This window comes from Triticum urartu, chromosome 7A (genome assembly GCF_056163025.1).
Source record: "Triticum urartu cultivar PI428250 chromosome 7A, HENAU_Tu73, whole genome shotgun sequence".
NCBI classification, from domain to species: domain Eukaryota; kingdom Viridiplantae; phylum Streptophyta; class Magnoliopsida; order Poales; family Poaceae; genus Triticum; species Triticum urartu.
Window position 1 is genome coordinate 150,410,373 of NC_141879.1, and position 144,179 is coordinate 150,554,551.

The following is a 144,179-nucleotide window of genomic DNA, read 5'->3' on the forward strand; positions in this document are numbered from 1 at the left end:
TTTGCAGGGACTCAACTGGTATGTTTCTTGGCGCTTCAGCCATACGATGCAGGGATATATCTGATTCATCAATTCTAGAGGCGCTAGCTTGTCGCGAAGCTCTGGCACTGGCCAATGATCTGGGAGCTGCGCATGTGCTAATAGCATCTGACTGCAAGGGGGTTATCCAGGATATTGCGAACAACACTGGAGGAGTGTACGGCCTGGTTGTGAGGGAAATAATGGAGACATCCACGATGTTTCAACTTTGTGCCTTCAAGTTTGAAGGGAGAGAGACTAATGAGGAGGCACATAGCCTCGCTAGTCATGCCTTGGGTCTGGATCATGGACGCCATGTGTGGCTCATCAATCCACCAGACCTCAATTGTATTCCTATGAACTTATTGGTTTAATAAAGTAAAGCATGTTTAGACTCAAAAAAAAATCTTCGGTTTCTGAGTTTTCTCAAAAAAAAAATCTTCGGTTTCTGAGGAAATTCAGTTCTGCAAAAATGATGACCGAACGGTTCTTTCAAAAACTACACTAGCCGGACCAAATTTTCAGTTTGGTCTTGGATTTTAACCTGACAGAGCCGATGCACATCAAAGAACATCCAAAGAGGTTGCAGATTAACAAGGAATCGACAAGAAATATCACAGACGAACAGGGAATTGAATACAACCTTTGGTGGTCGTGGTCCTTCTTGTCTCTTTCGTCCCCCGAACCCACCAGGTCACCCATCCTGGTTAGGCCCGCCACGGGTGGAACTAGAAAACTAGTCATCGGTCGGGACCCTCGGAGACGAAGGAGGACGAAAGCCATAGAGAAGAGAGTCAGAGGGTGGTGGGTTCTAGCAGTCAGCCGTTGCTCTAGAAGTGGCGCGGTGGCACACTGCAGCGGCACAGTGGCTAGGGTTGTATTGGCCACTTCGAGTCGGGAGAGAATGAGATGGAGCGCGACATCTGTGTGATTGGCTTGGTAGACCAGAGATTTTTTCGATCACGAAGGTGTTGGGGAACGTAGTAATTTCAAAAAAATTCCTATGCACAAGCAAGATCATGGTGATGCATATCAATGAGAGGGAAGAGTATCTTCTACGTACCCTCGTAGACCGTAAGCGGAAGTGTTACGACAACGCGGTTGATATAGTCGTACGTCTTCACGATCAATCGACCCTAGCACCGAAGGTATGGCATCTCCGTGATCTGCACACGTTCGGCTCGGTGACGTTCCACGAACTCACGATCCAGTAGAGTGTCGGGGGAGAGCTTCATCAGCACGACGGCATAATGACGGTGATGATGAAGCTACCGACGCAGGGCTTCGCCTAAGCACCGCTACGATATGACCGAGGTGGATTATGGTGGATGGGGCACCGCACATGGCTAAGAGATCAATGATCAACTTGTGTGTCTATGGGGTGCCCCCTCCCCGTATATAAAGGAGTGGAGGAGGGGGAGAGGCCGGCCCTCCTAGGCGCACCCCAAGGGGATTCCTACTCCCACTGGGAGTAGGAGTAGGAGAGAGGGAAGGAGGAGAGAGGGGGAAGGAAAGCCCCCCTCCTTGTCCAATTCGGACTAGAGGGGGAGGGGGCACGCGGCCTGCCCTGGCCGCCCCTCCTCTTCTCCACTAAGGCCCAATAGGCCCATTACACTCCCGGGGGGTTCCGGTAAACCCCCGGTACTCCGGTATTTATCCGAACTTGCCCGGAACCCTTCCGAAGTCCAAACATAGTCATCCAATATATCGATCTTTATGTCTCGACCATTTTGAGACTCGTCGTCATGTCCTTGGTCATATCCGGGACTCCGAACTACTTTCGGTACATCAAAACACATAAACTCATATTACTGATCGTCACCGAGCGTTAAGCGTGCGGACCCTATGGGTTCGAGAACTATGTAGACATGACCGAGACTCGTCTCCGGTCAATAACCAATAGCGGAACCTGGATGCTCATATTGGCTCCTACATATTCTACGAAGATCTTTATTGGTCAAACCGCATAACGGTATACATTATTCCCTTTGTCATCCACATATAATATCATAAATGCTACAGAGCTCCCACTCACTTTCTTGTAAATACAGACTTCTCCAAAAGTCTGTATAAAACCATATGCTTTGATCACACTATCAAAGCATATATTCCAACTCCGAGAGGCTTGCACCAGTGCATAAATGGATCGTTGGAGCTTGCACACTTTGTTAGCACCTTTTGGATCGACAAAACCTTCTGGTTGCATCATATACAACTCTTCTTTAAGGTATCCATTAAGGAATGCAGTTTTGACATCCATTTGCCAAATTTCATAATCATAAAATGTGGCAATTGCTAACATGATTCGGACGGACTTAAGCATCACTACGGGTGAGAAGGTCTCATCGTAGTCAATTCCTTTAACTTGTCAAAAACCTTTCGCAACAAGTCGAGCTTTGTAGACAGTAACATTACCATCAATGTCAGTCTTCTTCTTGAAGATCCATTTATTCTCTATGGCCTGCCGATCATCGGGCAAGTTAACCAAAGTCCATACTTTGTTCTCATACATGGATCCCATCTCAGATTTCATGGCCTCAAGCCATTTTGCAGAATCTGGGCTCATCATCGCTTCCTCATAGTTCGTAGGTTCGTCATGGTCAATTAACATGACTTCCAAAACAGGATTCCCGTACCACTCTGGTGCGGATCTTACTCTAGTTGACCTATGAGGTTTGGTAGCAACTTGATCAGAAGTTTCATGATCATCATCATTAGCTTCCGCACTTACTGGTGTAGGAATCACTGGAACTGATTTCAGTGATGAACTACTTTCCAATAAGGGAGAAGGTACAATTACCTCGTTAAGTTCTACTTTCCTCCCACTCACTTCTTTCGAGAGAAACTCCTTCTCTCGAAAGGATCCATTCTTAGCAACGAATATCTTGCCTTCGGATTTGTGATAGAAGGTGTGCCCAACAGTCTCCTTTGGGTATCCTATGAAGACACATTTCTCCGATTTGGGTTCGAGCTTATCAGATTGAAGCTTTTTCACATAAGCATCGCAGCCCCAAACTTTAAGAAACGACAACTTGGGTTTCTTGCCAAACCACAGTTCATAAGGTGTCGTCTCGACGAATTTAGATGGTGCCCTATTTAATGTGAATGCAGCTGTCTCTAAAGCGTAACCCTAAAATGATAGTGGTAATTCAGTGAGAGACATCATAGATCGTACCATATCTAGTAAAGTACGATTACGACATTCGTACACACCATTACGCTATGGTGTTCCAGGTGGCGTGAGTTGCGAAACTATTCCGCATTGTTTCAAATGAAGTTGAATCTCATAACTCAAATATTCGCCTCCATGATCAGATCGTAGAAACTTGATTTTCTTGTTACGATGATTTTCCACTTCACTCTGAAATTCTTTTAACTTTTCAAATGTTTCAGACTTATGTTTCATTAAGTAGATATACCCATATCTGCTCAAATCATCTGTGAAGGTGAGAAAATAACGATATCCGCCGCGAGCTTCAATGTTCATTGGACCACATACATCTGTATGTATGATTTCCAATAACTCTGTTGCTCGCTCCATGGTTCCGGAGAACGGAGTTTTAGTCATCTTGCCATGAGGCATGGTTTGCAAGTACTAAGTGATTCATAATCAAGTGATTCCAGAAGTCCATCAGAATGGAGTTTCTTCATGTGCTTTACACCCATATGACCTAAACGGCAGTGCCACAAATAAGTTGCACTATCATTATCAACTCTGCATCTTTTGGACTTAATACTATGAACATGTGTATCACTACTATCAAGATTTAGTAAAAATAGACCACTCATCAGGGGTGCAAGACCATAAAAGATATTACTCATATAAATAGAACAACTGTAAGTGCATCTAGTGCCACCCTTCGTTGGTTTTGGAGTATTGACGACAAACCTGGTTGAGGGACTAATGTGTTTGTGAGAATTGCAGGATAACATAGATAGTAGTCCCTCATTGATTTGTTTTACCTACCGGAGATGACCCCTAAAAATGTGTGAAGACATTGAAGACAATGGTGGTATGTGAAGATATTCACATTGAAGACTATGCCATGAGAAGACATCGCATGAAGGCTTTGGAGCGCGAAGACATAGTTGTTTCGTAGTTTCATTTTCTTCTTTGTTGAGTCATAAGAACCACCATACTATTAAGTGGGGTCCAAGTGAACAAAGTCAGAGTGACTAAAGTGATGCTCAAACAAATCCTAAGTCTTCGAGCGAAGACAATGAGAGCAAATCTTATCCGGAGCTGGATAAGTCAGCTTTACTTGTAGCCCAAGTCAAGCTGCCGCGTGTGTTTGAAATCTGACTGTTGGAACACGTGTCAGTTCCTTAGTGACCCAGGGTCATTTCGGACAAATCAGGTCGGGTTGCCTAGTGACTATAAATAGCCCACCCCCTACACCATAAATTGGTGGCTGCTCAGAGTTAGTGCACGGCTTTTGTCGTTTGAGAGCAACCCACCTCCGAAGCCTTTGAGAGAGAAATCCTTGCGAGGACAACGCCCTAAACACCCAGAGCCAAAGAGTGTTAGGCATCACTGAAGTCTTTCTGTCTGTGTGATCTGAAGACTTGTTACACTTAAGGACTGTGAATCCTCTAGCCGGTTAGGCGTCGCGTTCTAAGCATCCAATAGTCATTGTGGATCGCCGGAGAACAAAGTGTGTGAAGGTTTGGAAGTCTACCTTGAAGACTTACCTGAGTGATTGGGCGAGGACTGTGTGTCCTTAGCTCAAGGGGAATAAGGTGAAGATGCGGTCTTCTGAGTTGAATCTCAGCCTCCCTAACCAGATGTACAGTTGTCACAGCAACTAGAACTGGCCCAACAAATCCTTGTCTTCACCAAGCAACTGGTTCTATCCCTTCCTTCTCTTTATTTATAGTTGGTCTTTGTGAAGTCATTGCCTGCTTGCAATATCTATTTGTCTTCACTGTGTGACTGTTTGTTCTGATTGGCTTCATACTATCTTCCATCCCGATCCATACTGCCTAGCTGCTAATAGTCTTCGTGCTTTCACTTCTTTGAATACTTGACTATGGCTTGCCTAGTGTAGTCTACCTTCCGCTGCATGTTAATAGGTTCATTTCTATCGTTTGTCTTCGAAACTTCCATGTTTTGAAGACTTTCATAGAAATAGCCTATTCACCCCCCTCTAGTCGATCACTAGCACTTTCAATTGGTATCAGAGCAATGTACTCCCTTGTTTTGTGTGATTCGATTTAACCACCTGGAGTTTTAGCTATGTCGACTGCATGGAAAATCAAAGTGTCAGGACCCCGATTCCAAGCCACATCGATCTAGCCGGTAACACCTCATATCACTTTGTGGCCTCACGCACGGTATCCCACGGGTGTCGCCTTACCATGGACCGGGACCGTTTGCGCCTTTTGGCTCATGTATATGATAGTGTCGCTAGCATCCATATGACAGAGAACCCGGGCCGACATGGCTAGTCGTGAACCCAAAGCGGCACAGACCTATGGAGACAGGCATACATGAATCATATCGAGCATGTCGGTCATCAGCGAGTGATTCCGGGCTGTAGCACTGGGCTAACAGGGCTCCGGGAACCCGGGCTGTAGCAGGCTAGGCAGGACTTCGGAGGTCACCGTGTGACATTTCCCCGAAGGGACAGACATAGGAATGACGTGAAACACATGCCAGCCAGTCAAGTGTCCTGAGCAGTAGTGCTGGGCTAGCAGGACTCCGGTGAATCGGGCTGTAGCGGACTACTATGACTTGAGGAACACTATACTACATTTCCCCATAATAAAGGCTGCCAAGGATAAACAACTAGATTGTCGGATCCCACTCATACCAAGCATTTCAATCATACATACAATATGCCCGATATGAGTACATACAACATGGCATCACAACAAAACTCTACAACTCAAGTACTTTATTTAAAGGCTCCAGAGAGCCATACATAACATGTTCATATAGATAGGGGTCACAAGACCCGACACTCAAGTCATACAATCATACAAGCACAAGCGGAAGCAACTAGTCTGAGTACAGACACTAGAAAGAAAGAAGGCTTCTCGAAGCCTGTCTATCTACATAGGGCCCTCCATGGCCAGGATCACCACCTGGGTGGCTAGTCACTCGTCGATGTCAAGGTCTACGTAGAACCCATCGGAGGGGGCGGTGTTGTCGTCTGAAAACAGTAATTAAGCAAACATGAGTACAAAGGTACTCAACAAGTCTTACAACAGAACCTACTATACATGCTCATTCTCAAGAAGGTGGTGGGGTTATTGCAGCAAGCCAGCTTTGACTCTTGGCTAAGCTATCCTACGGAACTCCACTAGTAAAATAGTTTTCGCACACGAGTCCACTACTCACCAACACAATACTCCACCGGGGATCCTCCCTCGTCATCCTACGAGAGGGCCATCCTCGGTACTCACACTTATCTTGAGTCTTTTAGTAGTATCCATTAACTTGTCTATGAACTGTATAGGCAACCAAGTAGTCCTTTACCGCGGACGCGGCTATTCGAATAGTTTTATACCCTGCAGGGGTGTACTTAGTCACACATGTTTCCACCACTTAGCGTCTGCACACGACATGTGCTCGGCAGACTTCAAGCGAAAACCGACGTGGGTGTAGACCACGACCTGACTAACCTCACAAGTCTCTAGTCCAGGTTTATCGCCTATTCAGGTTCCATCCGCAAGGGAATCCGGCTGGGGTGTCCTCAACGGCCCCAAACGATGTGTACAGAGTCCCGAGACGCCAAACGGGCGCCCAGCATACCCGGCCATAGTGTATCTACCGCATCATAGCCCACCCCTAGGGTCAGCGCTACGCACGGCCGCCAACACATAACCTACAAACACCAGAAACTAGTTGCAACTCCTGGAGAGAGGACGAGAGGGGTCAGTAAGTCGAGCGGGGTCATATTTCAGGGCCCAATGTGTGGTAGTAGCTGAACCTTAAATCACGCATACAGATCTCAGTTCTTATGGACGGTCTCAATGAAACAACCCACCATGTACTCCTACATGGCCTCTCATCGATACCTTTACCAAAACATGTTCAACACATCCCTCACATTACCGACATAATCATATCACTCTAGCCCATCACCCGGATGAACCAGACCTGACACAACTCTAAGCATAGCAGGCATAGCAAGGTAGGAATCACATACATGGCTCAATCAACTCCTACACATGCTAGTGGGTTTCATCTAGTTACTGTGGCAATGACAGGTCATGCAGAGGATAAAGGTTCAACTACCGTAGCACACAGCAGTTTGAATCGCGTTGTCTTAATGCAGTAAACAAGAGCAGAAGCGAGAACATGGTTTTGTATCGGAATGATCAATGGGTTGCTTGCCTGTTGTAGTGGTAGTAGGGTACTGCCCTTCAGACGGATACTCGGGGTTATCCTCGGAGGCAGAACCTACCACGAAAGACACACCGAACATAATCAACACATGACAATATGCAACAATATGATGCATGCTATGACATGGCAAGATGAAAGTGTCTTGGCCTAATGCAAGCTAAAACAGAAGGGGATGAACTCATTTGAATCAAAGATTCAGATATTAGCTCATTAAACATGGCCTTATTAGTGCATAACATTATTCTGCTTAAACAGCAAGGTTAACTTGTTTTGTCATGCATGAAACCATTACAGATGGATAGATTGAATTTTTCTGATCATTTTTCATATATAAATCTTTGCATTTGGAGCTATGGTTGATTTTCTATGATTTTTAGAAGTTTTGACTATTTTCTGGAATTTCCTATTAAAGAATAAATCCAGTAATTGAATTAATGCGTCAACACTGCATCACTATGACGTCAGCGGGTCAAAGGCGCCAGCCCAGGTCAAACCTGACTGGTGGGCCCCTTCTGTCAGTCTCTCAGCTAACTAACAGAGTTAGTTAGTGTTTAGTTAGCACTAAATGGGGTTAGTTAGGCCCTGGGCCCACATGTCAGTGAGAGAGGGTTAGTTAACAATGTCATTAACCTCTAACAGAGTGATTAGCTCTAATTAAAACTAATCTAATTTAGTTAGGAGCTGGCCCCACCTATCAGTGACTCAGGCGGGGTCAAACTGGGGTCAAACCCCTGGTCAGCAGGGGTTAGTCCCGCCGGTGTTGAGCCGCCGGCGAGGCCAAGACGGCGGAGAGCGTCGGAAACGCTGCTCCGGCCACGGTTCGATGCGCGGGTGGGTGCTACGGGTAGCTAGCGGTGTGGCGCATCCATTGGTGGCATTGGTTGGTGCTGGGGTGGCCGGGAACGACGACGGCGTCGAGCCGGGCGGCGGCCGGAGCTCGGCCGTTGGTGGTTTTGCTGCTGCAGCAAGCTAGGGGGAAACGGACATGCTAGCGAGGTGCTGCGAGGTGCGGTGAGTGCGTTAAGCACCTGCGCTTGACCAAATGGTCACCGGAGTGACGCCGGCGTCGAGCTCGCGCGGCGGCGTGCTACGGTGAGCAAGGGGGTGACGTCTACGGCGAGCAAACGAAGCAGAGAAGAGGGGGGATCGGTAGAGGAGGTCACGGCGGTTGCAGAACGCGTCTCAGCGGGCTCGGGGGAGGTCGGACGTCGTCGGGGCGTTGCCGGCGATCTCGGCGGACCGAGGAAGAAGAAGGCGTCAGGAAGGCGCTTGGAGGCGTCCAGCGTTGCGTGAGTCGACGAGGAGGCGTAGACGATGGAGGCGGAGCTCACGGGCACGTCAGGGAGGCGAGGGGTGGCTCTGGTGACAACTACAGCGAACGGCGGCGAGGATCGCGCTCGGCCATCGCGGGAGAGGGTGAGGGAGACGAGGGGGAGAGAGGGGAGGAGTGCAGGGAGGTGCTGGGCGTCTCCGTGGCGCTCGGATGGGGACGAGGAGGCAGCAGGAGGTGGAAGCAGGAGGTGGCCGCGGGAGCACGCGCCGGCGACACGCCTCTGCCTACTGGCAGAGGTGGGTGACGACTGGCACATGCCAGGTGGGCCGGGCCAGCACAGGTAAGGCCCAGGTGGGCTTCTCCCTCTCTCTCTTTTTCTGATTTGTTTTCTTTTTCTATTTAACTACAACTGTTGGGCTTTATAAAAAATACTAAAACGTTTCCAAAAATCCTGAAAATAATTGTGGCTCTGTTTAGAATATTTCCAACAGCCCACACTTATTTCCAGAATTATTTGAGCATTTAAATTATTTTATAGCATTTAAATGCCCAAATTCAAATACTTATGAATTAATTCAATGACCTTCTGTTGACCTAGAAAATTGTGCACCAATTTTGCCAGAGGTTCTAACCCAAGACAAAGAGAGTGAACTTTTTAGAAGGGCATTTCAGGTTTATTGAAAATAATTTTAGTAAACCCTAGTTGTTTCCAAGGGGTGCTGGGGGTTCTGTCTTCCCCATTTCAAATTTAAGAGGAATTTAAACATGATGCACACTCTAATGCTTGAACTAACTAGGGTGTGACAACTCACCCCCACTCAAAAGAATCTCGTCCCGAGATTTAGGATCCTCCGGGAAGAAGGTGGGGTACTCGAGTCGAAGACGATCCTCCCTTTCCCAAGTGGCTTCTTTCTCGGAATGGTGTGACCATTGAACCTTGAGAAACTTGATATTATGACGTCGAGTGGTAGGCTCGGCTTGATCAAGGATACTAACGGGATATCCCAATATGAGAGGTTATCTTGTAGATCAAGCGTTTCGTGGTCCACTCCACGGATAGGATCCGCGAAGCAACGCCTGAGTTGAGAAATGTGGAAGACATCGTGAACCCTGGAAAGATGCGAAGGTAGTTCCAATTGGTAGGCAACTTCTCCTCGTTTGGCAAGAATGCGAAAGGGTCCGATATAACGAGGAGCCAATTTGCCTTTAATACCGAAACGATGGGTTCCCTTTAACGGTGTAACCCTAAGGTAAGCCTTCTCGCCGACTTCATAAGTCATGAGCTTATGTTTACGATCATATTGACTCTTTTGACGAGATTGGGCTGTTTTCAATTTCTCACGAATAACGCGAACCTGCTCTTCTGCTTCCTGAATCATATCCGGGCCAAAGAGTTGTCTTTCCCCGGTTTCTGACCAGTTAAGAGGCGTTCGACATTTTCGTCCATAGAGAACTTCGAAAGGAGCCTTGCCCAAGCTAGCTTGATAACTATTGTTGTAAGCAAACTCCGCGAATGGAAGGCATTTCTCCCAACCCATTCCGAACGAGATGATAGAGGCTCGGAGCATATCTTCCAGAATTTGATTGACTTGTTCTACTTGACCACTTGATTGAGGATGGAAGGCTGTGCTAAAAGAGAGACGAGTTCCCATAGCATTTTGGAAACTTTCCCAAAATCGAGAGGTGAAGAGACTCCCACGGTCTGAGTTAATTTCCAATGGAACACCATGAAGAGACACTATTCGGGAGATGTATAAATCGGCTAGCTGGCTAGAGGTGATACTCTCACGAACAGGTAGAAAGTGGGATACTTTGGAAAGTCGGTCGCTCACGACGAAGATGGAATTATTCCCTCTCTTGGTCCTGGGAAACCCAGTGATGAAATCCATACTGATTTTATCCCATTTCCATTGAGGAATAGCCAGAGGTTGAAGGGTGCCAGCAGGCCGTTGATGCTCTGCTTTAACACGACGACAAACATCGCAATTAGCAATGTATTGAGCGATTTCTCTCTTCATCCTAGTCCACCAAAACCTCTGGCGTAGGTCTTGATACATTTTAGTACTACCGGGATGAATGGTGAGAGGGGATTCATGAGCTTCCTTAAGGATCAACTGGCGTAGATGTTGTTTCTTGGGAACCACCAAACGGTTCTCGAAGAAGACAGCACCCTGCTTATCCATGGAAAAACATTTAGCAACTCCGCTAGCAATGTTTTCCTTAATCCGGGATATGCTCTTATCACGCTTCTGGGCAGCTATGATTTGATCCATAAGGGTAGGTTTCGCCACCAGGGTGGATAGGAATCCTCGAGGAACAATGTGGAGATTAAGCTTACGGAATTCCTCATGGAGAAGTGGTTGACTTTGTTGTAACATTAGGTTGTTACAATAGGATTTACGACTTAGTGCATCAACCATGACATTAGCTTTGCCCGGGGTGTAAGTTATTCCTAAGTCGTAATCCGAGATCAACTCGACCCAACGTCTTTGCCTGAGATTCAAATCTGGTTGGGTGAAGATATATTTCAAACTTTGGTGATCGGTGAAGATCTCACAAAGATTACCGAGGAGGTAATGTCGCCAGGTTTTAAGTGCATGGACTATAGCTGCAAGCTCTAGATCATGTGTGGGATAATTTTCCTCATGTGGGTGTAATTGCCGTGAAGCATAGGCAATTACCTGCCGATCTTGCATCAGTATGCAACCTAGTCCTTGTCGCTAGGCGTCGTAATAGATAATAAAGTCCTTGGAGAAATCTGGTGGTACCAGTACGGGAGCAGATGTCAGGCGTCTTTTCAGTTCCTGAAAGCTGAACTCGCACTGTGGAGTCCACTCGAACTTTTTATCTTTCTCGAGGAGTTCAGTTAGAGGTTTAGCAACCTTGGAGAAATTCTCGACGAAGCGGCGGCAATAGCTCGCTAAGCCCAGGAAGCTCCGAACTTGCTTGACCGTCTCAGGTGGAGTCCAATCAAGGACGGCTTGAACTCGCTCGGGATTGACAACAATACCCTTACCAGAGATTACATGGCCTAGATAGGTTACTTGTGGCAACCAAAATTCACACTTGGAGAATTTGGCATAAAGGCGATGCTCTCGAAGTTGCATCAATACCAGCCTTAGATGTTCGGCATGTTCCTCTTCATTCTTGGAGTAGATGAGTATGTCATCGAGGTATACTACGACGAATTTATCCAAATACTCCATGAAGACCGAGTTCATTAACCGGGAGAAGGTGGCTGGGGCATTGGTTAAACCGAAGGACATAACGGTGTACTCGTATTGGCCATAACGAGTAACAAAGGCCGTTTTGGGAATGTCCCCATTTTTGATTTTGATTTGATGGTAGCCCAACCTCAAATCCATCTTGGAAAAGACTGAGGATCCAGTGAGCTGATCATACAGATCGTTGATCCTGGGAAGCGGATACTTGTTCTTGATGGTGACCAAGTTGACAGGTCGGTAATCTACAACCATTCGATCCGTTCCATCCTTCTTCTTGACGAAGAGGACGGGGCAAGCCCAAGGAGAGGAACTAGGACGGATGAAACCCTTTTTCAAGGACTCATTGAGTTGGTTCTTAAGCTCAACTAGTTCTAAGGGTGCCATCTTGTAGGGTCTTCTAGAAATTGGAACGGTTCCTGGAACAAGGTCTATCACAAACTCGACATCCCTGTCAGGTGGAACACCTGGCAGTTCTTCTGGAAAGACATCCGGAAAGGCTCGGACTACCGGAACATCTTCAAGGTCTGGAAGGGGGTTGGCATTTAGGGAGTAAAGCTGGCGCTTGGCCACTCGAGTTAAGACATTGACTGTCTTGCCCGATGGGTGAGTAAGTTGAACGGTTCTAGTGGCACAATCAATCTTAGCATAATGAGCTGACATCCAGTCCATACCCAAGATGATGTTTATGTCCGAGGACTTGAGAGCTATTAAGGATGCGAGGAAGACAAGTCTATCAACAAGAATTTCGTTCCCATGGCTTACTCTAGAAGTTTGCCATCTAGATCCAGGGGTTTGAATTTCCATGGTAGAGGGCATGTCACAGAATGTCGTGTTATGCAATCGAGCATAGTTCTCGGATATGAATGAATGAGATGCTCCAGTATAGAAAAGAGCAGATGCCGGATGGCAGTTAACAAGGAGCGTACCAAGGACGACGTTAGGATCCTCATGAGCCTCCTCGGCTGAAACATAGTTCACATGGCCACGTGCAGTGGTGACCAGCTTGGCGTAGAATGTTTTTCCCGCGGGCTTACCACGGCCAACATACTTCCCTGTTTGATTGGGGTTGTTGTTCTGGGGACACTCTCGGCTATAGTGACCCGGCTCTCCACACTTGAAACAAGTCACAACATTGGGGCGTGGAGCAGCATTAGCAGCGGGGCCACCATAGGGCTTGGGCGGTGCAAACTGCTGGTTGGGACGAGGCGCCTCAAAGGATGGCCTCAGGATGAACCTAGGTGGCAGTGCCATGGTTGGGATCCACACCCGGCGCTTCTAAGCTCCAGAGCCGGATGAAGAGCCAAAATCACGGGAGTGCTTGCGTGAAGCGTCATAATCAGTCTGGCCTGTCTCAGCACTGATGGCTTTATTGACCAACTTCTGAAAGGAGGTGCACTCGTGCAGACGAAGATCGCGGTGAAGCTCAGGGCTAAGTCCCTTGCGGAACCTTGCCTGCTTCTTAGCGTCAGTAGATACCTCTTCAGGGGCATAACGTGCCAGATTCCCAAATTCACGACTATATGCATCCACAGTCAGTCTTCTTTGGGTGAAATTGCAGAACTCCTCCCTCTTGCGATCCATGAGACCTTCCAGAATGTGATGCTCACGGAAAGCCTCACTCAATTCAGCCCAAGTAGTAATTTGACTAACCGGGCGCATAGCTTCGAAGTTTTCCCACCAAAGGCTAGCAGGGCCTTTGAGGTGATAGGCAGCATAAGTAACGTTGTCGGCTTCGGCTACGTTGGCAGAACGTAGCTTGTGGGTGATGCTGCGAAGCCAGTCATCCGCGTCGAGGGGCTCGACGGAATGGTTAAACTTTGGTGGGTACAGCTTGATAAAGTCATTGATTGACACCAAGTGATTTCGCTGATGGCGTGTAGTGTTCTGCTCAATCCGCTCTAGCAGGCGGTTAGTCTCACGCTTGTTTCTTTCCGCCTCCAGCATCACTTCGGCCAGAGAAGGCGGGTGAGGCAGATTTTCACCCCTAGCTGCACTGGCTTCCCCCTGCTCCGAGGCAGCAGGGTTGCTGCGGGTGTTGACCATCCTAGAAGAAAACAAGACAACGGTTTAGATAAGGATGGCTCAAACTTAGCAAGGAAGTGCAGAATGTAATGGATAACACGGAATGCAGAGATGTTCATCCGCATGTCATGGTAATATAAGACTGCCATATATATACCAACGGTCATACACATCATACATAGTTTAGTACAAACCCAGGCTACAGTACAACTATGATGAAAGACGTTACATCTCATCGGAGGCATTCCAAGCTCCTATACATTATTTGTCTACACCTCCGGAATTGATTACACACAAAGTCATATTCCACAAGTCACGCAGGACAGTGAAAATACAACTATTACAATACTAGTGGTACTACTACTAACTCAGACAGCTCCGTAGTAGTCCTCATAGAAGTCACCTCCATAGCCTGGAAGTTCAACGTGATCATCCGGGAACAGACGGTCCTGAGGAGCCTGTGGACCAAAGGGGCTAGGATGAGGTCTTGGAGCAATAAACGGTGGCCTGCGAGGACCGCGGGGTGGGGTGATGCCTCCCACATCACGCCAATCCACCATGTCTGGCAGAGCAGATCTCACAGGATACAGATCCCTTGTATCCATACATCCAGCTTGCACCGCAGGTGCAAACCGAGTCAATGTGGCCCAATGATCAGCACGGGTATTGAAAAGCTCCAACCTCAAGGCCCGATTCTCTCGGTCCTTATCTTCGAGCATCTCGGCAGTGGTACAAGTTAATGATTCCTCCTGAGTGGAGTCAGCATAGATAGCCTGAAGATACCCTTGCGCTCCCGGAAGTGAAGCTGGCATGTAACGGAAGTCGGTGTTCCGAAGCAGGCCAGTCCGGACTCGCATGATGGTCATCATGGAATAGGCAGCATCCTGCATAGCCATCTCAACAGTAACCCCGAGTCCATAGGAACAGTGAAGGGGCTCGGTAGATCCAGGATAAGAAGGAAATATCCTGACGGTGCAGAAATATTGGCTTTGATTAAAGTCTCGGAATTGCTCTTCGACGGTGTATTCGGGATACCAACGGTAACCCGTCTCGATCATTACCCGGACTAACATAGCAGTATGACCGGGCACGTCGAGGCATCGGGTCAGGCGAACCACTTGGTTTTGAGCATGGTTGGCCATCTGAAAGCACAACCACAATGCAAAGACATTAGAATTTCTAGGGAAAATTGGACAACATAACAGTTGTAAATGCTCAGAAAAGGATTTGAGACATCCACAACAGTTTGCAATACCACTCAACAACATCATATCAAGGTTCTGATTCAATTAGCAACATACTAAAAATAGTAGAAACTGAACTAGGCTTGTAACAACAATCCTATAAGCTACTATGGATTAGTAACACGTGAACCTGATAGAAGAAGAGAGCCTAGTCCTTAACCCACGTTGAATGAGAAGAGAATGACTCAGATCAGAGGGCATAAGTTAAAGGAGTAAAAGAGCCTTACGTTCCCTCCCACAATCAATTCCCCTACATATAACAAAAGCATTTCTAGACTCGACATCGACCAGTTTGGCTCAACGAACCTACAGGCAGTCCAGCTCTGATGCCAACGCTGTCAGGACCCCGATTCCAAGCCACATCGATCTAGCCGGTAACACCTCATATCACTTTGCGGCCTCACGCACGGTATCCCACGGGTGTCGCCTTACCATGGCCCGGGACCGTTTGCGCCTTTTGGCTCACGTATATGATAGTGTCGCTAGCATCCATATGACAGAGAACCCGGACCGACATGGCTAGTCGTGAACCCAAAGCGGCACAGACCTATGGAGACAGGCATACATGAATCATATCGAGCATGTCGGTCATCAGCGAGTGATTTCGGGCTGTAGCACTGGGCTAACAGGGCTCCGGGGAACCCGGGCTGTAGCAGGCTAGGCAGGACTCCGGAAGTCACCGCGTGACATTTTCCCGAAGGGACAGACATAGGAACGACGTGAAACACATGCCGGCCAGTCAAGTGTCCTGAGCAGTAGTGCTGGGCTAGCAGGATTCCGGTGAACCGGGCTGTAGCGGACTACTATGGCTCGAGGAACACTAGACTACATTTCCCCATAAGAAAGGCTGCCAAGGATAAACAACTAGATTGTCGGATCCCACTCATACCAAGCATTTCAATCATACATACAATATGCCTGATATGAGTACATACAACATGGCATCACAACAAAACTCTACAACTCAAGTACTTTATTTAAAGGCTCCAGAGAGCCATACATAACATGTTCATACAGATAGGGGTCACAAGACCCGACACTCCAGTCATACAATCATACAAGCACAAGCGGAAGCAACTAGTCTGAGTACAGACACTAGAAAGAAAGAAGGCTTCTCGAAGCCTGTCTATCTACATAGGGCCCTCCATAGCCAGGATCACCACCTGGGTGGCTAGTCACTCGTCGACGTCAAGGTCTACGTAGAACCCATCGGAGGGGGCGGTGTTGTCGTCTAAAAACAGTAATTAAGCAAACATGAGTACAAAGGTACTCAACAAGTCTTACAATAGAACCTACTATACATGCTCATTCTCAAGAAGGTGGTGGGGTTATTGCAGCAAGCCAGCTTTGACTCTTGGCTAAGCTATCCTACGGAACTCCACTAGTAAAATAGTTTTCGCACACGAGTCCACTACTCACCAACACAATACTCCACCAGGGATCCTCCCTCGTCATCCTACGAGAGGGCCATCCTCGGTACTCACACTTATCTTGAGTCTTTTAGTAGTATCCATTAACTTGTCTATGAACTATATAGGCAACCAAGTAGTCCTTTACCGCGGACGCGGCTATTCGAATAGTTTTATACCCTGCAGGGGTGTACTTCGTCACACATGTTTCCACCACTTAGCGTCTGCACACGACATGTGCTCGGCAGACTTCAAGCGAAAACCGACGTGGGTGTAGACCACGACCTGACTAACCTCACAAGTCTCTAGTCCAGGTTTATCGCCTATTCAGGTTCCATCCGCAAGGAAATCCGGCCGGGGTGTCCTCAACGGCCCCAAACGATGTGTACAGAGTCCCGAGACGCCAAACGGCCGCCCGGCATACCCGGCCATAGTGTATCTACCGCATCATAGCCCACCCCTAGGGTCAGCGCTACGCACGACCGCCGACACATAACCTACAAACACCAGAAACTAGTTGCAACTCCTGGACAGAATACGAGAGGGGTCAGTAAGTCGAGCGGGGTCATATTTCAGGGCCCAATGTGTGGTAGTAGCTGTGTTGGAAATATGCCCTAGAGGCAATAATAAATTATTTATTATTATATTATATTTCATTGTTCATGATAATCGTTTATTATCCATGCTAGAATTGTATTGATAGGAAACTCAGATACATGTGTGGATACATAGACAACACCATGTCCCTAGTAAGCCTCTAGTTGACTAGCTCGTTGATCAATAGATGGTTACGGTTTCCTGATCATGGACATTGGATGTCGTTGATAACGGGATCACATAATTAGGAGAATGATGTGATGGACAAGACCCAATCCTAAGCCTAGCACAAAGATCGTGTAGTTCGTATGCTAAAGCTTTTCTAATGTCAAGTATCATTTCCTTAGACCATGAGATTGTGCAACTCTCGGATACCGTAGGAGTGCTTTGGGTGTGCCAAACGTCACAACGTAACTGGGTGGCTATAAAGGTACACTACAGGTATCTCCGAAAGTATCTGTTGGGTTGGCATGAATCGAGACTGGGATTTGTCACTCCGTGTAACGGAGAGGTATCTCTGGGCCCACTCGGTAGGACATCATCATAATGTGCACAATGTGACCAAGGAGTTGATCACGGGATGATGTGTTACGGAACGAGTAAAGAGACTTGCCGGTAACGAGATTGAATAAGGTATCGGGATACCGACGATCAAATCTCGGGCAAGTATCGTACCTCTAGACAAAGGGAATTGAATACGGGATTGATTGAATCCTCGACATCATGGTTCATCCGATGAGATCATCGTGGAGCATGTGGGAGCCAACATGGGTATCCAGATCCCGCTGTTGTTTATTGACCGGAGAGTTGTCTCAGCCATGTCTGCATGGTTCCCGAACCCGTAGGGTCTACACACTTAAGGTTCGATGACGCTAGGGTTATAGGGAATAGATATACATGGTTACCGAATGTTGTTCGGAGTCCCGGATGAGATCCCGGACATCACGAGGAGTTCCGGAATGGTCCGGAGGTAAAGATTTATATATGGGAAGTCCTGTTTTGGTCACCGGAAAAGTTTCGGGTGCTATCGATAACGTACCGAGACCACCGGGAGGGTCCCGGGGGTCCACCATGTGGGGCTACCTACCCAAGAGGGCTGCGTGGGCCAAGTGTGAAGGGGGACCAGCCCTAGGTGGGCTGGTGCGCCCCCCCCACCAGGGCCCATGGCAAAGAGGGAAGGGAAAAGGGGGAAACCCTAGGCTCAGATGGGCCTAAGGCCCACCTAGTGGTGCGCCCCCCCTCTCTCCCCCCTTGGCCGCCCCTAGATGGGATCTAGGCTGGCCGCCACCCCTAGGGGTGGAAACCTAGGTGGGGGCGCAGCCCCTCCCTTTCCCCTATATATAGTGGGGGTTTTGGGATGCCATACATACGCGATTCAATCTCCCTGTTGTGGCAGCCCTGCCCCTCTTCCTCCTCGTCTCTCGTAGTGCTTGGCGAAGCCCTGCTGGAGTCCCGCGCTCCTCCACCACCACCACACTGTCGTGCTGCTGCTGGATGGATTCTTCCCCAACCTCTCCTTCTCCCCTTGCTGGATAAAGGCGTAGGAGACGTCACCGGGATGTACGTGTGTTGAACGCGGAGGTGTCGTCCGTTCGGCACTAGGATCATCGGTGATTTGGATCACGACGAGTACGACTCCATCAACCCCGTTCACTTGAACGCTTCCGCTTAGCGATCTACAAGGGTATGTAGATGCACTCTCCTTCCCTTTGTTGCTAGATTACTCCATAGATTGATCTTGGTGATGCGTAGAAAATTTTGAATTTCTGCTACGTTCCCCAACAGTGGTATCAGAGCTAGGTCTATGCGTAGTTTCTATGCACGAGTAGAACACAAGTTGTTGTGGGTGTCGATTTTGTCAATTTGCTTGCCTTTACTAGTCTTATCTTCATTCGGCGGCATCGTGGGATGAAGCGGCCCGGACCGACCTTACACGTACTCTTACGTGAGACTGGTTCCACCGACTGACATGCACTAGTTGCATAAGGTGGCTAGCGGGTGTCTGTCTCTCCCACTTTAGTCGGATCGGATTCGATGAAAAGGGTCCTTATGAAGGGTAAATAGAAATTGGCATATCACGTTGTGGTTTTCGCGTAGGTAAGAAGCATTCTTGCTAGAAACCTATAGCAGCCACGTAAAAACTTGCAACAACAATTAGAGGACGCCTAACTTGTTTTTGCAGCATATGCCTTGTGATGTGATATGGCCAAAAGGATGTGATGAATGATATATGTGATGTATGAGATTGATCATGTTCTTGTAATAGGAATCACGACTTGCATGTCGATGAGTATGACAACCGGCAGGAGCCATAGGAGTTGTCTTTATTTATTTATGACCTGCGTGTCAACATAAACGTCATGTAATTACTTTACTTTATTGCTAAGGCGTTAGCCATAGCAGTAGAAGTAATAGATGACGAGACAACTTCAAGAAGACACGATGATGGAGATCATGATGATGGAGACCATGGTGTCATGCCGGTGACAACGATGATCATGGAGCCCCGAAGATGGAGATCAAAAGGAGCAAAATGATATTGGCCATATCATGTCACTATTTGATTGCATGTGATGTTTATCATGTTTTACATCTTATTTGCTTAGAATGACGGTAGCTTAAATAAGATGATCCATCACTAAAATTTCAAGAAAGGCGTTCCCCCTAACTGTGCACCGTTGCGAAGGTTCGTTGTTTCAAAGCACCACGTGATGATCGGGTGTGATAGATTCTAACGTTCGAATACAACGGGTGTAAGCCAGATTTACACAGCAAAAACACTTAGGTTGACTTGACGAGCCTAGCATGTACAGACATGGCCTCGGAACACGGAAGACCGAAAGGTCGAGCATGAGTCGTATAGAAGATACGATCAACATGAAGATGTTCACCGATGTTGACTAGTCCATCTCACGTGATGATCGGACACGGCCTAGTTGACTCGGATCATGTTTCACTTAGATGACTAGAGGGATGTCTATCTGAGTGGGAGTTCATTAAATAATTTGATTAGATGAACTCAATTATCATGAACATAGTCTAAATTGTCTTTGCAAATATGTTATAGATAAATAGCTCACGTTGTAGCTCCTTGTTTCAATACGTTCCTAGAGAAAGATTAAAGTTGAAAGATATTGTAAGCAATGATGCGGACTAGGTCCGTAGTCTGAGGAGTGTCCTCACTGCTACACAGAAGGCTTACGTCTTTGATGCACCGCTCGATGTGCAAACCCCTACAACGTCGTCTGTGGATGTTGTGAACACCTGACAGACACATCCTGATGACTACTTGATAGTTTAGTGCACCATACTTTATGGCTTAGAATCGGTATTCCAATGACGTTTTGAACGCCATAAGACATGTGAGATGTTCCAAGAGCTGAAATTGGGATTTCAGGCTCATGCCCGTGTTGAGAGGTATGAGACCTCTGACAAGTTCTTTTGCCAACAAGATGAAGGAGAATAGCTCAGCTAGTGAGCATATGCTCAGAATGTCTGGGTGCTACAATCACTTAAATCAAGTGGGAGTTAAACTTCCAGATAAGATAGTGATTGATAGAGTTCTCTAGCCACTATCACTAAGCTACTAGATCTTCGTCATGAACTATGACATGCAAGGGATGGAGTTGATCCCGGAGCTGTTCGCGGTGCTTAAGACCGCAAAAGGTAGAAATCAAAGAAGGAGCATCAAGTGTTGATGGTTTAACAAGACCACTAGTTTCAAGAAGGACAAGGGCTAGAAGGGAAACTTCATGGATGGCAAACCAGTTGCCGCTCCAGTGAAGGAACCCAAGGTTGAACCCAAACCCGAGACTAAGTGCTTCTATTGTAAGGGGAACGGTCACTGGTAGCGGAATTACCCCAAATACATGGTAGATAAGAAGGCTGGAAACTTCAACAAAGTATATACGTGTTATTAATGTGTACCTCGCTAGTACTCCCGGTAGCACCTGGGTATTGGATACCGGTTCAGTTGCTATTAGTGGTGACTTGAAGCAAAAGCTATGGACTAAACGGAGACTGGCTAAGGGTGAGGTGATGATGTGTGTTGGAAGTGTTTCCAAAGTTGATGAGATCACCATCGCACGCTCCATCTGCCTTCGGGATTAGTATTGAACCTAGATAAATGTTATCAGGTGTCTACATTGAGCATGAATATGATTAGATCATGTTCATTGCAATACGGTCATTCATTTAAGTTAGAGAATAATGGTTATTTTGTTTACATGAATGATACCTTTCATGGTCATGCACCCTATGTGAATGGTTCATTGAATCTCGGTCGTGGTAATACACATGTTCACGCCAAAAGATGTAGAGTTAATAATGATAGTACCACTTTTTCTCGTGGCACTGCCGCTTGGTCATATTGGCGTAAGATGCATGAAGAAACTCCATGTCGATGGATGTTTGGAGTCACTTGATTTTGAATCGCTTGACACATGCGAGCCATGCCTCATGGGCAGGATGACTAAGACCCCGCTTTCAGGTACAATGAAACGGGCAAGTGACTTGTTGGAAATCATACATGCTGATGCGTGTGATCCAATGAGAATTGAAGCGTGCGGTGGATATCGCTATTTTCTCATCTTCACTGACGATTTGAGTAGATATAGGTATATTTACTTAATGAAGCACAAGTCTGAAACATTTGAAAAGTTCAAGCGATTTCAGAGTGAAGTTAAGAATCATCATAACAAGAAGATCAAATTCCTACGATCTGATCAATGAGAATATCTGAGTTATGAGTTTGGCAAACACTTAAGACATTGTGGAATTGTTTCACAGTTGAAGCCACCTGGAACACCACTAGGTTATGGTGTGTCCGGACATCGTAATCGAACCTTATGAGATATGGTGCGATCTATGATGTCTCTTATCAATCTACCGTTTTCATTTTAAGGTTATGCGTTAGAGACAACTGCATTCACTTTAGATAGGACACCATCTAAGTCCGTTGGGACGACGTCGTATGAACATTGGTTTGGCAAGAAACCAAAGTTGTCATTTCTTAATGTTTGGGGCTGCGATGCTTAAGGCTTCAGCCGGAGAAGCTCGAACCCAAAGCGGACAAACACATCTTCATAGGATACCCAAAGGTGACAGTTGGGTATACCTTCTATTTCAGATCCGAGGGCAAATTGTTTGTCGCTAAGAACGGGTCCTTTCTCGAGAAGGAGTTTCTCTCGAAAGAATTGAGTGGGAGGAAGATAGAACTTGATGAGGTTGTCGAACCTTCACTTCAACCAGAGAGTGACGCAACACAGAAGGATGTTTTCTGTGGCGCCTACATCTGTTGAATAGGAAGTTAATGATAGTGATCATGAAGCTTCGGATCAAGTTGCTATAGAACCTGTAGGTCGACAAGGATATGTACTACTCCTAAGTGGTACGTTAATCCTGTCTTAGATATCATGTTGTTAGACAACAATGAACCTGCGAGCTATGGAGAAGCAATGGTGGGCCCGTATTCTGACAAATGGTTAGAAGCCATGAAATCCGAGATAGGATCTATATATCAGAACAAAGTATGGACTTTGGTGGACTTGCCCGATGATCGGCAAGCCATTGAGATAAATGGATCTTTAAGAAGAAGACGGACGTGGGCGGTAATGTTACCGTCTATGAAGCTCGACTTGTGGGAAAGAGTCTTTTCACAAGTTCAAGGAGTTGACTACGATGAGAATTTCTCACCCGTAGCGATGCTTAAGTCCATCGGAATCATGATAGCATTAGCTGTATTTTTTGATTATGAAATCTTAGAGATGGATGTCAAAACAAGTTTTCTTACCAGTTATGTAAGAAAAGTTGTATGTGATACAATAAAAGGCTTTGACGATCCTAAGGATGCTAAAAGGTATGCTGGCTCCAGCAATCCTTCTATGGACTAGAGCAAGCATCTCGGAATCGGAATATATGTTTTGATAGAGTGATCAAAGCTTTTAGGTTTATACAATGTTTGCTAGAAACTTGTATTTACAAGAAAGTGAGTGGGAGCACTACAACATTTCTGATAATTATATGTGGATGACATATTGTTGATCTGAAATAATGTAGAATTTCTGGAAAGCATAAACGGTTGTTTGAAGAGTGATTTTCAAAGGAAGACCTGGATAAAGCTGCTTACATATTGGGCATCAGGATCTATAGAAATAGATCAAGACGCCTGATGATACTTTCAAAGAACGCACACCTTGACATGTTTTTGAAGGATTTCAAAATAGATCAGTCAAAGAAGGGGTTCTTACATGAGTTGTAAGGTGTGAAGTTGAGTAAGACTCAAAGCTTGACCACGGCAGAAGAAAGAGAAAGGACGAAGGTCGTCCCCTATGCTTTTGTCATAGGCTCTATACGGTATGCCATGCTGAGTACCGCACCTGATGCGTGCCTTGCCACATGTCTGGCAAGAGGGTACAAAGGTGATCTAGGAGTAGATCACCAGATAGCGGTCAAAATTATCCTTAAAGGAATAAGGAAATGTTTCTCGGTTATGGAGGTGATAAAGAGTTCGACATAAAGAGTTACGTCGATGCAAGCTTAACACCTATCCGGATAGCTCTGAGTAGAGATACCGGATACGTATAATGGAGCAACAATTTGGAATAGCTCCAAGTGGAACGTGGTAGCAGCATCTACGATATAAAGTTTTGCGAAATACATAGAGATCTGAATATGGCAAGACCCGTTGACTACAACCTCTCTCACAAGCATAACATGATGAAACCCAGAACTCTTTGAGTGTTTATCACATAGTGATGTGATTTAGATCATTGAGTCTAATAGACTCTTGGATGTTGGTCACATGGCGATGTGACCTGTGAGTGTTAATCACATGGCGATGTGAACTAGATTGTTGACTCTAGTGCAAGTGGGAGACTGTTGGAAATATGCCCTAGAGGCAATAATAAATTAGTTATTATTATATTATATTTCATTGTTCATGATAATCTTTTATTATCCATGCTAGAATTGTATTGATAGGAAACTCAGATACATGTGTGGATACATAGACAACACCATGTCCCTAGTAAGCCTCTAGTTGACTAGCTTGTTGATCAATAGATGGTTACGGTTTCCTGACCATGGACATTGGATGTCGTTGATAACGGGGATCACATCATTAGGAGAATGATGTGATGGACAAGACCCAATCCTAAGCCTAGCACAAAGATCGTGTAGTTCGTATGCTAAAGCTTTTCTAATGTCAAGTATCATTTCCTTAGACCATGAGATTGTGCAACTCTCGGATACCGTAGGAGTGCTTTGGGTGTGCCAAACGTCACAACGTAAGTAGGTGGCTATAAAGGTACACTACAGGTATCTCCGAAAGTATCTGTTGGGTTGGCACGAATCGAGACTGGGATTTGTCACTTCGTGTAACGGAGAGGTATCTCTGGGCCCACTCGGTAGGACATCATCATAATGTGCACAATGTGACCAAGGAGTTGATCACGGGATGATGTGTTACGGAACGAGTAAAGAGACTTGCCGGTAACGAGATTGAACAAGGTATCGGGATACCGACGATCGAATCTCGGGCAAGTATCGTACCGCTAGACAAAGGGAATTGAATACGGGATTGATTGAATCCTCGACATCGTGGTTCATCCGATGAGATCATCGTGGAGCATGTGGGAGCCAACATGGGTATCCAGATCCCGCTGTTGTTTATTGACCGGAGAGTTGTCTCGGCCATGTCTGCATGGTTCCCGAACCCGTAGGGTCTACACACTTAAGGTTCAATGACGCTAGGGTTATAGGGAATAGATATACGTGGTTACCAAATGTTGTTCGGAGTCCCGGATGAGATCCTGGACATCACGAGGAGTTCCGGAATGGTCTGGAGGTAAAGATTTATATATGGGAAGTCCTGTTTTGGTCACCGGAAAAGTTTCGGGTGCTATCGGTAACGTACCGGGACCATCAGGAGGGTCCCGGGGGTCCACCAGGTGGGGCTACCTACCCTAGAGGGCTGTGTGGGCCAAGTGTGAAGGGGGACCAGCCCCAGGTGGGCTGGTGCGCCCCCCTACCAGGGCCCAAGGCAAAGAGAGAAGGGAAAAAGGGGAAACCCTAGGCTCAGATGGGCCTAAGGCCCACCTAGTGGTGCGCCCCCCCTCTCTCCCCCCTTGGCCGCCCCTAGATGGAATCTAGGGCTGGCCGCCACCCCTAGGGGTGGAAACCTAGGTGGGGGCGCAGCCCCTCCATTTCCCCTATATATAGTGGGGGTTTTGGGCTGCCATACATACGCGATTCAATCTCCCTGTTGGCGCAGCCCTACCCCTCTTCCTCCTCGTCTCTCGTAGTGCTTGGCGAAGCCCTGCTGGAGTCCCGCGCTCCTCCACCACCACCACGCCGTCGTGCTTCTGCTGGATGGAGTCTTCCCCAACCTCTCCTTCTCCCCTTGCTGGATCAAGGCGTTCTGTCCGTGTGATCTGAAGACTTGTTACACTTGAGGACTGTGAATCCTCTAGCCGGTCTTCTGAGTTAAATCCGAGCCTCCCTAACCAGACGTACAGTTGTCATAGCAACTGGAACTGGTCCAACAAATCATTGTCTTCAACAAGCCACTGGTTCTATCCTTCCCATCTCTTTATTTACAGTTTGTCCTTGTGAAGTCATTGCCTGTTTGCATTGTCTATTTGTCTTCACTATGTGACTGTTTGTTCAGATTGGTTTCATACTATCTTCCATCCTGATCCATACTGCCTAGCTGCTATTAGTCTTCGTGCTCTCACTTCATTGAATACTTGACTATGGCTTTCCTAGTGTAGTCTACCTTCGCCGCATGGTTATAGGTTCATTTATATCGGTTGTCTTCGAAACTCTCTTGTTTTGAAGACTTTCATAAAAATTGCCTATTCACCCCCCTCTAGTCAATAACTAGCACTTTTAGTGGCCAAGGCAATAAAGAAGCTGAAAAAGGAGTTGGCTGTTTTGCAGAATGACCCCCGCCGTTTAGCATCTTCACATGTAGAGATAAAAATTTCTGATCACTTGGTAGAGCTATATCACATGGAGGAGATAATGCAACAGCAACGCTCACATGTCGACTGGCTGACTGATGGCGACAAGAATACAAAGTTTTTCCAGAGGCGTGCTAGCATGCGGAGAAGAAAGAACACAATCAAAAATCTGCAGCGGCCTGACGGTTCTATAATGCACGATCCAACAGAGATGGTGCAGCTCACAAATACCTTCTATAAGAATTTGTATAGCTTGGAGGGCACATCTGGCATGCAATACATCCTGAATACAGTCCCGGTTAAAGTAACCCAGGAAATGAACGCATCTCTGTTAGCCCCTTATAGCCCCAAGGAGGTACCTGGCCCCTGGCCCAGATGGGTACCCGGCTCATTTTTTCCAACGTCATTGGGAGCTCTGTGGTTCTGAGGTGACCAATGTGGTACTGCGCATACTGCAGGGTGAGGAAAAGATGGGGGTAATAAATGAAACAATTTTAGTGTTGATCTCGAAGGTAAAAGACCCAACCCAATTGTCTCAATTTCGCCCTATTAGTCTATGCAATGTGTTATACAAGATTGCTTCCAAAGTGGTGTCAAACAGGTTGAAGCAAATCTTACCTGATATTATCTCTGAAGAACAATCAGCCTTTGTCCCAGGGAGATTGATCACAGACAATATTATAACAGCTTATGAGTGTCTGCACTTTATGAAGAGAAACAAGGCAAAGAGATATAGATTTTGTGCTGTGAAGCTAGACATGATGAAGGCATATGACCGGGTGGAATGGTCATACCTAGAGGCTATAATGAGTAAGCTGGGCTTTGCTCCTATTTGGATCAATCTGGTTATGAGAATGGTAAAGTCTGTAAAATTCTCGGTCCTTTTTAATGGTGGGAAATTGGAGGAGTTCATCCCATCAAGAGGGATCCGTCAGGAGGACCCTATATCTCCTTATCTGTTTTTGCTTGCAGCGGAGGGCCTCACGTGCCTCTTAAAAACACAAGAGGAATCATCGCACCTCAGTGGAATCCAAGTAGCTCCCTCGGCACCGCCGGTTAGCCACTTACTCTTTGTGGATGATAGCCTACTGTTTGTCAAAGCCAGTTCCGACGGAGCTATGGAGTTATCCTCTCTAATGGAGAGCTATTGTAATGCATCGAGCCAGAGGATTAATCTGTCTAAATCATCGGTTTTCTTTAGTAAGGGGTGTCCAAATATTTTAAGAGAGGAAGTGAAGCAAGCATTGAATATCACGAATGAATCCCTCTCTGAAAAATACCTTGGAATGCCTTCTGATGTTGGAAATAGTAAAAATGGGGCCTTCAAGTTCCTAAAGGATAGAGTATGGAGCAAGATTAAGGGGTGGATGGAGAAACTTATGTCTTCCGGAGGGAAAGAAGTATTGATTAAATTTGTGGCGCAATCAGTACCGGTATACTCTATGTCTTTTTTAAGCTCCCACGTGGTCTTTGTGAGCATATCAATTCTCTGATTCGGAAATTCTGGTGGGGCAGCAAGGAAGGCCACCGAAAACTAAATTGGGTCTCATGGAGTGTCATGACACGTCCAAAATATTGTGGTGGACTTGGCTTCCGTGATATTGAGCTCTTTAACCTAGCCCTCCTGGCCAGACAGGCGTGGCGTGTGTTAATGTAGCCTGAATCACTAAGCACACGTATTCTGAAGGCCAAGTATTTTGGTAATGGATAATTTTTGAGTGCAGATCTCGGCTCCGCTCCCTCGCATATTTGGAGGGCAGTTTTGGATGGATGTGATGTTCTAGTCCAAGGACTCATTCGTCGCATTGGATATGGCCAGACCACACTTATTTGGCAGCATAGCTGGCTACCATGCCTAGCCAATATGCGACCGATAGTGAGCAGGGTGGCCAGTCCGCCAAAACACGTTGGGGAGCTGATTTTGCCCGGAGCAGAATGGGATCGGGACACTATTGAGGAAGTGTTTCTTCCCATAGATGCTAAAGCCATCCTGGCAATTCCTTTGTGCACAAGACATATTGAGGATTTTTGGTCGTGGGTACATGAAAAGAACAGAACATTCTCAGTCCGATCGGACTACCAGATGCTCATTGACACTAAGTTGAGACGTGAGGCTTGGCTTGAAGGAAGGGCCAGGTCGTCGGACACAGTAGGCGAGCACAAAGCATGGACGAAATTGTGGAATATAGATGTCCCCTCCAAGGTCAAAATCTTTCTATGGAGGCTTGCCCAGCAATCCATCCCGACAGCAGACCTTCTTCATGAGAGAAACATGTCTACTACCACGTGCTGCGGACTCTACGGTGCTGAAGATTCTTGGCAACACTCTCTACTCCACTGCAACGTCGCACATTGTGTCTGGGCTCTCCAAGATTACGATCTGGTCGAAGCACTAAACAGTATGGTCGAACCTAACGCAAAAAGGTGGGTGTTTGCATTGCATGACATGCTATCCAGTGAGGAGTTCACACAAACAGTGGTTACCCTATGGTCGATCTGGTTTGCTAAGAGGCAGGCATTGCATGAGCACATTTTTCAGAGTCCACAAGCGACACACAATTTCATCATGAAATATCTGAGAGAGCTGAAGGATTGCAAACCAAAGACATCTCCATTACGACCAGGCCCAGTACATCTTCATCAACGGCGGGAAGCATGGAGCCCACCGCCACCTGGGTGCGTGGAGATAAAGGTGGATGGGGCAGTGGAGCGTCACGGAAATGGAGGCGCTTTCAGTGCAATTTGCAGGGACTCAACTGGTATGTTTCTTGGCGCTTCAGCCATACGATGCAGGGATATATCTGATTCATCAATTCTAGAGGCGCTAGCTTGTCGCGAAGCTCTGGCACTGGCCAATGATCTGGGAGCTGCGCATGTGCTAATAGCATCTGACTGCAAGGGGGTTATCCAGGATATTGCGAACAACACTGGAGGAGTGTACGGCCTGGTTGTGAGGGAAATAATGGAGACATCCACGATGTTTCAACTTTGTGCCTTCAAGTTTGAAGGGAGAGAGACTAATGAGGAGGCACATAGCCTCGCTAGTCATGCCTTGGGTCTGGATCATGGACGCCATGTGTGGCTCATCAATCCACCAGACCTCAATTGTATTCCTATGAACTTATTGGTTTAATAAAGTAAAGCATGTTTAGACTCAAAAAAAAATCTTCGGTTTCTGAGTTTTCTCAAAAAAAAAATCTTCGGTTTCTGAGGAAATTCAGTTCTGCAAAAATGATGACCGAACGGTTCTTTCAAAAACTACACTAGCCGGACCAAATTTTCAGTTTGGTCTTGGATTTTAACCTGACAGAGCCGATGCACATCAAAGAACATCCAAAGAGGTTGCAGATTAACAAGGAATCGACAAGAAATATCACAGACGAACAGGGAATTGAATACAACCTTTGGTGGTCGTGGTCCTTCTTGTCTCTTTCGTCCCCCGAACCCACCAGGTCACCCATCCTGGTTAGGCCCGCCACGGGTGGAACTAGAAAACTAGTCATCGGTCGGGACCCTCGGAGACGAAGGAGGACGAAAGCCATAGAGAAGAGAGTCAGAGGGTGGTGGGTTCTAGCAGTCAGCCGTTGCTCTAGAAGTGGCGCGGTGGCACACTGCAGCGGCACAGTGGCTAGGGTTGTATTGGCCACTTCGAGTCGGGAGAGAATGAGATGGAGCGCGACATCTGTGTGATTGGCTTGGTAGACCAGAGATTTTTTCGATCACGAAGGTGTTGGGGAACGTAGTAATTTCAAAAAAATTCCTATGCACAAGCAAGATCATGGTGATGCATATCAATGAGAGGGAAGAGTATCTTCTACGTACCCTCGTAGACCGTAAGCGGAAGTGTTACGACAACGCGGTTGATATAGTCGTACGTCTTCACGATCAATCGACCCTAGCACCGAAGGTATGGCATCTCCGTGATCTGCACACGTTCGGCTCGGTGACGTTCCACGAACTCACGATCCAGTAGAGTGTCGGGGGAGAGCTTCATCAGCACGACGGCATAATGACGGTGATGATGAAGCTACCGACGCAGGGCTTCGCCTAAGCACCGCTACGATATGACCGAGGTGGATTATGGTGGATGGGGCACCGCACATGGCTAAGAGATCAATGATCAACTTGTGTGTCTATGGGGTGCCCCCTCCCCGTATATAAAGGAGTGGAGGAGGGGGAGAGGCCGGCCCTCCTAGGCGCACCCCAAGGGGATTCCTACTCCCACTGGGAGTAGGAGTAGGAGAGAGGGAAGGAGGAGAGAGGGGGAAGGAAAGCCCCCCTCCTTGTCCAATTCGGACTAGAGGGGGAGGGGGCACGCGGCCTGCCCTGGCCGCCCCTCCTCTTCTCCACTAAGGCCCAATAGGCCCATTACACTCCCGGGGGGTTCCGGTAAACCCCCGGTACTCCGGTATTTATCCGAACTTGCCCGGAACCCTTCCGAAGTCCAAACATAGTCATCCAATATATCGATCTTTATGTCTCGACCATTTTGAGACTCGTCGTCATGTCCTTGGTCATATCCGGGACTCCGAACTACTTTCGGTACATCAAAACACATAAACTCATATTACTGATCGTCACCGAGCGTTAAGCGTGCGGACCCTATGGGTTCGAGAACTATGTAGACATGACCGAGACTCGTCTCCGGTCAATAACCAATAGCGGAACCTGGATGCTCATATTGGCTCCTACATATTCTACGAAGATCTTTATTGGTCAAACCGCATAACGGTATACATTATTCCCTTTGTCATCCACATATAATATCATAAATGCTACAGAGCTCCCACTCACTTTCTTGTAAATACAGACTTCTCCAAAAGTCTGTATAAAACCATATGCTTTGATCACACTATCAAAGCATATATTCCAACTCCGAGAGGCTTGCACCAGTGCATAAATGGATCGTTGGAGCTTGCACACTTTGTTAGCACCTTTTGGATCGACAAAACCTTCTGGTTGCATCATATACAACTCTTCTTTAAGGTATCCATTAAGGAATGCAGTTTTGACATCCATTTGCCAAATTTCATAATCATAAAATGTGGCAATTGCTAACATGATTCGGACGGACTTAAGCATCACTACGGGTGAGAAGGTCTCATCGTAGTCAATTCCTTTAACTTGTCAAAAACCTTTCGCAACAAGTCGAGCTTTGTAGACAGTAACATTACCATCAATGTCAGTCTTCTTCTTGAAGATCCATTTATTCTCTATGGCCTGCCGATCATCGGGCAAGTTAACCAAAGTCCATACTTTGTTCTCATACATGGATCCCATCTCAGATTTCATGGCCTCAAGCCATTTTGCAGAATCTGGGCTCATCATCGCTTCCTCATAGTTCGTAGGTTCGTCATGGTCAATTAACATGACTTCCAAAACAGGATTCCCGTACCACTCTGGTGCGGATCTTACTCTGGTTGACCTATGAGGTTTGGTAGCAACTTGATCAGAAGTTTCATGATCATCATCATTAGCTTCCGCACTTACTGGTGTAGGAATCACTGGAACTGATTTCAGTGATGAACTACTTTCCAATAAGGGAGAAGGTACAATTACCTCGTTAAGTTCTACTTTCCTCCCACTCACTTCTTTCGAGAGAAACTCCTTCTCTCGAAAGGATCCATTCTTAGCAACGAATATCTTGCCTTCGGATTTGTGATAGAAGGTGTGCCCAACAGTCTCCTTTGGGTATCCTATGAAGACACATTTCTCCGATTTGGGTTCGAGCTTATCAGATTGAAGCTTTTTCACATAAGCATCGCAGCCCCAAACTTTAAGAAACGACAACTTGGGTTTCTTGCCAAACCACAGTTCATAAGGTGTCGTCTCGACGAATTTAGATGGTGCCCTATTTAATGTGAATGCAGCTGTCTCTAAAGCGTAACCCTAAAATGATAGTGGTAATTCAGTGAGAGACATCATAGATCGTACCATATCTAGTAAAGTACGATTACGACATTCGTACACACCATTACGCTATGGTGTTCCAGGTGGCGTGAGTTGCGAAACTATTCCGCATTGTTTCAAATGAAGTTGAATCTCATAACTCAAATATTCGCCTCCATGATCAGATCGTAGAAACTTGATTTTCTTGTTACGATGATTTTCCACTTCACTCTGAAATTCTTTTAACTTTTCAAATGTTTCAGACTTATGTTTCATTAAGTAGATATACCCATATCTGCTCAAATCATCTGTGAAGGTGAGAAAATAACGATATCCGCCGCGAGCTTCAATGTTCATTGGACCACATACATCTGTATGTATGATTTCCAATAACTCTGTTGCTCGCTCCATGGTTCCGGAGAACGGAGTTTTAGTCATCTTGCCATGAGGCATGGTTTGCAAGTACTAAGTGATTCATAATCAAGTGATTCCAGAAGTCCATCAGAATGGAGTTTCTTCATGTGCTTTACACCCATATGACCTAAACGGCAGTGCCACAAATAAGTTGCACTATCATTATCAACTCTGCATCTTTTGGACTTAATACTATGAACATGTGTATCACTACTATCAAGATTTAGTAAAAATAGACCACTCATCAGGGGTGCAAGACCATAAAAGATATTACTCATATAAATAGAACAACTGTAAGTGCATCTAGTGCCACCCTTCGTTGGTTTTGGAGTATTGACGACAAACCTGGTTGAGGGACTAATGTGTTTGTGAGAATTGCAGGATAACATAGATAGTAGTCCCTCATTGATTTGTTTTACCTACCGGAGATGACCCCTAAAAATGTGTGAAGACATTGAAGACAATGGTGGTATGTGAAGATATTCACATTGAAGACTATGCCATGAGAAGACATCGCATGAAGGCTTTGGAGCGCGAAGACATAGTTGTTTCGTAGTTTCATTTTCTTCTTTGTTGAGTCATAAGAACCACCATACTATTAAGTGGGGTCCAAGTGAACAAAGTCAGAGTGACTAAAGTGATGCTCAAACAAATCCTAAGTCTTCGAGCGAAGACAATGAGAGCAAATCTTATCCGGAGCTGGATAAGTCAGCTTTACTTGTAGCCCAAGTCAAGCTGCCGCGTGTGTTTGAAATCTGACTGTTGGAACACGTGTCAGTTCCTTAGTGACCCAGGGTCATTTCGGACAAATCAGGTCGGGTTGCCTAGTGACTATAAATAGCCCACCCCCTACACCATAAATTGGTGGCTGCTCAGAGTTAGTGCACGGCTTTTGTCGTTTGAGAGCAACCCACCTCCGAAGCCTTTGAGAGAGAAATCCTTGCGAGGACAACGCCCTAAACACCCAGAGCCAAAGAGTGTTAGGCATCACTGAAGTCTTTCTGTCTGTGTGATCTGAAGACTTGTTACACTTAAGGACTGTGAATCCTCTAGCCGGTTAGGCGTCGCGTTCTAAGCATCCAATAGTCATTGTGGATCGCCGGAGAACAAAGTGTGTGAAGGTTTGGAAGTCTACCTTGAAGACTTACCTGAGTGATTGGGCGAGGACTGTGTGTCCTTAGCTCAAGGGGAATAAGGTGAAGATGCGGTCTTCTGAGTTGAATCTCAGCCTCCCTAACCAGATGTACAGTTGTCACAGCAACTAGAACTGGCCCAACAAATCCTTGTCTTCACCAAGCAACTGGTTCTATCCCTTCCTTCTCTTTATTTATAGTTGGTCTTTGTGAAGTCATTGCCTGCTTGCAATATCTATTTGTCTTCACTGTGTGACTGTTTGTTCTGATTGGCTTCATACTATCTTCCATCCCGATCCATACTGCCTAGCTGCTAATAGTCTTCGTGCTTTCACTTCTTTGAATACTTGACTATGGCTTGCCTAGTGTAGTCTACCTTCCGCTGCATGTTAATAGGTTCATTTCTATCGTTTGTCTTCGAAACTTCCATGTTTTGAAGACTTTCATAGAAATAGCCTATTCACCCCCCTCTAGTCGATCACTAGCACTTTCAATTGGTATCAGAGCAATGTACTCCCTTGTTTTGTGTGATTCGATTTAACCACCTGGAGTTTTAGCTATGTCGACTGCATGGAAAATCAAAGTGTCAGGACCCCGATTCCAAGCCACATCGATCTAGCCGGTAACACCTCATATCACTTTGTGGCCTCACGCACGGTATCCCACGGGTGTCGCCTTACCATGGACCGGGACCGTTTGCGCCTTTTGGCTCATGTATATGATAGTGTCGCTAGCATCCATATGACAGAGAACCCGGGCCGACATGGCTAGTCGTGAACCCAAAGCGGCACAGACCTATGGAGACAGGCATACATGAATCATATCGAGCATGTCGGTCATCAGCGAGTGATTCCGGGCTGTAGCACTGGGCTAACAGGGCTCCGGGAACCCGGGCTGTAGCAGGCTAGGCAGGACTTCGGAGGTCACCGTGTGACATTTCCCCGAAGGGACAGACATAGGAATGACGTGAAACACATGCCAGCCAGTCAAGTGTCCTGAGCAGTAGTGCTGGGCTAGCAGGACTCCGGTGAATCGGGCTGTAGCGGACTACTATGACTTGAGGAACACTATACTACATTTCCCCATAATAAAGGCTGCCAAGGATAAACAACTAGATTGTCGGATCCCACTCATACCAAGCATTTCAATCATACATACAATATGCCCGATATGAGTACATACAACATGGCATCACAACAAAACTCTACAACTCAAGTACTTTATTTAAAGGCTCCAGAGAGCCATACATAACATGTTCATATAGATAGGGGTCACAAGACCCGACACTCAAGTCATACAATCATACAAGCACAAGCGGAAGCAACTAGTCTGAGTACAGACACTAGAAAGAAAGAAGGCTTCTCGAAGCCTGTCTATCTACATAGGGCCCTCCATGGCCAGGATCACCACCTGGGTGGCTAGTCACTCGTCGATGTCAAGGTCTACGTAGAACCCATCGGAGGGGGCGGTGTTGTCGTCTGAAAACAGTAATTAAGCAAACATGAGTACAAAGGTACTCAACAAGTCTTACAACAGAACCTACTATACATGCTCATTCTCAAGAAGGTGGTGGGGTTATTGCAGCAAGCCAGCTTTGACTCTTGGCTAAGCTATCCTACGGAACTCCACTAGTAAAATAGTTTTCGCACACGAGTCCACTACTCACCAACACAATACTCCACCGGGGATCCTCCCTCGTCATCCTACGAGAGGGCCATCCTCGGTACTCACACTTATCTTGAGTCTTTTAGTAGTATCCATTAACTTGTCTATGAACTGTATAGGCAACCAAGTAGTCCTTTACCGCGGACGCGGCTATTCGAATAGTTTTATACCCTGCAGGGGTGTACTTAGTCACACATGTTTCCACCACTTAGCGTCTGCACACGACATGTGCTCGGCAGACTTCAAGCGAAAACCGACGTGGGTGTAGACCACGACCTGACTAACCTCACAAGTCTCTAGTCCAGGTTTATCGCCTATTCAGGTTCCATCCGCAAGGGAATCCGGCTGGGGTGTCCTCAACGGCCCCAAACGATGTGTACAGAGTCCCGAGACGCCAAACGGGCGCCCAGCATACCCGGCCATAGTGTATCTACCGCATCATAGCCCACCCCTAGGGTCAGCGCTACGCACGGCCGCCAACACATAACCTACAAACACCAGAAACTAGTTGCAACTCCTGGAGAGAGGACGAGAGGGGTCAGTAAGTCGAGCGGGGTCATATTTCAGGGCCCAATGTGTGGTAGTAGCTGAACCTTAAATCACGCATACAGATCTCAGTTCTTATGGACGGTCTCAATGAAACAACCCACCATGTACTCCTACATGGCCTCTCATCGATACCTTTACCAAAACATGTTCAACACATCCCTCACATTACCGACATAATCATATCACTCTAGCCCATCACCCGGATGAACCAGACCTGACACAACTCTAAGCATAGCAGGCATAGCAAGGTAGGAATCACATACATGGCTCAATCAACTCCTACACATGCTAGTGGGTTTCATCTAGTTACTGTGGCAATGACAGGTCATGCAGAGGATAAAGGTTCAACTACCGTAGCACACAGCAGTTTGAATCGCGTTGTCTTAATGCAGTAAACAAGAGCAGAAGCGAGAACATGGTTTTGTATCGGAATGATCAATGGGTTGCTTGCCTGTTGTAGTGGTAGTAGGGTACTGCCCTTCAGACGGATACTCGGGGTTATCCTCGGAGGCAGAACCTACCACGAAAGACACACCGAACATAATCAACACATGACAATATGCAACAATATGATGCATGCTATGACATGGCAAGATGAAAGTGTCTTGGCCTAATGCAAGCTAAAACAGAAGGGGATGAACTCATTTGAATCAAAGATTCAGATATTAGCTCATTAAACATGGCCTTATTAGTGCATAACATTATTCTGCTTAAACAGCAAGGTTAACTTGTTTTGTCATGCATGAAACCATTACAGATGGATAGATTGAATTTTTCTGATCATTTTTCATATATAAATCTTTGCATTTGGAGCTATGGTTGATATTCTATGATTTTTAGAAGTTTTGACTATTTTCTGGAATTTCCTATTAAAGAATAAATCCAGTAATTGAATTAATGCGTCAGCACTGCATCACTGTGATGTCAGCGGGTCAAAGGCGCCAGCCCAGGTCAAACCTGACTGGTGGGCCCCTTCTATCAGTCTCTCAGCTAACTAACAGAGTTAGTTAGTGTTTAGTTAGCACTAAACGGGATTAGTTAGGCCCTGGGCCCACATGTCAGTGAGAGAGGGTTAGTTAACGATGTCATTAACCTTTAACAGAGTGATTAGCTCTAATTAAAACTAATCTAATTTAGTTAGGAGACGGCCCCACCTATCAGTGACTCAGGCGGGGTCAAACTGGGGTCAAACCCCTGGTCAGCAGGGGTTAGTCCCGCCGGCGTTGAGCCACCGGCGAGGCCGAGACGGCGGAGAGCGTCGGAAACGCTGCTCCGGCCACGGTTCGATGCGCGGGTGGGTGCTACGGGTAGCTAGCGGTGTGGCGCATCCATTGGTGGCATTGGTTGGTGCTGGGGTGGCCAGGAACGACGACGGCGTCAAGCCAGGCGGCGGCCGGAGCTCGGCCGTTTGTGGTTTTGCTGCTGCAGCGAGCTAGGGGGGAAACGGACGTGCTAGCGAGGCGCTGCGAGGTGCAGTGAGTGCATTAAGCACCCGCGCTTGACCAAATGGTCACCGGAGTACCGCCGGCGTCGAGCTCGCGCGGCGGCGTGCTACGGTGAGCAAGGGGGCGACGTCTACGGCGAGCAAACGAAGCAAAGAAGAGGGGGGGGGTTCGGTAGAGTAGCTCACGGCGGTTGCAGAACGCATCTCAGCGGGCTCGGGGGAGGTCGGATGTCGTCGGGGCGTTGCCGGTGATCTCGGCGGACCGAGGAAGAAGAAGGCATCAGGAAGGCGCTTGGAGGCGTCCGGCGTTGCGTGAGTCGACGAGAAGGCGTAGACGATGGAGGCGGAGCTCACGGGCATGTCAGGGAGGCGAGGGGGTGGCTCTGGTGACAACTACAGCGAACGGCAGCGAGGATCGCGCTCGGCCATCGCGGGAGAGGGTGAGGGAGACGAGGGGGAGAGAGGGGAGGAGTGCAAGGAGGTGTTGGGCGTCTCCGTGGCGCTCGGATGGGGACGAGGAGGCAGCAGAAGGTGGAAGCAGGAGGTGGCCGCGGGAGCACGCGCCGGCGACACGCCTCTGCCTACTTGTAGAGGTGGGTGACGACTGGCACAGGCCAGGTGGGCCGGGCCAGCACAGGTAAGGCCCAGGTGGGCTTCTCCCTCTCTCTCTTTTTCTGATTTGTTTTCTTTTTCTATTTAACTGCAACTGTTGGGCTTTATTAAAAATACTAAAACATTTCCAAAAATCCTGAAAATAATTGTGGCTCTGTTTAGAAAATTTCCAACAGCCCACACTTATTTCCAGAATTATTTGAGCATTTAAATTATTTTATAGCATTTAAATGCCCAAATTCAAATACTTATGAATTAATTGAATGACCTTCTGTTGACCTAGAAAATTGTGCACCAATTTTGCTAGAGGTTCTAACCCAAGACAAAGAGAGTGAACTTTTTAGAAGGGCATTTCAGGTTTATTGAAAATAATTTTAGTAAACCCTAGTTGTTTCCAGGGGGTGCCGGGGGTTCTGTCTTCCCCATTTCAAATTTAAGAGGAATTTAAACATGATGCACACTCTAATGCTTGAACTAACTAGGGTGTGACACAAAGTCTCCGTTGCGTGCCCTGTCTTTGATGGAACTAAATATCCCTACTGGAAGAATAAGATGCGCATGCATCTTGAAGCCATTGATGTCGACCTCTGGTATGTCGTCAAGAATGGCGTTCCCAAGACTGGTGAAGGTGTCACCCCTGCTGATGTCAAGAAGTTCGTTGAACTGGATTCTACTGCCAAGAACATCATCTATAGTCATTTGACCAAAGGACAGTATGGCCGTGTGAGTGCTCTAGAAACGTCGAAGCTAGTCTGGGACTGGCTCTCCAAGGTCAACGAAGGCGTCTCAACCCAGAGAGATCAAAGGATTAGTGTCCTTCGCAACCTCTTCAACCGCTTCAAGAGAAACGACAATGAGAATGTTCAGCTCATGTTTGATCGCCTCATTGACATCACAAATGAGCTTCAAGCTCTCGGTGCTGCTGAGATCACTAAGTATGAAATCGTCAAGACACTCCTGAGATCTCTTGATAGCTCGTTTGACACCCTAGCCCTGATGATTCAAGAATGCCCTGACTTCGAGACACTCGATCCGTCTGACATACTTGAGAGGCTCAACACACATGAGTTTCAGCTTTCTGAGAAAAGAGATATCTACGGTCCCAACTATGGCCGAACTCGTGCTTTGAAGGCAAAAGTTGTTTCCTCATCTGAAGAAGAATCTGACTGCAGTTCTGGTGATCCTGAAGACATTGGAGCTTGCTATGCTTGTGAAGAAGTTCCAGGAATTCACCAAGAAGAAAGTCTTCATGATCCAACTCAAGAAATGATGAAGCTTCTACTCATGATTACAAGAAGAGAACATGTCACAAGTGCAAGAAACCTGGTCACTACATCTCTGAGTGTCCGCAGTGGGACAATGAGAACAAGAAGAAGAAGAAGAAGAAGAGCAAGGAATATGATTCTGATGACAAGAAGAAGAAGAAATACTCAAAGTCTTCTTCCAAGTCTTCCTCAAAGTCTACATCACACAAGAAGAGCTCATCTGGCAAGGCTCGTGCGTTTGTTGGCAAGGAAATGGATTCAGACGAGGAGTTTGCTTCTGAGGAGGCGGAGGTGGAGTCTGAGGAGGAGTCCGACTCCGGCATTGCAAGTCTAGCTACAGCCTACGTTGCCAAGTCCATCTTCAACACTGAAGATAATGGCTTCATCACCTACGCTGATGGTAATGACAAGGACGACTCCGCTCCCACCTATTGCTTCATGGCACGTGGTGCCACGGGTATGACACCAACTGCTTCAGAATGGATTATTGATAGTGGATGCACTAACCACATGACTGGCGAACGAAATCTTCTCATGGACTCATCCTTACGTCTATCTGACAAGAGTCACATCACATTTGCTGACACTAGTAAAATCAAGGTATTGGGTCTAGGTAGAGTTGCAATCTCAAAGGATCAGCACATGGATAAAGTGATGCTTGTTGAATCCCTTGGTTTCAACTTAATGTCTATCTCAATGCTTTGTGACTTGAACATGATTGTGATTTTTGGAAAATATCGTTGCCTTGTTCTTATGGAGCCTGACAAGTCTCTAGTCTTTGAAGGGTATCGCAAAGATGATTTGTACATGGTAGATTTCTCAGCAGGACCACAACTTGCCGTATGTCTTCTTGTAAAAGCTTTAGAGTGTTGGCTGGCATCGGAGGCTAGGGCATGCTGGCATGAGGAACTTGCATCTCTCGCAAAGGAGAAGCACGTCATTGGCATCGACACTGACCTCGACACTTATCTTGATACCTTGGGTATCACTCACGAGTTCTCAGCTCCATACACGCCGCAGCAGAATGGCATCGTGGAACGCAAGAACAGAACACTCATTGAGATGGCTAGGACGATGATTGATGAATACAAGACTCCAAGAAAGTTCTGGCCTGAAGCTATTGATATTGCATGCCATGTCATCAACCGTGTTTATCTTCATAAGCTTCTGAAGAAGACATTCTATGAACTCCTTACTAGTAAGAAGCCAAATGTCAGTTACTTCAGAGTATTTGGTGCTAGGTGCTGGATCAAGGATCCACATCACACTTCAAAATTTGCACCGAAAGCACATGAAGGTTTTATGCTTGGTTACGGAAAGGATTCGCACTCCTACAGAGTCTTCAACCTCTTTCACTATAAAGTGGTTGAAACTGTGGCTGTGCAGTTCGATGAGACTAACGGCTCGCAAAGAGAGCAGCTGCCAAATGTGCTAGATGAAATTCCACCTAGTGAATCCATCATGCTTATGGGAACTGGAGAAATCATACCGTCTGAAGCTTAGGCTGAAGAGGAACTTATCATTTCTGCACCTAATCAACCTGAAGACAATGCTCAACCTGAAGACAATCCTCCTAATGATGACATTGATCAGCAAGGGAAAAATCTTCGTCCAGTACATCCTCGTGTTGCAAATGAAGTACAGATTGAGAGGATAATTGATAGCATCAATGCACCTAGTCCACTCACTCGTTCAAGAGCTGCACAACTAGCAAATTTCTGTGGGCACTTTGCATTTGTCTTAATATGTGAACCCAAGAAAGTTGCTGAGGCCTTCATGGAACCTGAATGGATTCAAGCTATGCAAGAAGAGCTTCAACAGTTTGAGCTGAACAATGTGTTGGAACTGGTCAAGCGTCCTGATCCTCGTAAACACAATGTTATAGACACTAAATGGATACTAGTAAGTTTGCACGTGCAACGCACGTCTCAACTACCATCAAAAAATTATCAAAACAGTTGTCTAATTTTACATGTTTTTCATCATTATACAAGTTTTAGAACCAATAATAGCGTTTGTTGGGCATGAAGACAAACTAAATCACATGGACATACTAAAGCAATCATCATTATCTTTGTCAAGTTCATGGTCTTGGTGGTAGTCCAACAACTAATCAAAAGATGATAACTTACTTTAGAGGGCGTGTAAAAAATGCTAATCTTCATAGCAAGAAAACAGTAGTGTTCAAATATACAAAATCTTCCGAACAACAAATTACATTAGTTGCATGTCATCGTTTGACTGAAACATCCGACAAAGCATGAAGAATACATGAAGGCTTTAGAAGTTGTTGTGTTCCTCCGTATACTTCAGCAGCATTTGTACTAAATGTAGATTCCAAACAAAAAGCTGAAACGGAGAAAAGGTATAGTTATTCAAATTACCCACATAACTCCAAGTATCCATCATTTTTTTCATGTGCACGGTGATGAACTTACATAAAACAAAAAATAAAGAGGAAGACTATCAACAAATAATAAATTGAAAATAATGACAAAATAGCAAGGGTATAACCTCGGCTTTCCTTGGTTAGTACCTACAACTAGGTGAAAGCCACGCTCCATCCAACTAACTAAACAAATGAGTGTCATCTGAATCCCGTAGCTTACTTGTGTGGTGCATTTATTGGTGGAAACGTTACCTGTATAGCCACTCCTTAGTCTAAAGCAACAAGCTCAGGATCAACGCCACTATGGATCCTCTAAAATTCCACCGACCCAATCTTTAGTTTAGGTTGAGGATACTTGACGTCTCTTTGTCCGGCACTGCTCTGAGCCTAACTGGCATGCTGCTACTCGGCTGACTGTGATAAAATAAATGTGTGCAAAATCAGAAGTATAAGTATCATGTTAGATATAAATGAAATTTCTCATATTTGTTTTGTACAAGGTTTCTACAAGAGTGGAAAATATAATCTTGATGATAGCAGTCAGACACATACTAAGCAAGTGTTCAGAATTTTAGATAAAGTATTAGTAGCATAAAGCATCTTGATGATGCAAGGCGCTATGTAATGCATGATTGTAATAGATATAGGGTTCAGTGTTAATGCCATCTCTTGGGGGGTGACCTGTGTCATTACCAGCCTAAGGGTTTCCGCGACAATGCTGGTTACATTAAATGAACTTGCCATGTGATGAAAATACAACACCAACACTAAGCCGCACTGTCTTCAAGAAATTTGACAGTATCAGATAGAACAACCATTATAAATGTTGCCACATGCACTGCAATTGAAATTAACTCAATCAGTACAATATTATAAAGGAGGTGTGCAATAACTCACCCAAAGCCTTGAGCATTTGAATGAAGGCAACTGAAATCGTATTTCCAAACCTGTAAATAGACAAAAAGTCAATAAAGTATTGCGTGAACATATATGTGAGGGTGAGACATGCTTTGAGCATGGGATTTACCACAACTCTTCCAAAAAGTAACAAACTACCACTTAGTCTGTAGAATGAATATTAATGTGTACCTATTGGCCTAGCACCAATAGAAAAGGCATGTGTACGTGGAAATCTTCTAAATGAAATTGATCAAACTAATTTGCACCAATGTTACAATCAAATGATTTAGTGCCACATCCAAAAAATACTATTTGGTAGAAGTGCCCTAACATGAAAAGATCCATAACACAAAACATTAGATGATAATTCTCCCAAAGCTTTTGCTTGCTTTATTAATAGGAAGTTAATGATTTCTCGAGCATGATGTTATACCACATCCCAGAATACATTTTCAAGTGCAATTTGGCACAGTTGTGTCACACCAGTCAAACTGACATCTTAAGAAACTGCTACCAAAGTATAGCTTTTACACCACACATAAGTGAATCATCTCAATTTTTGACATTTACATGATGGCTCAATTAAAAAAGTCCTTGATCTGGGCACCACTTCTCTGAAAATTTTCCCTTTCATTCAGCTAACCATGACATATTTGACTGAACTTGATGTCTGCAAGTAGAAATAAAGTGCATATAGGATTTAACCTTTGTGTGCGCGCTAGTAAGATGGCGTCATGCATCTGTGCATTTGATCAGCGGAGGGGTATCCCTGGAGGCTGGAGCACCACGGCTGCAACACAACATGTCACTACACAAATGGAGTAGTGGTGCTGATCAGACAGAAGCATAAGCGAGGTACTGGGGAAGAGGAGGTCAAACTTTATGAGTGACACAGACATAGAAGGCTGGAATACCTCGACCATCAGGACCATCTCCTCTGGAATCCATCCGCCTTCCCACCATGGATCTACGTTCCCACCATAGTGCCACAGCTAATGGCGGACGGGCACTGCTGTAGCCATTGTGCTGCTGATCGGTGGCTGCCTGGTGCCCCCGTGTAGGCTCCTTCCCTCATGGGGCGTCGGCCGGCGGCAATAATGAAGTGGCGGCGGGCTGTGGTCAAGCAGCCGGCGGGATCTGCAGCGGGCGGGTCTCTCGCGGGGATCCGGCAGCGATGCAGTGGTCGAGGGAGGCGGTTCAGGTCTCGAAATGGTAGGGGGATCCACGTTCCCGTGTCGCGGCACATGCGTGGCTGTTCGTGGGCAGCGGCGGCTGGGGAGATGCGTGGCCAAGACTGACCCATGGTGGTGCGTGAGTAAGGAGCTGTGGTGCCCGGTCATCGATGGGCATGTGTGCACATCGCCAAGGGTGCTTGCTGGGCGGCGGAGATGGGGTGGCGCATGCAAGGACGACGATGAGGGTAGTTGGCAGATGACGGAAGAGAGGTATGGCAGGTGGGACACGACGCGACGACGAGATTCATCCGAAGAAATCGCGCCTACAGTTCCGAACACCACAACACCTGCGACGACGGGATTCATCCGAAGAATTCGTTCTGAATGTCCCACGTCCCAAAATCAAGGAACAGTACGTTTAATCTCCCTTTTTTACCATTAATAAATACCCAGATAAAGGAAACCATCCCGCTAAATCCTCCTCGCGAATTCTCCGGACGCGGGCGTGTGGAACTTCTCGTTCGTTGGCAGAGTTTCGTCCGCCTGCGGTAATTACTAAAGGTACTTTTTGGTGATGGTTAGTTTTTATATTGAAAGGTTAGATCTAATTAAGTAGGTTGATCATGTGGTGGTATTTCGTTTTCGTTGTTCTGTGTACATGTGTTGGGGGTGCACGTAGCGATGAATATGTTTTCTTGTTTAATAGTAGTATAGATATCGCAACAAGCAAGATGAGCATGGTCAAGTTGTCAGAAACAAGGCTCGTCCCATTGCTCAAGGATACACTCAAGTTGAAGGAATTGACTTCGTGAAGAGTGCCTTTCTCAATGGCAAGATTGAAGAAGAAGTGTATGTTGCACAACCGCCTGGTTTTGAAGATCCAAAACACCCTGATATGGTATACAAGCTCAACAAGGCACTGTATGGCCTCAAACAAGCCCCTCGTGCTTGGTATGACACACTCAAAGATTTCCTGAAGAGCAAAGGCTTTAAACCTGGTTCCCTGGATCCCACACTCTTCACGAAGACATATGATGGTGAACTGTTTGTGTGCCAAATATATGTGGATGACATTATCTTTGGCTGCACTAATAAAAAAATACAAAGATGAGTTTGGACACATGATGCAAGAGCAGTATCAGATGTCCATGACGGGTGAGCTGAAGTTCTTCCTTGGTCTTCAAATACGTCAACAAAGCAATGACATCTTCGTATCTCAAGAGAAATACCTCAAAGACTGCCTGAAGAAGTTTGGAATGTAAGACTGCAAAGGTTACACGACGCTGATACGTCTCCAACGTATCTATAATTTTTGATTGTTCCATGGTATTATATTATGTGTTTTGGATGTTTATGGGCTTTATTATACACTTTTATATTATTTTTGGGACTAACCTATTAACCCAGAGCCCAATGCCAGTTTCTGTTTTTTCCTTGTTTTAGAGTATCGTAGAAAAGGAAAATCAAACGGAGTCCAATTGACCTGAAACTTCACGGAACTTACTTTTGGAAGGAAAGCAACCCGGGAGACTTGGAGTCCATGCCAAGGAAGCTTCGAGGAAGCCACGAGGTAGGGGGCGTGCCCACCCCCCTGGGCGCGCCCTCCACCCTCGTGGGCCCCTCGTGGCTCCCCTGACGTACTTCTTCCGCCTATATGTCTCCATATACCCTAAAACGATCGGGGAGCACAATAGATCGGGAGTTCTGCCGCCAGAAGCCCCCGTAGCCACCGAAAGCCAATCTAGACCCGTTCCGACACCCTGCCGGAGGGGGAATCCTTCTCCGGTGGCCATCTCCATCATCCCGGTGCTCTCCCTGACAAGGAGGGAGTAGTTCTCCCTCGGGGCTGAGGGTATGTACCAGTAGCTATGTGTTTGATCTCTCTCTCTCTCGTGTTCTTGAGGTGGTACGATCTTGATGTATCGTGAGCTTTGCTATTATAGTTGGATCTTATGATGTTTTCTCCCCCCTCTACTCTCTTGTAATGGATTGAGTTTCCCCTTTGAAGTTATCTTATCGGATTGAGTCTTTAAAGATTTGAGGACACTTGATGTATTTCTTGCCGTGCGTATCTGTGGTGACAATGGGATGTCACTTCATTCACTTGATGTATGTTTTGGTGATCAACTTGCGGGTTCCGCCCATGAACCTATGCATAGGGGTTGGCACACGTTTTCGTCGTGATTCTCCGGAAGGAACTTTGGGGCACTCTTTGAGGTTCTATGTGTTGGTTGAATAGATGAATCTGAGATTGTCTAATGCATATCGTATAATCATACCCACGGATACTTGAGGTGACATTGGAGTATCTAGGTGACATTAGGGTTTTGGTTGATATGTGTCTTAAGGTGTTATTCTAGTACGAACTCTAGGGCTGTTTGTGACACTTATAGGAATAGCCCAACGGATTGATTGGAAAGAATAACTTTGAGGTGGTTTCGTACCCTACCATAATCTCTTCGTTTGTTATCCGCTATTAATGACTTTGGAGTGACTCTTTGTTGCATTTTGAGGGATAGTTATGTGATCCAATTATGTTATTATTGTTGAGAGAACTTGCACTAGCGAAAGTATGAACCCTAGGCCTTGTTTCCTAGTGTCGCGACCCGACCCGAATGGATCAAGCGCTCTGTGCTCAGGTGTCATCCCTGGATCAGTAATGCTGACACCACACAGTACATCGAAGGATTTATAGCAGAGTGGCAATCACACACTTATTACATCGTTGTCTCAAAGAGAACTTATTACAATAAACATGGCTTAAGGCCATCTAGTGTCGATAACAGCGGAAGACTCGGAAGATAAATGGGTCCATCAACTCCAACGGCATCACTGAGTATAGAACCACGACCTAAAAGCATCTTACTCGTCATCTGAAAAGTCTGCAACATGAAAGTTGCAGCCCGAAAACGGGTCAGCACATGGAATATGCTGGCAAAGTAACACATAGAGAGTAATGGAATGAAACAGCTATACTACATGCATATATGGCTGGTGGAAAGCTCTATGGTTACAGTTTTTGCGTAAAGCCAGTTTTTCCCTACTGCAAAGGAATAAATTTATTTAACTATCATGGTAGTTGTTAAACATTGAGAATGGTTGACAGCATTCTCAATCCCAATTAAGTGAACAATTAAAACCCAACAACATTAATTAGAAGTAACATGATGAGATTCACATGATATTCAAGTATTAGATACTCAAAATGTCCATAACCGAGGACACGGCTAATCATGATTAGTTTATACACTCTGTCGAGGTTTGCGCACTTTTCCCCACATGACTCGATCGCCTCCGTTTGTTTTCTCGCACTACACGGTGTTTGAGAAACGGATGACCGAGACATAGTCTTTCAGAAGCGCTAGCACCTTACATGTGGGGTAGACCGTACCACCTACAACCCCTACATCTGCTAGTCCACCCCGTAAGAGTTCGCACAACTTAGTCAGCAATGCCAGAGCCCATAGTAGCATGTGGCTGCACACGGAAGTTTCTAGCATGAATTATCTTATGATCCCTTTGAGCCTGGGTGGCGGTCCAAAAAAAAAACAGGCAAGTCCTGATAGACATCAGGTGCCTCAATCCACCCAGATGTGTGTTTAAGTTGCCACCTTAGATAAACCATTAATTAACAACTCACATCTGTCATGGATATCACTCACCCAATCCACGTCTACTAGCATAGCATGGCATAATAAGCAAACGTAGAAGTAACTCCCAAAGGTTTCATAATAAACAGGTAATAGGTACTACCTCATCTACTTCCCATCCCACAGTTTAATTAGATCCTAATCATGCAATGTGAGAGGATTGATCTAATGCAATAAAACATGGGTTGTAGAAAAGGTATGATCAAAGTGTTACTTGCCTTGCTGATGATCCGCGAGACCTAGGGTTTCGAAGTAACAAGCGGCGCAATCCGGGTGATCTATCACAGACAAACAACAAGCACACAATAAGTACTCATCTAATGCACAGGTAAAACTCGAACAAGAGAACGAACCAGAGGGTTCAACTTAAGAACTCCGGTTGCAAAGAAAGAACGAACCGAACAAAGAAACGGAAAACAATGGCGGAAGAAAAACAACTTGGTTCTAGCAAGTTGAAACTAGGTCAAATTTTACCGGGGCAAAAACTTGTTTAAGTTGATTAGACGGAACGGCGGTTTCAAAACGAAACTCCAGGCGCTTGAATCACTTGATTCCGATAAACGAGTGAGAAGAAAGACTAGAACGAAGATTGGATTTGAGATCGCGATCGCGGAATAAATCCGACGAAAAAGAAAACGAAGAACGGTTAAACGAACGGACGTTCGTTAACCTAGAAGAATCCGGTGATCACGTTCGTTAGGACGAACGGTCCGGCGAACGGTCCAAAGGCAACTAAATCGGAAAAGAAAACGAATCCGATCTAGGGTTTCGGAGAAGAAAACCGAAACGAAAAACCGATCTAGAAAACGAATCAGAGGAGAAGAAAAGAATCGGAACGATTAGAAGAAAACGATCCGAGGAAAAGAGACGTGGGGCAACCTCCGGCGAGGGGCTCCGGTGGCGTGGCGTAGGGCGGCGGCGGCGTGGGCAAGGTGCGGCGGCGCGGGTGTGGGGTGGCGCGGCAGCGGTGTAGAGCGCGGGGTGGGGCGCGGCTTGGGGCTTGGGGGCTTGTGGTTTGATTTGATGGGTTTAGAGGGGGGGTGTTGGGGTATTTATATTGGTGAGGGGAGAAGAGACTTGGGGTAGGGGACAAGAAATAGAGTAGGAAAAGGAAAACGAAACAAAGGAAAAGGGCTAGCCTAGAGTCCTTCTAGGACTCGGCTAAGAGGCAAGAGGCGGCGGCCTGGCTGCCTGCGCCTGGCGCTGGCGCACAGGGAGGCTGGGGCGGCGGCTGGCTGGGCCTTTGGCCTGGCTGGCCTGCGGGAGTTCCTTTTTTTTAAACGGTTTCGCGCGTAGAAAAACACAGAAAAGAAAATCTAAACGGGCTCCAAAAATTCTAAAGTAAATTTTCCCCGACTCCTAAAATGAGTCGAACAAAATGAACTTTACTCCGGACCTAAAATGCAATTTTTGAAAACGCGCATTTTTCCCTATCCAAATAAAACGCAAACAAAACTCCGGCAAAACCAAAATTGATCTATTTATTAAATCTTCATTTTTTCCTAAAGTTGGGAAAGTCATATTATTCCCTCTCTTATATTTTTGATATCGGAAAAATTATTGAAGATGAAATAAATAAATCAAATGATCCTCTTTTCAAATTCGAGAAAACTCTCAAATATGAAAATAACGAAATCTCCAACTCTCTCCGAAGGTCCTTGAGTTGCGTGAAATTTCTAGGATCGACCAAAAATGCAAGAAAATATGACATGCATGATGATCTAGTGTATAACATTCCAAATTGCAAATTTGGGATGTTACAAACCTACCCCCTTAATATGAATCTCGCCCTCGAGATTCGGGTTGGCTAGAAAATAGGTGAGGGTGGTCTTTGAGCAAATCTTCTTCTCTCTCCCAGGTGGCTTCATCTTCTGAATGGTGGTTCCACTGTACTTTGCAAAACTTGATAACCTTGCTGCGAGTAACTCTACTGGCATAATCGAGAATCTTGACTGGTTTCTCCTCATATGTTAAGTCGTCCTTCAACTGAATCGCTTCGAGTGGCACGGTATCTCTTAGCGGTACCTCCGCTATTTCGGCATGACATTTCTTCAGCTGAGAAACATGGAATACATCATGAACTCCTGACAGTCCCTCTGGTAATACCAACTTATAAGCGACTTCTCCCATACGTTGCAAGATCTTATATGGTCCAACGAAACGCGGTGCTAACTTTCCCTTAACTCCAAAGCGCTTAACTCCTCAAAGTGGGGATACTCAAAGATAACCTCTATCTCCGGTTTCATAAACTGTCTCCTTGCGTTTAGAATCTGTGTAGCTCTTCTGCCTGGACTGGGCTACCTTGAGCCTATCGTGAATCAACTTAACCTTCCGTTCAGACTCCTTAATCAAATCTGGTACAAAGAATTGACGGTCTCCAACTTCGTCCCATGACAACGGTGTCCTGCACCTCCTTCCGTATAAAGCTTCGAAAGGTGCCATCTTCAAACTGGTTTGGTAACTGTTGTTATAGGAAAACTCCGCATACGGCAAGTTATCATCCCAGCTAGATCCATAATCTAGTGCACAAGCTCTCAGCATATCTTCCAAAATCTGATTGACTCTCTCGGTCTGTCCATCTGTCTGCGAATGAAAAGCTGTGCTGAACTCCAGTCTGGTTCCTAATGTTTCATGCAACTGATTCCAAAACTTTGAGGTAAATTGGGTTCCTCTATCTGATACGATACTCCTCGGAACTCCATGCAAACAAATGATCCTAGTCATGTATATCTTTGCCAACTTAGCACTGGTGTAAGTGGTCTTAACTGGAATGAAATGTGCTACCTTTGTCAAACGATCAACTACTACCCATATCGAGTCATAGCCTGCTTTTGTCCTGGGTAGTCCTGTGATAAAATCCATGCCTATCTTATCCCACTTCCATTCGGGTATCGGCAATGGTTGTAACAATCCTGCTGGCTTCTGATGCTCTGCCTTTACTCTCCGACATACGTCACAAACTGCTACATATGCTGCAATATCCTTCTTCATTCCGGTCCACCAGAATGTTTCCTTTAAATCCAAATACATCTTGGTATTCCCTGGGTGAATCGAATACGGTGAATCATGTGCCTCTTGCAAAATCAACTTCCTGATCTCCGGGTCATTTGGCACATAAACACGGTCTTCAAACCATAGGGTGTCGTGCTCATCCTCACGAAATCCTTTTGCTTTTCCTTCGCTCAATTTCTCTTGTATAGCAGCAATCTCCTTGTCAGATTTCTGAGCTTCTCTGATTTTATCCATCAATGTTGACTGAATCTCCAATGCTGCTACATAGCCTCTCGGAACTATTTCCAAACATAGCTCACGAAGGTCTTCTGCTAACTCCTTTGGTACTTCTCCCGTCACTAGGGTGTTGACATGGCTCTTACGGCTCAATGCATCAGCTACTACATTAGCTTTTCCGGGATGGTAATGCAATCTCAGGTCATAATCCTTGATGAGCTCCAACCATCTCCTCTGTCTGAGGTTCAACTCCTTCTGCGTGAAAATGTACTTCAAACTCTTGTGGTCCATGTACACCTCACAATGATTTCCAATGAGGAAATGTCTCCACGTTTTCAATGCATGCACTATGGCTGCTAACTCCAAATCATGCGTGGCATAATTCAATTCATGAGGCTTCAGTTGCCGTGAAGCATACGAAACAACTCTCCCTTCCTGCATAAGCACTGCTCCAAGTCCTCGACGTGAAGCGTCACAATACACCTCATAATCCTTGGTCTGATCTGGCAAAATCAATACTGGTGAGGTAACCAAGCATTTCTTCAATTCCTGGAAACTAGCCTCACACTCCTCAGTCCATTTGAACTTAGTGTCCTTCTTCAACAACTCCGTCATAGGCTTTGCAATCTTTGAAAAATTCTCAATGAACCTCCGGTAGTATCCTGCAAGTCCAAGAAAACTCCGGATCTCTCCAACTGTCATTGGTCATTCCCATTCGGTTATGGTCTCAACCTTTGTGGGGTCAACTGCTATACCTTCTCCGGATATAACATGTCCAAGAAATCCAACTTCCTTCAACCAAAACTCACATTTGCTGAATTTGGCGTATAACTGATGTTCCCTTAGTTTCTCCAAAACCAAACGCAAATGTTCCTTATGCTCCTCTTCATTCTTTGAATAAACCAGGATGTCATCAATGAACACTACGACGAACTTATCCAAAAACTCCATAAACACTTTGTTCATCAGGTTCATAAAATAGGCAGGTGCGTTAGTCAATCCAAATGACATAACGGTATACTCAAACAGTCCATATCTTGTGGTGAATGCTGTCTTAGGTATGTCCTGCTCCCGAATCTTCAATTGGTGGTACCCTGATCGCAAATCGATCTTGGAAAACACTTTAGCTCCTTGCAACCGATCAAACAGATCGTTGATCATTGGCAGTGGGTACTTGTTCTTGATGGTTACTTCATTCAATCCCCGATAATCTACAACCATCCTTAATGATCCATCCTTATTTTCCACTAGAAGTACTGGTGATCCCCAAGGCGAAGAACTTGGGCGAATGTAACCTTTCTCCAGTAACTCCTTAATCTGATTCTTAATTTCTACCAAATCCTTTGCTGGCATCCGGTATGGTCGCTTCGATATTGGGCCGGTACCTGGTAATAACTCAATCAAAAACTCAATGTCTCTATCCGGTGGCATGCCTGGTAATTCCTCAGGAAATACATCAGGAAAATCCTTTACCACTGGTACTTCTTCTTGCACAACTCCTGTTAAAGAATTTACTTGTGTCCTGTTTGGCACATGCCGGGATACATACTCGATCCTTCTTCCTTCTGGTGTGGTAAGCAAAATTGACTTACTAGCACAATCGATGTTTCCTCCATACATCGACAACCAATCCATGCCTAATATCACATCCAATCCTTGAGATTCCAATATTATTAGGTCTGAGGGAAACACATAGTTACCAATCCTTAATGGTAACCGATCACACCATCGTCTAGCCATGAACTCCGCTCCTGGTGAGCTTACTAACACGGGTGACCTAAGGGCTTGGGTTGGCAGGTTATATTTATCCACAAATCCCCTTGATATGTATGAATGCGATGCACCAGTATCGAAAAGAACGAGTGCGGTAAATGACTTAACCAAAAACTTACCGATTACTGCATCGGGTTGATCTTCAACCTCCTCCACATTAACGTGGTTCACCTGTCCCCTATTGAAAGGGTTCGGCTTCTTCCCAGAGCTTCCATTGCCATTTCCATTCTGGCCTTCGGGACATTCATTGGCATAATGTCCGGTCTTGGAACACTTGAAACAGGTGACTTGACTCAGGTCTCTCTTGGTTGGGGTCGATGGGGTGGTCCGGTTCTGGCCGTTGTTTCCTCCATTCCCATTACCATTCTTGTGGCCATTATGGTTGTGCGAGGTACCTCCTCCATGGGTGTGCTGAAACTAAAATCCCGGTTTAGGGGTAAAACGGGGCTTCTGCTGGGCTCCAGAGTTATACTTCCCATGTCCATACTTCCTCTTACGGTTCTCAATCTGTTGTTGCTTTCCTTCAATCATGATGGCACGATCTACCAACTCCTGGTAGTTGTTGAAAGTGGCTACCATCAACTGCATGCTTAGCTCATCATTCAATCCTTCCAGAAACTTCTCCTGCTTAGCTGCATCCGTAGCAACGTCATCTGGGGCATAACGTGCTAACTTGCTGAAGTCGTCAACGTACTGGCCAACTGTCCTTCCTCCTTGGCGTAAGTTGCAAAACTCACGCTTCTTTAAGGCCATAGCTCCTGCTGAAACATGGGCAGTGCGGAAAGCTTGCTGAAACTGATCCCATGTGACAGTGTCAACTGGGTAGGTGGCTGTGAAATTCTCCCACCATGCTGCCGCGGGTCCGTCAAGTTGGTGAGCGACAAACTTCACTTTCTCACCATCCGTGCATCCTGCAGTGGTCAACTCCCTTCCTATCTTGCGGAGCCAATCGTCTGCTACTATTGGCTCGGTGCTACTGGAAAACACCGGCGGATTCAGCCTAAGGAAATGGGCTAAGTGGTCAATAGGTGGCGGTGGTGGTGGTGGGTTGTTGTTGTTGTTCTGCTGGTTCTGGACTAACATCTGCATCAATTAATTCTGCTGTTGGATCAACTGAGTGAGCTCCGGTGGAAATCCATTGTCACGTCTCGGAGGCATCTGAGGGTTTAGAAAAGACGAGAATTGAGAATAGAGTGAGGTCTAAAGGGAAAACACTACCCCAATGCACATGAGCAAATGCACACAAAATCACTTCAATCAATCAAACAAGGGCTTACAAACAGTCTAACTATCGCAAAAGTGCTCGACTATATTGTGTTTACATGGGGGAATACTACTACTATCTGGTGGTCATCTAGAAATTTGAACCGGTGGAAGACTCCATGATATCTGCTCCAGCTTTGTCTTCAAAGTTGGGTTCACTTGGATCCGAATCGGTGTCGTCGATGATGATGTAGTTGTCCGGACATGCGACGTACTCGTCCTCCTCCTTGGATGCTAACTTCCTCTTGAGTTCTTCAATCTCATGCTTAAGATCGCCATTGTGCCTTGCTAGAGCTACGATCTCATCCATGTAGTCCTTGCATGTAGACTTCAGTTCTCCTTCTAGCTCGATGATCCTTGCCTTCGCATTCTTCAATTCTATCATATCATTGCACATCAGGTTCTCATGGCGTCGAATGTGCTGGTTTAACTCCTGGATGAAAGATGTAATGGATCTATCCTTCTTGGTGCTGACTAACTCCCATTGTTCATCTCGGCGTCCGCAAATCTGGTAGATAGTGTCCTTGAGGTCTTCTTGATAAACTTCTCCAATGCGTCCTATGGTGATATGAGCTGCCATGCTCCTTCCCAGACTCCAGGTTGGTGCATTGAAAATACTATCTATGGGCTTCGTGATTGGCGCGAATGTTCTTCCCGGAACGTGAGCTTGAATCTTCCAGCGCTCCTCTTCAGGCAGAGTGGCGTTGAAGGTTCCCGTGAAGCTTGGTAATCCAATGTTCAGGTACTTGGTGACTTCCTTCAAGTGAAATCCAAAAGGTGTGCCTTCATCCGGTTGAGCGTACTTAATTTTCACATTCGTCATCCTAAAAGAGTAGAAAAGATGAGGAGTTAGAAAATGAGAAGAGAATGGTGATCTATGGCTTTAACTTAGTGGTCGTGTCCTACAGTCAGCGTGTGCTCTGATACCATCTCTGTCGCGACCCGACCCGAATGGATCAAGCGCTCTGTGCTCAGGTGTCATCCCTGGATCAGTAATGCTGACACCACACAGTACATCGAAGGATTTATAGCAGAGTGGCAATCACACACTTATTACATCGTTGTCTCAAAGAGAACTTATTACAATAAACATGGCTTAAGGCCATCTTGTGTCGATAACAGCGGAAGACTCGGAAGATAAATGGGTCCATCAACTCCAACGGCATCACTGTGTATAGAACCACGACCTAAAAGCATCTTACTCGTCGTATGAAAAGTCTGCAACATGAAAGTTGCAGCCCGAAAACGGGTCAGCACATGGAATATGCTGGCAAAGTAACACATAGAGAGTAATGGAATGAAACAGCTATACTACATGCATATATGGCTGGTGGAAAGCTCTATGGTTACAGTTTTTGCGTAAAGCCAGTTTTTCCCTACTGCAAAGGAATAAATTTATTTAACTATCATGGTGGTTGTTAAACATTGAGAATGGTTGACAGCATTCTCAATCCCAATTAAGTGAACAATTAAAACCCAACAACATTAATTAGAAGTAACATTATGAGATTCACATGATATTCAAGTACTAGATACTCAAAATGTCCATAACCGGGGACACGGCTAATCATGATTAGTTTATACACTCTGCAGAGGTTTGCGCACTTTTCCCCACATGACTCGATCGCCTCCGTTTGTTTTCTCGCACTACACGGTGTTTGAGAAATGGATGACCGAGACATAGTCTTTCAGAAGCGCTAGCACCTTACATGTGGGGTAGACTGTACCACCTACAACCCCTACATCCGCTAGTCCACCCCGTAAGAGTTCGCACAACTTAGTCAACTATGCCAGAGCCCATAGTAGCATGTGGCTGCACACGGAAGTTTCTAGCATGAATTATCTTATGATCCCTTTGAGCCTGGGTGGCGGTCCAAAAAAAACAGGCAAGTCCTGATAGACATCAGGTGCCTCAATCCACCCAGATGTGTGTTTAAGTTGCCACCTTAGATAAACCATTAATTAACAACTCACATCTATCATGGATATCACTCACCCAATCCACGTCTACTAGCATAGCATGGCATAATAAGCAAACGTAGAAGTAACTCCCAAAGGTTTCATAATAAACAGGTAATAGGTACTACCTCATCTACTTCCCATCCCACAGTTTAATTAGATCCTAATCATGAAATGTGAGAGGATTGATCTAATGCAATAAAACATGGGTTGTAGAAAAGGTATAATCAAAGTGTTACTTGCCTTGCTGATGATCCGCGAGACCTAGGGTTTCGAAGTAACAAGCGGCGCAATCCGGGTGATCTATCGCAGACAAACAACAAGCACACAATAAGTACTCATCTAATGCACAGGTAAAACTCGAATAAGAGAACGAACCAGAGGGTTCAACTTAAGAACTCCGGTTGCAAAGAAAGAACGAACCGAACAAAGAAACGGAAAACAACGGCGGAAGAAAAACAACTCGGTTCTAGCATGTTGAAACTAGGTCAAATTTTACCGGGGCAAAAACTTGTTTAAGTTGATTAGACGGAACGGCGGTTTCGAAACGAAACTCCAGGCGCTTGAATCACCTGATTCCGATAAACGAGTGAGAAGAAAGACTAGAACGAAGATCGGATCTGAGATCGCGATCGCGGAATAAATCCGACGAAAAAGAAAACGAAGAACGGTAAACGAACGGACGTTCGTTAACCTAGAAGAATCCAGTGATCACGTTCGTTAGGACGAACGGTCCGGCGAACGGTCCAAAGGCAACTAAATCGGAAAAGAAAACGAATCCGATCTAGAGTTTCGGAGAAGAAAACCGAAACGAAAAACCGATCTAGAAAACGAATCAGAGGAGAAGAAAAGAATCAGAACGATTAGAAGAAAACGATCCGAGGAAAAGAGACGCGGGGCAACCTCCGGCGAGGGGCTCCGGCGGCGTGGCGTAGGGCGGCGGCGGCGTGGGCAAGGTGCGGCGGCGCGGGTGTGGGGTGGCGCGGCGGCGGTGTAGAGCGCGGGGTGGGGCGCGGCATGGGGCTTGGGGGCTTGGGGTTTGATTTGATGGGTTTAGAGGGGGGGTGTTGGGGTATTTATATTGGTGAGGGGAGAAGAGACTTGGGGTAGGGGACAAGAAATAGAGTAGGAAAAGGAAAACGAAACAAAGGAAAAGGGCTAGCCTAGAGTCCTTCTAGGACTCGGCTAAGAGGCAAGAGGCGGCGGCCTGGCTGCTTGCGCCTGGCGCACAGGGAGGCTGGGGCGGCGGCTGGCTGGGCCTTTGGCCCGGCTGGCCTGCGGGAGTTCCTTTTTTTTAAACGGTTTCGCGCGCAAAAAAACACAGAAAAGAAAATCTAAACGGGCTCCAAAAATTCTAAAGTAAATTTTCCCCGACTCCTAAAATGAGTCGAACAAAATGAACTTTACTCCGGACCTAAAATGCAATTTTTGAAAACGCGCATTTTTCCCTATCCAAATAAAAGGCAAACAAAACTCCGGCAAAACCAAAATTGATCTATTTATTAAATCTTCATTTTTTTCCTAAAGTTGGGAAAGTCATATTATTCCCTCTCTTATATTTTTGATATCAGAAAAATTATTGAAGATGAAATAAATAAATCAAATGATCCTCTTTTCAAATTTGAGAAAACTCTCAAATATGAAAATAACGAAATCTCCAACTCTCTCCGAAGGTCCTTGAGTTGCGTGAAATTTCTAGGATCGACCAAAAATGCAAGAAAATATGACATGCATGATGATCTAGTGTATAACATTCCAAATTGCAAATTTGGGATGTTACACCTAGCATTTCAATACCGTTTACGCTCACTTTTATCATTAGTTACCTTGCTGTTTTTATATTTTTAGATTACAAAAACTATTATCTACTATCCATATTGCACTTGTATCACCATCTCTTCGCCGAACTAGTGCACCTATACAATTTACTATTGTATTGGGTGTGTTGGGGACACAAGAGACTATTTGTTATTTGGTTGCAGGGTTGCTTGAGAGAGACCATCTTCATCCTACGCCTCCTACGGATTGATAAACCTTAGGTCATCCACTTGAGGGAAATTTGCTACTGTCCTACAAACCTCTGCACTTGGAGGCCCAACAATGTCTACAAGAAGAAGGTTGTGTAGTAGACATCAAGCTCTTTTATGGCGCCGTTTCCGGGGAGGTGAGTGCTTGAAGGTATATCTTTAGATCTTGCAATCGAGTCTTTTAGTTTCTTGTTTTACAATTAGTTTAGTTTATAAAAGAAAATTATAAAAAAAATGGAATTGAGTTTGTCTCATACGCTTCATCTTTTTAATACATTTCGTGAGTATGATGGGAAACAAAATTGTGCCAAATTGTTAGAAGAAGAATGCATTAAAATGTTTGGCACTAAATCTTTGAATGATGAGCATGATTTCAATGTTGTTAGTATGAACTCCTTGAATATCCATGGTACTAATGATGATTTCACTAGTTATGATGAAAATGTCCCCTATAAACATGTCAATTTTTGGGGAGTGCATTGGGTTTGCAAGTACACACCAAATAGGGAAGATAGATATTGCAAGAGGCATAAGCACTTAGAAACTAAATTTTTGCAAGAAAGGCTAGATGTTTGTGCTGAAGATTTAAATTTTCTTGGCCGTACTTGTGGACTTTGCAATGAACAGGGTCATCTAGCTATCTGATGCAAATTGTTTCATGATCTAATTGTGTCCAAAAATTGTGATGACTTGATTTCCCTTGCACATTATAATGAAATTAGTTTGCTTATGGGCTACGAAGAAATGAAACATATAACTAAGCATCTTCCAAAATTTGCCCGTTATAAACTTCTTGGTTTCGATCTAGAGGAAATTTATATGTATTGTGCGATGAATTGCATTGAAAATCCTTATATTGCCAATTACATAAAGAAAAGAAAGCAAATAGAAGATGAAGAGAACACAAATGAAAGGGAAGAGACTTCCCAATACCCTCCTATTGTTTCTTATGATGAATCAGGTAACGAGGAGGAGCCTCCTATTCAACCAATCTCATTAATAAGGAGCTCCAAAAAGAGGATTGAACCCACACATGATGTGGTGAAGAAGAAGAAAAGAAAAAGGAAGAGAGGTAAAAAGATATCTCCCCCAAATAATGCTGCTCCTATTACTGTTGTGCCTCATGAAAATATAATTGTGGAAGATAATGATACTTCTTATGATCTTGAAAATCTTTTTGGCACTTGCTTGGAAGAATATGATAATTGCTATACTATTGGTGCTATCCATACTATTAATGATGAGAGTGATTATGCTTATGATATGAAAAGGCCCAAGCTTGGGGATGCTATGTTTGATGAAGATGATGTTTTTGAGAATATATTTGCTGCAAGTCTCAAGCTTGGGGATGCTACGTTTATTGAAGTTGATATTTTTAGTCTCCCAAGTTTTGATATGCAAATTTATAATGATGATAGCATGCCTCCTACCTATGATGATTATTGTGATGATACTTATGCTATAAAAAGTAGTGATTATATTTATAAAACTTGTCATGATTATGGTTACCCCTTTTCTGAACATTACTCTTTTAATGTGGAAACAATTTATAGTATTCGAGTTTCTTATGATACTCCCACTATTCCGAATGAGAAGAATTTTGCTCATGTGGAGAGTAATAAAATTTCTATGCTTGTAGATCATGAAAAGAATGCTTTAGGTGCTGATTATATTGTTGAATTCATTTATGATGCTACTGAAAATTATTATGAGGGAGGAACATATGCTTGTAGGAATTGCAATAATATCAAGTTTCCTCTCTATGTGCTTAAAGTTTTAAAGTTATGCTTGTTTTGCCTTCCTATGCTAGTTGATTATTGTTCCCATAAGTTGTTTGATCACAAAATCCCTATGCATAGGAAGTGGTTTAGACTTAAATGTGCTAGTCATATTCTTCATGATGCTCTCTTTATGTTACAATTCTTATCTTCTATATGAGCATCATTGAAATCATCATGCCTAGCTAGGGGCGTTAAACGATAGCGCTTGTTGGGAGGCAACCCAACTTTATTTTTGTTCCTTGATTTTTTTTCTCCTGTTTAGTAATAAATAATTTATCTAGCCTATGTTTAGATGTGGTTTTTATGTTTTATTTAGTGTTTGTTCCAAGTAGAACCGTTGGGAAGACTTGGGGAAAGTCTTGTTGATCTTGCTGTAAAAAACAGAAACTTTAGCACTCACGAGAATTGCTGCCATTTTTTTATTGGAGAGTGATATTTAGCTAATTCTTTTTGAATATGATTAATAGATAAATTCCTCACGTCCAGCAATTTATTTTAGAATTTTTGAGGTTCCAGAAGTTTGCGTTAGTTGCAGATTACTACAGACTGTTCTGTTTTTGACAGATTCTGTTTTTTATGTGTTGTTTACTTATTTTGATGAATCTATGGCTAGTAAAAGAGTTTATAAACCATAGAGAAGTTGGAATACAGTAGGTTTAACACCAATATAAATAAAGAATGAGTTCATTACAGTACCTTGAAGTGGTGTTTTGTTTTCTTATACTAACAGAGCTTACGAGTTTTCTGTTAAGTTTTGTGTTGTGAAGTTTTCAAGTTTTGGGTAAAGATTCGATGGACTATGGAATAAGGAGTGGCAAGAGCCTAATATTGGGGATGCCCACGACACCCCAAGGTAATATTCAAGGACAACCAAGAGCCTAAGCTTGGGGATGCCCCGGAAGGCATCCCCTCTTTCGTCTTCGTTCATCGGTAACTTTACTTGGAGCTATATTTTTATTCGCCACATGATATGTGTTTTGCTTGGAGCGTCATTTTAGTTTATTTAGTTTTGCTTGCTGATTGAATAAAATACCAAGATCTGAAATTATTAAATGTTAGAGAGTCTTCACATAGTTGCATAATTATTCTATTACTCATTGATCTTCACTTATATCTTTCGGGGTAGTTTGTCATTTGCTCTAGTGCTTCACTTATATCCTTTTAGAGCACGGTGGTGGTTTTATTCTATAGAAATAGATGAACTCTCATGCTTCACTTATATTATTTTGAGAGTCTTAAATAGCATGGTAATTTGCTTAAATAATCCTAATATGCTAGGTATTCAAGAATAGTAAAAACTTTCTTATGAGTGTGTTGAATACTAAGAGAAGTTTGATGCTTGATGATTGTTTTGAGATATAGAGGTAATAATATCAAAGTCGTGCTAGTTGAGTAGTTGTGAATTTGAGAAATGCTTGTGTTGAAGTTGGCAAGTCCTGTACCATGCACGTATGGTAAACGTTATGTAACAAATTTGAAACATGAGGTGTTCTTTGATTGTCTTCCTTATGAGTGGCAGTCGGGGACGAGCGATGGTCTTTTCCTACCAATCTATCCCCCTAGGAGCATGCGCGTAGTGCTTGGTTTTTGATGACTTGTAGATTTTTGCAATAAGTATGTGAGTTCTTTATGACTAATGTTGAGTCCATGGATTGTACGCACTCTCACCCTTCCATCATTGCTAGCCTCTTCGGTACCGTGCATTGCCCTTTCTCACATTGAGAGTTGGTGGAAACTTCGCTGGTGCATCCAAAACCCGTGATATGATATGCTCTTTCACACATAAACCTCCTTATATCTTCCTCAAAACAGCCACCATACCTACCTATTATGGCATTTTCATAGCCATTCCGAGATATATTGCCATGCAACTTCCCACTGTTCCGTTTATTATGACACGCATCATCATTGTCATATTGCTTTGCATGATCATTTAGTTGACATCGTATTTGTGGCAAAGCCACCGTTCATAATTTTTCATACATGTCACTCTTGATTCATCGCAATCCCGGTACACCGCTAGAGGCATTCATATAGAGTCATACTTTGTTCTAGTATTGAGTTGTAATCATTGAATTGTAAATAAATAGAAGTGTGATGATCATCATTTTCTAGAGCATTGTCCCAAGTGAGGAATAAAAAAAGAGAAAGGCCATAAAAAAAGAAAAGGCCCAAAAAAGAGAAAGGCCATAAAAAAGAGAAGGCCCCAAAAAATGAGAGAAAAAGAGACAAGGGACAATGCTACTATCCTTTGCCACACTTGTGCTTCAAAGTAGCACCATAATCCTCATGATAGAGAGTCTCTTGTTTTGTCACTTTCATATACTAGTGGGAATTTTTCATTATAGACCTTGTCTTGTATATTCCAACAATGGGCCTACTCAAGTGCCCTAGGTCTTCATGAGCAAGCAAGTTGGATGCACACCCACTTAGTTTCTTTTGTTGAGCTTTCATACATTTATAGCTCTAGTGCATCCGTTGCATGGCAATCCCTACTCCTTGCATTAACATCAATCAATGGGCATCTTGATAGCTCATTGATTAGCCTCGTTGATGTGATACTATCTTCTCCTTTTTGTCTTCTCCATATAACCCCCATCATCATATTCTATTCCACCCATAGTGTTATGTCCATGGATCGCGCTCATATATTACGTGAAAGTCGATAGGTTTGAGATTACTAAAGTATGAAACAATTGCTTGGCTTGTCATAGGGGTTGTGCATGATGAGAGCATTCTTGTGTGACCAAAATGGAGCATGACTAAACTATATGATTCTGTAGGGATGAACTTTCTTTGGCCATGTTATTTTGAGAGGACATTATTGCTTAGTTAGTATGCTTGAAGTATTATTATTTTTATGTCAATATGAACTTTTATCTTAAATCTTTCGGATTTGAAAATTCATACCACAATTAAGAAGAATTACATTGAAATTATGCCAAGAAGCATTCCACATCAAAAAAAATCTGTTTTTATCATTTACCTACTCAAGGACAAGCAGGAATTAAGCTTGGGGATGCTGATACGTCTCCAACGTATCTATAATTTTTGATTGTTACATGCTATTATATTATGTGTTTTGGATGTTTATGGGCTTTATTATACACTTTTATATTATTTTTGGGACTAACCTATTAACCCAGAGCCCAGTGCCAGTTTCTGTTTTTTCCTTGTTTTAGAGTATCGTAGAAAAGGAAAATCAAACGGAGTCCAATTGACCTGAAACTTCACGGAAATTATTTTTGGAAGGAAAGCAACCCGGGAGACTTGGAGTCCACGTCAAGGAAGCTTTGAGGAAGCCACGAGGTAGGGGGCGCGCCCTCCACCCTCATGGGCCCCTCGTGGCTCCCCTGACGTACTTCTTCCGCCTATATATCTCCATATACCCTAAAACGATCGGGGAGCACAATAGATCGGGAGTTCCACCGCCAGAAGCCTCCATAGCCACCGAAAAGCAATCTAGACCTGTTCCGGCACCCTTCCGGAGGGGGAATCCTTCTCCGGTGGCCATCTCCATCATCTCGGTGCTCTCCATGACGAGGAGGGAGTAGTTCTCCCTCGGGGCTGAGGGTATGTACCAGTAGCTATGTGTTTGATCTCTCTCTCTCGTGTTCTTGAGGTGGTACGATCTTGATGTATCGCGAGCTTTGCTATTATAGTTGGATCTTATGATGTTTTCTCCCCCTCTACTCTCTTGTAATGGATTGAGTTTCCCCTTTGAAGTTATCTTATCGGATTGAGTCTTTAAAGATTTGAGAACACTTGATGTATGTCGTGCCGTGCGTATCTGTGGTGACAATGGGATATCACGTGATTCACTTGATGTATGTTTTGGTGATCAACTTGCGGGTTCCGCCCATGAACCTATGCATAGGGGTTGGCACACGTTTTCGTCGTGATTCTCCGATAGGAACTTTGGGGCACTCTTTGAGGTTCTATGTGTTGGTTGAATAGATGAATATGAGATTGTCTGATGCATATCGTATAATCATACCCACGGATACTTGAGGTGACATTGGAGTATCTAGGTGACATTAGGGTTTTGGTTGATATGTGTCTTAAGGTGTTATTCTAGTACGAACTCTAGGGCAGTTTGTGACACTTATATGAATAGCCCAACGGATTGATTGGAAATAATAACTTTGAGGTGGTTTCGTACCCTACCATAATCTCTTCATTTGTTCTCCGCTATTAGTGACTTTGGAGTGACTCTTTGTTGCATGTTGAGGGATAGTTATGTGATCCAATTATGTTATTATTGTTGAGAGAACTTGCACTAGTGAAAGTATAAACCCTAGGCCTTGTTTCCTAGCATTGCAATACCGTTTACGCTCACTTTTATCATTAGTTACCTTACTGTATTTATATTTTCAAATTACAAAAACTATTATCTACTATCCATATTGCACTTGTATCACCATCTCTTCGCCGAACTAGTGCACCTATACAATTTACTATTGTATTGGGTGTGTTGGGGACACAAGAGACTATTTGTTATTTGGTTGCAGGGTTGCTTGAGAGAGACCATCTTCATCCTATGCCTCCTACGGATTGATAAACCTTAGGTCATCCACTTGAGGGAATTTGCTACTGTCCTACAAACCTCTGCACTTGGAGGCCCAACAACGTCTACAAGAAGAAGGTTGTGTAGTAGACATCAGACGCCAATGCTAACCAAAAGTCATCTGGGTCCCGACGCCAATGGTAAAGAGTTCGATCAAAAGGTATACCGCTCCATGATTGGTTCTTTACTTTATTTATGTGCATCTAGGCCAGATATCATGCTTAGTGTTTGCATGTGTGCCCGATTCCAAGCGGCACCAAAGGAATCACATCACTTAGCTGTGAAGCGAATTCTTCGATATTTGGCTTACACCCCAACACTAGGATTATGGTATCCATAGGGCTCAGAGTTTGATCTAGTTGGATTCTCGGATGCTGATTATGCTAGTGACAAGGTGGATCGCAAGTCTACATCAGGCACATGTCACTTTCTGGGACGATCCCTTGTTTGTTGGTCTTCAAAGAAGCAAAACTGTGTATCTCTCTCCTCTGCTGAATCTGAATACATTGCTACTGGATCTTGCTGCGCTCAGCTTCTATGGATGAAGCAAACACTCAAAGACTATGGTATCCATCTGAAGCAAGTACCACTCTACTGCAATAATGAAAACGCTATCAAGATTGCCAAAAACCCAGTTCAGCACTCGAAGACAAAGCACATTGAAATTCGTCATCACTTTCTCAGAGATCATGTCATGAAGGAAGATATTGATATCATTCACGTCAACACTAAAGAGCAACTGGTAGATATCTTCACAAAGCCCTTGGATGAGAAAAGGTTTTGCAAGTTGCGGTGTGAGCTAAATATCTTGGAATCCTCAAATGCCATGTGATCAGACACACATTCTAACACTTATGCATGTTGATGACTTAGATGTGCAACACATGAAGTAACGTATATCTTCAATTAATGAAGACTTACACTCTAAGTGTGAATACACTAACGCGGAATCTGACTTCGGGGCGCCACGATAATTGTGCGGCGTGTCTGGGTCTAATACTTCCTATATGGTGGGTAAAGCCACCACCAAACTTTCGTTTGGAGTGTTTTCTGTTGGCGTTACATTTGCAAAGTCTTCGCATTTGGTTTGTTTTCAATATGAACATGTCTTCATGTTTATCTTCACTATATTGATTTGGTCTTATTCGGATATATTCATATATTAGCGTTCTGTCCTCTACATCATTCACTTATAGCTATGTCTTCTCGTTTGAATCTTTTGAACTAAGTGAATGTGATCGGACCCTAACCTCTCTATGCTCCCGTCTCAAATCTATCTATCCAAATCATATGCATTCTATTGAAACCGTCGAATGTCTTCTCTGTGTCCTTGTCAGCAGAAGACACATAGACAAACATTAAATCTGATTTAAATGCTCAATCCTTTTTGCCTGAAACCCGGAGAAGCGGGAACGACCACCCGACAATCCTGGCACGCGTGGGAACATGGAACAACCTCCAAAGTGTTGCATCTTCGCCACGTGTCTCTCAGATGTGAACCGCCAGGGGCACCTACGTAATAACGATGTGTCGTCCCTGTCCTTATAAATACACGCCACACCCCAGTCATTATCTCTTCTTCCACTTCTCCTTCTTGCACAAACCCTAGCGCCACCGCTAGCTCTCGACGACACTGACGACGAAGTGCTTAGCTGCCGCGACCTCACCGATGTCGTCCTCACGCCGGCCGTGGACATCGTCTTCTCCGCCGTCGCCGTAGGTGTCCTCCATCGCCAAGTTAGGGCATGGAAGATCGAACTGCTCGGCCTCATCCTCTACTCCATCTAGCAGTTCTTCGTGTGGTAAATAAAACCTTCTTTTTACTGTCCATTTGATCCGATAGATTCATCCTTTTCAACCACAAGTGGTTTCTGTCCCTACAAATTTGGATTTATCCTGTTCTGCATCTCATAACATGCCTAGTATATTCACTTATGCTTCACAAAGTAGTTAGATTCCTCACTTGTACTTATTGTTGGATTCGTACAAATCTGGAACCAACTCTCAACATATGAGTGAATGTCTTCGCACTATGAGGTCAATGTCTTCTAAACTGATTTATCTTCCAAATTTTCTAAGAATCCATATGACCTCTTCCCCTTCCCTCGCATCTCTAATGCTGTCACAGGTACATGTTCGTGGGAGAATCCCTTGGTTCTCATAGTCTGCATTCATTTGCAAAGTTCTTATAGCATCACATCAATTCTCCTGAAGCTAGTTCCTGTCTGACCAGCAGACGGAAGCCCTTGACAGTTTTGAAGCCATTCAGTCTGAACTACATGGTTGCAGATAAGTCAGCAAGGAAGGGAGGCAGGAAGCGTCGTGGGGATACATCAAAGGATTTGCCTAAAGATCTCTATGAGCTGTACAAGACTGATCCCGAAGAGGATTACAATCAGCACAAAACACGAATCCAATGGATTCGAAGATATTGGTCCGAGCAATGGTTCAAATACAAGTTCGTGACCAAGGAGTATGCTGAGAAGAATGCCCTCAAGTGTCCTTGGGGTGATATTCTCTTTCGAAATCTTGAACCCAAGAACAGACCTGAAGCTACTGCTCAGGGTTTCTATCCTTGTATGGTTCGTGGACCACAGCCTACAAATGCCAACCCATCATCACTGCTATGGTGTCGCGACGACAATCTGTTCAAGCGCAACCTTCAGTTTGCCAAAGCATCTGTCAAAGAGAACAAGAAATCGCTTGGGTTAGACTTCAACCCAGGTCCATCTGCTCCTCGGGATGATGGCACCTATGATGCTGAACCCAATATTATCGGGCCCTTCTACAACCTTGAAGGTCTCATAACACACATTCCTATTCAGGGGGCAGCCGTGGAGCACTCTGCAGATGACGTTGATTCTGATGAAGCGCCTGCTCCTCCCAAGCCACAAAAGCAGAAGAAACCAAAGGCTTCAAAGCCCTCCTCTGCACCAAAAGCTTCGCATGCGAAGCCTCTAGCTACTGCACCTCCTGAAGCCAGTGTGCAGTCTGAAAATCTCTCACGCATCTCCAAGGCTGAGAAGAGGAAGAAGCCCCTTCAAACTTCTGGTCAAGCACTGACCCCAGCTGCCGTTCTGAGGAACAAGAATGAAGCCATTGATCTGTCAAGTGACGACGATCTTGGCGATGACGCTCTTGAGCTGCTGATAAAGAGCAAAGAAGAGGCGGAGATCTTCAATGATCTACCCCTGTTTGATGTGGACATCTTGAACAACTTCATAGATGAATGGTTTGAAAACCCCAGCATCAACCTCGACGACCTTGAGCTTCCAATTGGCATCAGTGTCTCTTTCCACAGTGCCATTGCTTCTGAGCTGGCTCTGGCTCAAAAGATTGTTGAATTGAAGAACAAAATTGATTATGAGAAGGCTCAGTTCAAGAAGAATGTGGCCAACCTTAGTGTGGATGATGTTTAAAGCTTCAAGCAGACGCTGCATGAGCTCAAAGAGCAGTTCCACCAGAAGCGCCAGGAAGCAAAGGGTTCAAGAGAGAGAATGAAGTACTTTGCTAAGAAACGTGTTCAAGATCATAATGAAGCAGAAAAGCAAGGCTTTGGGGTGCCCTGGCATCGACCCCAGAATGGCTGCCAAGAAGAAGAAGAAACCTGCTGTGGCCCAAGCTGAAGCATCAAGGTAGGAAGAACCCCACATTGTCTTCCCTCCCAGTATGACAGGCTCGAAGCCTAAGGTCCCCACAGCTGCTTCTGAACTCAAGAAAACAAGGGCAGCCAAAGCCGAAGCCCGTAAGCGTAAGACCAAGAACACCACTGATGACGCTCCACCGACCAAGAAGAGAAAACCCAAGAAGAAAGATCGGGCTGCTCCCACAGAGCCCCTTGTCGTCGAGCCAATCTCAGCGGCTCGTCCTGCGTCTGAACACTGTGAGCGCCAGTTGATAGTTCATGAGCCTGCTACCACAGAGGCTCCTGAAGCTGAAGAAGATCCAGCTGTTGACCCCACCACAACTGAAGACATTGGTCCCCAAGACAATGTTGAAGATGATGAAGTCCTTCCTCAGATCGAGCACAACATGGTATCATCGCCTGTTCTGACGAACAGCGAACTCATCAGCATTGGTCGTCCTTTGACACCAATTGCTCAGGATGATTCATGGGCTGATCACCATCAAGACTCCCCCCGTCAAGAATCACCAAGTAACCCCCCCCCACCTCAAGCCACCACTCCGGTGCTTGAAGATGATGACTTTGTGGTCCAGCCGACTCCCTCTCCAAAGGTGTCGCCCGCACTCCGCAGGCTTCGCAAAGGACCAAGGCCACAAGTCACTCTGTCGAGCGTTCCAGAAGGAGAAGAGCACCACAATTCAGTGTCACGACAAGTGTTCCCTGACGCCACTCCAACCGTGAACGTCTCAGAGTCTGAAGCCAAAGCTGTTGAAGACATTCCGATTGCATCAGCCGATGATCAAGAAGTCCCCCGTCAAGAAGAAGAAGAACATGCTACACCCCCATCCAACCCTGAAGTTGTTCTCGAGGAGAACGTGTCCGACCCTCCAGCTACTCAAGTGGAGGTTGAAAATACTTAGGCGGCCACTAACACCAGTACTGAAGCCAATGACGTTGTCATGGCCGAAGCTAATGTGGCGCCTGAAGCTAATGTGGTGAATGCACCTGAAGCTAATGCCGCACCTGACGCAAATCTGCAGCCTGAAGCCAATGCCTCTGCTCCTGTACCACCTCCAAGGCCACACACCATCGAGCAAGCATATGATCATGGTCAGCTTGTTACCGTCCGTTGCCCAATTCTGGTTCCTCCGCTTGCTCCCGGACCTCAATTTGACTATCATGTGGAGCACCGGCCTCAGGTCCAGAAGCCAAAGCCAAGGCTGCCAAGGTTTCTAGGTACCACAACTTCACCAGGATCCTTTAATGTAAATGGCTTCATTGCACACAACACCTTCTTTGATAGTGCCAAGAACCCCTACTCCAAGCCAAGAATTTCATATGATCGATTCTGGAGCTACCAGCAGCGCAGTTACTATTCATGTGTACTCTATGATCAAGGGCACATCTTTCCCCATATGCGTCTCGATAGTGAAGCTATTGCTGGACTGCCCTGCTTGTAAGAGGCACTTGACTGTTTCCGTGATGCTGGTCTTCTGAACTTTGTGACTGCCAAAGAACATTGGAATGAAGAGCTTCTGCTACAATTTTATGCTACCCTCCACATTCGCGGCTACAACAGGGATCCGAAGACTTGGATCCTTGAGTGGATGACAGGTGATGTACACCATGAAGCCAAAGCCCAAGACATCATTGAGCTTACTGCCCTGACCACTCCTGGTGAACACTATGAACCAGGTTGTCAGCTCCACCGCAATGCCTTGGAGAGCATCTTCCAGAAGCCAAAGCCCATCATGAGCCAAATGCTTAGCATGATGAAGCCACTGCCCCATGACGCTGACTATCTAAAGGAATTCTTTGTCGAAGACCTAGAGTATCTGCCCCGCACCATTTATCACATCATCAGGCGAACTCTATGGCCTGTCAAAGGACATTCTCCTGCAGTGAAGCTTGAAGGAGCAATGAAGACATTGGTTTTCTATATCTTCAATGGCATCAGCTTCAATGCTCAAGACTTCTTCATCAGGCAATTGGCTGCATCTGGCTCAGATATCTTTGGTCTAAAGTTCTATGCTCCATGGGTAATGCGCCTCATCAAGCTTCACTCTGCTATCAACTATCAGCCTTCTGCGCGCAATCATCTCATATTCTTGCTAGAGGTTGATCTGTCTGTCAAAGCCATCTACCCAGATCCTGCCAAAGAGCCTATTTATCTTCACAATACTGATCACCAAAGCTTCACACAGCCCATTGAAGGAGTTCAGGCCGTCACTCATGTTTATCCTTTGGCTGGCAATACACGTGCCCCTCGTACCCAAACGGAAGCCACTGAAAGCACAATTTCTCAAAGGCCTGGGAAGCGACCCTACATCAGAAACAGGATAAGCATCATGACTGGCTCAAGCGTCAAATGCATAGCCTCTTGGTGGATGCCAATTGCATTCGCAACCTTGCCACCAAGAATGCATTTGTCACTCATGAAACCTGTCGCCGATCATGGAAGAGTCTGACTCTACTGAGCTCTGAAGATGATCTTCAACAAGACGGCTTCACTGAGAGATTCAAGTTTGATTCCACTCCTCCATGAAACGCTCACTTGCGTCGGACTCCCTCACTCGAAGACTCTGACTATTCTTCCTCAGCTGCAACTATTAATGCCAGAGTCATTGATGACCAAGATGATGCTACCTCACCACCTCCCACTTCGGTGTGTATCGACATTGCACCAAGTTCGTCTGCACCACCAAACCTCAACGACGACCCTGCTGCTTTGCCTACTCCTCACGGGAACGAGTAGAAAGCTCTATGTCTTCAAACCTTTTTGGTCATTACTGAAAAAAGGGGGAGAAGCATATGAGTTGATAGTCTTCAAGCGGGTCCATATGGGTGGTTGCTATACTTTTGCTACATTTGCCAAGTGCTTACAACTCTCGCTTTTGATACATTTGGTTCTTTGAGTTGTAACACTTAAACTTGATGGTCGTCTGCTACCTTTTCGGTCAACTATGTGATGCGATGATAAATTCCTCATGTGCGATGATAAATTCCGCACGAAGTCATTTTGCAGACGTCCATTTTTCATTATGCATGTCATTATCTTTGCTATATCCCTTCATGCATGATGAATTGTCTTCATAAGTAGAAGAGGATCTCCGCAAGTACAACCTGGCATGTGCATTTGCATTCAAAAGCAAAATACTTATATGCACATCTTCAGGGGGAGCCTTTTTGCTACTTACAAAGACAATACCTCAATCCTTTACAATTCACATACTTTTATCCCCGTTGAAAACTTCAACCATTTTGTCATCAATCACCAAAAAGGGGGAGATTGTAAGTGCATCTAGTGCCACCCCTAGTTGGTTTTGGAGTATTGACGACAAACCTGGTTGAGGGACTAATGTGTTTGTGAGAATTGCAGGATAACACAGGTAGTAGTCCCTCATTGATTCGGTTTACCTACCGGAGATGACCCCTAAAAATGTGTGAAGACATTGAAGACAATGGTGGTATGTGAAGATATTCACATTGAAGACTATGACATGAGAAGACATCGCATGAAGACTTTGGAGCGCGAAGACATAGTTGTTTCGTAGTTTCATTTTCTTCTTTGTTGAATCATAGGAACCACTATACTGTTAAGTGGGGCCCAAGTGAACAAAGTCAAAGTGACTAAAGTGATGCTCAACCAAATCCTAAGTCTTCGAGCAAAGACAACGAGAGCAAATCTTATCCAGAGCTGGATAAGTCAGCTTTACTTATAGCCCAAGTCAAGCTACCACGTGTGTTTGAAATCTGACCGTTGGAATACGTGTTAGTTCCTTCATGACCCAGGGTCATTTTGGACAAATCAGGTCGGGTTGCCTAGTGGCTATAATTAGCCCACCCCCTACACCATAAATTGGTGGCTGCTTAGAGTTAGTGCACGGCTTTTGTCATTTGAGAGCAACCCACCTCCGAAGCCTTTGAGAGAGAAATCCTTGCAAGGAAAAAGCCCTAAACACCCAGAGCCAAAGAGTGTTAGCATCACTGAAGTCTTTCTGTCTGTGATATCCGAAGACTTGTTACACTTGAGGACTGTGAATCCTCCAGCCGGTTAGGCATAGCGTTCTAAGCATCCAAGAGTCATTCTAGATCGCCGGAGAACGAAGTCTGTGAAGGTTTGGAAGTCTACCTTGAAGACTTACCTGAGTGATTGGGCGAGGACTGTGTGTCCTTAGCTCAAGGGGAATAAGGTGAAGACATGGTCATCTGAGTTGAATCTCAGCCTCCCTAACTAGACGTACAGTTGTCATAGCAACTGGAACTGGTCCAACAAATCCTTGTCTTCACCAAGCAACTGGTTCTATCCCTTCCTTATCTTTATTTATAGTTGGTATTTGTGAAGTCATTGCCTGCTTGCATTATTTGTTTGTCTTCACTATGTGACTGTTTGTTCTGATTGGCTTCATACTATCTTCCATCCTGATCCGTATTGCCTAGCTGCTAATAGTCTTCGTGCTTTCACTTCTTTGAATACATGACTATGGCTTGCCTAGTGTAGTCTACCTTCCGCCGCATGTTAATAGGTTCATTTCTATTTTTTGTCTTCGAAACTTCCATGTTTTGAAGACTTTCATAAAAATCGCATATTCACCCCCCTCTAGTCGATCACTAGCACTTTGAACAACCATTATTTTCTGATTTAAATGAATAACCGTCTCACATCAAACAAGATCCAGATAGAATGTTCATGCTCAACACTGGCACCAAATAACAATTATTTAGGTCTAATACTAACCCCGAAGGTAGATGTAGAGGTAGCGTGCCGACGGCAATCACATCGACTTTGGAACCATATCCCACGCGCATCGTCACCTCGTCCTTAGCCAATCTTCGCTTAATCCATAGCCCCTGTTTTGAGTTGCAAATGTTAGCAACTGAACTAGTATCAAATACCCAGGCACTACTGCGAGCATTAGTAAGGTACACATCAATAACATGTATATCAAATATACCTTTCACTTTGCCATCCTTCTTCTCCGCCAAATACTTGGGGCAGTTCCGCTTCCAGTGACCAGTTCCTTTGCAGTAGAAGCACTCAGTCTCAGGCTTAGGTCCAGACTTGGGTTTCTTCACTTGAGCAGCAACTGGCTTGCTGTTCTTCTTGAAGTTCCCCTTCTTCCCTTTAACTTTTTCTTGAAACTGGTGGTCTTGTTGACCATCAACACTTGATGCTCTTTCTTGATTTCTACCTCCGCAGCCTTTAGCATTGCGAAGAGCTCGGGAATCGTCTTATCCATCCCTTGCATATTATAGTTCATCACGAAGCTCTTGTAGCTTGGTGGCAGTGATTGAAGAACTCTGTCAATGACACTATCATCAGGAAGATTAACTCCCAGTTGAGTCAAGTGGTTGTGGTACCCGGACATTCTGAGTATATGTTCACTGACAGAACTATTCTCCTCCATCTTGTAGCTGTAGAACTTATTGGAGACTTCATATCTCTCAATCCGGGCATTTTCTTGAAATATTAACTTCAACTCCTGGAACATCTCATATGCTCCATGACATTCAAAACATCGTTGAAGTCCCAGTTCTAAGCCGTAAAGCATGTCACACTAAACTATCGAGTAGTCATCAGCTTTGCTCTGCCAGGTGTTCATAACATCTGGCGTTGCTCCTGCAATGGGTTTGTCACCTAGCGGTGCTTCCAGGACGTAATTCTTTTATGCAGCAATGAGGATAATCCTCAAGTTACAGACCCAGTCCATGTAGTTGCTACCATCATCTTTCAACTTAGCTTTCTCTAGGAACACATTAAAATTCAACGGAACAACAGCACGGGTCATCTATCTACAACAACATAGACATGCAAAATACTATCAGGTACAAAGTTCATGATAAATTAAAGTTCAATTAATCAAATTACTTAAGAACTCCCACTTAGATAGACATCCCTCTAATCATCTAAGTGATCACGTGATCCACATCAACTAAACCATGTCCGATCATCACGTGAGATGGAGTAGTTTTCAATGGTGAACATCACTATGTTGATCATATCTACTATATGATTCACGCTCGACCTTTCGGTCTCCAGTGTTCCAAGGCCATATCTGCATATGCTAGGCTCGTCAAGTTTAACCCGAGTATTATGCGTGTGCAAAACTAGCTTGCACCCGTTGTATGTGAACGTAGAGCTTATCACACCCGATCATCACGTGGTGTCTCGGCACGACAAACTTTAGCAACGGTGCATACTCAGGGAGAACACTTATAACTTGAAATTTAGTGAGAGATCATCTTATAATGCTACCGCCGAACTAAGCAAAATAAGATGCATAAAGGATAAACATCACATGCAATCAATATAAGTGATATGATATGACCATCATCATCTTGTGCCTTTGATCTCCATCTCCAAAGCACCGTCATGATCACCATCGTCACCGGCTTTGACACCTTGATCTCCGTCAAAGCATCGTTGTCGTCACGCCAACTATTGCCTCCATGACTATCACTACCGCTTAGTGATAAAGTAAAGTAATTACATGGCGATTGTATTTCATACAATAAAGCGACAACCATATGGCTCCTGCCAGTTGCCGATAACTGTGTTACAAAACATGATCATCTCATACAATAAAATTTAGCATCATGTCTTGACCATATCACATCACAACATGCCCTGCAAAAACAAGTTAGACGTCCTCTACTTTGTTGTTGCAAGTTTTACGTGGCTGCTACGGGCTGAGCAAGAACCATTCTTACCTACGCATCAAAACCACAACGCGGTATAGTGATTGCTTTTTGATCTTCAGAAAGAACCCTGTTCATTAAATCCGATTCAACTAAAGCTGGAGAAACATACACCCACTAGCCACCTGTGTGCGAAGCACGTCGGTAGAACCAGTCTCGCGTAAGCGTACGCGTAATGTCAGTCTGGGCCGCTTCATCCAACAATGCCGCTGAATCAAGAATCAACTAGTGACGGCAAGCAATATGTATATACCCACGCCCACAACTCCTTTGTGTTCTACTCGTGCATATAACATCTACGCATAGACCTGACTCGGATGCCACTATTGGGGAACGTAGTAGTTTCAAAAAAATTCCTACGCACACGCAAGATCATGGTGATGCATGGCAATGAGAGGGAAGAGTATCGTCTACGTACCCTCGTAGACTATAAGCGGAAGCATTATGACAACGCGGTTGATGTAGTCGTATGTCTTCACGATCGACCGATCCTAGCACCGAAGGTACGACACCTTCGTGATCTGCACATGTTTGGCTCGGTGACGTCTCATGAACTCACGATCCAGCAGAGTGTCTAGGGAGAGCTTCGTCAGCATGACGGCGTGATGACGGTGATGATGAATCTACCGGCACAGGGCTTCGCCTAAGCACCGCTATGATATGACCGTGGTGGATTATGGTGGAGGGGGTGATGACCCACAAGTATAGGGGATCTATCGTAGTCCTTTCGATAAGTAAGAGTGTCGAACCTAATGAGGAGCAGAAGGAAATGATAAGTGGTTTTCAGCAAGGTATTCTCTGCAAGTACTGAAATAAGTGGTAATAGATAGTTTTGTAATAAGGTAAATTGTAACAAGCAACAAGTAACAAAAGTAAATAAGGTGCAGCAAGGTGGCCCAATCCTTTTTGTAGCAAAGGACAAGCCGGAACAAACTCTTATAATAGGAAAAGCGCCCCCGAGGACACATGGGAATATCTACAAGCTAGTTTTCATCACGTTCATATGATTCGCGTTCGATACTTTGATAATTTCATATGTGGGTGGACCGGTGCTTGGGTACTGTTCTTACTTGAACAAGCATCCCACTTATGATTAACCTCTATTGCAAGCATCCGCAACTACAACAAAAGTATTAAGGTAAACCTAACCATAGCATGAAACATATGGATCCAAATCAGCCCCTTACGAAGCAACGCATAAACTAGGGTTTAAGCTTCTGTCACTCTAGCAACCCATCATCTACTTATTACTTCCCAATGCCTTCCTCTAGGCCCAAATAATGGTGAAGTGTTATGTAGTCGACGTTCACATAACACCACTAGAGGCTAGACAACATACATCTTATCAAAATATCAAACGAATACCAAATTCACATGACTACTAATAGCAAGACTTCTCCCTTGTCCTCAGGAACAAACGTAATTACTCACAAAGCATATTCATGTTCATAATCAGAGGGGTAATAATATGCATAAAGGATCTGAACATATGATCTTCCACCAAATAAACCAACTAGCATCAACTACAAGGAGTAATCAACACTACTAGCAACCTACTAGCACTTTGAGAGCCTAATGGCCGGGAGGCAGTGCACGGGCGCGAGGAAGAGCTTGGTGGTGCGGGAGGATTTGGATCGGGGCAAGGTGGAAGCTGCCGATTGGGTGGTGCTGAAAACAAGGGAGAGTGGCGGCGGCCGAAAGGGAATGATGGGACAAGCCTCCTCGAATTTAGGGTTGGTCAAACATATATCTCAGGAAGATTAGGTTAGGGGCTATCTCGTCCCTCCGATCAAGATCGGACGGTCGGGAAAATAAATTAGGGAGTCCAAATGAGAAAACGGTGATGTTTTGTAGACGTTAGGGGTTGATCCGAACACAACGGTAGCGACAGCCCGGGTCGGGTCCGGGACAACTTTCGGACGCGCGCGCGAGAAGGGCCGCGGGCATAACCGAGAGAGGGGTAGGCATGGGCCTAGGAGGACTGTGTAGACGGTCTTGAGCTGAGAGAAGAGAAGAGAGGGAGGCCCGGCGACTGTTTTCGGAGACCGAAAACGTCCGACGTTAGACCGGCTATATTGCCGCTATAGTTATCCGTTGGGGCGTCAAACGGACTCCAAATGCGATGAAACTTGACAGGCGGACTATCTACACTATAATAAGACCACACGCCAACTTTCATCCCATTCCGAGAATATTTCCCGGCCACTTATAAGATAATATTTTGGACATGCCGCGGGCGCGTGTGAGTGTGTCTGAGCTCGAAACGGACAACAGACAGAACTGGGGAAACCCGAACGGATGCAAGTTTTGAAAACAAGATGATGCAATGCACATGATGACAAGACAAGATGCAACACGCAAACAAATGACAAGGCAACAACAATGAATAACTGGAAGACACCTGGCGCATCGGTCTCAGGGCGTCACAATTAGGTTCTACTTTAACTTGCTCAGGAGGTGTATATGTTCTAATATTGCTTTTACGAACAACAGTTGAAGCTTTAGCATGATCCTTTATTCTAACAGGGAAGGGTGGTTTCTCGACATAAGAAGTAGGAACAATAGGATCATTATAAGTGACAGTCTTTTCTTCAACTTTAATAGGTGCTGCTACTTTTACTTCTATGGGAGGATGATATTTAAACCACTTATCCTTAGGGAGATCAACATAAGTAGCAAAAGATTCACAGAAAGAATCTACTATCTCAGAATCAAGTCCATATTTAGTGCTAAACTTACGGAAAATATCATTATCCATAAAAGATTTAACACAATCAAACTTAGGTGTCATACCTGACTCCTTACCTTCGTCGAGGTCCCAATCTTCAGAGTTGCGTTTAATTCTATCCAATAAGTTCCATCTGAATTCAATAGTCTTCATCATAAAAGAGCCAGCACAAGAAGTATCAAGCATGGTTTGATTATTATGAGAAAGCCGAGCATAAAAACTTTGCATAATTATTTCTCTCGGGAGCTCATGATTGGGGCATGAATATAACATTGATTTAAGCCTCCCCCGAGCTTGAGCGATGCTTTCTTCTTATCGAGGCCAGAAATTATATATATAATTGCGATCACGATGAACAAGATGCATAGGGTAATACTTTTGATGAAATTCCAATTTCAATCTTTTATAGTCCCACGACCTCGTATCACATAGCCTATACCATATCAATGCGTCTTCCTTCAAAGATAAAGGGAAGACCCTCTTAGCAACATCATCGGATACACCTACAAGCTTAAATAATCCATGAACTTCATCCACATATAATAAGTGCTCATCAGGATGCTTTGTTCCATCTCGTGTAAAAGGATTAGCGAGCAGTTTTTCCATTATACCCGAAGGAAATATAAAAGGAGTTTCATTTTCAATAGGTTCAGTAGGTTGAGGAGCAACTCTTTGCTCTACTGGACGGGGTGAAGATACCCCGAACAAGCCCCTCAGAGAATTACTTTCCATAGTAACAAGTGACAGTAAATTTCAGCACACTATATACAATTTTCCTTACCAAATTCCACCTACCAGAAGCGCTACACTCCCCGGCAACGGCGCCAGAAAAGATTCTTGATGACCCACAAGTATAGGGGATCTATCATAGTCCCTTCGATAAGTAAGAGTGTCAAACCCAATGAGGAGCAGAAGGAAATGATAAGCGGTTTTCAGTAAGGTATTCCCTGCAAGTACTGAAATAAGTGGTAACAGATAGTTTTGTAATAAGGTAAATTGTAACGAGCAACAAGTAACAAAAGTAAATAAGGTGCAGCAAGGTGGCCCAATCCTTTTTGTAGCAAAGGACAAGCCGGAACAAACTCTTATAATAGGAAAAGCACTCCCGAGGACACATGGGAATATCGTCAAGCTAGTTTTCATCACGTTCATATGATTCGCGTTCGATACTTTGATAATTTGATATGTGGGTGGACCGGTGCTTGGGTACTGTTCTTACTTGAACAAGCATCCCACTTATGATTAACCTCTATTGCAAGCATCCGCAACTACAACAAAAGTATTAAGGTAAACCTAACCATAGCATGAAACATATGGATCCAAATCAGCCCCTTACGAAGCAACGCATAAACTAGGGTTTAAGCTTCTGTCACTCTAGCAACCCATCATCTACTTATTACTTCCCAATGCCTTCCTCTAGGCCCAAATAACGGTGAAGTGTTATGTAGTCGACGTTCACATAACACCACTAGAGGCTACACAACATACATCTTATCAAAATATCAAACGAATACCAAATTCACATGACTACTAATAGCAAGACTTCTCCCTTGTCCTCAGGAACAAACGCAATTACTCACAAAGCATATTCATGTTCATAATCATAGGGGTAATAATATGCATAAAGGATCTGAACATATGATCTTCCACCAAATAAACCAACTAGCATCAACTACAAGGAGTAATCAACACTACTAGCAACCTACTAGCACCAATCCCGGACTTTGAGACAAGAATTGGATACAAGAGATGAACTAGGGTTTGGAGATGAGATGGTGTTGGTGAAGATGTTGATGGAGATTGCCCTCTCCCGATGAGAGGAGCGTTGGTGATGACGATGGTGATGATTTCCCCCTCCCGGAGGGAAGTTTCCCCGGCAGAACAGCTCCGCCGGAGCTCTAGATCGGTTCCGCCTCGGTTCCGCCTCGTGGCGGCGGAGTCTTGTCCCGAAAGGTTGCTTCCTATTTTTTCTCATCGAAAGACTTCATATAGGAGAAGATGGACGTCAGAGACCCACCAGGGGGCCCACAAGGTAGGGGGCGCGCCCTGGTAGGGGCGGCGCGCCCCCCACCCTCGTGAGCAGGGTGTGGGCCCCCTGGACTTCATCTTTGGCGAGGATTTTTCATTATTTATTTTAAGATATTCCGTGGAGTTTCAGGACTTCTGGAGTTGCACAGAATAGGTCTCTAATATTTGCTCCTTTTCCAGCCCCAGAATTCCAGCTGTCGGCATTCTCCCTCTTTATGTAAACCTTGTAAAATAAGAGAGAATAGCCATAAGTATTGTGACATAACTTGTAATAACAGCCCATAATGCAATAAATATCGATATAAAAGCATGATGCAAAATGGACGTATCAACTCCCCCAAGCTTAGACCTCGCTTGTCCTCAAGCAAAAAGCCGATAACAATAAATATGTCCTCATGTTTAGAGGTAGAGGCATCGATAAAAATAAAATACGGACATGAAGGCATCATGATTATTCTTATAACAGCAACATATATAGGTTTTGTCATATGATTACTTATGTTCAAGTGATGATCTATTCACAATGCAAAAGTATAAATCATAAACATTATTGGGCTCCGACAAACTATAATCTCAGCCATTAAAGCAATTGCAATTTATCATAACATCGGAAAGAGTCCATGTCAGAGCTAAAAAGCAAGTCCACATACTCAACTATCATTTAGTCCCTCATAATTGCTAACACTCACGCGATACTTGTGGTTACGGAGTTTTAATCGGACACAGAGAAAGATAGGGGCTTATAGTTTTGCCCCACAACCTTTTACCTCAAGGGTAATGTCAACAACAATGGTTCATGCTCCCCTACATCCAATTAGATATATATATCATGTTCTTTCCAACATGGTGAGCTTGCCAAAGGATAAAGTGAAAAAGGAAAGGTGAAGATCACCGTGACTCTTGCATAAGGTGGAAGATAATAATAAAGGATAGGCCCTTAGCAGAGGGAAGCAGAGGTTTCCATGCGCTTTTATGGTTGTATGCACAAAATCTCAATGCGAAAGAACGTCACTTTATATTGCCCCTTGTGATGTGAATCTTTATTATGCAGTCCGTCGCCTTTATTACTTCCACATCACAAGATCGTATAAATCTTATTTCTCCCACACCAATCAATCATACATATTTAGAGCAATTTTTATTGCTTTGCACCGATGACAACTTACTTGAAGGATCTTACTCAATCCATAGGTAGATATGGTGGACTCTCATGGCAAAACTGGTTTAAGGATATTTGGAAGCACAAGTAGTATTTCTACTTGGTGCTGAGAATTTGGCTAGCATGAGGGGGAAAGGCAAGCTCAACAAGTTAGAGGAACCATGACAACATACTTTATCTCAGATATAAGAAAGACATAACTCATTACGTTGTCTTCCTTGTCCAACATCAACTCTTTAGCATGTCATATTTTAATGAGTGCTTCCAATCATAGAAGATGTCAATGATAATATATCTATATGTGAAACCTCTCTTTCCTTATTACTTCCTATTAATTGCAACAATGACCAAAGCTATGTCTGCCAACTCCCAACAACTTTAATCATCACACTCTTTCTATGTGAAGTCATTACTCTCAATAAGATCAATATGAACTTGTTGTTTCTTTTTATTCTTTTTCTCTTTTCTTTTATTCACCCAAGATCATGGCAAAATAATCAGGCCCTTGACTCAACACTAATCTTTATTATATATAACTCACGGACTCGATTACATAGAGAGATCATAAAGCAAAACTCAAAACTAGATCATGCCATAAACTTTATTCTACTAGATCAAGATACTACTAATAGGATCGAACTAAGAAAAACGGTAAAGATGGGAGTTGTGATTGTGATACGATACCGGGGCACCTCGCCCAAGCTTGGCAGTTGCCAAGGGGAGGGCCCATACCCAGATACTCAATTCTTCTTTGTTGGAGGAGACGGTGGAGGTGTTGTTGATGATGCAGGCTTGTCATCCATCTTCCAAGGCATAGGTTCACCATCATAGAAAGATGATCGAGTCTCCGGAATCCTCAAATCTGCAGCCAAACTAATTCTTTTGAATCTATATTCATACTCACAGTTTTGGTTTTGAAGGTCATAGACTTGGGCTTGGAGGTGCTCGATCTTCTTATGTAGCTTGAAGATGGCCTCCTCGGTATTCTTGGCATCTGGCTTGTAGTTGTTGGTGAACTCCGCGAGCATCATGTGGCTAGCGTTGATTCCACGCTCCACCATCCTTTAGCACTTGAAAACTTGTTGCTCCACTGCTTCAAGCCTCGTCTCCATGCTTCCGGTCCCCTTTGGTCCCTCTTCATCGCGGATGTGCAGCAACCCATCACGCATCTCAATGGTTTGAGGGTGTCGCAACACCTCCGCGAGGTAAGGGTTGATGACCTTCTCGAAGAACTTGTCCTTGGAGGTGCTTGGGGCCGTCATGATAACCTAGATCTGTCAGAAAAATAGCTCGAAACAAGAATAGGAGATTTTTGCGTGATACGGGAGTCAAAACCTTCGGGAGAATATGTAATGAATTTTTACCGACCAAAATATGTAACGTGCAAGAAAACGGAGTCCGGAAGGCACACAAGGCGCTCACGAGGTAGGGGAGCGCACCCAGGGGGGTAGGGCGCGCCCACCACCCTCGTGGGGCCCTCATGTCCTTCCCGGACTGCTACTTATTTTTCTATTTTTCTAAATATTCCAAAACGGAGAAATATTGCCTTAAAAATTGTTTTGGAGTCGGTTTACTTACCGTACCACATACCTATTCCCTTTCGGAATCTGAAACATTCCGGAAAGTGTCCCTTATGTATTCCTCCGGGGTTACGGTTTCAATAATATTGGCTTCAACATTTATGGGATTACCTGAGATATAATGTTTGATTCTTTGACCGTTTACCACCTTCGGATTTGTGCCTTCGAAGTTGTTGATTTTTATTGCACCGGAACGATAGACCTCCTCGATAACATAGGGGCCTTCCCATTTAGAGAAAAGTTTTCCTGCAAAAGATCTTAGACGAGAGTTGTATAGCAATACATAATCATCTACATTAAACTCATGCTTTTGTATCCTTTTGTCATGCCATCTTTTAGCTTTTTCTTTAAATAACTTGGCATTTTCATATGCTTGGGTTCTCCATTCATCAAGTGAGCTAATATCAAATAACCTCTTCTCACCGGCAAGTTTGAAATCATAGTTGAGCTCTTTAATAGCCCAATATGCCTTATGTTCTAGTTCGAGAGGTAAGTGACATGCTTTTCCATATACCATTTTATATGGAGACATACCCATAGGATTTTTGTATGCAGTTTTATATGCCCATAATGCATCATCAAGTTTCTTGGACCAATTCTTTCTAGACCTATTAACAGTCTTTTGCAAAATTAATTTGAGCTCTCTATTGCTCAATTCTACTTGACCACTAGACTGTGGATGATAAGGAGATGCAATTCTATGATTAACATCATATTTAGCAAGCATTTTACGGAAAGCACCATGAATAAAGTGTGAACCACCATCAGTCATTAAATATCTAGGGACTCCAAACCTCGGAAAAATAACTTCCTTAAGAATTTTGATAGAAGTGTTATGATCAGCACTACTAGTTGGAATAGCTTCTACCCACTTAGTAACGTAATCAACAGCAACTAAAATATGTGTATATCCATTAGAGGCAGGAAACTGTCCCATATAATCAAAGCCCCAAACATCAAACGGTTCAATAACAAGAGAATAATTCATAGGCATTTCTTGACGTCTACTAATATTACCAATTCTTTGACATTCATCACATGACAAGACAAACTTACGGGCATCCTTGAAGAGAGTAGGACAATAAAAACTAGATTGCAATACCTTATGTGCAGTTCTATCTCCAGCGTGGTGTCCTCCATAAGACTCGGAATGACACTTGCGTAGGATCTGTTCCTGTTCATGCTCAGGTACACAACGTCTAATAACACCATCTACTCCTTCTTTATAAAGATGTGGGTAATCCCAAAAGTAATGTCTCAAGTCATAGAAGATTTTTTTTCTTTTGCTGGTATGTGAAGCTAGGTGGTATAAACTTAGCAACAATATAATTAGCATAATCAGCATACCATGGAGTACTACGAGAAGTACTTATAACATTTAATTGTTCATCAGGAAAGTCATCATTAATAGGTAGTGGGTCATCAAGAATATTTTCTAACCTAGATAAGTTGTCTGCAACGGGGTTCTCAGCTCCCTTTCTATCAACAATATGCAAATCAAATTCTTGTAGAAAGAGAACCCATCTAATAAATCTAGTTTTAGCATCTTTCTTTTCCATAAGGTATTTAATAGCAGCATGATCAGTGTGAATAGTTACTTTAGAATCAACAATATAAGGTCTGAACTTATCACAAGCAAATACAACTGCTAAAAGCTCTTTTTCAGTAGTAGCATAATTTCTTTGAGCATTGTCTAGAGTCTTACTAGCATAATGAATAACATTTAATTTCTTATCAACTCTTTGCCCTAGAACAACACCTACAGTATAATCACTAGCATCACACATAATTTCAAAGGGTAAATTCCAATCAGGTGGCTGAACAATAGGTGCAGAGACTAATGCTTTCTTAAGTATTTCAAATGCTTCTACACAATCATCATCAAAGACAAATGGTATATCTTTTTGCAATAAATTAGTCAGAGGCCGAGAAATTTTTGAGAAGTCATTAATGAACCTCCTATAAAATCCGGCGTGACCAAGGAAACTTCTTATACCTTTGATGTCCTTGGGACATGGCATCTTTTCAATAGCATCAACCTTGGCTTTATCAACTTCAATACCTCTTTCAGAAACTTTGTGCCCCAAGACAATACCTTCATTAACCATAAAGTGGCACTTTTCCCAATTCAAGACAAGATTAGTTTCTTCACATCTCTGCAAAACTCGATCAAGATTGTTCAAGCAATCGTCAAAAGAGGAACCATAGACCGAAAAGTCGTCCATGAAAACCTCACAAATCTTTTCACAAAAGTCAGAGAATATAGCCATCATGCATCTTTGAAAGGTAGTAGGTGCATTACATAAACCAAAATGCATACGTCTATAAGCAAAAGTACCAAAAAGGCAAGTAAAAGTAGTCTTTGATTGATCTTTAGCCGACACAGGTATTTGAGAGAAACCAGAATAACCATCTAGAAAGCAATAATGTGTGTGTTTGCATAATCTTTCTAGCATTTGATCAATAAAAGGTAAGGGGTAATGATCTTTCTTAGTAGCTTTATTAAATTTGCGGAAATCAATTACCATCCTATAACCTGTGATAATTCTTTGTGGAACCAATTCATCTTTATCATTAGGAACAATAGTAATACCTCCCTACTTAGGGACACAATGGACAGGACTTACCCACTCACTATGAGCAACGGGATAAACTATACCTGCCTCCAGAAGCTTGAGTATTTCTTTTCTTACCACTTCTTTCATTTTAGGATTCAAACGTCGTTGAGGATCATGAACTGGTTTAGCATCTGCTTCCAAATTTATTTTATGTTGACATAGAGTGGGACTAATGCCCTTAAGATCATCAAGAGTATATCCAATAGCAGCACGATGCTTCTTCAGAGTTTTCAATAATCTTTCTTCTTCATGCTCTGAAAGGTTAGCACTAATAATAACAGGATATATCTTCTTTTCATCAAGATAAGCATATTTAAGATTATCAGGCAACGGTTTAAGCTCAAACACGGGATCACCCTTGGGTGGAGGAGGATCTCCTGAAATTTCAACAGGCAAGTTGTGTTGCAGAATAGGTTCTTGTTTAAAGAATACTTCATCTATTTCCCTTCTTTCATTCATGAACATATCATTTTCATGGTCTAGCAAATAGTGTTCTAAAGGATCACTAGGAGGTACAGCAACATAAGCAAGACCAATAATTTCATCCTTACTTGGTAATTCTTCCTCACGATGTTGTTTACTAAATTTAGAGAAATTAAACTCATGAACCATATCATCCAAGCCAACAGTAACAACATTCTTTGTGTAATCTATGGTAGCATTGACAGTATTTAAGAAGGGTCTACCAAATATAATAGGACAAAAACTATCTTGTGGGGAAGTAAGAACAAGAAAATCAACAGGATATTTAGTTTTCCCACACAAGACTTCAACATCTCTAACAATTCCAATTGGTGCAATAGTATCTCTATTGGCAAGTTTAATTGTGACATCAATATCTTCTAACTCAGCAAGTGCAATTTCATTCTTAATTTCTTCATATAAATTATGTGGTATAACACTAGCACTAGCACCCATATCACATAAGCCATGATAACAATGATCCCCTATTTTAACAGAAATAACAGGCACGCCTACCACGGGTCTATGTTTATCTTTAGCACAAGGTTTAGCAATTCTAGCAGTTTCACCTTCGAACTGAATAACATGTCCATCAATATTATCAGACAAGAGATCTTTAACAATAGCAATATTAGTGTAACGCCCTCGATGCGGCTATATCTCCCACGTGTCGAAGCACGACTTAGAGGCATAACCGCATTGAAAGCAATGTCGCAAGTGAGGTAATCTTCACACAACCCATGTAATACATAAGGGAAAAAGATACATAGTTGGCTTACAATCGCCACTTCACACAATTACAGAAATAAAACATTACATCAACCAAATACACTCATGGTCCGACTACGTAACCAAAATGAAAGAAGACTACCCCAAAATCTACACATATCCCCGATCGACCCCAACTGGGCTCCACTACAGATCAACTAGAACGAAAACAACACAAACGACAAGATCTTCAACGAGCTCCTCCTTGAGCTTGGTTGCATCACCTGCACGATATCATCGGCACCTGCAAACTGGTTTTGGAAGTATCTGCGAGTCACGGGGACTCAGCAATCTCACACCCTCGCGATCAAGACTATTTAAGCTTATAGGTAAGGTAAGGTATGATGTGGAGCTGCAGCAAGCGACTAGCATATTTGGTGGCTAACATATGCAAAAGAGAGCGAGAAGAGAAGGCAAAGCATGATCGAGAAACTATGATCAAGAAGTGATCCTAGAACAACCTATGTCAAGCATTACTCCAACACCGTGTTCACTTCCCGGACTCCGCCGAGAAGAGACCATCATGGTAACACACGCGGTTGGTGTATTTTAATTAAGTTAAGTTTCATGTTATCTACAACCGGACATTAACAAATTCCCATCTGCCCATAACCGCGGGCACGGCTTTCGAAAGTTCAAATCCCTGCAGGGGTGTCCCAACTTAGCCCATCACAAGCTCTCACGGTCAACGAAGGATATTCCTTCTCCCAAGACATTCCGATCAAACTCGGCATCCAGGTTACAAGACATTTCGACAATGGTAAAACAAGTCCAGCAACACCGCCTGAATGTGCCGACAAATCCCGATAGGAGCTGCACATATCTTGTTCTCAGGGCACACTCAAATGAGCTCTCCATACAACTAAAACCAAACCTCGAGTTACCCCGAGGGGGCACTGCACATGGCTCTAGTTTGGACCAACACTCAGAGGAGCACTGGCCCGGGGGGTAAAATAATGATGACCCTCAGGAGCGCGACTCCCAAGGGAAAAGAAAAGTCTAGGTGGCGAATGGTAAAACCAATGTTGGGCATTGCCGGAGGAGTTTTATTCAAGGCGAACTGTCAAGGGGTTCCCATTATAACCCAACCGCGTAAGGAACGCAAAATCCGGGAACATAACACCGATATGACGGAAAATAGGGAGGCCAGAGTGGAACAAAACACCAGGCATAAGGCCGAGCCTTCCACCCTTTACCAAGTATATAGATGCATTAATTAGATAAGAGATATTGTGATATCCCAACAAGTAAACATGTTCCGATAAGGAACAACATCTCCATGTTCCAACAAGGAACAAACTTCAATCTTCACCTACAACTAACAACGCTATAAGAGGGGCTGAGCAGAGCGGTAACATAGCCAAACAACGGTTTGCTAGGACAAGGTGGGTTAGAGGCTTGGTTCAACAATATGGGAGGCATGATAAGCAAGTGGTAGGTATCGCAGCATAGGCATAGCAAAAGAGCGAGCAACTAGCAAGCAAAGATAGAAGTGATTTCGAGGGTATGCTCATCTTGGCTGAAATCCCGCAAGGAAGAAGAACGGGTCCATGAAGAAGACAAACGGACGTAGATGAACGGATCCTCACAACTCCGGAACGAAACCGAAGCTAGCGCGAGAAGTAACCCGGAAAGAAACAAACAACAAAGTAAACAACCATCACATAATCATGGCATGATGCACAATCAAGTATGATGCATGTCCGATTTAATGAAGCATGGCATGGCAAAGTGCACAAGCAATCCTACAAATTAAGTGGAGCTCAATATGCATCGGGATGCATATTGACAAACACCACATTCAAGTTATTTAGTTCGATCTCGTTTATGTACCCAACAATATTAAATGTTGATTAACATGGCAAGGGGTAAAGCAAATGATAACTACCTATCTAGGCAAGTTTAAATGAGGCCGGAACAACAAACAACAAGTCCGGAAACTCCTCATGTGCATATTATAGATTTGGTACTGTTCTGCCCTAAACTATATTTTATAGTTGTTAAACATGCAAAGTGAGGCCACCATGTTAAACTAGGCATTTTTCCACCCCATTTACATATAAAGTTTATTAAAAACCGAGCTACGGTTATTTAGTTATGAATTAAACGTTTTACATGGCAATATGGGAAAATATATGCAAAAAACATTTTAAACAATTTTAATATAGATGAAAGTTGCACAAAATGAAACTACACAAAATTCTAAGCATCTTACATATATAACATGTTTTATTTAGACGCATGGACATTTAGTTATTAACAAAACAAAATAGTGGCATTCCTGTAATTATGCATGCACTGGAATAAAAGGAGAAAAACGTCAGTAGGGAAAGGAAAAAATAGCCGAGCCGGATCTGGTCTACCGGGCTGCACAGGACAGAGGGCACTGGGTGTCCTCACCTAGTGGGCTGAGGCCCAGTTGGTGGGAGGCAGGGCTGGCAGATCGCGGCTGGGCCTAGGAGGCGCTGCGAAAGAGGCGAAGCAGGGGTGCGGCAGCCCACGCGGAAAGGCGATGCGTCAACAGCGCGGACGAGCGCTCTGCTCGACTGAACAAAACAGACAGCAGCTGGGCACGAGGTTCAGAGAGGCAGCAGCGGCGGCGGATACGAGCGGTGCAGGAGGACTCCGGTGAGGCGGGCGGCGACCTGTAGGCGGGGAAGAGGCTGGGATCGCAGGGCCTTGACGCGGGATGCGGTCAACGAACGCACAGAGGAGCGGTTGTGGGGCTTGGCGAACTGCTGACATTGCTGCGGCGACGAGGCAGCGAGTCGAGGAACTTGGCGGCCCGGCGAGGGAACGGCAACGCAGCAGGGACGCGGCGAGAACGATGCGGGAATGGAGGCAGGGCACGGATCCGAGGCGCGGGGCAGAGAAGGTATGGGTGAGGTCCCCATCGAGGTCCGCCGGCATGGGACGGTTCAAGGACTGGTGCTCCTGCAGGGGAACACGGGGAAGAGAGGGAGATTAAGGCACAGAGAAGAAGAATGGGAGGAAGGAGAGGGGCGACGAGCATTTCCTGCTGGGGCTCCGGCGAGGCTGTGCTCGAGGTCGTCGGCGCTGCACAAAGATGGAGGAGCTCAGGTTCCTCCCGATCTGGACCTCAAGTGAGGCTGTGGGCGCTAAGACCTGACGAGGTCAGCGCGAGCAAAACATGAGCGAACAGGGGCCCGGCGGCATGCTTCGGCGGGTGATGGCGCGAGACTTGGGGTGGATTCGCCGGGGACTGGCCGGAACGGAGCAGGTCAGAGGGGGTAGTCGCGGATCCGGCGAGGAGCGGCAGCGCTTTGAGCTCCTAATGGCCGGGAGGCAGTGCACGGGCGCGAGGAAGAGCTTGGTGGTGCGGGAGGATTTGGATCGGGGCAAGGTGGAAGCTGCCGATTGGGGTTGTGCTGAAAACTAGGGAGAGTGGCGGCGGCCGAAAGGGAATGATGGGACAAGCCTCCTCGAATTTAGGGTTGGTCAAATATATATCTCAGGAAGATTAGGTTAGGGGCTATCTCGTCCCTCTGATCAAGATCGGACGGTCGGGAAAATAAACTAGGGAGTCCAAATGAGAAAACGGTGAAGTTTTGTAGACGTTAGGGGATGATCCGGACACAACGGTAGCGACAGCCCGGGTCGGGTCCGGGACAACTTTCGAACGCGCACGCGAGAAGGGCCGCGGGCATAACCGAGAGAGGGGTAGGCATGGGCCTAGGAGGACTGTGTAGACGGTCTTGAGCTGAGAGAAGAGATGAGAGGGAGGCCCGGCGACTATTTTCGGAGACCGAGAACGTCCGACATTAGACCGGCTATATTGCCACTATAGTTATCCGTTGGGGCGTCAAACGGACTCCAAATGCGATGAAACTTGACAGGCGGTCTATCTACATTATAATAAGACCACACGCCAACTTTCATCCCATTCCGAGAACATTTCCCGGCCACTTATAAAATAATATTTCGGACATGCCGCGGGCGCGTGTGAGTGTGTCTGAGCTCGAAACGGACAACGGACGGAACTGGGGAAACACGAACGGATGCAAGTTTTGAAAACAAGATGATGCAATGCACATGATGACAAGACAAGATGCAACACGCAAACAAATGACAAGGCAACAACAATGAATATCTGGAAGACACCTGGCGCATCGGTCTCGGGGCGTCACAACACTCCACTACTACGAGAGGATCTCGTCCCGAGATCTAGAATGGCACCGGAGGGAAACGGAAGAGAAAGAGGAGAGGTAAATCTAAGTTGCTCCTTTGACAAACGAGTGAAACCAAAGAACCTTGCAAAGGTTAAGCCATTTCGAGAAAAGAATACAACAGAGATGAAAAAAGTAGAAAGCACTCCGTTAGGAAAGAGGAACGAGGAAGAACAAGGTTGAAAGCACTCCGGTAGGGAAGAGTAATAAGGAAGAACAAATTCGGACAGCACTCCGGTTGAAAAGAGATGCAAAGCTTGATAAGGCGAAGATAACTTTAGCAAAAGGCACAACACTCCGGTTAAATGGATAAGCAAGAAAAGAACACGATCCTCACCATTCGAGATGATGAGAGAAAAGAGCAACATCACAATGCCTCCATATGAAGGAATAGAAGATAGATAATTGAAGTAAAAGAATGGAGAGGAAAATGCCAACTTCTGTCACAATTGAGCTTTAAAAGGCATCCTTAGGAGAAGGGTCAAACGGAGTTGTTGGAACACCAATAACGAAAAGAATAAACTTGATATGGTCTTATGGAATACATCTCAAATTATAAGGTGTCAACCAGCCACTTATGGGAAAAAAAATTGGATTGATATGGGCGAGGAGGCGAGAAACTTATCTCGCCGGAAGGATAAAAGAAGAACTTGGGTCCTTTATAAACACCATAAATAGCAACAAACCTTAGGGAAGACTTTAGGTGAAATATAACCCAAGGTAAATCCAAAGAAGAGATTGATGGATTTAAAATACCTCATTCTTAACAACATGTGAATCATGAGACATGAACTCAAATTATCAAGAATGGCATAATACCAGCTCGAATGATAAGGTAGAAATAATTGCACTTTGAAATGCAAGATAAAGAATACTTGAGCTCCTTAGAAAAGAATCTCGATGAACACTTCGAGAAGGAATTACATCCTTGATGAACCATCATGTAGAACCTTCATGAAGAACTCCGGTAAACAAAAGGATGATCAAACGGAAGGAAAAAGAAGTTGAAAACACAAGGTGAATCCTTGTACCGATTTAGATGAATCTGTGTGGTGAAATAGTTTAAAATTGTTGGAACTCCAGGAAAAAGAGAAGATGAAACAATTTAAATCGGAATTTGATGAGCCTCCGGAATAAGAAATTGAATCACTTGGAAGAAACAAGAATAAGAATTACATTATGCTTATCCTTCACCAATTAAATTGATGACAATCAACGGACTTGACATATTACTTATTCTCATAGAAAAGATTAAGATAGATATAGCGCCAACTTGAGAAGGTCTTCGATGATCCACCGGTAGGATGACATAACGAATGAATTGATATTATAACCAAGGAAGAGAGATCTTTAACGAACCACCGTAAGAATTGAAAAAGAATGAATAAAACATGAAGAAACACCGGGAAGGATTAGCAAATGAACGAAGATGCTTGAGGGGATTTAGATACAAGTGAACGAAGAGAGCCCGAGCTGACTAGGGGATACTTGGATGAAGTACCGGTAAGACTTGGAGAACGAGAGCTGAAAGCTAGAATGAATACATCTTCTGAAATGATGGGCTTCGTAGAAAACAAACTGAAATACTCTTGAAATGCTTCGGATGGGTGAAAAGAAATTCTCACAACCAAAACAATTATGAGAGGATGGCACGAAGGTAGAGCCATGAATCTTGAAGAGAATGGAGCACGATATGAAGGGAAACTCTCCTTCGGTATTCAAAAGTTGATAAATGATGATGAGAAGCACCACCAAGAATTGTTGAGGCACTCCAGAATGAATAATAGAAAAGGTAGAGCCAATGATGAAAAGAATTTGAAAGATCTTGGAGAAATACATTTGACTGATGATAAATCATTCTTACGTCAAGCTTGGAAAAGAATTTGAGAAGCTCCGGTAAAATAAGAAGAGTCAGGTAAGATCCTGGGAAAAGACATGTGGGTTAAGGCCCACTCAAAAGAAACACCGTTGATGATTTTTGAAGAGAGATTGCACCGGTTGATCTAAAAGGCTTGAATGAGATAACATCCTAGAAAGAGTTTGAACGAATGTAGAGTGGAAACACGAATCTTTGAGATAGCTTGAGCACTTCGGAACAATTGAATAGCGAGAAATGAATGAATATGAGGTGCATCGGCATGAGAAGGTATTGAAACGAGGAAAGGGTATGATCAACAAAGCTTGACTTAAAACCACCGGAGATGAAAAGAATGAAGAATGATGAACTTGAGGCCCCGTTAGAATCTTCATGAGAATCACCGGATAAGAATATTGATGGAAAAGGAATGGAGAGACTTTATATCCATAAAATGGATAACGAACTAAGAAATCCGAGTCCTTGAAGAAAAAAGGGTGGGTGGGTGGGAAAAAAAACAAAGGCAACTTGGAGATGGATGAAACAAACACCTTGAGAAGAACTGATACTTGATCAAGCGAATGTTGAAAACGATCGGATCCACTTGAAAAGAAACACGCCGGTGAAAAAGGATTTACATGACAATCTCAATTATCATGAGGGATTAGTATTCACATAGGAGTATGAGAACACCATTTAGGAAAGGTATGGAATCAACATTTGACTTCGAAGCAACTCGAATACCACTACTCGAAACAAAAACAAAGGGTTGGCTTGCAGAATAAGCCAGAAAAAACATATGATAGAGATTTCGTCCGAAGTTTTCGTGGTGGGGCCTACACGGGCTCGATCGTACAACACCATCATGTACAAGGCAGTGCACATGACATACGAAGCGTCCCCGAGTCGGCATAGCGAAGGACTCTTTAAGACACAACGAGGCCATTGTAAAACCGACCGTGAATAGGCGGACCACTAGATGTCGAACCCCAATTTCATATCATACATCTGTCGGAAAGATATCCTAAGAGCTACTTGAATTCCCACTTATAAACTCCCGAAACTTTCCGGTTATGCAATCAGGTGTTGGGGATACAGGGGAAGCATAATATCTCACCCAAAACTAGCAAATCCTACATCCAGCTGTATCCATCCTTCAACACATAACCAAGAAACTTTCGGAAATTGTTTACCTCAACCTTCGAAAAGCATCTGTTATATGAGTTATGGCAATACTCCCGAACTCCCGCCCCAGTACTGGGTGGCGTCGAGGTTATCTCACCAACAACTGCATAAAAGAGATTTTCGATATCGGCGAAACTAAACTCAGGTATTCCAGAACTGCAATGATAAAATTGTGACGACAACACCTCGGAGCTCAACTCCCCGGGACACTGCCACAACCCCTAAATGACAGGAGGCACCAAGAACAATGTTCTTGTCACAAAACCATCGGAACGATTCCAAGATACCCGCGTGATCCTAAAAAATTTAGTGAAATTTGAGAAGAGAAGAGTCAAAACTCTACGTTAGGATGCCTTACCAGAGCGATAAAGGGACTGAGGAGTAAAAAGAATTCCTAACTCTCCGATATATATAATTCCTAAATGACTCAAAATATTTTTCTAGACTCAACAATGCCAACGATTCGATCAAGCAGGGGGCTCCTAAGGTCGGGGAAGGCTCTGATACCAACTTGTAACGCCCTCGATGCGGCTATATCTCCCACGTGTCGAAGCATGACTTAGAGGCATAACCGCATTGAAAGCAATGTCGCAAGTGAGGTAATCTTCACACAACCCATGTAATACATAAGGGAAAGAGATACATAGTTGGCTTACAATCGCCACTTCACACAATTACAGGAATAAAACATTACATCAACCAAATACACTCATGGTCCGACTACGGAACCAAAATGAAAGAAGACTACTCCAAAAGCTACACAAATCCCCGATCGACCCCAACTGGGCTCCACTACTGATCAACTAGAACGAAAACAACACAAACGACAAGATCTTCAATGAGCTCCTCCTTGAGCTTGGTTGCATCACCTGCACGATATCATTGGCACCTGCACACTGGTTTTGGAAGTATCTGCGAGTCACGGGGACTCAGCAATCTCACACCCTCGCGATCAAGACTATTTAAGCTTATAGGTAAGGTAAGGTATGATGTGGAGCTGCAGCAAGCAACTAGCATATTTGGTGGCTAACATACGCAAAAGAGAGCGAGAAGAGAAGGCAAAGCACGATCGAGAAACTATGATCAAGAAGTGATCCTAGAACAACCTATGTCAAGCATTACTCCAACACCGTGTTCACTTCCCGGACTCCGCCAAGAAGAGACCATCATGGTAACACACGCGGTTGGTGTATTTTAATTAAGTTAAGTTTCATGTTATCTACAACCGGACATTAACAAACTCCCATCTGCCCATAACCGCGGGCACAACTTTCGAAAGTTCAAATCCCTGCAAGGGTGTCCCAACTTAGCCCATCACAAGCTCTCACGGTCAATGAAGGATATTCCTTCTCCCAAGACATTCCGATCAGACTCGGCAGCCAGGTTACAAGACATTTCGACAATGATAAAACAAGTCCAGCAACACCGCCCGAATGTGCCGACAAATCCCGATAGGAGCTGCACATATCTCGTTCTCAGGGCACACTCAAATGAGCTCTCCATACAACTAAAACCAAACCTCGAGTTTCCCCGAGGGGGCGCTGCACAGGGCTCTAGTTTGGACCAACACTCAGAGGAGCACTGGCCCGGGGGGGTAAAATAATGATGACCCTCAGGAGCGCGACTCCCAAGGGAAAAGAAAAGGCTAGGTGGAAAATGGTAAAACCAATGTTGGGCATTGCTGGAGGAGTTTTATTCAAGGCAAACTGTCAAGGGGTTCCCATTATAACCCAACCGCGTAAGGAACGCAAAATCCGGGAACATAACACCGATATGACAGAAACTAGGGCAACAAGAGTGGAACAAAACACCAGGCATAAGGCCGAGCCTTCCACCCTTTACCAAGTATATAGATGCATTAATTAGATAAGAGATATTGTGATATCCCAACAAGTAAACATGTTCCGACAAGGAACAACATCTCCATGTTCCAACAAGGAACAAACTTCAATCTTCACCTACAACTAACAACGCTATAAGAGGGGCTGAGCAAAGCGGTAACATAGCCAAACAACGGTTTGCTAGGACAAGGTGGGTTAGAGGCTTGGTTCAACAATATGGGAGGCATGATAAGCAAGTGGTAGGTATTGCAGCATAGGCATAGCAAAAGAGCGAGCAACTAGCAAGCAAAGATAGAAGTGATTTCGAGGGTATGGTCATCTTGCCTGAAATCCCGCAAGGAAGAAGAACGAGTCCATGAAGAAGACAAACGGACGTAGATGAACGGATCCTCACAGCTCCGGAACGAAACCGAAGCTAACGCGAGAAGTAACCCGGAAAGAAACAAACAACAAAGAAAACAACCATCACATAATCACGGCATGATGCACAATCGAGTATGATGCATGTCCGGTTTAATGAAGCATGGCATGGCAAAGTGCACAAGCAATCCTACAAATTAAGTGGAGCTCAATATGCATCGGGATGCATATTGACAAACACCACATTCTAGGCAAGTTTAAATGAGGCCGGAACAACAAACAACAAGTCCGGAAACTCCTCATGTGCATATTATAGATTTGGTACTGTTCTGCCCTAAACTATATTTTATAGTTGTTAAACATGCAAAGTGAGGCCACCATGTTAAACTAGGCATTTTTCCACCCCATTTACATATAAAGTTTATTAAAAACCGAGCTACGGTTATTTAGTTATGAATTAAACGTTTTACATGGCAATATGGGAAAATATATGCAAAAAACATTTTAAACAATTTTAATATAGATGAAAGTTGCACAAAATGAAACTACACAAAATTCTAAGCATCTTACATATATAACATGTTTTATTTAGACGCATGGACATTTAGTTATTAACAAAACAAAATAGTGGCATTCCTGTAATTATGCATGCACTGGAATAAAAGGAGAAAAACGTCAGGAGGGAAAGGAAAAAATAGCCGAGCCGGATCTGGTCTACCGGGCTGCACAGGACAGAGGGCACTGGGTGTCCTCACCTAGTGGGCTGAGGCCCAGTTGGTGGGAGGCAGGGCTGGCAGATCGCGGCTGGGCCTAGGAGGCGCTGCGAAAGAGGCGAAGCAGGGGTGCGGCAGCCCACGCGGAAAGGCGATGCATCAACAGCGCGGACGAGCGCTCTGCTCGACTGAACAAAACAGACAGCAGCTGGGCACGAGGTTCAGAGAGGCAGCAGCGGCGGCGGATACGAGCGGTGCAGGAGGACTCCGGTGAGGCGGGCAGTGACCTGGAGGCGGGGAAGAGGCTGGGATCGCAGGGCCTTAACGCGGGATGCGGTCAACGGACGCACAGAGGAGCGGTTGTGGGGCTTGGCGAACTGCTGACGTTGCTGCGGCGACGAGGCAGCGAGTCGAGGAACTTGGCGGCCCGGCGAGGGAACGGCAACGCAGCAGGGACACGGCGGGAACGATGCGGGAATGGAGGCAGGGCACGGATCTGAGGCGCGGGGCAGAGCAGGTACGGGTGAGGTCCCCATCGAGGTCCGCCGGCACGGGACGGTTCAAGGACTGGTTCTCCTGCAGGGGAACACAGGGAAGAGAGGGAGATTAAGGCACGGAGAAGAAGAATGGGAGGAAGGAGAGGGGCGACGAGCAGTTCCTGTTGGGGCTCCGGCGAGGCTGTGCTCGAGGTCGTCGGCGCTGCACGAAGATGGAGAAGCTCAGGTTCCTCCCAATCTGGACCTCAAGCGAGGCTGCGGGTGCTAAGACCTGACGAGGTCAGCACGAGCGAAACAGGGGCGAACAGGGGCCCGGTGGCATGCTTCGGCGGGTGATGGCGCGAGACTTGGGGTGGATTCGCCGGGGACTGGCCAGAACGGAGCAGGTCAGAGGGGGTAGTCGCAGATCCGGCAAGGAGCGGCAGCGCTTTGAGCTCCTAATGGCCGGGAGGCAGTGCACGGGCGTGAGGAAGATCTTGGTGGTGCGGGAGGATTTGGATCGGGGCAAGGTGGAAGCTGCCGATTGTGGTGGTGCTGAAAACTAGGGAGAGTGGCGGCGGCCGAAAGGGAATGATGGGACAAGCCTCCTCGAATTTAGGGTTGGTCAAATATATATCTCAGGAAGATTAGGTTAGGGGCTATCTCATCCCTTCGATCAAGATCGGACGGTCGGGAAAATAAACTAGGGAGTCCAAATGAGAAAACGGTGAAGTTTTGTAGACGTTAGGGGATGATCCGGACACAATGGTAGCGACAGCCCGGGTTGGGTCCGGGACAACTTTCGGATGCGCGCACGAGAAGGGCCGCGGGCATAACCGAGAGAGGGGTAGGCATGGGCCTAGGAGGACTGTGTAGACGGTCTCGAGCTGAGAGAAGAGAAGAGAGGGAGGCCCGGCGACTGTTTTCGGAGACCGAAAACGTCCGACGTTAGACCAGCTATATTGCCGCTATAGTTATCCGTTGGGGCGTCAAACGGACTCCAAATGCGATGAAACTTGACAAGCGGTCTATCTACACTATAATAAGACCACACGCCAACTTTCATCCCATTCCGAGAACATTTCCCGGCCACTTATAAAATAATATTTCAGACATGCCGCGGGCGCATGTGAGTGTGTCTGAGCTCGAAACGGACAACGGATGGAACTGGGGAAACCCGAACGGATGCAAGTTTTGAAAACAACATGATGCAATGCACATGATGACAAGACATGATGCAACACGCAAACAAATGACAAGGCAACAACAATGAATAACTGGAAGACACCTGGCGCATCGGTCTCGGGGCGTCACAATTAGGTTCTACTTTAACTTGCCCAGGAGGTGTATATGTTCTAATATTGCTTTTACGTACAACAGTTGAAGCTTTAGCATGATCCTTTATTCTAACAGGGAAGAGTGGTTTCTCGACATAAGAAGTAGGAGCAATAGGATCATTATAAGTGACAGTCTTTTCTTCAACTTTAATAGGTGCAGCTACTTTTACTTCTATGGGAGGATGATATTTAAACCACTTCTCCTTAGGGAGATCAACATAAGTAGCAAAAGATTCACATAAAGAAGCTACTATCTCAGAATCAAGTCCATATTTAGTGCTAAACTTACGGAAAATATCAGTTCCATAAAAGATTTAACACAATCAAACTTAGGTGTCATACCTGATTCCTTACCTTTGTCGAGGTCCCAATCTTCAGAGTTGCGTTTAATTCTATCCAATAAGTTCCATCTGAATTCAATAATCTTCATCATAAAAGAGCCAGCACAAGAAGTATCAAGCATGGTTTGATTATTATGAGAAAGCCGAGCATAAAAACTTTGCATAATTATTTCTCTCGGGAGCTCATGATTGGGGCATGAATATAACATTGATTTAAGCCTCCCCCAAGCTTGAGCGATGCTTTCTCCTTTGCGAGGCCAGAAATTATATATATAATTGCGATCACGATGAACAAGATGCATAGGGTAATACTTTTGATGAAATTCCAATTTCAATCTTTTATAGTCTCACGATCTCGTATCACATAGCCTATACCATATCAATGCGTCTTCCTTCAAAGATAAAGGAAAGACCTTCTTCTTAGCAACATCATCGGATACACCTGCAAGCTTAAATAACGCACAAACTTCATCCACATATAATAAGTGCTCATCGGGATGCTTTGTTCCATCTCGTGTAAAAGGATTAGCAAGCAGTTTTTCCATTATACCCGAAGGAAATATAAAAGGAGTTTCATTTTCAATAGGTTCAATAGGTTGAGGAGCAACTCTTTGCTCTACTGGACGGGGTGAAGATACCCCGAACAAGCCCCTCGGAGAATTACTTTCCATAGTAACAAGTGACAGTAAATTTCAGCACACTATATAAATTTTTCCTTACCAAATTCCACCTACCAGAAGCGCTACACTCCCCGGCAACGGTGCCAGAAAAGAGTCTTGATGACCCACAAGTATAGGGGATCTATCGTAGTCCTTTCGATAAGTAAGAGTGTCGAACCCAACGAGGAGCAGAAGGAAATGATAAGCGGTTTCAGTAAGGTATTCTCTGCAAGTACTAAAATAAGTGGTAACAGATAGTTTTGTAATAAGGTAAATTGTAACGAGCAACAAGTAACAAAAGTAAATAAGGTGCAGCAAGGTGGCCCAATCCTTTTTGTAGCAAAGGACAAGCCGGAACAAACTCTTATAATAGGAAAAGCGCTCCTGAGGACACATGGGAATATCGTCAAGCTAGTTTTCATCACGTTCATATGATTCGCGTTCGATACTTTGATAATTTGATATGTGGGTGGACCGGTGCTTGGGTACTGTTCTTACTTGAACAAGCATCCCACTTATGATTAACCTCTATTGCAAGCATCCGCAACTACAACAAAAGTATTAAGGTAAACCTGACCATAGCATGAAACATATGGATCCAAATCAGCCCCTTACGAAGCAACACATAAACTAGGGTTTAAGCTTCTGTCACTCTAGCAACCCATCATCTACTTATTACTTCCCAATGCCTTCGTCTAGGCCCAAATAATGGTGAAGTGTTATGTAGTCGATGTTCACATAACACCACTAGAGGCTAGACAATATACATATTATCAAAATATCAAACGAATACCAAATTCACATGACTACTAATAGCAAGAGTTCTCCCTTGTCCTCGGGAACAAACATAATTACTCACAAAGCATATTCATGTTCATAATCAGAGGGGTAATAATATGCATAAAGGATCTGAACATATGATCTTCCATCAAATAAACCAACTAGCATCAACTACAAGGAGTAATCAACACTACTAGCAACCTACTAGCACCAATCCCGGACTTTGAGACAATAATTGGATACAAGAGATGAACTAGGGTTTGGAGATGAGATGGTGCTGGTGAAGATGTTGATGGAGATTTCCCTCTCCCGATGAGAGGAGCGTTGGTGATGACGATGGTGATGATTTCCCCCTCCCGGGGGGAAGTTTCCCCGGCAGAACAGCTCCGCCGGAGCTCTAGATTGGTTCCGCCTCGGTTCCGCCTCGTGGCGGCGGAGTCTCGTCCCGAAAGGTTGCTTCCTATTTTTTCTCATCGAAAGACTTCATATAGGAGAAGATGGACGTCGGAGACCCACCAGGGGGGCCACGAGGTAGGGGGCGCGCCCTGGTAGGGGGGCGTGCCCCCCACCCTCGTGAGCAGGGTGTGGGCCCCCTGGACTTCATCTTTGGCGAGGATTTTTCTTTATTTATTTTAAGATATTCCGTGGAGTTTCAGGACTTTTGGAGTTGCACAGAATAGGTCTCTAATATTTGCTCCTTTTCCAGCCCCAGAATTCCAGCTGTCGACATTCTCCCTCTTTATGTAAACCTTGTAAAATAAGAGAGAATAGCCATAAGTATTGTGACATAACGTGTAATAACAGCCCATAATGCAATAAATATCGATATAAAAGCATGATGCAAAATGGACGTATCAGGGGGGCACCGCACACGGCTAAGAGATCAATGATCAACTTGTGTGTATATGGGGTGCCCCGCTCCCCGTATATAAAGGAGTGGAGGAGGGGGGAGGCCGGCCCTCCTAGGCGCGCCCCAAGGGGAGTCCTACTCCCCCTTCCAAGAGTAGGAGTAGGAGAGAGGGAAGGAGGAGAGAGGGGGAAGGAAAGGGGGGCACCGCCCCCTCCTTGTCCAATTCGTACTAGAGGGGGAGGGGGTGCGCGGCCTGCCCTGGCCGCCCCTCCTCTTCCCCACTAAGGCCCAATAGGTCCATTACACTCCCCGGGGGGGTTCCGGTAACCCCCAGGTACTCCGGTATTTATCTGAACTTGCCCGGAACCCTTCCGAAGTCCAAACATAGTTATCCAATATATCGATCTTTATGTCTCGATCATTTCGAGACTCCTCGTCATGTCCTTGATCATATCCGTGACTCCGAACTACCTTCGGTACATCAAAACACGTAAACTCATATTACCGATCGTCACCGAGCGTTAAGCGTGCGGACCCTACGGGTTCGAGAACTATGTAGACATGACCGAGACTCGTCTCCGGTCAATAACCAATAGCGGAACCTGGATGCTCATATTGGCTCCTACATATTCTACGAAGATCATTATCGGTCAAACCACATAACATTATACGTTGTTCCCTTTGTCATCGGTATGTTACTTGCCCGAGATTTGATCGTCGGTATCTCAATACCTAGTTCAATCTCGTTACCGACAAGTCTCTTTACTCGTTCCGTAATGCTACATCCCGTAACTAACTCATTAGCTACATTGCTTGCAAGGCTTATTGTGATGTACATTACCGAGAGGGCCCAGAGATACCTCTCCGACAATCGGAGTGACAAATCCTAATCTCGGTCTATGCCAACTCAATAAGTACCATCGGAGACACCTGTAGAACACCTTTATAATCACCCAGTTACGTTGTGACGTTTGGTAGCACACAAAGTGTTCCTCCGGTACTCGGGAGTTGCATAATCTCATAGTCATAGGAACATGTATAAGTCATGAAGAAAGCAATAGCAACAAACTAAACGATCATCGTGCTAAGCTAATGGATGGGTCAAGTCAATCACATCATTCTCTAATGATGTGATCCCGTTAATCAGGGCCGTCCCATAGATATACGTGGCCCAGGGGCAAGACAAGAACAAGGGGCCCTTCTTGAAACACAAAAGCTTAAAATAAATATCCAATGCACATCATAGATTGATTATCTTTGGACTCTTAAGACTGACAGTACAACTATTTATCAATCAAGAGAATTGTATCGTGATAGTAATGAAACAATACAGCTCCACAAAAGATTGATTTCTTAATTGTCAATGGGGACATTTTTTTCTGCACAACAAATGGCCTTGTCGAAACTGGTTGCTTCTTAAAACATTTGCGTTACCATGAGATATAAAATTAATGCAACAACTTACATTTTTTTCTGGATCCTCCCCAATCTGCATGTTCTTCACATAAAAATTCTTCACCGAAATAATAACTCACCTGTTCCAAGCTATCCTGCATAAGGCATGGCAAAGCAAACTGACTATTTCATGTTTATACTATGATGATCAAAACATGCGGATTCCCTCAAATAATTACTAGTTTTGAAGAACTTAGCAATTGATCCCTTTTGGGATTCCACTAGCAGACAAATAATTTCTTGAAGACATGTCACTAAATAAGCTGTATAAAAATGGTTAATACAAGGATCAACAACACCTGGAAATGAAATGATGATGTAGATGGCTTGATCCATATGCTGCAGTAATCAGCACGAACAAAAATACAACGCCATGAGGTGAACAAAATTTCTCCCTTCTCTAGTCTCCTGCCTGAGCACTCTCCAACGTTTGGATCCAATGAAGAGTAGAAGAAGACCCATGTAGATTTGGTGGATGTGCGATGTGGAATCCTGCGCAAAGCTTATCAATGAATCTCTGAAATAAGGAACATAATTACTGGAAACAGTGGAGAGAACATCTACCCTCATGGTCTCTCTCCAAAGTGAACGGGCACAACGATGAGAAGGAAGGAGAGCCGATTGGGGAATTCACATCATTAATGGTCGGCCAGGACACTGGAATTGGGGAGGCACGGTAGGGGCGGCCGGCGGCGCTGAGCCTGCGATTGAGGAAGCAAAGGAGTCGCCGGGTCAGACTACGATCGATTCCTTGGGCCTCAATTTTTTTCGTGTAGTTTATGGGCTGCCTGCAAGAATACTACCTGGCCCGGGGCCCCTGCCTCCTCGGGGCCCAGGGCGGGCGCCCCGTTTTCCCGGCCTATGGGCCGGGCCTGCCGTTAATCAAATGACAACTCATGTATATGGTTAGGAAACATAATCATCATTGATTCAACGAGCTAGTCAAGTAGAGGCAAACTAGTGACACTCTGTTTGTCTATGTATTCACACATGTACTAATTTTCCGGTTAATACAATTCTAGCATTAATAATAAACATTTATCATGATATAAAGAAATATAAATAACAACTTTATTATTGCCTCCAGGGCATATTTCCTTCAGAAGGGGGGCGGGATGTTTGATGTGTTGTTTCGTTGGAGGTTTGTAGATGTTTCCTACATATGTTAACCGAATTCCCCCAATTGATTTTGGTCCTTTAAAAATGAGAATCATATTACGGACCAATTTTTTAGGTCTTGGTTCATTCGATTTCAGTCTTGGTTTTTTGGTTCGATGTAGATTGATTCTCGATTAGAATGCCCACACCTACATTTTAGGTTTACAAGGCATGCACGTATTTTAAGAAAAAATTGATCAAGCTATACTTTTGTGGCTGAGTCGAACGAGCGATGGGGCGTCCAAATCGATTGCCTCCCTCTCGTAGAATTGCCTTCCTCGTTGGAACCCACTCCTCATGCCGTTCCTTACCGCCCTCCTACCAAGTGCGCAATAGGAGGAAACAACACTCATGTCCTTTGTCTATACCTTCCCCTCCTCGTCCACATCGCAATGTCCTCGCCCCTGGCTCACGGCATCAACTCATCTCACCGGCTCACAACCTCCCCCCTCTCTCGGACTTGCAACATCACCGTCGTCGCTTGCAACATTGGCAATGGTCCTTGCATCACCAACTGTGACCCATGAAGTGTCGGTGGCCGTCTCTTGCGGCAGCTCAAGGGCAGGCTTGTAGCACCGCTCCACATGAGAGTGGGCCCGTCTGCATCGACGGTGCCATCGAGTGTATCAGGGTACAAATTTCGAAAGTTAAAATATTGGAAGGACTCAGAATTTCAAAAATGCCAAATAAATAAATAAATGGAATGGATGAGTTTCTGTGTGTTTACATAAGCATCTTGCGTTTGTAAAGTGTTCAAAAAAAATTTGATCGTGCGACAACATATAACCAGATTCAAACACACATCTCTCGTTTCCTACCTTAACCCTAGGCGGCCAGGACAAAGTTTCCCCTTCAGACTTCACCGGCGAGCCCGTGGATTTGCTTCCCCTCAGCTGCTCTGGCGGCCTGTGGTGGGGAGAAGAATCCTAGTGCCTCCGCACAGGTTAGTATGTTAGGCTATGGTTTTTTAGTCCTCGCAGATGCGGTGCTCGCGCGAATGGCGGCGCTTCTTCTTCGAGTTTGTCTTCCGGGTTTCGATCCTCCTTGAGTTCGTCTGTTTGGACGTAGTCTACGGAGCTCCGATGTAGATTAATGCCGTCTTCTTGGGAGGTGAGGTTTGTTGAAAATTTGCCCTAGAGGCAATAATAAAATGATTATTATATTTCCTTGTTCATGATAATTGTCTATTATTCATGCTATAATTGTATTATCCGGAAATCGTAATACATGTGTGAATACATAGACCACAATGTGTCCCTAGTGAGCCTCTAGTTGACTAGCTCGTTGATCAACAGATAGTCATGGTTTCCTGGCTATGGACATGGGGATGTCATTGATAACGGGATCACATCATTAGGAGAATGATGTGATGGACAAGACCCAAACCTAAGCATAGCACAAAGATCGTGTAAGTTCGTTTTGTGAGAGCTTTTCTAATGTCAAGTATCATTTCCTTAGACCATGAGATTGTGCAACTCCCGGATGCCGTAGGAGTGCTTTGGGTGTATCAAATGTCACGACGTAACTGGGTGGCTATGCACTACGGGTATCTCCGAAAGTATCTGTTGGGTTGGCACGAATCGAGACTGGGATTTGTCACTCCGTATGACGGAGAGGTGTCTCTGGGCCCACTCGGTAATGCATCATCATAATGAGCTCAATGTGACCAAGGGGTTGGTCACGGGATCATGCATTATGGTACGAGTAAAGTGACTTGCCGGTAACAAGATTGAACAAGGTATTGGGATACCGACGATCGAGTCTCGGGCAAGTAACGTACCGATTGACAAAGGGAATTGAATACGGGATTGATTAAGTCCTTGACATCGTGGTTCATCCGATGAGATCATCGAGGAGCATGTGGGAGCCAACATGGGTATCCAGATCCCGCTGTTGGTTATTGACCGGAGAGGCGTCTCGGTCATGTCTGCGTGTCTCCCGAACCCGTAGGGTCAACACACTTAAGGTTCGGTGACGCTAGGGTTGTAGAGATATTAGTATGCAGTAACCCGAAAGTTGTTCGGAGTCCCGGATGAGATCCCGGACGTCATGAGGAGTTCCAGAATGGTCTGGAGGTAAAGATTTATATATAGGAAGTCCAGTTTCGGCCAGCGGGAAGGTTTCGGGGGTTACCGGTATTGTACCAGGACCACCGAAAGGGTCCCGGGGGTCCACCAGATGGGGCCACCTATCCCGGAGGGCCCCATGGGCTGAAGTGGCGTGGGAACCAGCCCCTGATGGGCTGGTGCGCCCCACCCAAGGGCCCAAGGCGCCTAGGGTTGGAAACCCTAGGGGGCCGTTGCCCCCGAGGGGGCATGCGCCCCCCTGGTTGGAAACCCTAAGGGGGCCGTTGCCCCCAGGGCCCCCCTTTTAGATGGGATCTCCAAGGGGGCATGTGCCCCCCTAGCCCCTATATATAGTGGAAGGGAGGGAGGTCAGCCGCACCTTGCTCTTGGCGCCTCCCTCTCCCTCCGTAACACCTTTCCTCCCCGCTTGTGCTTGGTGAAGCCCTGCCGGGATCCTGCTGCATCCACCACCATGCCGTCGTGCTGCTGGATCTTCATCAACCTCTCCTTCCCCCTTGCTGGATCAAGAAGGAGGAGACATCTTCCCAACCGTACGTGTGTTGAACGCGGAGGTGCTGTCCGTTCGGCACTTGGTCATCGGTGATTTGGATCACGGCGAGTACGACTCCATCATCCCCGTTCACTTGAACGCTTCCGCTCGCGATCTACAAGGGTATGTAGATGCACTCCTATTCCCCTCGTTGCTAGAATACTCCATAGATTGATCTCGGTGATGCATAGAAAATTTTTAATTTCTGCTACGATCCCCAACAAGGTTAGGGTTTCTCGTCATGTTGCGAGATTTGGTGTTAGGATGCTTCAGATCCATGCAAGGGTTCAACGGCGACGACTGCGGCTCAAGGGCGTTGATCCTTGGGGCATGTGCACGAAGACTTTTCGACTGTCACCGACAAGGCCAAATTGGCCCTGGTAGGGGAGCGGCGACAAAGGCGCGTTGACGACTCGTTCTGACGGCAGTAATGGCCTCGATATCTTGATGTAATTTTTTTGACATGTTTTGTATTTCCAATGAACTTCTTATAATAGATCTGATCTGTAAAAAATTGGCTTCCCTAGTAGGCGCCCATGAGTTTTTTAGCACGGTATACATGCAAATGCTCATACATATGCACATATACTCACCCTCATGATCGCAGCCACGCACACCCTGTTCCTATGAGCACCTCGATAGACTAAGCCGACACATATCTTAAGACTGACGAAGTCGTCATAGACGCTTTTTTGGTCGAAGGGAACGTCTGTTGGAAATAGCAATTTACCAAATGATTTTATTAACAGAAATACTAGATAAAGCATGACTAATATAGTAGAGATAAAACAAGTCATGCGTTCTGACAGAGAGAAGGTAAATAGCTTCTGCATATATGAAGCGTAGCCTATCATATCTAAAGCAGACAGTATAGCAAGTAGTATATCCCGAGAAGGAGCGCGCATGGATATCCCTCTTGTCCTCATGCTTGTACAAGTGGGGAAAGAACCTCCCTTGTAAGGAGGTCCAACTCGAGTGCGGATTTTTGGAGGCCGAGCTCCAGTGAGCTCGGTATTTTGAAAGAAATCAAAAAGCGTATTTAAAAGTTCCAAAAAAAATCTGAAAAAAATATCATGAAAACTTATATGTATTCCGCAAGAACGTGTTAAATTTCGTCGAAAAATGTTGTGATTTGTAGGTTGTACAAAAATAACAAATTTCTGGCCCAATAACAAAAATAAAAGGCCCATTAAAAATGTGTATTTGTCTTTTTCATGTAGGCCACAGGTAAACGTATAATACTGTGAAATTTTGCATATACATAGTATACATGTGCATGTGTGTTCAAATATAAATTTGAAAATTTTCATGCTCTAGAAAAATAAAAAATAAAAACGAACTCACTGGAGCTCGGCCTCCGATGGCATTTTCCGGGTCCAACTCCCACTAAACTAGCAATGTGGGATTAAACTTTAATAGTATCTCTTACCTTGCATAAATTGGCTAAGTGAGCCTCTAGGATTTATTAGGAATTTCTGAAATAGTTATTGGACTGCCCAAAATAGACTAAATTCCAGCAACGTCTCCTCCAACTGACCGCATATCATCAAAAGGCCTGAAATAGATTCAGAAAAATAAAAGTACCGGTGTCTAAGTCTATGAATTAAACTCTCACGGGCCGAGAATTCCGTGAGTTAACCGGACACTTCACATTCCCCCGGAAGAAAAACGGTCCTTCACAAAGGCATTGGATAATGGTTATCCGGTATTGTCTCGTCCTTGAAACGAAATTCACACACAGCGTTTCGTGCTTATCCTGGACAAATCTGAAATAAAACTGAGGCATCCGAAAGGGTGGTACATCTCTCTCCGACACGCACACGATCTTTGCACAATGACAAGAAAGCCGAGTGTGGCATTGCAAAGACCGGGCTCCATGGAGCTCGTTTTGCAAAAAAAAATTAAAATATATTTAAAAGTTTCAAAAATTGCCATTTTTTTTGTACAAACACATATGCATATTCTTTAAGTATGTGTAAATTTTCAGTAACTAATTTGATCATTTGCATGCTACACAAAAAAGACAAATATCTGATTCAAATACAACAAAGAAAAAGCCTATTTCAATCTGTGTATTTGTTTTTTTTGTATACATCACATATAAATACATATGTTTATGAAAATTTGTACACGTATACTTTAAATATATGTCTACATGAAAATATTTTTTCAGATTTTTTTGAGTTATGAAAAAGATATTTTGGCTGAGAAATGTATATAGAGCTCAGTGGAGCTCGGCCTCTGCAGTCACTTTTCGTTATCTCGTCGTGCATTTACACGTACAGGTCAACTAAGCTAGACATGTGCATGTGTGTTGCGTGTGCCCCTTCAATCAAGCAGCCACTGCAAGTCTTCCTCTGTAACGTCTGCCGGAGCACATCTAGAAGGAGACGTGCATTCTTTTTATCTTTTCCAAAGCGTACGGCCCTCGTTGTTTAATCGGAGCCAACCAGATCGCACCTATCTCAAGAGAGCCAACGTACACACTGCTACGTCAACACAATGATTCGGTGTGTGCATGTGTGAAGCTGCAGACTGATTGTTAAAACCACGCATTTCTAAAGACACTAGGGGTTGGGGGGTCACCCGGTGGCGCCTTCTGGGAGAAAGTTTGTGCGGTCCCAGCTTGACAAGCGATCTTTTCACCCTTTTTTTCTCTAATTGCTGGTGAACATGCACATATAAGCAAGCAATAGAATTTACAACTAATAACAAATCAAACAACCTTTGAACAAACAACAATATTTTAGGCCTTGATGCCTTTGGGTGGTGGATTATTCCCAACCAGATTAAACACTATATTGTATGAATAACAACAAAAAATTGTAAAACCAAACTGGCATAGAACCAATTGTACACTTGAGGGGCATGAGGTTGATGCTCGGCCAACAGTTGAAAGTTTACAATGACAGAGATGAAGCTCCTCATGTTCACCGGCTGAAGCTCTGCTAGCAGTAGATGTTTACAATGACGCAAGAGATGCTGTCTTTGCTCCTCCTGTTCACCGGCTGCTCCGTCAGATGCTTCGCAGCTGCCTGTCCGTCCCTCTGGTGTCATTGATCTCATCAACAACCTCCCTTGATTGGTCATCACCTTTGTGTCATACTATTTTTGTTACTGTCATTTGCATAATGTAAACTTATAGCTGTGTAAATAATGAATGTTTTGTATTAACACCCAATCTGAGTAACTGTGAGTACTAATCCTGCTTGTATATTTGTTAACGTGCATATGCAGTCCAAATGAGCGCCCGTTAAAAAAAAGAATACACGTAATAAAATGCAGCACGAGAGTATTCACTCATAAAGCAAAAGGGGTAACTCGATGACCCAAAATCATGCCTAATTCTGGTTTGAACAATCAACAGATAAGGTATGCTCCTATTGCCTGAAATAGAAAAAATAACTTAAGAAGTACTACTATGGTGGCTATTAAAGAATGTGGTTATGACCAAAATATAGTAATAAGAAAAGCATTGACTACCTAATGAATAAATTTAGAAAGAACCAGGAAACACCAATATCTGCAACAATGGGAACTGCAAGTAAAATATTTTCTGGTGGTCCAATCGAATTCATATTAACTTGGAAGAAGATAAGCGCATGTGGAGTGAAATACACATTCGCTGAGATTTGAATTGCCTAGTAAGGATTTATGTTGAATGGAATCGACAATCATAATAATATGAGTACTTAGCTTTTCTTGAACAACAAATATAGCATAAATATATGAACATACACTAACTGGTTTCATGGGTGCCACATTACCATTGTCATACTTAATTCTTGATTGTATAAACTATAAAGAAAAAGGAAAAATGGCAGAAAGTAAAATGGTTTAGTAGTTCCACAATCCTTTTTTCTGTTCATAGATAACTGAAGGCTTGTGGGTTGCACATCTCTCTTTGTCGAACAGAAAAAAAAATTACTACCAAATGTGTCTTTCCTTTTTAAGGCCACATGATTTGTTAAGCCGAACAAATAATTCTACGAGAAAACTGAACATACACAAGATATCAGCATAACTATCAGAATGTAAGTCCAAAATATCTATAAAATATCTTGCTGAAGTAACAATAATAATAAATACCTGAAAATTATCTACGTTGGCTTTCTTTGCTGACTGGTTATGTAGAAGTCCAGTACAAGTTCCCGGAATGCAAAGTTAAAGCAAATTTACATCGTCCAAGTGTTGATATTCATAGAAGCTAGAGATTTTTTCTTAATAAGAAATATTACATCCCCAATATGATGACAACACCATAAGATACATGTGACAGGTGGGGTAATATAGTGGGCCCTGCATGTCCCAATAATTGGAATATTGACTTCTCTTGGATCAACTCCAAGCACTTCCGCCTGCAAAAAAGCAACAAGAGGAACAGTAAATGAGAAAGAGCCATAAGCATTGCAAGTAGAGTATCTAAGCACATGATGTTGAGCTTGAGCATGTAAAAGCTTTTTAAGAGAAGATATTCAAGATAGTTTCCTCAGGCTGCATACCACAAAGGTGTTAGGCCTCGCCACATCAAATGTTGTCACTCCAAGGAGACGCTTGGGATAATAAGTTCCAGCTCTCTTGAAAACCTCCGCAGCAATGGGGGCGGTTGAGTTCACAGGGTTGCTGATCAAACTCACAATTGCATTAGGACACTCTTGGCAACACCTTCACAGATTGAGCAAACAATCCTAGCACTTTTGTTGAACAGATCATCCCTTGTCATTCCTGGTTTTATTGGGAGTCCACCAAGGATGATGACAAGATCCATTCCCGTAAGTGCCACCTCAAGTTGTTGTTGGCCAAGGAAGCCGCACACATAAAAGTTACATCTTTAATAGTTATTTATCACATCAGTATCTATGGTCAAATGCAACACATCAAGATAAAACAGTCACATTATACCGTGCATTCTTATAAATCAAGCTAAAAGGACAAGAATATGTGTATGTGCAAGTTCCTGACTGGAACTATAAGAGAAAGCAATACAAATGTAACACATTCAGACAACAGATCAGCTCTAAGAGAAAAGCAATGACATCATAGATTGTAGATATTAACAGGCGCATGTGATGCAACAAGCTGCAGTGTTAGAGGTTACATGAGCGATTCGATAGACGATAATGGCTCAGGTTATTCATGATTTTAGATGGTTAAAAATAGAGCACAGGTAGATCTTGATAGCAAGGGAAACATTAAGGCAACTCCAATAACAATGCATAAATTAACTTCAGTACTAACACGATGATTTTGGATATAAGTACTCAACCACAAATTCTGTGATACTTGGCAAACTATGAAATCATGTGTAACAATAGTATACAATGATGAAAATATTGCCCCAGTTTCACCGACACAGTGCCGTATCAGTTAACCAGCTGGTCAATGCATGCAGACCAGATAAATAACAACAGTCTAATAATCTTACATCATCATCTCTTGACCGCCACACCTTGTTCTAACCAACCTAAACCCGTTTGATGGATGCTTACCAAGACAGAAACATGCCAATAAAAGAGACCCCACATTGTTGTACATGTACCGTACAATATATGCCTAACTTCAGATGAGCAAAAAACCTACCACGTCTCCCTACTTTTCTACATTGTACCCCATGGGCATTTCCCTACGCTCTCGATTCCAAGGCAAAGGTACTCTTTTTCCCAGTACCCTAAAAGAACATGCACCGTAAGATTGACCTTTGTGCCTCGAATAAAAATATACATATGCACAAATAGGAATGCTGACTTACAAAAGAATTACTTACACTGAACTTGGCATTAATATGTGCCATATCATTGGATAAAATATATAAGTGCATGCAATCCTTCTGTAAAGTAGGTTCAGTCCAGTTCCTCAGCAAATGATGCATTCTAAGTACTTCTGTGTACTTGTTTAACAGTTGAGTCTACAGTTTATGCAAAGTACGGCCGGACCATACTGAAATTACTCTTCGGATGAAGGATGTGAGAAGCCAAGAAATGCCTATTCTTGCAAAATTCATGATCTAGCATGATATGTAATGCACTTACCATCAGGATGCTCAAGGCCTTTAGATCACTTTCAGTCATGTGACGTAGGACTGCCATGTCAACCTGTAACAAAACAATTGTCAACCAAAGAAAAAAAACAATGCAAAGATTTAGGTAAATAGTCAAACCTCCTCTTATTGGAAGGTAATAGAATACTTCTCAAGTCCAAGTGATTTCAGAAAACTGTCAAGGGGACTTTCAACCTACAAGCGTTCCCAAAAGAAAAAAAATTAGAACGGAAAGCAAAGCAAGCTAGAAAGTGTATTTAAAATATCCAAATATGCAAGCTCACAATTTTAAATCGGTTCAATGGAACTTTATGTCATCATAAAGTTCTCAGTGCCACTTTAGCTACTATTATATTTGGCGGTGAAAAAAATCATAAAGCAGACTGACTAAATGTTATTAACACCTATAAAGTGTAAACAACACAACTGTTGTGCTAGAAATGAGGATGGTATAAGTAACATTTCCTAGCATATTCACTCTTTTCAGCAGTAAAGTGCACTGTCTAGTAACATCTTAATATTATTTGCATCATATAATTCTACCGGCACTAAATGGATGTTGAAACATACATGACCAAAAGTGGCATCTAAGAGAATCGAGATACCTACTATGCCATATTTCTATCATTATGTGAAACCGTTCCTACTCAAAAATGTTATCACTGTAAATCATTTTATCAAAACAACTAAATTTAATAATTTATGATGCAATTAAAAGATGATGTGGCAGCACTATTTACCTATGCATTGTTCATATATATATATATATATATATATATATATATATATATATATATATATATATATATATCAGCATTTTTTTCATTCATAAGGTGAAGTGGTATATCTCAGCATTTTTTCATTCATAAACCACACCACGTGTTGCTTCAAATATATCACATACATCATTTTTCTAGGAGGTGCTAATTAAGTTCATACTAAAACAACCCACATCCAGCAAGTGATCAAATCTTCCTCGCACTCTCAACTCTGAGACAACTATTTGGTAAGTGCAAGCTTTTCTTATGAAAGTATGGATTCATTCTTATAACTGTCTAAAGAACATTAGCAGTGGGTGTTTTCAACAGACTGATCGCCACAAACAAAGAACAGAGGAACATGGAGCCTGAGAACCATAAATCGAGAGGCCAAATGAGAGGGATAGGGCTCACAAGGAGGGTCTTCTCATTGCCTCATCATCGACATCTGCTCGAGACACATCTTGCAGGAGTCGCTCATGCCTTATTATTCAACCACCCCGACCTCCTCCTGTGGCTGCCGTCAGCCCTTGCCTCCTCATCTGCACCCTTCTATTTTCTACTTCAGCACTGGACATGAATAGAAGATTCAGCTAGCTAGTCATACTCTAGATCTAACAGAGGGTGCAACATACAAGTGAACTTCGCATACATCCATGCTCGACAGATCAAGTGAGACATAAACATATCACAGTGTACTTTGTGCCAAACAAATTCCCCATCCACGCCTTACTTCAGATTAGACATTTTATCTGTACACGGGTGGGAAGAGTCAATTTGTGCCTAGATTTTGCTTTACCTTTTCTGCTGAAAGTGTCATGCACATCATCAAAAACAAGTTGTTGGGACACATGAAGTACTTTTAAAGCCTATCTTCAGAGACTCACAAAACTCAGAGCAAACCTTATAGAGCATATATGGTGTTCTTGTTTCTATTTGTGCCTTCAAAATGTCAAATGTTCCATTCAAATACCCCCAAAACAATTTGTTCTTGCAATCATAATATTACAACAACACATCGCCCTTAAGATGTTCAGTGTGGCATATGTCATGAAGGACCTAAAGATAGCAGTCCCATTATTGTCCGAAAATGATACTAATTACTATTATTTTGTCGGAGAAGCAAACTAAGGAGTTACTTAAATGTAAAGGTCCGACTTCATACTTCGGAGCAATAGGCGCTATTGCGCCGATAGGAACCAGTGTGACAATAATCTATGTTTTTATAGTGACAGAAAATAGTGCCATCAACAAGATATCTGCAAAAGTGCAATTCACACCACATTGGTCATCTGCACTACCACTTTACAGAAAATAAGGGTTTGTCATATACGTACATTACCATGTAATCTCCATCTGTTTGTCTGAAAGAAATATGAAAATTAAACCCTCTCACCCAATCACTGTACTACATAAATCATGCCCAGTGCCATGCTTGCGCCTTTATTCCTGGAGTATTTGCAACTGGTGAGTCTATTTTTTATTTCTTTTGATTTACAGCTATTGGCATGAATTGGCACGTGCATTTGGTCCTAGTAGGCTAGCACTGACAATAATTTGAACCTGTCAATTGGCTGATTAAATAAGCTTCCTCTGATTTCTATAGACGCAGTTGCAACAGTTAGCTGCAGCAATTGTATCTTTCTTTTGCAGGTGGGGCATGCGTTCGGACTGAGTTATACAATTATTAAACCAGCTTAATTGTTTAAACAATTTGCTCATGTTCGTGGCCTAACAATACCTTTGTTAATAGTTGTCAACTAAAAGAGGATCTACCTTTTCTAATGGTCGCCCGATAAAAGAGGATCTAGACCCTCACGAGTTTCCATTGTACAAAATTATTCTTTGCTAACAATAATTTTGCTAAGTTGCTCTCTACATCTTGGTGTTATTAGTCTAAATATTCTGATTCCAAAGGATGGTTCCTAACAACATATCTTTTAATAAATTTTAAACAACAATATCTTGTTAATTTTAGTTCTGTCTAGGATGATGAAATTCAATTTTGTTCTACTACAGATTAGTTTAAACATCTTCGGTTACGTACAAAGGCGAGCTCGCTGTGCCGCAGGCGCACGCTGCATACAGTCCGGCATGGACACCTTCAGTTCTGAATTTTTCCTTTGCAAGGGAATGTGGAGCATGGTTTTGCTGCAGCTGGCCTCTTCCTTCATCCTCCGTTGGGTGGTGCCAAGGGTCAGATCAACAAATATGAGAGGTAATATGTGTAATATTCACTACTATTCTTCATGCATGTGTTGCTTTTTTCATTTTGCAACCAGCAGATAATACCATGGCAGTTTGTTTAGCTCAATTACTAAGATGATATACATAATAGTTTGAGAAAGTTCAACACGATATAAAATTGAATTAGGGGCATCTCAAATGACAAGTTATCTTTTCTCTCATGTCCCATTGACATCTTAAAAGGAATCACCAAAGTAGTTATATACTTATATCATTCTTTTGGTTCTGTTGCAGGTTCTTGACAAATGTCAATTCTTCAGAGCTGTCCAAGAGAAAGAAAGGGATTGGGCTCACTTGGTAGGGAAAGATGGCCTGCACGCCCGCCATGGTGCTCCTCCGTCACACCCGCAGCCTGCACAAACCAACCACACAAATCAAATCGACAAATCCAGAACAAGAAGAAGATGAGGTGAGGGGAGTGGAGGAGGATGGAGGGCGTAAGTACCTTTGGCGTCTACGTGCTGCAACCCATCGCCGGCGTCGAGGACCACCACATCAGTAAGCGCCAAGAGAAGGCCGCCGCCGTCGCCCCATCACCATGCATCCATGGGTGCATGTGGGTCTAGGGTTTCGCCCCCATCCATCCATGGGTCGGATCATACCTCCATGGCCGACCACGAGGCCCAAGTGGACGAGGGCGCGGGTGAGGGAAGGAGAGAAGGGGTGGGGGGCGCCAGCTGCGGGGGAGGAGGCTGGTGGCGGCGGCGGCGGCTGCAGACGAGGGAGAGGGAGATGAATCGAGGGATGAGGGTCGGGGGCTGAGGGCCTGAGGCTGAGAGAACCCTCCGCTTTTTTTTCCTTCGACTGTTTCTTTTTTGTCTTTAGCTAGTCCGACGTGGATGCAGCCAGTGAGCGCCCATGATGCACACGTTAATGTTTTGGATGGAAAGAGTAAAAGGAGTGTTCACGAAAACAGTGTTGAGTCATGCATCGACACTTGATCGAGAATGAACGGCACTCTGCAAAGCTTCAAAGTAATAAGTCATCAATCATGCAAAGCGTCCCCTAAATTACTCCATCCGTTCCGAATTACTTGTCGCATGTATGGATGTATCTAGATATATTTTAGTTCTAGATACATCCATTTCTCCGACGAGTAATTTGAAACGGAGGGAGTACTTGAGAACAAAACCCTAACCTGCATATTAGTGTCAAAAATGTTTCTATATTATGAAACAGAGGGATTAGTAGTTTGGAGAGAAAATGCATCACGTGTGCATCCTGCGCAATACAATAATCTAGTGTGAAAAATCAGCTCCAAGAATCTTTGACTAGTATCTACACGTGCCAGATTACTCTTTGGTTTTCTTTTCAGCTCCCTTCACCGCCTGCCCCCCGTGAAAATGCACACCGACTCTTCTCTGTTTATTCAATGATGAAGAAAAAACGAATATTAGACATTTTCTGCACTACCAATCTCCCAATGAAAAGTAATTTGAGGACCAGTAGCGCCTCAAGCCACACTTGCCTTGTGTGACCCGAACGCATCCACGGAGCGGGCGGACCCGTTCCAGCAACCATATCCCACATTTCCATGCAAATGCAAGCACATACATATGATCACAGAACGATAGAGACATACACAACAATAAAATATAACGCACAACAATACAACAATAAGTAGTTCAAGTTAAAAGAAATACATAGTTCAACTATAAATATTATATATAGTGCATAGTTTGAAGCTGATCTCAAAATTGTCCCTGCATCTCTAGGAAGTTGACAATATGTGCTGCATCTGCATCTTGTTCAGGGAAGCGGGCCTGTACACCAAGGTTTCAAAATCACCATGGGCAATCCCATCGCCCTCATCCTCCATGGTTATGTTGTGCACAATTATACAAGTCTGTCACATCACACAATGCTTCCAAAACCCAACTATTTGTAGCTCCCTGAATAATACCCAATGAGCTTGGAGAATTGCAGATGCCTCTCCACATCCATTCTATAATCCTTTTGCAGTTGTACAAAGAGACGGCGGTGGCGACACTGCAGGTTGTGTCGGGAAGGGACAACGACGAAGCTAGGGTGGGGGAGCAGGATGGGCATTGAGCAACGCAGAAGAGGACACAACCAAGAGGAAGGTGGCAGGTCGGGCGAGGGTGGAGGTCGATTTGGGGTATTTGGCATGGGTTCAATGTGTCGGATCCGATGTTGTGTGCGCGTCCAAACACGTCTGGTATGCAACAATTCCCCAGAACCGGTGATGGCGGCCGACGATCACATTGCTTTGTACTGTAAGTGATGATTCTTGTGTAGGTGCTCCTCCACGAGTGGTGGTGCCTTGCCCATGGCTGGGGACTACGGGGAGGGGGACCGCTAGGCGGGGAGGTTGGGTGAAATGCTGCAGTGGCTTAAGAAGAAGGGAAGACGAAAAAGGTGAAAAAATTGCGCTGGAATCTCCTCGAAGATGGCGAAGGGAGGGGGTAGAGTTGCAGGGATGCGGCATGGGCGACAGGGTGTGCTTTGGGGGGGGGGGGGAGGTTCGACAAGGCGGCAGCGAGTGGGACAAAGATGCACGCGAGCTCTTTCCTACCTTTTTAATGAGAATTGCCTCTCCTAGCCCAAATACAGGCCAGAGAGGAAAACATGGGCAGTTAGAAGCTATTTTTTGGCAACTAAAGGAAATGGAGGATGGGCAAGATGGATGTTGATTTCCCAAAACTAAATGCATTTGCCCCATATTTTTGGGATTGGCCAGAGATGCCCTGAGTAGAGGGAAATCAAGCACGGCAAACATGACATGCATTCATTCAATTAAAAAAATAGTATGAGTCTCACATGATACCATGTTGTAAAAATCAATTTTACATGTTTCGTAATTTTATTATTATTTTTGTGAATGTTTACAAGACATATGTCTACCATTGCTACAAAATTCAGATCCAAACTCGAAATACACATTGAGATAAGGAAAAAAAGATGACATTATTCACATGTGATTTTTTTTCTCCATGTATACTTAGATTTTGTACTTGAACATTTTAAGAGATTTTAGACACATGTCTTGTGGACAGTCACAATTTTTTAGGATTTTTTTAAAACATGAGATTTTGAGTCTTGAAACATGATGGTTGGTACTACCTCCGTCCTGATTTATTGGTCTCATTGTAATCTGTGGCAAAATTTGATCATAAATATAACTAACAAAATGTTCACGCATGTCACCCGAAATTATATCATTGAAAACTATGTTCAAATATGAATCCAACGATATAATTTTTGTTAATATGCACTAAAAATTGTCAGTTAAATCTTTGATCAAAATTTAACATAAATTACATAGGAACTGTAATAAACTAGGACCGAGGTAGTGTCATATAATATCTTCCCGTGTTGCTTAAAGTATTTCCACCGAGCAAGCAACTGCAAGTCTTTCGCCGTTAACATCTGCCGATACTACCGAGATACATCTTCTAATATATCGGAGACGGTGTTTAATCTGCTGATATTGCACTTGTCTCAATAGTCAACAACTCACCACATCCTTACACCATACTACGTCCACACAAGCTTCAAAGACACGAAAAGAGATATATCAGCGTTCAACTGGAACAGGAACCATGGAAAAGGGGGAGAAAAGAGAGAAAGAGATCGCGTCTAGGATTCGGTTCTTCACAAAACGGTGAGGATGCCTTTTGCTTGTGAACTGAGATAGTGGCAGAAAACATGGAAGCCCCCAATGGAGGAAAGAACGCATCAGGTATGCACATAAACTAGTCCGATCTAATCTGACACACCGGGATCTTTGAAGACCAACGTATACACACCGACTGACCCCGGCCCCTGTTTATTCATTCAACGGCAATGAAAATCTGAATCTTTCAACGCTATGTACGCCACCAATATCACAAAAAATAAGAAAACGAAAGCAAAGTCGGCAACAGATTTCAACAGAAATTCTTCACTTTCAAAAAAAAAATCCATATTCTTCAGCGGTGCGTGCTCCGTGCGCGCGCATGAGCTGCTGCTTCTTCCACGAAGATCACATGGCGCCATGGCGGGTACTCCTCTACGTACGTCGACAGTGACGAGCCCGCGGCATCTCATTTTCAAATCCTCGTCGCGCATTGATTCCTGATGAGACCCGCTAATTAATGCGGTATGTGCCGCGCGTTGACGTTTGGTGGTGCTCCGATGCGACCATCGACCGAGAGTGGACGGCGGCGCACCGAGACCGACGATCGAATCCCGCCGCGCGCGCGTTCAGGCTCGCCGGACGATCGCCTTCTCCTCCTCCGGCTCCTCCTCGCTGTCGCCGTCCACCCTGCCGCCGAGGCAGTCGAACCGCACGCTCCCCTTGTTGGTGGCCGAGCCCACGACGGGCCCGTCCGGCGCCTTCTCACGGACGGTTCTTGGCAGCGGCGGCGCCGTCGGGGTCGTAGGGGCGGGCGCTCCCACCGGCTCCGCGTCCGGCGCCCTCCTCGAGGCCGCCCAGAACGGCACCCTGGAGGAGAACGTCCTGGCGATGAACGACGGCCAGCGGTCGGACCGGCCGATCCGCGCGCTCCGCGCGCCGGCGTCCCGCGCCACCGTGCGGCGCAGGCTCTCCTCGCCCGCGGCCACCATGTCCCTGCGCACGTGCTCCGGGAGGCGCAGCGTGAACCGCTCCAGGTCGCCGTCAAACCGGGCGGAGAGGGAGTGGCCCGTCGAGTGCGCGCGCGAGAACGGCCGCCCCGACCGCGACCGCACGGCCCGGCGCAGGCTGCCGATCCACTCCAGCTCCGCCGCCTCTCTCATCCTCTCCTCCTGCGCCTCGCCGTCGCCCTCGCGGTCCATGTCGATGGCCACCTCCGGCGCCCGCTGCTCCTCCGCACCGGCGCCGTTCTCTTCAGCCGCGGCCGGGACCGGCTCCTCGGGGGCGAGGCTGCAGCGGCAGACGGGGCAGGTGACGTGGCCGGCGAGCCACTCCCCGATGCAGTCCGGGTGGAACGCATGGCTGCACTTGGGGAGGAGCCGGAGCTGGTCCCCGTCCTCGAACTCGCTGAGGCAGACGGCGCACTCGAGCACGGCCGCGTCGTCGCCGCCCTTGTCCCGGAGCGCCCTCGCCTCGGCGTAGGTCATGGCGGGGAACGAGGCGACCACCTCGGGGTCGAGCCCGCGCGGGCGGGCCTGCTGCTGCTGCTCCTGCTGCTCCTGCTGGCGCGACAGCACGAGGAACGCGGCGGCCGGGATGGTGGGGGAGTTGCCGCGGCCGCACTGGCGGATGTAGATGGAGAAGAAGCCGATGAAGAAGAAGGTGGCGATGAGCGCGACGAGAAGCACCACCATGGGCGCGCTGAAGCTGGGCGGCTTCCTCGCGCCGTACACGACCCCTCTCCCGCCACCGTGGTCGCTCTTCCTGTCCCACGCGTCGTCGTCGTCCGCCTGCGCGACCGCGCCGGCCGCGAGGACGAGCGCCGCCAGCAGCAGCGCATGGCGGCCAGGCGTCGGCGTCCGCGTCCGCGTCGGCATCGTGGGCGCGTTTCTCGGTGCCGCGGGCGCGCGCGGGGGGTATAAAAACGAACTGGCGAGGGAAGAAAGCAAGGCGATGGAGCGAGGCGTGCGTGGCTAGTTTACTATACTTCGCGACCGGAACGCGTCTCGTTGTGGTGGCGTCTGCGTCTGGTGGGGGTGTGACGGCCGGCGTCGGGATTTGTTGGGTTTGGGGCGCCGGGACGGTGGTTTCTTGCCACGCCCCGCGACCATCCAGGTGTCGTCGTGCGTGCCGGTGCATGGGTTGGACTTTGGAGTCTGCGTCTGTGGCGCTGGACAGAGCGCACACGCACGGCACCAGATAGGTCGACGAGGAGAACGTACGTAGTACGTACGGCCGGTGGTGCAAAACTGGAAAGCAAGCGACGTGGCCGTGGCTCATGGGCGAACACACCAGGTTCCAGTCTCGACGTGCGACTGTCAGATTCAGATTTCAGATCAAATCTACGGCGATTCACCTCACCGATCAGATCCTCTGTCGTCCGGATCGTTGCATACGCAAGCAAGGGCGGCTACCATTTGCAGCGTGCCGAGACCGCAGCGAGGCCAGCGGACTGGCTGGCCAATGGGACCTGGTCTGGCCGTCTGCCACACGGGCCAGTCGGCAGCTCAGTTCACCGCCCGCCCGGCCGCCTCCGACGAAAATGGCTTTTGTTCTTCATCAGAAACAGAAAAAACACTCAAAGTCAAAACTCCACACTTGGACCAGCTCAGTCTCCTTTTCCCCCGAAAATAAAGAAAAATCCACACTTGGACCCGGACGCACGGTGTGGTGCCGTTGAGCTCGAATCACGACTGTTGTCTCGTTCCACACCTGTCCCCGTATTGGAAAAAAATTGGGTACAAGGCGTGCTGCCTTCTCTGAGGACAACTTGCCAGGGACTAGAGCATATGCTACTAGTCCTTTTTTTTGCGGGGATATGCTACTAGTCCTGATCGAACTCCTGATAGCACATTTTGTACCCTGTTGTATTGGAGTGAAACTTGACACAGCTAAAAAGTGTGCGGGTGTTTATTACTTTTAAAAAGAAGAAGCAATGGTGTTTCAAAGGATGTGGCTAGGTCTCAGTCGACTGAGATTTAATCAAGTCTTAGTCAAGTGACATAACATGCAAAAAAGAAAAAGAAAAAGAAAAAACTCATAATAAAATTTTACACTATCTCTATGTAAGATGCACAGATATAGCATCGATTGAGACTTAACCAAGTCTCAGTCGGCTGAGACTTAGCAAAACTAGTTTTCAAATCTCTATCCGAAAATATAGGGTTCAATACATATTTTTTTACATTCATCGTCAATAAAACAGATTATTTTTCAAACTATGCAAGACGACTGCATGGATTTCTGTAATTAAGATTGAGATCAAGGAGAAAAGTACAGTCAACCAAACGACCCCAAGTCTAGCTTAGAGCATCTCCAGCCAGGGGGGAGGGGGGCTCGAAAAATCGCAACTTGGGAACGACCCGGCGCTAAAATCGGCTTGGGGCCGATCGAGTTCCCAGCCGTCGGCCCCAGGGTCGCCCCTAGAAGGCGTTTTAAAAAAAATCAAAAGAGATTCGGCTATAATTCAGCAAATGGGCATAAACTTCGGCGACTTAAACCGTTTTTTACACAACAAACTTAAAATTTACTTAAAAAAACAACCGCCACGACTACAAGAAGAACTCGCTGAACTGGGCAAAGTCGTCGCCGCCGCCGCCGTCGTCCTTCTCCTCCTTCACGCGGCGCCTCTCTTAGACCCTTGCCCGGAGTCGCCCTGGCGGACCGGTGGCGGCGGCGCGTCGTCGTCGCTGTCGTAGAGAACGACGACGCCTCCCTCGTCGCGGCCATGATGCCGAGCGGCGATCTCTTCTAGAGCACAGCGCTGGCGCTCCAGCTCCAGTCACGCCCACTTCATGGCCGGGGGGGCTGGGGCGGCAGGGTACGTGAACGGCGGCTCATTGTCGCCCTCGTGGTGCTCGAGGATGGCGTGGAGCGTGTGGCCGGGGGCGCCCCACCACAGGCGGCGGCCGTCGCTGTTCTTCGTTCCCCGCACCACCGATGCGTTGTTGGTGGAGGCCAGCCGCTCCGCCTGTCGGCGCTCGAAGTAGGCCGTCCACGCCTGGTGGTTGCCGGCGGCATACTTCAGGCGGGCCCGCTGCTTGTAACAGCATGGTTTTGGTCCCTTCTTTTTCTTTTGATTTTCTGAGGTTTTTGCCTGAGTTTTCTTTCTTCATGGCTGTGTGGTCTGGAAAGAAGAAGATGACCTCTTCTTTCTTTTCGGAGTGGCTTGTCATCCTCATATCCATCCCAAGACCTTTCCATTTTCACCTTGGACCAAATCCCAATATTCTTTTTATTGGGAATATTCCTTTTCCATTAAAGGAATCACTCAATTTGCCCCTAGGTTGTGAAGCAACCTATACTTTCCATCACTCCCAAAATTCCCAAATAATTCTCATAAATTGTTTGTGTCATATCTTCCTCAAATATGGCAAAACATTCCATTGTCCATGTTTCCCATCATGCTGAACTAATTATTTTCCTATTTTGTCCTGAATGGCAGATTGTGAAGCAAATGCCATTTATCTTTGCCCAATTGACCCCAAACTTCTTGGACACCTTTTCATGTCCAAATAATTGCCCCATGCCAAATGCAACTTAATTTGCCTAGTAAATATTCCTGAGCAATTTTTCAAAGTTCCTGTCTGAGGGAATTGATTTTGAAGGAAGTACAAGCTAGGCATATTCAAATGAGTTGAAATTTTGCAAGGTCCTTCATATCATCATATTATAGCCCTCCACCAAAGTTGATCTCATGTCATGCCTCCATGTGAGCTCATCTTCAATTCTTTGTCTCTGCCCAAATTTTCAGTTAGTGAAGCAAGTATATTTTATATTGCTTCATTTAAGCTGAAAATTTTCCAGCCATTTCTCCTATCCATATAAACACTCTCCACCAAAATTTGGCTCAATCCATTATATCATTCGCCCTGTGCAATTTTTCCAAGTTTCTGTCTAGAGCAAAGCTATATGAAGCAAGTGCTATTTTGGTTCATCCAAATGGCATGAAACTTTTTGGACATCTTCATATCTTCAAATCATTGGGCCATGTCCAATTTCAGCTCAACTTGCCACTACAAATGAGTGCATCATCCAAATTACCTAATCTGGCCAGTATGGCACTTTCTACACCAATTACCCTCTAAACCTATCCTCTTAGTCTGATTTTTGGAATAAGCATCACCTTAGTGATTAATCATGTTGTGACAAATCTCAGAGTCTAACCTCTCTCATGTGAACCACGTACGGCAACAAACACCTTGCTGTTGCAATCTTTTGGAGCTAGGTGCAAATCTCTTCTTTGCCCTGGGCCGTGTTGTTGCTTCCTTTGGACTAAGGGCACCAGGACTTTCTGCTAGACACCAATTTGGGCGCCAGTGAGCATTGAATGCCCAGGATCACGCGGTGACCACTGTCCTGGCATGCCATGGCTGCGAGCTGGGTAGCGTTTTGCTCGGGCCCTTCCTCCTCTCGTCTCCTTCGCGCGCGTGACCGTGTCCAACGTCTTCATCTCATCGTCGCAGTTCCCCTGGACCCCTCCCCCCCTCCGCCCATTTCCTCACCGACGCTCGCCGCCGAACACCCACGGGAGCACAGTGCGCCGACCGTCGTATTCCTCCTCGTCCCTTCCTCCTCGTGCTCTCTTGGCTCCCTCTGACCCGTGAGCTCGTTCCTGTTCCTCCCCGGCGCCTACCTCCGAGCTCATGCGCGTGCACACGCGTCCGCGGCGCTGGCCACGTGTCCGCGACAACGAAAGGGCGGCACACCCATCCCCTGCCTATATAAGGCCACCCCGAGACCCCCGAGCTCACCACCCTCCCCTCCTCTCTCCTATAGACCTCCCCCTGAGCTCCTCTGCCTCGCCATCGCCACCATGGACGCCGCTTCTGGCCGCTCAAATCCGAGCGAGCCCGAGCCCCTCCCTCAATTCCCCACCACTAGTAGTCTACCCAGACCCCGACGCACCTTCCCAACCCCGCAGTTCGGCGCCGGAGTACTCGTGGCCGCGTGCCCCCAAGATGGGCCGACGCCGTTGCTCTTTGCCTCCGTGGTGCGCCACCGTTCCGCTCCTCCTCGGCGCTCATTCTGCGTCAGGATGGATGTGCTGTGTCCTCCCAATCGCGTAGGTGGTCTGAGCGCCACGAAGGCTCCGGCCACCGACGTCGTCCCTGGCCTCTGTCCCACGCGGGCGAGCGCGCGAGGGAGACGAAGACATCGGTGTTGACTCCTCTCCCCTGGCCAGGCAGGCCCCACTCCCCACGCGACCCCACCTGGCAGCCACCCGCGTTGACCCGCCCCCGCCACGTCAGATAAGTGGAAACGGATTTCTGGTATTACGTCTTCCACTTCTGAAAGCGTACTCTGCTCTTAGTTCTGTTGAAATACACTTTCTTTATAAGAAGGCGTATTTTCATTTAACTACGGCTAGGAGTACGTTTTCTCTGCTCTGAAGGCGTGTTCCTCTAAATGCGCTTTCTGTTTTCAGCCGCCAGGGGCCTGTTTATAGGACTATTTTTATAGATTGGTCCCTGGACTTCGTCGGGCTATAACTTTTTGCTCAAGACTCCGATTGAGGTGAAACCAACGCCCACGTCTTCATCTCATCGAGCCCGTTACGTTCCCATTTTCACTATGGTTTAACATACTGGAAATGACCATTTTGCCCTTGCTCCTAATCAGCCCCCTCCGAGAGAGAACCCTTTCCGGTGATTCTTTCCGTGGCTTCACCACACATCTTCCCGGAGCCTTCTTCATCCCCAGGCAAGCCACAACACCCACTTGCATGATGGCCATGCAGTAGCCATGGTTTTCAACTTGAATATTTAATAAATTTCTGATTGCTTTGATACGGTTATCGTTATTTCGGTGATGATTATGGATTTGTGTTCACTTTCATCATATGTTTTTATGCACCTGGTTATCATGTACTAGTTGCTAGCATTTCTACCGTATGTCATGTTGGTATAAGTACATGTTGGTAATGGCCTTCGGTGCATGATTATCGTCGGTTCCGAGTATTGTTGTTATGCATGCTCCGTTGCATTTAGTTGGTTAAATGCTTGCATGGTAGTATTATCGTTATGTTATTGCCATGGTATTTATTTCTGATGCTAGTGGTCATGCTATGCTTATGGTAGAGTTATGCTTGTGTTATTCATGTTTGTTCATGCTCATTCGGACATATGATTTATGGTTGGAGATGATGTCCGCTGCTCATGTTGGTATCATGCATTGTAGTTGCATCATGTTATTTTCATATGACCTAGCTAATTAATATGCAAGTTAAACCGGACTGTAATCGAACTTGAACATCTGTTAGCTGAGTCATAGTGCCATCGTATCGAGCTGACCAGTGCAGCCACACTTGCCTTTATGGGAGGGTCCTAACTGGGTCTATTGTCATGCCTCTCGTTGATGCCTCTAACGAGGGAAGGTTATGCGCGGGCGCTACCTTGGCCGGGTAGGACGACATAAGCCTTGTGTGCCCATGTTTGGTTCTGAGCTCATGTCCCCGTTTGGGACCGTTTTTCCATGATGGTGGTTGTTGATGCCTTTGGTAGGCACGGGGCCACCCATGACTTAGCTCAGAGGTAGTTAGTCGGAGTGGCCGGGAGAGTGTCATGGCAGTAGGATGGTTTTGTCGGAACGTCGTTGATCCACCCGAATGGGAGTGCGAGGCCATGGGTTCCGTGGTGTGGGTACAATGTGCTAACCTCTGCAGAGTGTGTGTTAAATCTATCGATAGCCGCGCCCGCGGATATGGCCCCAGTTCGTAGTCGGTCACACTATGGGTCAACAGTAATAATAATAATGATGTGCTTAATAACAACCCCGGTTCGATGATGAAAGAAGTTGTTTGATCTTTATGTGATCGTGAGAGGATCATCGTGGTATCGAGGATACCGAGTTGTGGATATTTGTGGTGTTATGCGAGAATCACGGGTAAAGGTCAAGCTCCTTGTGGTCATGTATTGATTACTATCGTATTGTTTATACCAAGCTTGATTTGATCCTGAGATGATCGTGTGATGTCCGAGGATGGTAAGTGATGCATGTGATGGTTACGAGGTAACCCTGAGCAGAGTAAGTTGATGCATGATAGTGTCATCATGTTGCATTTTAGTATCATCATGTTTATATGTTAATGCCATGCTTATATTGTGCTATTGGTATCATGTTGTTCATGCCATGTTGTTTAGATGATATCATGTTAATCCTTGTTAACATGTAATTGCCATGCTGTTGTTTGTCTTGAATGCTTCTGGTTATTGTGAGCTTGCAAGTACATTCACTGTACTGACCTGGCGTGTCATGCCAGCTTGCAGGTCAAGCCGGATTTGATTGCTTGTTTGCTGTGGATTCTTTGTTTGCGAGCTAGGATAAGCGTTCCAGCCAGACTCCCCGCGGAGTGGAGTTCACCACTATCTTCGTTGTTCCACTGCTAGAGTTATTCCGCTGCTTCGAGTTGTTCTGCTGCCTGCATAGAGCAACAGTGGCAAGCGTAGTGTCGTCGTGCCGATGTAACCCCTTGTACCCAGTATAGATTGTAATAAAGAGCTGAGTTGTTCTATGCTAAGCAGTGCCGTATTCCATAAGACTTCTCCTTGATCTCTGGGCTGGAATACGAGGCGTTCCAGTTTCTCTGAGCCGGGGTGCCATAGGTTTGGTATCAGAGCAGGTATGGCTGTAGGACGCCCTAGCCCGCGCGAACGTTAGAATGCGGTAGTATATAGCCCAGTTGGTCTTTTGCACTTGATTGCTGCATTTTTTTGTTGCATATCATGCATATAGATTATTATCTAGTCGCTAATAGTTGATCTGGTGAGTGTAGGTGGTATCGGTTTCGATCCACTACCTGCACCCTTCCTCTTTGCATACCCGCTCTTCGGTGTTTGGTGTCATCTCTGTCCCAGCGGAGTGATGCCCTGGTACGAACTGTTCCAGACACTATTCGCATGAGTTATGCTCAGGTATCATGCGGTATCTTTCCATCACCCACCCATATCATTTCGATGATAAACTTGCCTCTATCTTGAATCGTGCTCTTCATCTCGTCCCTTTGGCACCCTTACTGATCTTTGTTATCAGAAAAGGGCAGTGCCAGTAAGCATTGCTTTCCCTCCGCTATCCTACCCTGTCATTCCATTCTTTGGACGTGTATGATCCCCTTTCGTACGCTTGGTGATGATGTGGTCGTGACCTTTGTGTCTCGCTACATGATCACCAAGTCCGTCCTCGCCTCCGTATCCATCTCGGTGCAACTGGAGTTCAGCCAACGCTCGGTGTAGCCTTGGTTACACCAATTCCTTCCACACATGGATTTCATTTTCGTGCACACCGCCGCATCATATTAGATCGTAATACCGGAGTTTCCGCGAGATTTGTATGCTTAGGTGTGCATGCAATTATTGTTGTGAGTAGTAGTAATATGTGATGTTGCTTGATTATATTATTAATATGGGAGATTTACATTTTTCTCCTAACTTTTTCCCGACCTCATCTTTACCCCTAAATAAAAACAGTGCTCAACTTTACCCCTCTTCCGTTAAGTGTGTTTATAGAAATACCCTTCCGTACATTTTCCGTCCAGTCAAAGGCCTTTGACCGTTAAGTGCGTGTGTAGAAAAATCTAACGGTCAAAGGCCTTTGACTGGACGGAAAATGTACGGAAGGGCATTTCTATAAGCGCACCTAACGGAAGAGGGGCAAAGTTGAGCACTGTTTTTATTTAGGGGTAAAGATGAGTTCGGGACAAAGTTAGGGGGGAAATGGAATTGGCCCTATTAATATTAGTTTTATGCTTTGTGCGCTTTTGTTTTCATCGTTTCTTTTGCTTCTTTCTTTGGGCCTTCGGTGTTACAAAATTTTCCCCTTATTAAAGTTGTTCGCCAACCGACACCGGACCCGAGGAATCAATAAGGAATTCAAACATTTGGAAACTCAGCTAAACAGAATGGAATAATCAGCAGACTGCAGTGAAATTGGGAATGTATCGTCTGAATGCCAAAGAAATCCTGGATGGACCGTCAGTCTCAAGTTTGCATTAATGTGCACTCCTCACAACATTACGGATAATCAAGTCTCCCTCAGTGTGCACTCATCATATCAGAAATGATCAAATCTGCAAGGAGATAAATTGTGCGCAAGATCGACAGTATATCATCAGTCAAAGGTATGGTTCAGATGCAAGGTTTGATTCTTCTTTGAGGATGATTATGAAACATGATATACCTGGAAGAAAGCAAGAATGAGCCATGTATTCAATACTCAGAAAGGAGGATAGTCTAGCAAACCCTGTTTCATGCAAGTAACCAACAACAGAAATATCAAGATGAGATATATATGTGGTAATCGGTCCGCCTATCACAATGAGAAGCTTCTGGTGTAAGCAACCCAGTCTTCCCTCGCAAGCTACCAGAAAAGCTTCCAGTGCAACATTCCTCCATCTTCCTCAGTACGATATATGGATGACTTCCCGTGCAAGATAGTACATTGTGAATTGACAGCAGATGGCAGTGCAAGAATCAGATCCGCAGCAGTTGGTCAGAAGCACGAATCAGTCAGAACACAAGTCTGCCTCGGGAATCAGATTCTCAGATATATGTGAAGGAAGCTAGATATTCACCATAGTGTGACAAAGGATTATGAAGATTGACGACAACAGTGAGCTCTGTACAAGTACCTGTGAACCTGGAATATGATCCTGATGAACCCTTGTCGACTTTTCTCTGGTAACGGCACCACGCCTGGGTTCTGAGCTGTTTTTGGCCGACCGAGGTGGATGCCGAATTTATATTTCTCTATTCAACAGCTGTCACAAGTTCTGAGCTGTTTTCCGGCTGACTCGTACAAGTGTTGAGTTTCTTTTTGTGACAGTGGCCCTTTGCTTTGAGCTTCTTTTCGGTCATCTTAGGGAACTTCCACGTTCTTCTTATCAACACGGTCTCATGCTTTGAGCTGATTTTCGGTCGTCTGGAGCCGTGGTTGAGTTACTTCAGTAATGTCCCAGATCTGATTTGTAAAGACCGTTCTGGTGGCTACTGATTTATTTGCCGATTTCTTACAAAGGGTTCGGATGATCATTTTCCTACGGTCAGAACTTGAGAGGTGCTAAACCTGCTGGTTAAACAATATTACCATGTTAGAAGATGCGGATAAGAGTACTGTAAGTGCATCTAGTTCCCCTTAGTGATTTTGGTGTATTGAAGACTTATAGGTTAAGGGACTAATGTGTTTTTGAGTGTACACAGGTCTATAAGTCAATGAGGAGTTTGATATTTACAGAGAAAGTCGACCCCTAAAAATGAGGTTCTTTGACTGAAGACTTTGGATTTCTGAAGAATTTCTGAAGACTTTGTAAGTGAAGAAATTGGTGCAATCCTGAAGACTTGGTATTCATTCGAGGAACATGAAGCATGAAGACTTTCATTTTCGTAGTTTCATTTTCTCTTTCTTGAGTCATAGGAAACATCATACTGTTAAAGGGGGTCGAGGAAATACTAACGAAAAATTTCCATGTGATGCTCAACTCAAAATCCTACACCTACCAATCCCTTCGAGTGAAGCCATTGGAAATCTCATACAGTTCAGTCATATTCTTTAGTGACAGAGACGAAGTTCTTCTGGTCTCTGAGGAATTTGTTCTGACTGAGGAGTTAGGAATTCGCCAGTGCGGATTGCCTACACAGTGAGGAACATGATAGCCCTGAGGAATTTAATACTCAAATTTCCGACCGTTGCTGTGCTATGCGCCAGCTGTCCCAAAATATCTACCCACATAACGGTCATATCATTGAAGGGCATTTATGTCTTATCATGTCGGGCTGCTCCCTAGGCTATAAATAGCCACCCCCTACAACCACTAGCTGGTTAGCTGCTCCGAGAGAAACTGACACTTGTCATTTGAAAGCATCCCATCCTCCGAGGACTTTGAGCGAAATACATCAAGTGAGGAAAACCCAAACCCAAACACCTACAAATCCCAAGTGATTGAGCATCATTGAAGAGATTGATCCTGCGTGGATACGACACTTGTTACCTTTGAAGACGGTGCTTCTTCTAGACGGTTAGGCGTCAAGGTCTAGAGCATCCAAGAGGAATTGTGGATCGCCGAGTGACCAAGTTTGTGAAGGTTCGGAAGTCACTTGAAGACTTACCATGAGTGATTGGGCGAGGTCTGTGTGACCTTAGCTCAAGGAGAATACAGTGAGGACTGTGTGTCCGGAACTTTGTGTCCTCAGGTTTAAATACCTAGCTGTAACATCCCAAATTTGCAATTTGGAACGTTATACATTAGATCATCATGCATATCATATTTTCTTGCATTTTGGTCGACCCTAGAAATTTCACGCAACTCAAGGACTTTCGGAGAGAGTTGGAGATTTCGTTATTTTCATATTTGAGAGTTTTCTCAAATTTGAAAAGAGGATCATTTGATTTATTTATTTCATCTTCAATTATTTTTTCCAACATCAAAAATATGAGAGAGGGAATAATATGACTTTTCCAAATTTAGGAAAAATGAAGATTTGATGAGTAAATCAAATTTTGGTTTTGCCGGAGTTTTGTTTGCTTTTTATTTGGATAGGGAAAAATGCGTGTTTCCAAAATTGCATTCTAGGTCCCGAGTAAAGTTCATTTTGTTCGACTCATTTTTAGGAGTCGGGGAAAATTTACTTTAGAAATTTTGGAGCTCGTTTAGATTTTCTTTCTTTTGTTTTTCTGCGCGTGTAACCGATTTAAAAAAAAGGGGGCAGCTCCCGCGCGCTAGGCCAGCCGGGCCAAGGCCCAGCCAGCCGCCACCGCCCCAGCCTCGCGCGAGCCGGGCCCCAGCGGGACTCCAGCCGCCGCCGCCCCTTACCTTGCCCCTTGGCCAAGAAAGCACCCCCCTCCTAGTATAAATACCCAAGCACCCCCCCCTCTCCACCCCAAGCCGCCAACCCCACCGCCTATAGCCGCCAGCCCCGCCGCCTATAGACGCCGCCGCCTAGCTGCCGCCGCCGCCTCTAGCTGCTGCCGCCGCCGCCGCCTCTAGCTGCTGCCGCCGCCGCCGCCCTTGCCCCGCCGCCGCCGGAGCCCTCATCGGAACCTCGCCGGAGGTAGCCGCGCAACCCCTCGCCTCGGTTCGGTTTTTCTTAAGAGAACCGTTCCGTTTCTTTTCCGTTTTCTTTTCCGGTTTTTGTTTCGATCTTTTCCGAAACCCTAGATCGGTTTTGTTCTTCTTTCGGACCATTCGTCTCAACGAACATGATCACCGATTCTTTCCCCGGTTAACGACGTCCGTTCGTTTAACCACTCTTCATTTTCTTTCTCGTCGGTTTTATTCCGCGATCGTGATCTCAGATCCGATCTTCGTTCTAGTCTTTCTTCCCGCTCGTTTACCGGAATTAGGTGATTCAAGCGTCTGGAGTTTCGTTTCGAGACCGCCGTTCTGTCTAATCAACTTAAACAAGTTTTTGCTACGGTAAAATTTGACCTAGTTTCAACTTGCTAGAACCGAGTTGTTTTCTTCCGCCGTTTGTTTTCCGGTTCTTTGTTCGGTTCGTTCTTTCTTTGCAACCGGAGTTCTTAAGTTGAACTTTCTAGTTCATTCTCTTGTTCGAGTTTTACCTGTGCATTAGATGAGTACTTATTGTGTGCTTGTTGTTTGTCTGCGATAGATTACACGGATTGCGCCGCTTGTTACTTCGAAACCCTAGGTCTCACGGATCATCAGCAAGGCAAGTAACACTTTGATCATACCTTTTCTACAACCCATGTTTTATTGCATTAGATCAATCCTCTCACATTGCATGATTAGGATCTAATTAAACTGTGGGATGGGAAGTAGATGAGGTAGTACCTATTACCTGTATTATTATCAAACCTTTGGGAGTTACTTCTACGTTTGCTTATTATGCCATGCTATGCTAGTAGACGTGGATTGGGTGAGTGATATCCATGACAGATGTGAGTTGATAATTTTAATGGTTTATCTAAGGTGGCCACTTAAACACACATCTGGGTGGATTGAGGCACCTGATGTCTATCAGGACTTGCCTGTTTTTTTGGACCGCCACCCAGGCTCAAAGGGATCATAAGATAATTCATGCTAGAAACTTCCGTGTGCAGCCACATGCTACTATGGGCTCTGGCATAGTTGACTAAGTTGTGCGAACTCTTACGGGGTGGACTAGCAGATGTAGGGGTTGTAGGTGGTACGGTCTACCCCACATGTAAGGTGCTAGCGCTTCTGAAAGACTATGTCTCGGTCATCCGTTTCTCAAACACCATGTAGTGCGAGAAAACAAACGGAGGCGATCGAGTCATGTGGGGAAAAGTGCGCAAACCTCTGCAGAGTGTAACAAACTAATCATGGTTAGCCGTGTCCCCGGTTATGGACAACTTGAGTATCTAGTACTTGAATATCATGTGTATCTCATCATGTTACTTCTAACTAATGTTGTTGGGTTTTTAATCACTTAATTGGGATTGAGAATGCTGTCAACCATTCTCAATGTTTAACAACCACCATGATAGTTAAATAAATTTATTCCTTTGCAGTAGGGAAAAACTGGCTTTACGCAAAACTGTAACCATAGAGCTTTCCACCAGCCATATATGCATATAGTATAGCTGTTTCATTCCATTACTCTCTATGTGTTACATTGCCAGCATATTCCATGTGCTGACCCGTTTTTGGGCTGCAACTTTCATGTTGCAGACTTTTCAGACGACGAGTAAGGTGCTTTTTAGGTCGTGGTTCTATACTCAGTGATGCCGTTGGAGTTGATGGACCCATTTATCTTCCAAGTCTTCCGCTGTTATCGACACTAGATGGCCTTAAGCCATATTTATTGTAATAAGCTCTCTTTTGAGACAATGATGTAATAAGTGTGTGATTGCCACTCTGCTATAAATCCTTCGATGTACTGTGTGGTGTCAGCATTACTGATCCAGGGATGACACCTGAGCACAGAGCGCTTGATCCATTCGGGTCGGGTCGCTACAGAGATGGTATCAGAGCACACGCTGACTGTAGGACACGACCACTAAGTCAAGGCCATAGAACACCATTCTCTTCTCATTTTCTAACTCCTCATCTTTTCTACTCTTTTAGGATGACGCACGCGAAGATTAAGTACGCTCAACCGGATGAAGGCACACCATTTGGATTTCACCTGAAGGAAGTCACCAAGTACCTGAACATTGGATTACCAAGCTTCACGGGAACCTTCAACGCCACTCTGCCTGAAGAGGAGCGCTGGAAGATTCAAGCTCACGTTCCGGGAAGGACATTCGCACCAATCACGAAGCCTATAGATAGTGTTTTCAATGCACCAACCTGGAGTCTGGGAAAGAGCATGGCAGCTCATATCACCATGGGACGCATTGGAGAAGTTTATCAAGAAGACCTTAAGGACACTATCTACCAGATTTGCGGACGCAGAGACGAACAATGGGAGTTAGTCAGCACCAAGAAGGATAGATCCATTGCATCTTTCATCCAGGAATTAAACCAGCACATTCGACGCCACGAGAACCAGATGTGCAATGATATGGTAGAGCTGAAGAATGCGAAGGCAAGGATCATCGAGCTAGAAGGAGAACTGAAGTCTACACGCAAGGACTACATGGACGAGATCGTAGCTCTAGCAAGACACAATGGCGATCTTAAGCAGGAGATTGAAGAACTCAAGAGGAAGTTAGCAACCAAAGAGGAAGACGAGTACGTCGCATGTCCGGACAACTACATCATCATCGACGACACCGATTCGGATCCAAGTGAACCCGACTTTGAAGACGAAGCAGGAGCAGATATCATGGAGTCTTCCACCGGTTCAAATTTCTAGATGACCACCAGATAATAGTAGTATCCCCCCATGTAAACATCATAGTCGAGCACTTTTGCGATAGTTAGACCGATTGTAAGCCCTTGTTTGATTGAATGAAGTGATTTTTGTGTGCATTTGCTCATGTGCATATGGGTAGTGTTTTCCCTTTAGACCTCACTCTATTCTTATATCTCATCTTTTCTAAAACCCTCAGATGCCTCCGAGACGTGACAATGGATTTCCACCGGAGCTCACTCAGTTGATCCAGCAACAGAATCCATTGATGCAGATGTTAGTCCAGAACCAACAGAACAATAACAACAACCCACCACCACCACCACCTGTTGACCACTTTGCCTGTTTCCTTAGGCTGAATCCGTCGGTGTTTTCCAGTAGCACCGAGCCAATAGTAGCAGACGATTGGCTCCGCAAGATCGGAAGGGAGTTGACCACTGCAGGATGCACGGATGGTGAGAAAGTAAAGTTTGCCGCTCACCAGCTTGACGGACCCGCGGCAGCATGGTGGGAGAATTTCACAGCCACTTACCCAGTTGACACTGTCACATGGGATCAGTTTCAGCAAGCTTTTCGCACTGCCCATGTTTCAGCAGGAGCTATGGCCCTGAAGAAGCGTGAGTTTCGCAACTTACGCCAGGGAGGAAGGACAGTTGGCCAGTACGTTGACGATTTCAGCAAGTTAGCACGTTATGCCCTAGATGACATTGCTACGGATGCAGCTAAGCAGGAGAAGTTTCTGGAAGGACTGAATGATGAACTAAGCATGAAGTTGATGGTAGCAAGTTTCAACAACTACCAGGAGTTGGTAGATCACGCCATCATGATTGAAGGAAAGCAACAGCAGATTGAGAACCGTAAGAGGAAGTATGGACAGGGGAAGTATAACTCTGGAGCCCAGCAGAAGCCCCATTTTGCCCCTAAACCGGGATTTTAGTTTCAGCATACCCATGGAGGAGGTAGCTCGCACAACCATAATGGCCACAAGAATGTTAATAGGAATGGAGGAAGCAACGGCCAGAACTGGACCACCCCATCGACCCCAACCAAGAGAGACCTGAGTCAAGTCACCTGTTTCAAGTGTTCCAAGACCAGACATTATGCCAATGAATGTCCTGAAGGCCAGAATGGAAATGGCAATGGAAGCTCTGGGAAGAAGCCGAACCCTTTCAATAGAGGACAGGTGAACCACATTAATGTGGAGGAGGTTGAAGATCAGCCCGATGCAGTAATCGGTAAGTTTCTGGTTAAGTCATTTACCGCACTCGTTCTTTTTGATACTGGTGCATCGCATTCATACATATCAAGGGGATTTGTGGATAAATATAACCTGCCAACCCAAGCCCTTAGGTCACCCATGTTAGTAAGCTCACCAGGAGCGGAGTTTATGGCTAGACGATGGTGTGATCGGTTACCATTAAGGATTGGTAACTATGTGTTTCCCTCAGACCTAATAGTATTGGAATCTCAAGGATTGGATGTGATATTAGGCATGGATTGGTTATCAAAGTATGAAGGGAACATTGAATGTGTTAGTAAGTCAATTTTGCTTACCACACCAGAAGGAAGAAGGATCAAGTATGTATCCCGGCATGTGCCAAACAGGACACAAGTAAACTGCCTAACAGGAGTTGTGCAAGAAGAAGTACCAGTGGTAAAGGATTTTCCTGATGTATTTCCTGAGGAATTACCAGGCATGCCACCGGATAGAGACATTGAGTTTTTGATTGAGTTATTGCCAGGTACAGGCCCAATATCGAAGCAACCGTACCGGATGCCAGCAAAGGATTTGGTGGAAATTAAGAATCAGATTAAGGAGTTATTGGATAAAGGTTACATTCGCCCAAGTTCTTTGCCTTGGGGATCACCCGTACTTCTAGTGGAAAAGAAGGATGGATCTTTAAGGATGGTTGTAGATTATCGGGGATTGAATGAAGTAACCATCAAGAACAAGTACCCACTGCCAATGATCAACGATCTGTTTGATCGGTTGCAAGGAGTTAAAGTGTTTTCCAAGATCGATTTGCGATCAGGGTACCATCAGTTGAAGATTCGAGAGTAGGACATACCTAAGACAACATTCACCACAAGATATGGACTGTATGAGTATACCGTTATGTCATTTGGATTGACTAACGCACCTGCCTATTTTATGAACCTGATGAACAAAGTGTTTATGGAGTTTTTGGATAAGTTCGTCGTAGTGTTCATAGATGACATCCTGGTATATTCGAAGAATGAAGAGGAGCATAAGGAACATTTGCGTTTGGTTTTGGAGAAACTAAGGGAACATCAGTTATACGCCAAATTCAGCAAATGTGAGTTTTGGTTAAAGGAAGTTGGATTCCTCGGACACATTATATCCGGAGAAGGTATAGAAGTTGACCCCACAAAGGTTGAGACCGTAACCGAATGGGAAGCACCAACGACAGTTGGAGAGATCCGGAGTTTTCTTGGACTCGCAGGATACTACCGGAGGTTCATTGAGAACTTTTCAAAGATTGCAAAGCCTATGACTGAATTGTTGAAGAAGGATACTAAGTTCAAATGGACTGAGGAATGTGAGGCTAGTTTCCAGGAGTTGAAGAAACGCTTGGTTACCTCACCAGTATTGATTTTGCCAGATCAGACCAAGGATTATGAGGTGTATTGCGACGCTTCACGTCGAGGACTTGGAGCAGTGCTTATGCAGGAAGGAAGAGTTGTTTCGTATGCTTCACGGCAACTAAAGCCTCATGAGTTGAATTATGCCACGCATGATTTGGAGTTAGCAGCCGTAGTGCATGCATTGAAAACGTGGAGACATTTCCTCATTGGAAATCATTGTGAGGTGTACACGGATCACAAGAGTTTGAAGTACATTTTCACGCAGAAGGAGTTGAACCTCAGACAAAGGAGATGGTTGGAGCTCATCAAGGATTATGACATGAGATTGCATTACCATCCCGGAAAAGCTAATGTAGTAGCTGACGCATTGAGCCATAAGAGCCATGTCAATACTCTAAAGACGGGAAAAATACCCAAGGAGTTAGCAGAAAACCTTCGTGAACTACGTTTGGAAATAGTTCCGAGAGGCTATGTAGCAGCATTGGAGATCCAGTCAACATTGATGGATAAAATCAGAGAAGCTCAGAAGTCTGACAAGGAGATTGCTTCTATAAAAGAGAGAATGAGCAAAGGAAAAGCAAAGGGATTTCGTGAGGATGAGCACGATACCCTATGGTTTGAGGACCGTGTTTATGTGCCAAATGACCCGGAGATCAGAAAGTTGATTTTGCAAGAGGCACATGATTCACCGTATTCGATTCACCCAGGGAATACCAAGATGTATTTGGATTTGAAGGAAACATTCTGGTGGACCGGAATGAAGAAGGATATTGCAGCATATGTAGCAGTTTGTGACGTATGTCAGAGAGTAAAGGCAGAGCATCAGAAGCCAGCAGGATTTTTACAACCATTGCCGATACCCGAATGGAAGTGGGATAAGATAGGCATGGATTTTATCACAGGACTACCCAGGACGAAAGCAGGCTATGACTCGATATGGGTAGTAGTTGATCGTTTGACGAAGGTAGCACATTTTATTCCAGTTAAGACCACTTACACCAGTGCTAAGTTGGCGAAGATATACATGACTAGGATCATTTGTTTGCATGGAGTTCCGAGGAGTATTGTATCAGATAGAGGAACCCAATTTACCTCAAAATTTTGGAATCAGTTGCATGAAACTTTAGGAACCAGACTAGAGTTCAGCACAACTTTTCATCCGCAGACAGATGGACAGACTGAGAGAGTCAATCAGATTTTTGGAAGATATGCTGAGAGCTTGTGCACTAGATTATGGATCTAGCTGGGACGATAACTTGCCGTATGCGGAGTTTTCTTGTAACAACAGTTACCAAACCAGTTTGAAGATGGCACCTTTCGAAGCTTTATACGGAAGGAGGTGCAGGACACCGTTGTCATGGGACGAAGTTGGAGACCGTCAATTCTTTGGACCAGATTTGATTAAGGAGTCTGAACGGAAGGTTAAGTTGATTCGCGATAGGCTCAAGGTAGCCCAGTCCAGGTAGAAGAGCTACGCAGATTCTAAACGCAAGGAGACAGTTTACGAAACTGGAGACAGAGTTTATCTTCGAGTATCCCCACTTCGAGGAGTTAAGCGCTTTGGAGTTAAGGGAAAGTTAGCACCGCGTTTCGTTGGACCGTATAACATCTTGCAACGAATGGGAGAAGTCGCTTATAAGTTGGAATTACCGGAGGGACTGTCAGGAGTTCATGATGTATTCCATGTTTCTCAGCTGAAGAAATGTCACGCCGAGATGGCGGAGATACCGCTAAGAGATACAGTGCCGCTTGAAGCAATTCAGTTAAAGGATGACCTAACATATGAGGAGAAGCCAGTCAAGATCCTCGATTATGCCAGCAGAGTCACCCGCAGCAAGGTCATCAAGTTTTGCAAAGTTCAGTGGAACCATCACTCAGAGGATGAAGCCACCTGGGAAAGAGAAGAAGATTTGCTCAAGGACCACCCTCACCTATTTTCTAGCCAACCCGAATCTCGAGGGCGAGATTCATCTTAAGGGGGGTAGGTTTGTAACATCCCAAATTTGCAATTTGGAACGTTATACATTAGATCATCATGCATATCATATTTTCTTGCATTTTGGTCGATCCTAGAAATTTCACGCAACTCAAGGACTTTCGGAGAGAGTTGGAGATTTCGTTATTTTCATATTTGAGAGTTTTCTCAAATTTGAAAAGAGGATCATTTGATTTATTTATTTCATCTTCAATTATTTTTCCAACATCAAAAATATGAGAGAGGGAATAATATGACTTTCCCAAATTTAGGAAAAATGAAGATTTGATGAGTAAATCAAATTTTGGTTTTGCCGGAGTTTTGTTTGCTTTTTATTTGGATAGGGAAAAATGCGTGTTTCCAAAATTGCATTCTAGGTCCCGAGTAAAGTTCATTTTGTTCGACTCATTTTTAGGAGTCGGGGAAAATTTACTTTAGAAATTTTGGAGCTCGTTTAGATTTTCTTTCTTTTGTTTTTCTGCGCGTAACCGATTTAAAAAAAAAGGGGGCAGCTCCCGTGCGCCAGGCCAGCCGGGCCAAGGCCCAGCCAGCCGCCACCGCCCCAGCCTCGCGCGAGCCGAGCCCCAGCGGGACTCCAGCCGCCGCCGCCCCTTGCCTTGCCCCTTGGCCAAGAAAGCACCCCCCCTCTCCACCCCAAGCCGCCAACCCCGCCGCCTATAGCCGCCAGCCCTGCCGCCTATAGCCGCCACTGCCGCCTAGCTGCCGCCGCCGCCGCCGCCGGAGCCCTCGTCGGAACCTCGCCGGAGATAGCCGCGCAACCCCTCGCCTCGGTTCGGTTTTTCTTAAGAGAACCGTTCTGTTTCTTTTCCGTTTTCTTTTCCGGTTTTTGTTTCGATCTTTTCCGAAACCCTAGATCGGTTTTGTTCTTCTTTCGGACCATTCGTCTCAACGAACGTGATCACCGATTCTTTCCCCGGTTAACGACGTCCGTTCGTTTAACCACTCTTTGTTTTCTTTCTCGTCGGTTTTATTCCGCGATCGTGATCTCAGATCCGATCTTCGTTCTAGTCTTCCTTCCCGCTCGTTTATCGGAATCAGGTGATTCAAGCATCTGGAGTTTCGTTTCGAAACCGCCGTTCCGTCTAATCAACTTAAACAAGTTTTTGCTACGGTAAAATTTGACCTAGTTTCAACTTGCTAGAACCAAGTTGTTTTCTTCCGCCGTTTGTTTTCCGTTTCTTTGTTCGGTTCGTTCTTTCTTTGCAACCGGAGTTCTTAAGTTGAACTTTCTGGTTCGTTCTCTTGTTCGAGTTTTACCTATGCATTAGATGAGTACTTATTGTGTGCTTGTTGTTTGTCTGCGATAGATTACCCGGATTGCGCCGCTTGTTACTTCGAAACCCTAGGTCTCGCGGATCATCAGCAAGGCAAGTAACACTTTGATCATACCTTTTCTACAACCCATGTTTTATTGCATTAGATCAATCCTCTCACATTGCATGATTAGGATCTAATTAAACTTTGGGATGGGAAGTAGATGAGGTAGTACCTATTACCTGTATTATTATCAAACCTTTGGGAGTTACTTCTACGTTTGCTTATTATGCCATGCTATGCTAGTAGACGTGGATTGGGTGAGTGATATCCATGATAGATGTGAGTTGATAATTTTAATGGTTTATCTAAGGTGGCCACTTAAACACACATCTGGGTGGATTGAGGCACCTGATGTCTATCAGGACTTGCCTTTTTTTTTGGACCGCCACCCAGGCTCAAAGGGATCATAAGATAATTCATGCTAGAAACTTCCGTGTGCAGCCACATGCTACTATGGGCTCTGGCATAGTTGACTAAGTTGTGCGAACTCTTACGGGGTGGACTAGCAGATGTAGGGGTTGTAGGTGGTACGGTCTACCCCACATGTAAGGTGCTAGCGCTTCTGAAAGACTATGTCTCGGTCATCCGTTTCTCAAACACCATGTAGTGCGAGAAAACAAACGGAGGCGATCGAGTCATGTGGGGAAAAGTGCGCAAACCTCTGCAGAGTGTAACAAACTAATCATGGTTAGCTGTGTCCTCGGTTATGGACAACTTGAGTATCTAGTACTTGAATATCATGTGTATCTCATCATGTTACTTCTAACTAATGTTGTTGGGTTTTTAATCACTTAATTGGGATTGAGAATGCTGTCAACCATTCTCAATGTTTAACAACCACCATGATAGTTAAATAAATTTATTCCTTTGCAGTAGGGAAAAACTGGCTTTACGCAAAACTGTAACCATAGAGCTTTCCACCAGCCATATATGCATATAGTATAGCTGTTTCATTCCATTACTCTCTATGTGTTACATTGCCAACATATTCCATGTGCTGACCCGTTTTCGGGCTGCAACTTTCATGTTGCAGACTTTTCAGACGACGAGTAAGGTGCTTTTTAGGTCGTGGTTCTATACTCAGTGATGCCGTTGGAGTTGATGGACCCATTTATCTTCCAAGTCTTCCGCTGTTATCGACACTAGATGGCCTTAAGCCATATTTATTGTAATAAGCTCTCTTTTGAGACAACGATGTAATAAGTGTGTGATTGCCACTCTGCTATAAATCCTTCGATGTACTGTGTGGTGTCAGCATTACTGATCCAGGGATGACACCTGAGCACAGAGCGCTTGATCCATTCGGGTCAGGTCGCTACACTAGCCGCTCCAACCAGACGTACAACTGAGACATCAGTTGGAACTAGTCTACCAAATCATTGTCTTCACCAAGCTCACTGGTTCTATTTCCTCAACTCTTTCATTTCCTCATAACTGTGTTGAGTGCTTGTTCGTATCTGTGTTTGAAGACTTTGAGTGAAGACTTTCTCAATTTCCTCAGTTCAATTTCTTCAGTCTGTTTGTCTTCATCCTGTGTTATCCTGTGTTTACACTTTCTGTACTCTGTGCTTGTCTTCATTTCATCATGATGACTATGCTTGTGTTCTGTTATGTTTACTTTTGAGTACTTATTCTGCTGCTAATAGTTCTTCGCTAAGGAATTTCCTCACCTGCAAATTCCTCAGTGAGGAATTCATAAAAATCGCCTATTCACCCCCTCTAGTCGATATAATGCACTTTCAATTGGTATCAGAGTAAGGTACTCCCTTGTTCTATGTGTTTTTGGTTTAACCGCCTGGAGTTTTAGTTATGTCGACCACAGGAATGAAGACTATGTCATGCCCCATCTTTGACGGTCACGAGTATCCCAAGTGGAAAGCCATGATGAAGAAGCGCCTCATGGCAATGAACAACGAGCTGTGGACCGTCACTGAGATTGGTCTGACCGATCTGTGCAAGATGGCAGAAGCTGATGACATTCGCAAGTACACTCTTCTCAACCTCACGACGAAGGATGTCATCTGCTCCCGTCTGTCTCAAAATCAGTTCAGGAATATCATGCATCTCGATCATGCGAAGCTTATCTGGGACCGTCTCTCTGAGGTCTATGAAGGTCATCGAACCCGTCATGATCCTTGGATTGAGGACTTCAAGGAATCTCTCAAAGCGATGACATTCGAATTAGAATCATCATCTTCTGCATCATGCCTTATGGCAAAAGATGCTAAGGTAACTGAATGCTATCTATCTGAATCCAGTGATGAAGAATCTTGTGATGAATTTGGACCCAGCTATGTCAAACTTGCTTCCCTTGCCACTAACAACAAAGAGCTTTGGAAAAAGTTCAATACATGCTAAATAGGAGCGATGATATGTTGGGAGAAGAAATGGATCAGTCAAAAGCTTTGGCTGAAATTCTTCAGAGACTTCATACTAAGTATGACACCCTTCAAGATCATGATAACACTCTCTTATCTGATCATGAGAAGCTTTCATATGAATTTCTTCAAAGAAAGCAAGATCTTGAAAAGCTAAGAGTGAGTTATGAAGATCTTCAGAAGGAGCGTGATTCATTACTTGCTCAACAAATCAGCGCTTCTCAGGAAGAATTTGTTCCTCCATGCTTGAAGTGCATTGAATGTGAATCTGCTAATTCTTCACCTGAATGTTCAAATGCTGCTAATGTTTCAAATTCTTCACCTACCTCTGCTATCACTAATTCCTCATATGAGGACATTGCTAGTATCACTAAAGATGCAAGGCTGAAGGCATTGTACATGATAGGCATGTACAAAAGCCTCAAAGGGCATCAGACTCTTTGTGATGTGCTTAAAAAGCAGACCCTCAACAGGAACCCTAGGAAAGAGGGTATTGCCTTTGAGAGGAAACTCAATGCTGATGGTACATATTGGAAGCCTGAGCAGTACCCCAAAACCTCATGGGTTGCTGCAAAGGGACCTCCAGTTGATCCATCTAACTTATCTGGCTTTGCTTGTGAATCTCCTCATTCTGATGATGAGTCATTTGACTCCAACTATAAACTGTTCAAAAATCAGAATGGTGAAATATTTTCTAGATATGTTGGCACTAACTGCAAGAACGGTCCTCCTATGAAGAAAATATGGGTTCCCAAAAGGTGCCTTGAAAGTCTTTAGGTGAATGTCCTCAGGACACCACCTATGAAGAATAGGAACCCCTGATCAAATTCTTCATATGTACCAAATTCCTCAAAAGGATCAAAGTCCTCATATGAATATCATCGTGCTAACAACTCTGTTTCGCAGGGAAGAGCTAAGGGCTATGAATATGAGCATTATTCTTCTAATCATTATGTTCATAAGTCCTCGAAGAATTTCTCTGCTTATTCATATGCTTATCCTAACCCCTCTTATGTGAAAAGAAATGGACTGGCTTCTATGCCACCTTTCTCGTATGGAGCTCGCAGAGTGATGGACTCTTTGCCACCCCTTCAGATGTGGGTGGTGAAGAAAAAGAACTAATCTCTTCTGCAGGGTTAGGTCTCCAGACGTACGTAATCGTCTAAAGAATTTGCTGGAGACCTGAATGTGCCTGAAAGTATGCAGGCTAATCATGAAGAAATGAACTTTCATTTCTCATGTCCTCATACTGCTTTATATGTTCTCTTGCTTGATGAAATTGATCTGATGAATTGATGTCATATTGTTCACTGATGAAGTATATGAGTTCGTAAGTTGCACTAATTCATCTGCAGGATGATCAACCCAAAGCCACTGAGTGGGTCCTCGATAGTGGATGTACAAATCACATGACTGGTGACAAGAATCTATTGATGGATGCTCCCTTATCACCATCGCATCTGAAGCATATCATCTTCGCTGACAAAGGCAAAAGTCAGGTATTGGGTCTAGGTAAGGTTGCGATCACAAAGGATCGACACATGGACAAAGTCATGCTTGTCGAGTCCTTAGGATACAACCTCATGTCTGTCTCAATGCTTTGCGATCTTGATATGGTAGTTGTCATTGGAAAGTACCGTTGTGTTGTGGTTATGGAAGCTGACAATTCCAAAGTCTTCGAAGGCTTTAGGAGAGGAGACCTGTATATTGTTGATTTCTCTACAGGACCGCAACCAGCCGTGTGTCTACTTGCAAAAGCTTCAGAAGGCTGGCTCTGGCATTGACGACTTGGTCATGCAGGCATGAGGAATTTGCACACGCTTGCGAAGAAGAAGCATGTCATTGGCATCGAGAATGTAAAATTCCTCAAGGATCACTTATGCGGAGCCTGTGAAGCTGGGAAGATGACAAAGGCTAAGCATCCAGCGAAGACTATCATGACTACCACTCGTCCTTTTGACTTGCTTCACATGGATCTCTTCGGTCCTAACCATTATTCTGCAGTCTCAAATGATGCATCTCAGTATGGCTTTGTTATTGTTGATGATTACTCTCGATACACATGGGTACACATTGTTACTTATAAACATGAAGTGCAGGAAGTCTTCAAACGATTTTCCTCGAGGGCTTCAACCAACTTTGGTGTGGAGATCAAGCACATCAGAAGTGACAATGGAACTGAGTTCAAGAATTCTGGTCTTGATGACTATCTTGATGAACTTGGT

At 44.8% G+C, this 144,179-nt stretch overlaps 1 protein-coding gene across 1 annotated transcript; it reads right to left on the reverse strand.

Annotated features, from left to right (window-relative positions):
* Positions 1–118,072: 118,072 nt before the first annotated feature.
* Positions 118,073–120,492, reverse strand: LOC125523703 (RING-H2 finger protein ATL32-like). The gene has a single exon (XM_048688769.2). The coding sequence runs from the start codon at positions 119,761–119,763 to the stop codon at positions 118,516–118,518; it is 1,248 nt and encodes a 415-aa protein (XP_048544726.2). The 5' UTR covers positions 119,764–120,492; the 3' UTR covers positions 118,073–118,515.
* Between the last annotated feature and the right edge of the window lie 23,687 nt (positions 120,493–144,179).

Coding starts and splice junctions, on each gene's coding strand:
- LOC125523703 (XM_048688769.2), bottom strand. CDS start 119,763: ATGCCGACGCGGACGCGGACGCCGACGCCTGGCCGCCATGCGCTGCTG.